This window comes from Melospiza melodia, chromosome 30 (assembly GCF_035770615.1).
Source record: "Melospiza melodia melodia isolate bMelMel2 chromosome 30, bMelMel2.pri, whole genome shotgun sequence".
In the NCBI taxonomy this organism is placed as follows: Eukaryota; Metazoa; Chordata; class Aves; order Passeriformes; family Passerellidae; genus Melospiza; species Melospiza melodia.
In genome coordinates this window covers 2783397-2915313 of record NC_086223.1, presented here as the reverse complement: position 1 = coordinate 2915313, position 131917 = coordinate 2783397, and the positions used below count along the sequence as shown (strand labels likewise).

At 53.4% G+C, this 131917-nt stretch overlaps 6 protein-coding genes across 11 annotated transcripts; 5 read left to right on the top strand and 1 right to left on the bottom strand.

The window, feature by feature from the left end:
- The first annotated feature begins 1211 nt into the window (after positions 1 to 1211).
- KAT2A (lysine acetyltransferase 2A) lies at positions 1212 to 10929 on the top strand. Its single transcript, XM_063178806.1, has 18 exons — positions 1212 to 1439; positions 1919 to 2042; positions 2966 to 3111; positions 3479 to 3568; positions 3918 to 4099; positions 4905 to 5096; positions 5179 to 5285; positions 5411 to 5518; positions 5605 to 5741; positions 7009 to 7217; positions 7289 to 7415; positions 7639 to 7749; positions 7839 to 7982; positions 8216 to 8330; positions 8409 to 8445; positions 8564 to 8627; positions 8831 to 8915; positions 9889 to 10929. The coding sequence occupies exons 1-18, from the start codon at positions 1212 to 1214 to the stop codon at positions 10080 to 10082; spliced, it is 2400 nt and encodes a 799-aa protein (XP_063034876.1). The 3' UTR covers positions 10083 to 10929.
- A 605-nt stretch (positions 10930 to 11534) lies between these two features.
- On the top strand, positions 11535 to 16229 carry DHX58 (DExH-box helicase 58). Its single transcript, XM_063178916.1, has 12 exons — positions 11535 to 11820; positions 11897 to 12098; positions 12187 to 12377; positions 12583 to 12699; positions 12905 to 13031; positions 13111 to 13293; positions 13368 to 13624; positions 13732 to 13881; positions 14097 to 14258; positions 15025 to 15215; positions 15451 to 15547; positions 15699 to 16229. The coding sequence occupies exons 1-12, from the start codon at positions 11548 to 11550 to the stop codon at positions 15876 to 15878; spliced, it is 2130 nt and encodes a 709-aa protein (XP_063034986.1). The 5' UTR covers positions 11535 to 11547; the 3' UTR covers positions 15879 to 16229.
- A 38204-nt stretch (positions 16230 to 54433) lies between these two features.
- Positions 54434 to 110755, top strand: ZNF385C (zinc finger protein 385C). Of its 5 annotated transcripts, none has more exons than XM_063178950.1 (9): positions 54434 to 54475; positions 61325 to 61573; positions 93971 to 94113; positions 100996 to 101106; positions 104218 to 104389; positions 104802 to 105131; positions 106462 to 106649; positions 106797 to 106895; positions 107549 to 110755. In XM_063178950.1, the coding sequence occupies exons 2-9, from the start codon at positions 61327 to 61329 to the stop codon at positions 107771 to 107773; spliced, it is 1515 nt and encodes a 504-aa protein (XP_063035020.1). In that variant the 5' UTR covers positions 54434 to 54475; positions 61325 to 61326; the 3' UTR covers positions 107774 to 110755. The 5 variants fall into 5 exon arrangements, with proteins under 5 accessions (XP_063035020.1, XP_063035019.1, XP_063035023.1 ...); XM_063178949.1 differs by having other exon boundaries at positions 106797 to 106910; XM_063178953.1 differs by lacking the exons at positions 54434 to 54475; positions 61325 to 61573 and adding an exon at positions 64933 to 65003 and having other exon boundaries at positions 106797 to 106910.
- Positions 83489 to 89060, top strand: C30H17orf113 (chromosome 30 C17orf113 homolog). The gene is made up of 3 exons (XM_063178948.1): positions 83489 to 83740; positions 85322 to 85947; positions 86884 to 89060. The coding sequence occupies exons 2-3, from the start codon at positions 85363 to 85365 to the stop codon at positions 88414 to 88416; spliced, it is 2118 nt and encodes a 705-aa protein (XP_063035018.1). The 5' UTR covers positions 83489 to 83740; positions 85322 to 85362; the 3' UTR covers positions 88417 to 89060.
- On the bottom strand, positions 110464 to 112492 carry NKIRAS2 (NFKB inhibitor interacting Ras like 2). 2 transcript variants are annotated; one of them, XM_063178955.1, is made up of 4 exons: positions 112346 to 112492; positions 112127 to 112204; positions 111963 to 112029; positions 111385 to 111619 (listed from the first exon to the last, which is right to left on the bottom strand). In XM_063178955.1, exons 1-4 carry the CDS (start codon positions 112437 to 112439, stop codon positions 111523 to 111525), a joined length of 336 nt encoding a protein of 111 aa, XP_063035025.1. In that variant the 5' UTR covers positions 112440 to 112492; the 3' UTR covers positions 111385 to 111522. The 2 variants fall into 2 exon arrangements, with proteins under 2 accessions (XP_063035024.1, XP_063035025.1); XM_063178954.1 differs by having other exon boundaries at positions 110464 to 111619; positions 111963 to 112204.
- Positions 112493 to 112630: 138 nt separating this feature from the next.
- On the top strand, positions 112631 to 131088 carry DNAJC7 (DnaJ heat shock protein family (Hsp40) member C7). Its single transcript, XM_063178907.1, has 14 exons — positions 112631 to 112860; positions 120262 to 120350; positions 120594 to 120718; positions 120805 to 120918; positions 121217 to 121291; positions 123144 to 123262; positions 124840 to 124993; positions 126435 to 126599; positions 127616 to 127707; positions 129154 to 129227; positions 129529 to 129675; positions 129855 to 130007; positions 130454 to 130516; positions 130786 to 131088. The coding sequence occupies exons 1-14, from the start codon at positions 112631 to 112633 to the stop codon at positions 130821 to 130823; spliced, it is 1638 nt and encodes a 545-aa protein (XP_063034977.1). The 3' UTR covers positions 130824 to 131088.
- Positions 131089 to 131917: the final 829 nt, after the last annotated feature.

Below are 131917 nucleotides of genomic sequence, written 5' to 3'. Positions count from 1 at the left end.
GAGGGAACGGGGGCTGTGCTGGCACCGGGCATGGCTCTGGTAACTCTGCCGGGGGAACGGGGCTGTGCTGGCACTGGGCATGGCCTGGGCACCTCTGCCAGGGTGGGGAACGGGGGCTGTGCTGGCACCGGGCATGGCCCGGGCACTTCTGCCAGAGGGAACGGGGCTGTGCTGGCACCGGGCATGGCCCGGGCACCTCTGCCAGGGTGGGGAACGGGGGCTGTGCTGGCACCGGGCATGGCCTGGCACCTCTGCCAGGGGAACGGGGCTGTGCTGGCGCTGGGTATGGCCCGGGCACCTCTGCCAGGGTGGGGAACGGGGGCTGTGCTGGCACCGGGCATGGCCCGGGCACCTCTGCCAGGGGAACAGGGCTGTGCTGGCGCTGGGTATGGCCCTGGCACCTCTGCCAGGGTGGGGAACGGGGCTGTGCTGGCACCGGGCATGGCCCGGGCACTTCTGTCGGATGAATGGGGCTGTGCTGGCACCGGGCATGACCTCTGCCCTGGCAGAGGAGGATGAGCGAGGGGCTCCGGGCCATGAGGAGCACCGAGAATCCCCGGCAGGTCCCGAGCATCCCCCCGGGCAGCCTTGGCAGCGGTGGCTCCCATCCTCGGGATGCTGCTGGAACATTCCCGTGCCTGCCTCGCCGACAGTGCTGGAACATTCCAGGCGGTGCCCGCTCCTGCCCGGCGCTAATCCGCTTCCCCCGCGGTCAGAGGGGCGCGGTCGGTCTCTCATTAATGGCCCCGCGGGCGGAGCCGGTTTGCCGGTACCGGCCGGGAGGCGCGGCCACGCTCCGTGCCAGCCGCCCGAGCCGGCTGCGAGCAGGCGGAGGGCGGCTCACACACCGCGTTTGGATAACAGGCCGTGGCCACGCTCCATATTTGCGGGAGGCAGCAGAGCGGTACCGGTTACCGGAGGGGTGCGAGCGCTCCGCCGGGCACCGACAGCTCGGCATCGCCCCGTGAGGGGCTGTCGCGGTGGGTCGTCGTGACCGGACCTCGATCCTCTCTGGGCGGTTCGCGCCGCCCGCAGTGCCGAGTGGGAGCTCTGCTCCCGTTTGGGGCACCGGGTGACGTGAACCGGCCCCGGGAGCGCCGTCCCGGCAGCAGCGGCCCCGCCTCTCCCGCCGCAGCGAACTACAACTCCCGGCGTTCCCTGCGCTCGCGGCGCGCAGGCGCAGTGCGCGCGGGGCGCACGCCGGGCCCGGCATGGCGGAGCCGGAGGCCGCGCAGCCCGGGCGGCCCCCGCCGGGCCCGGCCGCGACAACGGCGGCCACAGCGGGGGCGAGCGGGGGAACGGCTGGAGGAGCGGGATCCAGCGACCCGGCACGGCCCGGGCTGAGCCAGCAGCAGCGGGCGAGCCAGCGCAAGGCGCAGGTGCGGGGCTTCCCCCGCGGGAAGAAGCTGGAGAAGCTGGGGGTGTTCTCGGCTTGCAAGGTGGGGACGGCGGCACCGGGAGGGAACGGGGGGCACGGAGGGCTGGAGGGGGGCTCGAGGCTGTGCACGAGTGGGGGATGCAAGGACGGGCATGGTGGGGTGCAGGGGATACGGGAGTGGGGTTCAGGGCTGTGCATGGGTGGGGGATGGAGGGTGAGGATGCTGACATGAGAGGGGATGCAGGAGAGGTGTAGGAGGGGAATTTAGGGGTGCGGGGGGGTGAATGGAAGGAATAAATGGACAAAGGATGCGGGATTGGGATGTACGTAGGGTTCAAGTGCAGGATGAGGCTGCTGAGTTACCCAAGGGGGATGCAGGGATGTCACTGAGCAGGGGCTGCAGAGTTCTGGGGGACTATTGGGGTGGTGGGGGCTGAGAAAAGCTAGGCTGGGTGAAGAGGGGTAGATGGGAGCCAGGGAAATCTTTGGCCACAGAAGGTGGCACCCACTGCAACAACCACTGCTGTTCCTTATTCCCAGGCCAACGACGCCTGCAAGTGCAATGGCTGGAAGAACCCCAACCCCCCCACAGCCCCCCGGATGGACCTGCAGCAGCCAGTGACCAACCTGAGTGAACCCTGCCGGAGCTGTGGCCATGCTCTGGGTAACTCCTGTGGGATTGGTCCCTTGTTCTCACTGCGGTGCTGATCCCTTGTTCTCACTGTGGTGAAATAGGAGCTTCTTTGAGCCAGATCTCATAAGCTTTTGGAAGTCTATTTCACACCCAAGATAGCTCAGCTACCTTAGAAGGCATAAAATCAGCAGAATGGCTTCTGTTGCAGTGTTGGAAACAAAAAGGTTCTAATAAAAGGCAAAGTAACAAACTCGTTATAGACAAAAACTAAGTGCAAAAAGCTCTCCTGCCCTTAGTTATACACTTTCACAAAAGCAATTAGTTTCTTTGTTCTCTTCTTTTTCTAGTAAATTCCCCAAGCAAAACTTTATGGCTCCTGTACAAGTAGCTATCCTTAAATTTGAGGTGGAGTCCCCTAAGTCCTATAAGGTGTCTTTTCACTTGATTGAAGAGAAAAACTTCTAAGCTTATTTCCTTTTTAAGAAGACAAAAGATAGTTTTGTCTCTCCATCAACAAGCAACACATTCCTGTACTGTGGTGCTGATCCCTCAATGCCACTGTGGTGCTGATCCCTTGGCTTTCTCTTTGTGGTGATAATCCCTTGGCTTTCTCTTTGTAGTGGTAATCCCTTGGCTTCTTTTTGTGGTGATGATTCCTTGGCTTTCTCTCTGTGGTGCTGATCCTTGGCTTTCTCTTTGTGGTGCTGATCTCCTGGTCTCTTTGTGGTGATGATCCCTTGGCTTTCTCTTTGTGGTGTTGATCCTTGGGTTTCTCTTTGTGGTGCTCATCCCTTGGCTTTCTCTTTGTGGTGCTGATCTCTCGGCTTTCTCTTTGTGGTGATGATCCCTTGCCTTTCTCTTTGTGGTGTTGATCCCTTGCCTTTCTCTTTGTGGTGTTGATCCCTTGCCTTTCTCTTTGTGGTGATGATCCCTTTTCTTTCTCCCTGGCACAGCTGACCACGTGTCCCACCTGGAGAACGTCTCAGAGGAGGAGATCAACCGTCTGCTGGGCATGGTGGTGGATGTGGAGAACCTCTTCATGTCAGTGCACAAGGAGGAGGACACAGACACCAAGCAGGTGTATTTCTACCTGTTCAAGGTGAGTCTGGAGCTGGGCAGGTCTCACTGCCCCGCTCATGGGGGGAAATGTGCAGAGTTTCTGGTCATTGTGGGGGTTGCTGTCGTGCTGTTTGTGCTCTGCTGGAGGTGGTGCTGAAGCTGTGAACCATCCCACAGCCCAGAGACCTGGAATGTTGACTCTCTTCTGGAGTCACTGCTCTCCTGGCCTGGAATTCCCTAGGAGGGGCAGTTCTAGGGGATGAGTGGGTGTGCTCCAAGGGCAGCACCAGTGCCTTCCTAGCTGTAGAAACTGGAGCAGCCCCATGGCAGCATTCAGCCACCTCCACCATTCCTGGAATATCCAGTTCCTGGGGCTCTTCTGACTGTGTCTGTTGGTGTCTTTGCAGCTGCTGAGGAAGTGCATCCTGCAGATGAGCCAGCCTGTGGTCGAGGGGTCCCTGGGGAGCCCTCCCTTTGAGAAACCCAACATTGAGCAGGTGAGGCTGCTGCACTGCCCTGATGGCTTGTCCTGTGTTCTGCTGCTCTTGCACAGTCCCCTCTCTCTCTGGGAGGCAGCATGGAAGAGCCCAGAGCAGCTCCTGGCACCCTCCCACTGTGCCATCCTGTCCCCAGGGAGTCCTGAATTTTGTGCAGTACAAATTCAGCCCCTGGCACCCTCCCACTGTGCCATCCTCTCTCCCCAGGGAGTCCTGAATTTTGTGCAGTACAAATTCAGCCCCTGGCACCCTCCCACTGTGCCATCCTCTCTCCCCAGGGAGTCCTGAATTTTGTGCAGTACAAATTCAGCCCCTGGCACCCTCCCACTGTGCCATCCTCTCTCCCCAGGGAGTCCTGAATTTTGTGCAGTACAAGTTCAGCCACTTGCCACCCAAGGAGCGCCAGACCATGTATGAGCTCTCCAAGATGTTCCTGCTGTGCCTCAACTACTGGAAGCTGGAGACACCGTCCCAGTTCCGTCAGCGCTCCCAGAACGATGATGTGGCCACCTACAAGGTCAACTACACCAGGTAAGGAGGGCAGGGGGCCACTGAGCCAGCCAGCCTGGGGTCTCCCAGACTGTCAGTCCACCAGGAGAGCAGGCACACAGTGGGGCCAGTGCTTCTGAGTGTCAGCAGTGCCTTCATCCAGTCTGCTCCCAGCAATATTGTCCCAGGAGTGATATGGTTGCTCTGGGGTCTCTGGTTCTCTCCTGCTGCTCAGAGTGACCCCCAGATGTGTTAGAAAGTCTCTTTTCCCAGCCCAGCAGTTGAAGAAGGAGTCAGAACTCTTCATTTCTCTGTCTCAAGGTTGTTTATTGTTTCTTATCTATAAAATTCTTTCTCCTGGCCTGCTGAGGTCTGCTCAACAAGTCAATCAGAGGCACACCGCCCGTCTTTTATCTTTTTATACTAAAAACTATGTATACAATATTTACAGTTACTTCCCAATACCCATCACCCATGTTAGACAGTGAGCTTCTACTCTAAACCAATCTAAAAGTGCCAACATCACAGCAGAAGATGGAGGCCAAGAAGAAGAAGGAGAAAGGCTGGACACGCCCAGATTCCTCCTGAACCCCCATTCTAAAAACCCCCAAAAATTATTTTTACACCCTGTGATAAATTCACTATCATTCTACTTAAACTTTCATGGCTTGTAAATCCTCATATAAGGTTGGTAATTGTTTCAGTGGGCTAAACTCAAAGGTACAGGTGGTTTTGACTCTGTGCCAAGGTCTCTGAGCCCCCTGGGCAGGAGCTCGAGTCCTCCAGGGCAGCCAGAGGAATTTCCTGGGTTCCAGCCCTGTCTCTGGAGCCCCTTGGTGTCCCACAGGTGGCTGTGCTACTGCCACGTGCCCCAGAGCTGTGACAGCCTGCCCCGCTATGAGACCACGCACGTGTTTGGGCGCAGCCTCCTCAAGTCCATCTTCACCGTGACGCGGCGGCAGCTGCTGGAGAAATTCCGTGTGGAGAAGGACAAGCTGGTGCCAGAGAAACGGACCCTGATCCTCACCCACTTCCCCAAGTAGGTGCCCAGTGTGGGGATGGCTGCTGGAGGGCACTGCTCCTTTGGCACGCTCGCGTGCTGATGTGCCACTCCCTGCCAGGTTCCTCTCCATGCTGGAGGAGGAGATCTACGGTGAGAACTCTCCCATCTGGGAGGCTGATTTCACTGTGCCAGCTGCAGAGGGTGCCCAGCTGGTGTCTCGCCCAGGTATTTCAGGATAATTCAGGATTTCCCCTCTCCCTCTGTTTGGAGGCTGAGGGAAAAAGGGTTAAGGTGTGGCTGAGCATTTTCACAAGGCCTTTTCAGTCGTGGGCACCATGGGTTTCTTGCAGCTGCAGTCAGCACCGTTGCTGTGCCCACCACTCCTCTCTTCAGCAAGAAGCTCAGCAGCAGCAGCTCAGCCACCAGCCTGGACACCACCACCCCAGAGCCTCTGCCAGGTAAGGTCACCTGAGCCCACTCCAGAAAGCTGGAACTGTCCATGGTGCCTCCCAGCACTGCATGTGCCACTCTGCTCCCGTGCCAGGAGAGAAGAGGAAGCTCCCTGAGAGCCTGACCCTGGAGGATGCCAAGCGGATCCGTGTCATGGGAGACATCCCCATGGAGCTGGTGAACGAGGTCATGCTGACCATCACAGACCCTGCTGCCATGCTGGGCCCTGAGGTGAGGCCTGGGGATGTTGGGGTGCCTCCATGGCCTACAGTGCAGCAGGCACAGGGCAGAGGCCTAAAGATAGGAAATGCCAAGTCATGGGGAATGGCTGGAAGTCCTTTCTTCTGCCTTTTGGATCCCTGCTTATCTCTGTGTAACCCCATAGGTCACTTCTCCTTAACCCCTGCATTGGACAATTTCTGATCCCCCTATACCCTACATAATGGGCTGTTTTAGCCTGGTTCTGGAGAAGAGCTGTCCCTGGAACCCTTCATAGACTGTGGAGTGCCAGAACAGCCTTCTCCTCTCTTGCCCTGAGCCTGCCTGCGTGTGGCACCTTGCAAGCTAAGACCTGGAATCACAAAGAGCTGATAATCACTAAAAGAGCTGATAATCACTAAAAGAGCTGATATTCCTTAAGCTTGCTAAGGTTGCTGAGAGCTGCTTGGGTTGTTGGGCAGTCAGTCTCCATAAAGGACTGAGCTATCCGGCCCTGCAGCCTACTCAGAGGCAAACCTGCTCTCAGCAGGAGGCTGAATTACTACAGAGCTGCTTCCCCAGCATGCCAGGATGGGGTGAGTGTTGGGGAAGATGAAACAGGAAAGCCTTATAAATATGATTGCCTGGCAAAAGATTTTGAGAATATGGAAACTATAAGCGAGATTGAAATGAAAGCAAGCTTTGAGATACCTCAGTTACTGAACAACTGGAAAACAATGGTGTGGCCAGCTGAAGGTGATCCCCTTTTGATGGAACAACACCCTCTGCTTGCAGACAGGCCCAAGGGTCAGAGCAGACCCTACTGGCTTGGCAGAAGGGGCCCAAAGAGGAGTTTTTAGGATTTAAAATGTAACACATATGGTAATGTAGTGATTCTTATAGGCTGTATGGAAATGCTGTAGGATTTGTATATTGGACTAGATTGGTTAGTGAGAATTAGAATATTCAACACAGAAGAAGATTTATTGTATTGTAACAGGAACCTCGCGCTCTTACCCTTTTAGGCTCTTGCCTTTTACTCTGTTACCCCTTTTACTCCCTGATGCTTTTACTCTCTCACCCTCTCATCCTCTCTCCCCCTCTTTTCTCTCGGGCCTGCTCTGAGCCGTGGCTGGCAGCCTGCACCCACGCCCTTTGCAATAAACCCCAAATTCCACCATCTGGCTTCAGAGATCTCTCACCTCTGTCCATCCCAGCCATCCTACCCCCCGACCCTCCTGCAGGTGGGCTCCCCCAAAGAGGGTGTGCAGTGCCAGTGACCCCCCCTGTGTGCCCCCAGACCAGCCTGCTGTCGGCCAACGCGGCGCGGGACGAGACGGCGCGGCTGGAGGAGCGGCGCGGCATCATCGAGTTCCACGTCATCGGCAACTCCCTGTCCCAGAAATCCAACAAGAAGATCCTGATGTGGCTGGTGGGGCTGCAGAACGTCTTCTCCCACCAGCTGCCCCGCATGCCCAAGGAGTACATCACCCGCCTCGTCTTTGACCCGTGCGTGCCTGGGGGGTGCCTGGGGGCCGCTCTGGGGGGCTCCCCTCACCCTCGGCCGTGCTGCCCCGCAGGAAGCACAAGACCCTGGCGCTGATCAAGGATGGACGAGTGATTGGGGGCATCTGCTTCCGTATGTTCCCTACCCAAGGCTTCACGGAGATTGTCTTCTGTGCTGTCACCTCCAATGAGCAAGTGAAGGTGAGAGAAGGGAGGTGGGCACACAGGTGTGCCCCCCCCAAAGCCTGGTGTGGGCAGGATGATCTCTCAGCCCCCTTGGGCAGCCAAACCTGCTCAGCACTGGTCAACCCCAAGCTGTGGTAGTTGCTCCAGGTCATCTTGCAGCTGCCATTTCCATGGGAGGGGGTGGGAGGGGGTTGTTTATCCCACCTGGGGGGTCTCTGTCTCATGGTACTTCCCCAAGGGCTATGGGACACACCTGATGAACCACCTGAAGGAGTACCACATCAAGCACAACATCCTCTACTTCCTCACCTATGCAGATGAGTACGCCATTGGCTACTTCAAAAAGCAGGTGGGTTCCTTTCCCTGGGAGCTGCTCCCAGCCTTGCTGCACACCTACCCCCTCCCACCTACCCCTTCCCACCTGCCCCTCTCCCCTAGGGCTTCTCCAAGGACATCAAGGTCCCCAAGAGCCGCTACCTGGGGTACATCAAGGACTACGAGGGGGCCACCCTGATGGAGTGTGAGCTGAACCCCCGCATCCCCTACACCGAGCTTTCACACATCATCAAGAAGCAGAAGGAGGTATGGCCCAGAGGTGGGCACAAGGGTAGGTGACTGCCAGCCACCCCCTGAAGGCAGAGGAGAGGTGTGGGGCTATGCTGGCTCTGAGAGCAGACTTGCAGAGCAATGAGGGGGCACTGGTGGTGTTGACACTGGCTGGGGTTATCTCTGGCCTCGCATGGTGGGTTTGTGGGGTCCTTGGAGCATCCTGCAGCCCCCATTCCTCTGCTCCCTTCCATTCCCATTCCCTGCAGATCATCAAGAAGCTGATTGAGAGGAAACAGGCTCAGATCCGCAAGGTGTACCCAGGCCTGACCTGCTTCAAGGAGGGCGTGAGGCAAATCCCCATCGAGAGCGTCCCTGGCATCCGTGAGTCCTGGCAGGGGGCTCTGCCCTCCCTCCCCATGGCTGCAGAGCAGACATGGTGACACTGATACTTTATTCCAGGAGAAACAGGATGGAAACCACTGGGGAAGGAGAAGGGGTGAGTGCTGCTGATGAAGCAGCAGGGCTGGGGGCTCAGCTCAGGCTGTGCCTCAGCCTTGGTGTTTTCCTGGCCCTGGAGTGGAGAGAGGCTGATGGACATTGGCTTTGTCCTGCAGGAAGGAGCTAAAGGACCCAGACCAGCTCTACAACATGCTGAAGAACCTCCTGGCCCAGATCAAGGTGTGGGCATGAAAGGACCCTCACTGTGGGGTCCCTGTCCCCCTGACAGCCCTCAGAGCTGCCTCCCTTGGGACGGGCTGTACAGGGCTTTGCCCTTGGGGACAGCTGGGGTGACCCAGGTTGGGGGGAGAGCTGGACCCCTGGGTGCTGGAGCAGCCAAGGGTTGTGTGTTCATTGCTCCAACTGCCCCCTCTTCTCCCCAGACCCACCCCAGTGCGTGGCCCTTCATGGAGCCGGTGAAGAAGTCAGAGGCACCAGACTACTATGAAATCATCCGCTTCCCCATTGGTAGGTTGGTGTGTCCAGCACCCCGGGGCAGGATTGCAGGACAGGGGGCTGAGAACCCCACATGAATCAGCAGAGGGGGCTGAGAACCCCACAATAATCAGCAGAGAGGGGATGAGAACCCCACATGAATCAGCAAAGAGGGCTGAGAACCCCACAATAATCAGCAGAGAGGGCTGAGAACCCCATAATAATCAGCAGAGAGGGCTGAGAACCCCATATTAATTAGTAGAGGGGGCTGAGAACCCCATATTAATTAGTAGAGGGGGCTGAGAACCCCATATTAATTAGTAGAGGGGGCTGAGAACTCCACAATAATCAGCAGAGGGGGGATGAGAACCCCACATGAATCAGCAGAGGGGGCTGAGAACCCCACAATAATCAGCAGAGAGGGCTGAGAGACCCATAATAATCAGCAGAGAGGGCTGAGAACCCCACAGTAATTAGTAGAGGGGGCTGAGAACCCCACAGTAATTAGTAGAGGGGGCTGAGAACCCCACAGTAATTAGTAGAGGGGGCTGAGAACCCCACAGTAATTAGTAGAGGGGGCTGAGAACCCCACAATAATTAGTAGAGGGGGCTGAGAACCCCATAATAATCAGCAGAGAGGGCTGAGAACCCCATATTAATTAGTAGAGGGGGCTGAGAACCCCACAATAATCAGCAGAGGGGGCTGAGAACCCCATATTAATTAGTAGAGGGGGCTGAGAACCCCACAATAATCAGCAGAGGGAGCTGAGAACCCCACAATAATCAGCAGAGAGGGCTGAGAACCCCACAATAATCAGCAGAGAGGGCTGAGAACCCCACATTAATCATGGGGTCTGTGCTGAGCACTCACGTTTGGGGCAGTGGGAGCCTCGGGATAGTCCCGAATGAGAAAGGGATGAGTTGGGACCCGTGGCTGATGCCCAGCTCAGTGACTGGGGGGGGATGCAGAAGCCTGGGGAGGGATCCTGACCTGTGCCACCTGCAGACCTGAAGACCATGACGGAGAGGCTGAAGAACCGCTACTATGTGACCAAGAAGCTCTTCATCGCCGACCTGCAGCGCATCATCACCAACTGCCGCGAGTACAACCCGCCCGACAGCGACTACTGCAAGTGTGCCAACACCCTCGAGAAGTTCTTCTACTTCAAGCTCAAGGAGGGAGGGCTCATCGATAAGTAGAAGGGGCTGGCCTGGACCTGCTGTGGCCTCCCAGTGGGAGGGACCGGGCTCCTTGTGGGATCCAACCCCACTGTTTGTGTTGGTAGGAGCTGCTGGAGGGATTGGTGCTGCTGAGCAGCCTGGGGAGCTGGGCTTTCCTTCTTGGGGAGCCACAGGGGCTTGGGGGGCTGGTGCTTTTATCCCTGAGGTGCTCTGGCTGCCTCTCCTAGGGAATGGGGCTGAGGCTGGAGCTGCCCCATCAGGATCTGCCCAGGGCAGGGACAGCACTGAGCTCCCACCTCTGCCTGGGGAGGGGGAGCCCCCTGAGCCCTGTGCATCCCCCTTACCTGGGATCGTGCCTTCTGCCCTGACTCCCTGTGACAGGGCAGGGGCGCACAAGTGCTTTGGTTTCTGCTCCGTCCGCGCGCAGGCAGCCCCTGCCGCTCACACTGAATGTAGGCGGGCTCAGCCCTGCTCTGTCCGCGGTGCTGCTCCTGGGCCGGGGCCCTGCTGGGCAGGGGGCTCTGCCCTGCTCACCCAGCTCCTGCTGCCTCTCTCAGCCCTTCCCTCCCTCCCTCCCCTCGCGGGGCAGGTCTGCCTTCCCTGCCTGTGCTGCCAGCTGGGCACGGGGGGCTGCCAGCCCCGGTCCTGCCCCTCTGAGTGCCAGGGGCACAGGGAGGGTGGCTGCCCGGTGCTGTGCTGGCCTCTGCTCCCTGCCCTGCTCTGGCTGGCAGCCCCCTCTGCTTGTCCCCTCCCTGCTCCCCGCCCCTTTCCCTGCCCTCCACTCCCCCATTTCACTTGACTGGTGTTTTCGTTGGTTTGTTTGTTTGTTTGTTTGTTTGTTTTTTTAATAAATGTCCTTGTGCAAGGCCTAGATCCATCCTTGGGGCTCACCCCGGCGTGGTGGGCAGGGGGGACAACCTGGGATGTTCTGAAGGGTGTTGGGGAGGGGAAGAGGAACAGCTCAGGATGGGGAGAACGTGAAGATCCCCATGGACGGGTTGGGGTGCACTGGGCAGAATTGGGGTGTCGGGTGTTGACAGGACACAGGGGTGATCTGGGTGCGGGGAGGTTCTGTGGGAGCTCCACTCGCTTTTGGTTTCGCTTCCAGTTGGGAGCTGGGGCTCCTGGGGGATCCCTGAGCCGGCCAGCTCAGCTCAGCTCAGCTCAGCTCAGCTCGGCTCGGCTCAGTTTTCCCCAGCTCGGCCAGCGTGGCCCCCCCTTGCTGTTCCTTCCCCGTGCTCCGCCCGCCGCTCTCGGCACCGCCTCCAGTTTCGTTTCCCGGTGGCTGCGGCGGCTCCGGGACGCGGAGCTGCGGGGAATGGAGCTGCGGGACACGGAGCTCCAGGGAATGAAGCTGCGGGACACGGAGCTCCAGGGAATGAAGCTGCGGGACACGGAGCTGCGGGACACGGAGCTGCGGGGAATGGAGCTCCAGGGAATGAAGCTGCGGGACACGGAGCTGCGGGGAATGGAGCTCCAGGGAATGAAGCTGCGGGACACGGAGCTGCGGGGAATGGAGCTGCGGGACACGGAGCTCCAGGGAACGAAGCTGCGGGGAATGGAGCTTCAGGGAATGGAGCTTCAGGGAATGGAGCTCCGGGGGTACCAGCGGGAGGCAGCGGCCCCGGCCCTGAGCGGCCGCAACAGCATCGTGTGGCTGCCCACCGGAGCCGGCAAAACCCGCGTGGCCGTGCACGTCTGCCGGCAGCACCTGGAGAGCCGGAGGGACGCCAAGGTGGCCGTGCTTGTCAACAAGGTGCTGCCCTGCCCCAGGACCCCCACAGCCACCCTGGTGGTGCTGGCTGGTGCTGAGTGTGGTCCTGTGGGCACAGGTGCACCTGGTGGACCAGCACACCGAGAAGGAGTTCCACGTGCTGCAGGACAGCTTCAAGGTGGCGTCCATCAGCGGGGACACCAGCCACAAAACCTTCTTCGCCGACCTGGTGAAGAAGAGCGACGTTGTCATCTGCACGGCGCAGATCCTGCAGAACGCCCTGGTGAGCACGGAGGAGGACGTGCACGTGGAGCTGACAGGTGGGCACCAGGTGCAAATACTGCTGGCCCCGCAGCCATGGCTGAGCCCCAACCATCTCACCTTGCTCCCTTCCCTGGCACGGAGCAGATTTCTCGCTGCTGGTGATAGATGAGTGCCACCACACGCACAAGGACGCCGTCTACAACAAGATCATGCTGAGATACCTCCAGCACAAGCTCCGTGGGGAGCGGGACCTGCCACAGGTCCTGGGGCTGACGGCATCCCCTGGCACCGGGGGGGCAACATCCTTTGAGGGGGCTGTAGAGCACATCCTGCAGGTGCGTCCTGTGCCCCCTGTGCTGTTCCAGCATGGCTTCCCCTGGGGTTCAGCAGGGTGTTCCTGGGCATGGGGGTTGATGCCCAGGTTTGTGGGTGCTGGGCAGCTTGGAGGAGTCATCCCCAAACTCACCAGTTGAGCAGCACGTGCTGCATTGTCCTGGGCAGCTCTGGGCTCAGGGTGGAAGCCGGGTCTTTCCCTCTCAGATCTGTGCCAACCTGGACACTGAGAAGATCACATCGGTGCAGGATGAGTTGCAGCACCTGCAGAGCCACGTCCCCCAACCCAAGAAGCAGTATGACCTGTGCCAGGAGAGACCACAGGTGAGGGATGGCTGCTCAGAGCCATGGGGCTGCTCACTGGGTGGAAGATGAGACCCCCCCAAGCCCTGCTGTGTGAGGCACCTTCATCTGCTTTGCTCAGTGTGAAAAATCAGACCCAGAGCTTTGGTGCTGGGGGATCCCACAGCTGTTCTGGGCCATGCAAGCAGCCACAATTCCCAGGTCCTGAGCCCCTCTCTGCTGCCAGGACCCCTTTGGTGATCAGCTGAAGAAGATGATGGTGCAGATCCAGCAGTTCATGGAGAAGCCGGATTTCTCACGGGACTTTGGCACGCAGGTTTACGAGCAGCACATCGTGGAGCTGGAGAAGAGAGGTGAGGCTGTGGCAGGGAGGGTGTGGCAGGGCTGAGCCAGGGGGACAGGCTCTCACTGCCCTGTCCCCTGCCCTGGCAGCTGCAGAGATGTTTTGTCGCAAGACGCGCGTGTGCGCCCTGCACCTGCGCAAGTACAACGACGCTCTGCTCATCAACGACACCGTGAGGATGGTGGATGCCTTCCAGTGCCTCCAGCAGTTCTACAGCTCTGAGAGGGACAAGAAGGACCCCACCGAGCAGTTCCTCACCACCACCTTTGAGGGTAACAGGGGGGCCTGGAGGGGGGAGATGCTGGCTGCATTTGGGGTGTCCCTGACGCTTCTGTCACCCGTGCAGAGAACAGGGCGAGACTGCAGGAGCTTGCTGGGGATCACCGCTATGAGAACCCCAGGCTGGCCAAGCTGGAGGGGATCCTGCGTGAGCACTTCCAGCCCCTGGGCACTTCTCGTGGCATTGTGTTCACCAGGACAAGGCAGAGTGCCCACAGCCTGCTGAGCTGGCTGCAGGGCATGGCCACGCTCCGTGGGCAGCACATCAGGGCTGCCGTCCTCACCGGCGCTGGCTACAGCAACCAGACCAGGCACATGACACAGGTGAGTGCAGGGAGGGTGGGCAGCAGCTGCACCGACCCAAATTTGCACATTTTGGGGGTCTCAGAGCCCTACACAGCTGCTGAGGCATCACCCCCTTGTCTCCCCAGAATGAGCAGCAGGATGTGATCAAGCAGTTCCGTCAGGGAGCCCTCAACCTGCTCTTCTCCACCAGCGTGGCCGAGGAGGGCCTGGACATCCCCGAGTGCAACATCGTGGTCCGCTATGGGCTGATGACCAACGAGATTGCCATGATGCAGGTGCTGCCCGGGCTCCCTCTGGCCCTGCCAGGATCCCCCAAAGCTGCAGGGGTGGGACGTGGGGGCGCTTGCATTCCCTGCAGGAATCCTTGGGGATGAGCCCATCTCCTTGGCAAGGCACAGCAGAGGGTGGAGGTGGCTCCATCCTCACAGGGTAGCACAGAAGGGTTGGCTGTGTCCTTTATTGACTGCAACATTTGGACCTTGCCCTGCAGGCCCGGGGCCGTGCCCGTGCTGAGAACAGCGTCTACTCTGTCCTTGCCAAAGCCAACACCAGAGAGGTGACCCGAGAGCTGCTCAACGAGGACCTGGTGGAGCTGATGAAGAGGGCGATCCAGGCAGTGCAAGCCATGCCTGAGCAGGAGTACCTCCAAAAGGTGGGTGCTGGGTGCTGCTGTGGGTCTGGCAGGGCCAGGCAGCCCTTGCTGCCTGCTCTGTCTCAGGGAAACACCAGATCCTGGGATGGGGTTGTGTGGGGCACGCCAGTGTGTGCCCATCCTGCCCTGCCCTCCTGCTCTGTGCTGATGATGCCTCCCTCGTTATCCATGGATTCTGCCATCTGTCCTGTGCTACCCCTGTCCCCCCACTGTGGGAATCCACAGAATCAGAGGGTTTTGGGAAAGCTGCAAAAGGCAGGCCTCAGAAGCAGCAGAACTGTGATTAGAGCTAAGCAGCAGCCATGAGATAGGTCTGCAGAAAAATTATTTAGAAAGTAGAAAAGCAAGGACAAATAGAGCTATGGTCTGTGTATTAATGCTGATATGTTGTCTAGAATAACTCTCTAAGCTACAGAAAAGTTTATCTAGCAAGATATTAAGAAGTTTGAAGCTTAATATTGGAGCTCTGTGTAAAGCTTACACAATTTATTGTATTCAAAATAAGCAAGCATTGTTTTAACCAAAGGGATGTGTGCTTATAGTGATTGGATAGAACTATTGTCAATGTGCTTTTGCTTTGTGTGATTGGTCAAAAAACTTATGAAGTAAGTTGTAACATTAAGTTCTTGGCCTGCTGCCTGGGATGTGAGCTGATGGCATCTTCCCATTGTCATAACAATGTAATGAGACTGATGCTGGAAAATAAACCAGCTCAAAACAAAACAAAAAAAAAACCCGGCTGGTGATAGCTCTGTGTCCCCCCCAGATCCAGGAGCTGCAGAGGGTGGCTGTGGCCAGCTGGCTGCTGAGGGAGGCCAGGATCAGCGAGCGGAGGCAGCTGCACCAGGCGTCTGCTGTTTGCCTGTACTGCATCAACTGCAGCCGGGCCGTGTGCCGGGGCAGCGACATCCGCACCGTGGAGGGCATGCACCACGTCAATGTCAACCCCAAATTCGGGTAGGGGGCTCGTGGGCAGGCACAGGGGTGAGGGGAGTTATTGGAATAATACCAACATAGCCATTGGGATGTGCCTGAGCTTGTCTGGCCCTGTAGAACCAAACAGCGGCACTGTGGTGTTTCACCCCACAGACACTTTGGGCTGGCTGGGTGTGTGGTGTTTCACCCCACAGACACTTTTGGCCGGCTGGGCGTGTGGTGTTTCACCCCAACCCTGGTGGCCCCTTCCTTCCAGGTCGTATTACAGAGTTTCCTCTGGGAAAATACAGTTCCAGAGAGCTTTCAAGGACTGGGAGCCCGGCTGCCGCATTTCCTGCAGAGACTGCAGCCAGGTGAGCGCCACAATTCCCCTGTGTCTGTCCCCTTGTGAGCTGTGCCCTCTGTGGGCTGTGGCACACCGAGGTGACTGTCCCCTCGCTGTGGCCCTGCAGCCTGGGGACGCTGTGTGTGCCTCGGGTGACTGTCCCCTCGCTGCCCACACAGGACTGGGGCATGGAGATGCTGTACCGCCAGGTGAAGCTGCCTGTCCTCTGCATCAAAAACTTTGTGGTGGAGACGCCAGCAGAGAAGAGGAGGTACAAGAAGTGGGGGGCTGTGACGTTCCCCATCGAGGCCTTTGACTACGTGGAGTATTGCTCTGGCACCTACAGCCTGTCCTTGTAGCACAGGCTCTGTTCAGAAGAGGACCATTCACAGGGTGCTTTCAAGGTGCTGCATGGAAAGGGGAGGCTTCCTCAACCCTTGGACAGAGAGCCACGGCTCATTCCTGTTTTCCTTCCTGGTCTGAGCCCCAACAGCACGTCCCAAGCTGGATCCCATGGCTGCTGAAGGAGCTTTGCTGCACCCATGTAGAAAGGATGAGATGCTGGGATTGAAAGCCGCCCAAACCTTGCTCCCCATGCTGCTGCCTTCTCCTCCACAACCCTGCCAGGAGAACCATCATTTCTGTGGGTCCAGGACACTCTGATTTATGAACTTGATGGCTCCCCATTAAAGCACACATGCTAGACTGAAGAGGAAGGGTGGCTGCATCACTTATGGCAAGAGCTGGGTGGGTACAGGAGGCTTTGAAGGGGGGAAAGTTGCCCCAGAGGCAGAACCCACTGTACCCTGTGCCCGCAGAACAGGGGTCTCCAGGGCACAGTGGAGTCTGTGAGGCTGCCCTGGCAGACAGTGCCCTGAGTGACCCATCTCACCCACCCCAACCTGACCCTTCCTGAGGTGCAGAACGAGCCAAAACCCCTCTGGAACAGCCCCAGGGGGCTCCGGCGTCCCCTCAGACTCACCTGGGAGTGCCCTGGGCAGCGTCCGAGCTGTGAGGGAGCCAGGACCGGGATTGGGTGCAGGAACGGGCCGGGTTTGGGGCGGGGGATTCGGTACTGAGGGATTGGGTACCGGGGGATCCATTCAGTACCGGGAGATTTGGTACCAGGGGCATTTGGTACCGGGGGATTCATTTGGTACCAGGGAATTTGGTACCGGGGGATTCATTTGGTACCAAGGGGATTCAGTACTCAGGGATTTGATACCGGGGGATTCATTTGGTATCAGGGGGATTCAGTACTGAGGGATTTGGTACTGGGGGATTCGTTTGGTACTGAGGGATTCATTTGGTACCAGGGAATTTGGTACCGAGAGATTCATTTGGCACCAGGGGATTCAGTACTGAGGGATTTGGTACTGGGGGATTCGTTTGGTACCGAGGGATTCATTTGGTACCGGGGGATTCATTTGGTACCAGGGGGATTCAGTACTGAGGGATTTGGTACCGAGAGATTCATTTGGTACCAGGGGGATTCAGTACTGAGGGATTTGGTACTGGGGGATTCGTTTGGTACCGAGGGATTCATTTGGTACCGGGGGATTCATTTGGTACCAGGGGGATTCAGTACTGAGGGATTTGGTACCAAGGGATTCATTTGGTACCAGGGGGATTCAGTACTGAGGGATTTGGTACCGTGGGATTGGTTTGGTACCGAGGGATTCATTTGGTACCGGGGGATTTGGTACCAGGGAATTTGGTACCGAGAGATTAATTTGGCACCAGGGGATTCAGTACTGAGGGATTTGGTACCGGGGGATTCGTTTGGTACCAAGAGATTAATTTGGCACCAGGGGATTCAGTACTGAGGGATTTGGTACCGGGGGATTCGTTTGGTACTGAGGGATTCATTTGGTACCGGGGGATTTGGTACCAGGGAATTTGGTACCGAGAGATTCATTCGGCACCAGGGGATTCAGTACTGAGGGATTGGGTACCGGGGGATCCATTCAGTACCGGGAGATTTGGTACCAGGGGCATTTGGTACCGGGGGATTCATTTGGTACCAGGGGGATTCAGTACTGAGAGATTTGGTACCGGGGGATTCGTTTGGTACCAAGGGATTCGTTTGGTACAGAGGGATTCATTTGGTACCGGGGGATTTGGTAGCAGGGGATTTGGTACCGAGAGATTAAGTTGGCACCAGGGGATTCAGTACTGAGGGATTTGGTACCGGGGGATTCATTCGGTACCGAGGGATTTATTTGGTACCGAGGGATTCATTTGGTACCGAGGGATTCATTCGGTGCCGGGGGATTTATTCTGTACCAGGGGATTCAGTGCTGAGGGATTCAGTACCAAAGGCTTCAGTACCAGGGATTCCTTCGATACCGAGGGATTCGGTACAGGGGGGATTCATTCTGTACCTAGGGATTCGGTACAGGGGGATCAAATCGGTACCGAGGGATTTGGTACCAAGGGATTCATTCAGTTTCGGGGCATTCGGTACCGGGGGATTCATTCGGTACCGGGGGATTCATTCGGTACCGGGGGATTCGGTACTGAGCCCCGGACCGGCCGTGCTGCCCCGCCGCCGGCCGCTAGAGGGAGCCCCGCACCGGGTTGGGGGATGCTCGGGGAACCGGGAAACGACCCGGGGGAACCGGGGGATGCTCGGGGAACCGGGGGATGCTCGGGGAACCGGGAAAAGATCCGGGAGAACCGGGGGATGCTCGGGGAACCGGGGGATGTTCGGGGTACCGGGAGATGTTCAGGGAACCGGGAAACGATCCGGAGGATGCTCGGGGAAGCGGGAAACGATCCGAGGGAAACAGGGGATGCTCAAGGAACCGGGGGATGTTCGGGGAACAGGGAAACGATCCGAGGGAACCAGGGGGTGTTCGGGGAACCGGGAGATGATCCGGCAAGTACCAGGGGATGTCCGGGGAAGCGGGGGATGTTCAGGGAGTTGGGGGATGATCCGGCGGGGCCCGGGGATGCTCCAGCGAGTACGGGGGGCTGCGCCTGCGGCTCCAGGCGTGTCCCTTCCCCGCGGGACCCTGCCACTCGTGCTGCTGCTGGCCCGGGGACCCCCCTGCGGATGCTCGGATGCTCGGCAGCTGGCGGGGAGCTGCAGCAGGACAAGGACGTGAGAGGGCACCAGAGGCTCCCGCGGCGCCAGGCACACATAGCCCGCTCCCAGGTGGACATGGCCCCGGGGAAAGCCAGCTCCTGTGCATCAGAAACTGGGTAATGAGGCCATTGGAGTTATTTGTAGCTCCTCTGGGCCGGGATGGCCTCTCCTCCCGCTCCCCAGGCAGGATCCCTCCCGCAGGGACCCCAGAGCGTTTTGCTCAGCTCAAATTGCCCTGATTTGTGCTTGGAGAATTCAGGTTGTGAGTTAGCTCGGTGGGTGCCCACAGCACTGGGTGGTGCGACCTCTCACCAACCCTGGCAGAGCTGTCTGTCCTTTTGGGACAGCTCCAAACCAGAATTTCCGTAACAAAACTTGCCCCTTTTTGATATTATGGAATATGAGACCAGGACAGCACTGTGAGTCTCTGTGGGCTTTGCAGGTGGGTTTGTATCCATCCTCTGCTTATTCTTCCCTCTGCATCCCTGCTTTAACACCATCTGCATTTGATTTCTCCTTCCCAGGGGCTCGGTCACCTTGGGCCTGGCAGCAGGGAGCAGCTGAGCTGCAGTGATCACTGCTGTGACTTTGCTGTGTGTCCCCCTGAGCCAGCATCCTTCAGGGCTGGCATCCTCCAGAGCCCGTGGCCCAGTCCCAGCCTGGGAGAAGTCTGTGGCTCAGAGCACCTTTGATATCTCAGCTCCAGTGATGTCCCAGCCATCACTGTAAGCGGAGATGGGCACCACAGCAAACAGCTGCTGCAGCAAGTTCTGCTGGCACAAACACCCTGAAGGGCACCAGGATGGGCACAGCCCCAGCAGCTCCTGTGCCCTCCTGCCCCAGCACCCCCCGTGCCCCTGGCTGTGCCCACAGGGTCAGGGCAACGCAGCAATTTATTTCCCACAGCTCATTTCGTTTGTCAGCAGCGCTCTGTCAGAAAGCTCTGATTCCCCTCTCGAGGCACCAGCTGGAAAACCTCTGGCTCCTCCACCTGGCAGAGCCTCGGGTCAGCCCCCGGGTGGAGTTTGGTGGGATTTAGTGCTCAGCCTGTTATCAGGAAGGAGCCTGAGATGTGGCTTGATTCCAAGGGTCTTCCTGGGGAGAAAACTGCTGGGTATCAAAGGGCTCTGTAGCTTGGCACACAGAGAGGAATGATGAGAACTGGGGCTGAAAGATAAAGTCAGGCAAATTGAAATGTGAAATCCGGGGCAGGTCTGCAGCAAGGAGGGCACAGAGCAGCTGAAGCAGGACCCCAGGCACCTTTATCAAAGAGATAAATAAAGGTGGGGATCCTGCCCTGAGGATGCCACCATCCTGCCTCGTGTCCCTGGCCCTGGCAGCAGCAGGACGAGCTGCAGGAGCCTGGTGGGACCCTGGGTGAGGGGCATGGGGACTGAATTTTGATTCCCAGGCACATCCAAAAATCTTGATAATGCAAAATGTCTCCTGAAGAGCCTGGGAAAACATCAGACCCTGAGATGGCTTTTCCTGGGACAGCTGGAGCTTCCCTCTCTGTACCAGGGGAAATTCCAGTCTTCAGAAATGTGGCATTTTTGGGGTTCCCAGATGGAGGAGGAATTGAGAATCTGACTCTGTGTTCTTAGAAGGCTAATATAATATATGTTATATGTTATATGTTATATGTTATATGTTATATAATATATAATATATAATATATAATATATATAATATAATATAATATAGTATAATATAATACAATATAATATAATATAATATATATAATATAGTATAATATAATATAATATAATATAATATAATATAATATAATATAATATAATATAATATAATATAATATAATATAATATAATATAATACAATTTATAATTCTATTATATTATAATAGAATTATAATAATTATAATTATTATATATATAATATAATATATATAATATAAATAATATTTTATATAAAATATAATATAGTATAATATTATATAATTATATTATATAATTATATTATATATAATTATATGATTATATTATATATATAATATAATATAGTATAATATTATATAATATGATACAATTTATAATTATATTATATTATATTATGATAGAATTATAATAATTATAATTATAATTATTATAATATATATTATATTATATTATATTATATTATATTATATTATATTATATTATATTATATTATATTATATTATATTATATTATATTATATTATATTATATTATATTATATTATATTATATTATATTATATTATATTATATTATATTATATTATATTATATTATATTATATTATATTATATTATGATGCTATACTAAACCATACTAAAGAATGGAGAAAGGATACAGACAGAAGGCTACAAAGAATGATAATGAGAACTCCTGATTCCTTCCAGAGTCCTGACACAGCCTGACAGTGATTGGTCATTAAGTCAAAACAATTCACATGAAACCAATCAAACATGCACCTGTGGGATAAACAGTCTCCAAACCACATTCCAAAGCAGCAAAACACAGGAGAAGCAAATGAGATAATATTGTTTTCATTTTTCTCTGAGGCTTCCCATCTTCCCAGGAGAAGAAATCCTGATGAAGGGATTTTTCAGAAGATATGATGGTCACACAGAAAAGTGCTTGTGGTGGAGGAATTTGATCCCCAAAAGCAGAATCCCTCTCCCCGTTTTGTCTCTGCATGGGAGCCTGTGAAGCGTGCAGGGTGTCCCTGTCCTGCAGCAGGAGTTAATCCTGCCTGTTGGCATGTCAGGATGCTGCTGGATTAAACAAGGGGATTAGCATCAAACAATTTCCCTCGCGCCCCGAGCGGGAGGCAGGAAATAAAATCAGGGCAGGTTTATTCTGTTTAGGTTCAAACAGCTCCCTGGCACGTGGTGTGTGGTGCCAGCCTGGCAGGGGCAGCAGGATGGGGATGGCAACACCAGGGGTTGCCCTTCCCAAGGGAATCAGGGAGGTGCCCCTGCTGCTTGGCACTCTGGTACCCACTGAATCCTGTGCCCAGTGTGGATCCCACCAGCCCAGTGCAAAGGGGCAACCCCAGCTTGGGGAAATGTCAGAACTCAGCGCATCCCTCTGGGTGTCCAGAATTGCCAGGACCCCACTGGAGGCTTGGAGACCCTGGCACACGGGCCAGAACACCTGGGGATTTGATTGTGACCCCTGGAGCAAGCTGCCAGCTTTGTATGAGGACCTGAAAGTCACAGAGGTTTGAATAGTATAATAATAAAATTATCACAGGGTGGAAATGTAGATTTTAGGATTTTTGGTATGGGAGTTATGGGGACAAGAGGGAGGAACTTGGGCGTGTCCAGCCTTTCTCCTTCCTCTTCTTCTTATTCTCCATTTTCTGCAGTGATGTTGGCACCTTGGGATTGGTTTAGAGTAGAAGCTCACTGTCTAACACAGGTGATGGGTATTGGGAATTAAGTGTAAATATTGTACACATGGTTTTTAGTATAAAAAACTAACACCACCCCAAGGGCTGGAAACAATCACCAGCTTTGTGTGAGGAGTTACAAGCCACAAGAGTTTGAGTAGAATGATAGTGAATTTGTGACAGGGTGAAAATGTAGAATTTTGGGGTTCAAGAGGCAAGATGGAGCAATCTGGGCATGCCCTGTCCTTCCTCTCCTTCTTCTTCTTGTTCTCCATTTTCTGCAGTGATGTTGGCACTTTGGGATTGGTTTAGAGTAGAAGTGCACTGTCTAACACAGGTGATGGGTATTGGGAATGAAGTGTAAATATGTTAAATGTAGTTTGTAGTACAAAAGGACAACACACAGAGTGCCTGTGGCTGCCCTGCTGAGCAGACCTCGGCTGGGCAGAAAGAAAATTTTATAGATAAGAATTGATAAACAACCTCAAGACTGAAAACTGAAGAGTCCAGACTCGTTCTTCTGCCACTCAGGTGAAACAGAGACATCCTGCACATCTCAGGGCAGCAATTATCAACAGCAACCCGAGAGGGAAAGGGCTGCAGCCCTTCCCTGGGCGTCCCCAGGAGGGTACAAAGCCAGGATTGGGGAGACTGCAGCCCCACAGAGTCACTGAGCCCCCTGGCTCTGTTCTCTGGCTGCTCCTGCCAGCCTGGCTCAGCTGGGGATGGCACAGCACGGAGCAGCCTCGCAGATGTAAAGGCAAATCTGTTTTCCCAACAGCTCCTGGGTTCCCCGAGCCAGGGAACGGAGCTGCTGCTCTGATCTGATAGCAGCAGGGCTGCAGGCTGCCAGCTTCATCCCACCTGTGATCCCAGGGCCCCTGTCAGCACCAGGGCACAACCCTGTGCTCTCAGCCACTTAGAAAAAGTAAAACAAACCCCTCAATCCTGGGGTTTTGATGGAACTGCTCGTGCAGCACTGGCTGGAGCACAACAACCTCATGCCTGGCAAAGAGACTTGACTTCTCTTCAGACCACAGCACTGTGGGAGCAGCTGGACTCGCATCCCTGAGCGCTCACTGGCCCAGATCCTTTGGTCCCTGGAGGTTTCTTGGCTGCTTTCCTCTGAGGAACATTCCCAGGGCAGCCAAGTCCCTGGTCAGCTGAGAGCAAGACCATCACACATGCCCACCTTGTTTTTCTAGGAAAGGGCTAAAAATACCATCCCAGGGCTGTGTGGAAAGGCCTGGGCAGATCCTCAGCTCCTGGGAATCAAATGATTTACAGCTCATAGCCCGTGTGTGACCCCTGCAGGGGCAGGGACAGTCCCTGGGCCAGGGCACGTCTCTGTGGGGCAGGGGGGCTGCAGATCCCCCCTTCCTCAGCACTGTTTGGGGTGGCCACCATCCTTCTTGCCATTTTTACGTGACAATTTGAGCTGGATGTGGCAGGGAGGGGACGCAGCACAGTGGGGTGAGACCCAGGCACAGTCTGGGGCCTGCAAGGGACCCCCTGGCACGAGCTTCAATATCCCAAAAAAAAATTCCCCAAACAGAATTTCATGCACTAAATCTTAGGGCTGCAATTCTGCTGAGGCTTGGCTTTATAATTGGATCTGTCAGAAACCCGTCACACTTAATGTGCAGCTGCCAGCCTGCCTGCAACTCCTCAGCTCTGCTGGGCAGCGGGAAATCTGCTCCTGGGATTTTCCAGCTTCAGGAAAGGGCTAGTTTGTACCCAAACCTCTAATCCTAGGAGCAGGGCAGCCCTAGTTTTAACTCGAGGTGCCTCGATTTCCCTCTGTGCCAGAGAAGGTGGCGGGATGGGGATGATGCTGGTGAGGAGTGTATGAGTGTGTTCTCCACCTGAGTAATCCAACCCTTTATGCAGTATTTGATTAAAGGCCACAAAACATATTATCTTTGATTCTTCCACTTTATTTTCGTTGCCTTCATTTGTCCCTTGGAGATGAGAGAGTTGCCCTGGTGCTTATTAGTCACAAAGCCCCAACCTCGCGCTGCGTTCCTGCTATCTGAGAAATGAATTATTAATGGTGCATTAAACAGAGACTGGAAAGGGGCCCTGGGACACTGATAATCAGGAGCTAATTGAGGAAGAAATGAGATACTGCTCCCATTGCAGAGCAAGGACTGTGCAGTGCTGTGATACCAAAGGTGACCCTGCTGAAATTCCTGGGCCAGCTGAGCCCGGCTCTGCCTGCTCAGCCCTCGCTGGTGGCTCTCGTGTGCACCTGCCTGGGATCTTCTCCCTGCCTGGGATGTTCTGGGATGTTCCCCTGGCTGGGATATTTCCCTTGGCAAATGGAAATCTCCCTTGGAATGTTCTCCTTGGCTGGGATGTTCTGGAATGTTCTGGGATCTTCTCCCTGCCTGGGATCTTCTCCCTGCCTGGGATGTTCTGCGATGCTCTGGGATGTTCTCCCTGCCTGGGATATTTCCCTTGGCAAATGGAACATCTCCCTTAGGATGTTCTCCTTGGCTGGGATGCTCTGCTCTGGCCAGGATGTTCTCCCTGACAGGGATGTTCTCCTTGGCAAATGGAACATCTGCCCTGGGATGTTCTCCCTGCCTGGGATGTTCTCCCTGCCTGGGATGTTCTGGGATTTCTCCCTGTCTGGGATGCTCTGGGATGTTCCCCTGTCTGGGATGTTCTCCCTGCCTGGGATATTTTCCTTGGCAAATGGAACATCTCCCTTGGGATGTTCTCCCTGCCTGGGATGTTCTGGGAAGTTCTCCTGGCTGGGATGTTCTGGGATGTTCTCCCTGCCTGGGATATTTCCCTTGGCAAATGGAACATCTCCCTTAGGATGTTCTCCTTGGCTGGGATGCTCTGCTCTGGCCAGGATGTTCTCCCTGACAGGGATGTTCTCCTTGGCAAATGGAACATCTGCCCTGGGATGTTCTCCCTGCCTGGGGTGTTCTGGGATGTTCTCCTGGCTGGGATATTTTCCTTAGCAAATGGAACTTCTTCCTTGGGATGTTCTCCCTGCCTGGGATGTTCTGGGATTTCTCCCTGTCTGGGATGTTCTTCCTGCCTGGGATATTTCCCTTGGCAAATGGAACATCTCCCTTGGGATGTTCTCCTTGGTTGGGATGCTCTGCCCTGGGCAGGATCCCTCTTCTCCCTGACAGGGATGTTCTCCCTGCTTGGGATATTTCCCTTGGCAAATGGAACATCTCCCTTGGGATGTTCTCCCTGCCTGGGATGTTCTGGGATGTTCTCCCTGCCTGGGATATTTCCCTTGGCAAATGGAACATCTCCCTTGGGATGTTCTCCTTGGCTGGGATGCTCTGCCCTGGCCAGGATGTTCTCCCTGATAGGGATGTTCTTCCTGACAAGGGTGCTCTGTTTCAGGCATCAGAAAGAAATCAGATGAATGCATTCCTGGCCCTGGAAAGATGCTGCATCCCAGATTCTGATGGCATGAAGCAGATCCCAGGACAGGCAGCTCTCTGTGTCCCAGGGCTGATATCCCACCTCAGGATGCTGGATCCTGCCTGGACCTCACCTGGACTCCCTCCCAAGTGACTGGGGCTGAACAATTTCCATCCCTTTGATTTGCCCTCCTTGACTGTTCTCCCACACAGCTTTCAGCTGGGGCCTGTCAGGTTTCTCCTCCTCCCCTCTGGCTGCATTAAAGACTCACCCCAGCCCTGGCACCACCTCAGGGGTCCTGTGGGACATTGCCAAAGGTCCTGAGGGTGGAGAAAGATGAGAGCATGGAGGATTGTCACTGTCACTGTCACTGGCTGTGGGGCTGCTGCTCTGGAAACACCAGGCTGACACAGGCACAGGGTGTCCCATCACCTCCCCTCTGCAAACCCAGCAAAGCAAACCCCAGTAATGCAAACCCCAGCAAAGGAAACCCCAGCAAAGCAAACCCCAGCAAAGCAAACCCCAGTAATGCAAACCTCAATACAGCAAATCCCAATAAAGCAAACCCCAATAAAGCAAACCCCAATAAAGCAAACCCCAATAAAGCAAACCCCAGCAAAGCAAACCCCAGCAAAGCAAACCCCAGCAAAGCAAACCCCAGTAATGCAAACCTCAATACAGCAAATCCCAATAAAGCAAACCCCAATAAAGCAAACCCCAGCAAAGCAAACCCCAGTACAGCAAACCCCAGTACAGCAAACCCCAATAAAGCAAACCCCAGCAAAGGAAACCCCAGTACAGCAAATCCCAGTAAAGCAAACCCCAGCAAAGCAAACCCCAATAAAGCAAACCCCAGTACAGCAAACCCCAATAAAGCAAACCCCAATAAAGCAAATCCCAATAAAGCAAACCCCAATACAGCAAATCCCAATAAAGCAAACCCCAGCAAAGCAAACCCCAGCAAAGCAAACCCCAGTACAGCAAATCCCAATAAAGCAAACCCCAATAAAGCAAACCCCAGTACAGCAAACCCCAATAAAGCAAACCCCAGTACAGCAAACCCCAATAAAGCAAACCCCAATACAGCAAACCCCAGTACAGCAAATCCCAATAAAGCACACCCCAGCAAAGCAAACCCCAGTAATGCAAACACCAGCAAAGCAAACCCCAGCTTTAGGACTGTCCTAAACTGTCCCAGGGCTGTCCCCCTCCTTCGGGGCTCAGTGTCACCTCCTCCCAACACCCAGGCAAGGCTCCCTGCTCCAGCTCTGCTGAAGCAGCAGCAGCAGCAGCTCACCCAGACTCCTTGCATATAAATATTTATGCACTGATGCAACACTTTTTCTAAATATAAAGCTTTATCTGAAATTTCATTTAAACATTAAGTGTAGATAATTTATTTATAATTAATGTAGACATCAAGCCCCATCTCTGGAATGCCTGTGAGCTTTCATTTATAATTGGGAGGTAAGGCAGGAGCTAGAGGCTTGGCTCTTATCAGTTTCATTTTAATTTTCCTCCTACAGCAAATGAAGCTGGTGCAATTCATCTCTCATTAGGAGGGAGCACAAAACTCCCCTAAAATAACAGTTTTATGGGGAACAGGTAATAAACCCATCTTTGTTCCTCTTTGATAATGTCACTGGGGCTCACAGATCCCACCAAAGTGTTGCTCTCCCTCAAAAACAAATCCATGAAAAATTAAAACCGCTTTCCTACATAATAAAATTTACTCCCTGCAATTATGCAGAGGGAGCAGTTATCGGCCTTCTGTAGATTTTAATTAAAAGTTACAATAGGAAGGAAATAACAAGGGCCATAAAATAACAGCAGCCTCTCCCCTGACAGTGAATTATTGGTGCCTCTCAAAGTGATGCTCAGTGCTGGGGTCCCTCTTTCATTCCTGCACCCATGGGGGCCCAAATGGGGGCTCAGCTCAGCTCTGACCCCTTTGTGCTCTTATTTCTGCACCCCAGTCAGAGAATGGGGCTGTGGTGCCCATGGGGTGAGGATTAGGGTTAGGGTTAGGTTTGGGATCAGGGTAAGGGTTAGATTTAGAGTTAGGGTTAGATTTAGGGTTAGGGTTAAGCATTAAGATTAGGGTTAGTGTTAGGGTAAGGTTTAGGGTTAGGGTTAGCATTTGATTTAAAGGGTTAAAGTGAGGGTAAGGTTTGGGATCAGGGTGAGGATAAGATTAGGGTTAGAGGTTGGGTTAGGGTTAGATTTAGAGTTAGGGTTAGATTTATAGTTAGGGTTAGATTTAGGGTTAGGGTTAATGTTAGGGTAAGGTTTAGGGTTAGGTTTAGCATTTTATTTAGGGTTAAAGTGAGGGTTAGGTTTGGGATCAGGGTGAGGGTAAGATTAGGGTTAGAGGTTGGGTTATGGTTAGATTTAGAGTTAGGGTTAGATTTAGGGTTAGGGTTAATGTTAGGGTAAGGTTTAGGGTTAGGGTTAGCATTTTATTTAGGGTTAAAGTGAGGGTTGGGTTTGGGATCTGGGTGAGGGTAAGATTAGGGTTAGAGGTTGGGTTATGGTTAGATTTAGAGTTAGGGTTAGATTTAGGGTTAGGGTTAAGCATTAAGATTAGGGTTAGTGTTAGGGTAAGGTTTAGGGTTAGGATTAGCATTTTATTTAGGGTTTAAGTGAGGGTTGGGTTTGGGATCAGGGTGAGGGTAAGATTAGGGTTAGAGGTTGGGTTATGGTTAGATTTAGAGTTAGGGTTAGATTTAGGGTTAGGGTTAGCATTAGGATTAGGGTTAGCATTAGGATTAGGGTTAGTGTTAGGGTAAGGTTTAGGGTTAGGGTTAGCATTTTATTTAGTGTTAAAGTGAGGGTTAGGTTTGGGATCAGGGTGAGCGTAAGGGTTAGGTTTAGGGTTAGATGTTGGGTTAGAGTTAGATTTAAGGTTATTTTTAAGGTTAGGATTAGTATTAGTATTAGGGTTAGGGTAAGGTTTAGGGTTAGGATTAGCATTTGATTTAGGGTTAAATTGAAGGTTAGGTCTGGGGCCAGGTTGTGGGTTTGGTGAGGGTAAGGGTTATGTTTAGGGTTAGAGGTTGGGTTAGAGTCATTTTTAGGGTTAAGATTAGCTTTAGGATTAGTATTAGGGTTAGGTTGAGGTTTAGGTTATGGTTAGCATTTGATTTCAGGTTAAGGTCAGGATTATGATTAGTTTTAGGGTTAACATTGCCCTGCTGATGTGGCTGTGTAGATCCCAGGGTGCAAAGCACAGTCCAGCTCTGTCAGGCTCTCAGGGCACAGATTCTCCCCATTAAATCCCTCAAGGCACGTGGGTCCTGTCTGGGTTCATCCAGCATCCCCAATGCCTTCCTTGAGAAGCATCCTGTGGCAGAGTGGGGCTGTGGGAGCTGCGTGTGCCTGGCCCAGATATTTCACAGAGCTCACAGAGCCCATCAAAGGCAGCTCTCACTATAAATAGCAGTGCCCAGGCTGGTGCAGGGGCTGCTTTGGGAACACAGCTCCTCTGTCACCTGCAAACACCTGCTCATGTGGCAAGTGCTGCAGCTCTGGGAAACATTATTCCATGATTACAGCAGCTCCAGAGTGCAAATCTTTGAATTCAGACGAGCCTGAGGTGTTCTCAAAAGCAACCATGGGTGTTTGTGGGGTCAGTATCCCTCATCCACGCTGGGGTGGGGTTGAACTTCCCAGAGCTGGGTCACTGCTAACTGAGCTGATGACAAACAGGTGAGAGCCTTTCAGGTAGCTGGTTGTTAATTGCTGTTGTTAATTGCTGCCCTGAGATGTGCAGGATGTCTCTGTTTCACCTGAGTGCTGAAGAACGAGTCTGGACTCTTCAGTTTTCAGTCTTGAGGTTGTTTATCAATTTTTATCTATAAAATTTTCTTTCTGCCCAGCCAAGGTCTGCTCAGCAGGGCAGCCACAGGCACTCTCTGTGTGTTGTCCTTTTGTACTACAAACTACATATAACATATCTACACTTAATTCCCAATACCCATCACCTGTGTTAGACAGTGCACTTCTACTCTAAACCAATCCCAAAGTGCCAACATCACTGCAGAAAATGGAGAACAAGGAGAAGAAGGAGAGGAAGGACAGGACATGCCCAGATTCCTCCCTCTTGCCTCTTGAACCCCCAAATTCTACATTTTCACCCTGTCACAAATTCACTATCATTCTACTCAAACTCTTGTGGCTTGTAACTCCTCACACAAAGCTGGTGATTGTTTCCAGCCCTTGGGGTGGTGTTAGTTTTTATACCAAAATCCACGTGTACAATATTTACAATTACTTCCCAATACCTATCACCTGTGTTAGACAGTGCACTTCTACTCTAAACCAATCCCAAAGTGCCAACATCACTGCAGAAAATGGAGAGGAAGAAGGAGAAGGAGAAGAAGGAGAAGAAGGAGGAGGAGGAGGAGAAGAAGGAGGTGAAAGAGAAGAAGGAGGAGAAGGAGGAGGAGGAGGAGAAGAAGGAGAAGAAGGAGGAGAAGAAGGAGGTGAAAGAGAAGAAGGAGGAGAAGGAGGAGGAGGAGGAGAAGAAGAAAGGCTGAACACGCCCAAGTTCCTCCCTCTTGTCCCCATAACCCCCATACCAAAAATCCTAAAATCTACATTTCCACCCTGTGATAATTTTATTATTATACTATTCAAACCTCTGTGACTTTCAGGTCCTCATACAAAGCTGGCAGCTTGCTCCAGGAGTCACAATCAAATCCCCAGGTGTTCTGGGCTGTGTGCCAGGGTCTCTGGGCCCCCAGAGGGGTCCTTGGCCACTCTGGACACCCTGAGGGATGCACTGAGCTCCAAGAAGAGCCAAGATGTGGGGCTGGTGCTGCTGCACTCCCCCATATCAGCTCTGTGGACTCTGGAGCTGCTGGTTCACACCCCAGCACCCCACAATCCATGCCAGCACTTTGCCATGGCAATCAAGGTGAATTGAACCACCTGGAGCCCACCTGGGTTCACTCAGCTCCCCCTGGGCTGCTGCTGCCCAGTGCTGCTGCTCCTGTAACCAGGTACAGCTGCCCAGTGTTCCACTGCCCTGCTCATTGCCTCCCTGCCTCCTGGCTGTGAAGGTGCTAAACCCCCCCCTTGCTCTGGCTCTGGAACGTTTATGAAATCTTTATGGGCTTTTGAAAAGATTTTAATTCCCTGACAGCGCTGCTTTCAGTGGGGGAAAAAAAAAAATAAATTATGACTCAATGAGCAATTACAGCTCAACAGCTGCTGAATGGGCACGGCAGCTGCTGGAGCAGCTTGGCTGAGGAGCCACAGAGGCTTCCTGGCCCCACACAGGGAGGGGCTGGCACTGCCAGGGACACGGGGGTGGCACCTCTGCAGTGACACAGGTGATGGGGTACAGGTGACAAGCTGTCCCAGACGTGACCCCATTGAGACATTGCCAATGCCAAATGTGGAACTGCAGCAGCAGCCCAGGGATGGGGGATCCCTCCTGCAGCACCCACTGGGTCCTGTCAGAGCCCAGGACATTCCTCTGGCTGCCCTGGGTGGCTCCACACCCTGCAAGGGGCTCAGAGACCTTGGCACAGAGTCAAAAACACCTTTTGTGCCTTTCATTTTAGCCCATAGAAACAATTGCCAACTTTATGTGAAGATTTACAAACCTGTCAGAGCTGCCAAAGGATGGAGAACATTGCTCTAATTGCAAAACCCCCTGTTTGCTGAAAGCAGAACTGCTGAGCTCCAGAAAGATGAAGAAAAAGGAAATATTGCCCTGACAGTGCCCATCCCTTCCTGGCAGTGCCCATTCCCTCACAGCTCCCTCCTTCCTGGCAGCACCCAATCCTGTTTCCCCAGAGGCTCATTTCTGCTTCTTCAAATGCTCAAAATTGCTGCACAGAACTGAGAATGGGGTTGGGAGAAACTTTATGAGCAGCTCCAGAGTGATGGAGGGGCTGGGTGTGCTGTGCCCTCTGCTGCTCTGTCCCGTGGCACTTCAGATGACCTTCTCTTTATTCACAGTTTTGTCTTGAGTTTTGGACATATCTGCAGCAATCCAAAATGTCTGAGGGTGACCATGAGATTGGCACAAACAGGGACGAAGGGCTGCCCTTGGAAGGGAGAAGCCAGAGTTCACAAATGCATCCCCAGAGCTGAAATTCTGGGAGCTGTGGTCATCTAAGATCCTCATGTCTGCACTTCCTGATCCCCACGGAAAGGGAGTATTCAGCTGTTTCTTCTCAGATTTTACATCTTGAAGTTCTAATTTGTAGCTCAAATAAAAATGAGATAAAAGATAATTTGGTCACTCCATCAACAAGGGGGTGCATTCCTACATCAGGATGAGGCTGAAAGGGTTAAAGTAAATGAAAAAAGTGTGGAAAAGACCCAGCCCTGCCTCAGCTCCTACACCATCATCATCAGGCTCCTGACAGCCAAGGTGCAGCAAAGTTTGAGATCCATTAGAGCGCCTGTAATTATTTATAGGGATGAAAAAACATCATCCTACACCGTGAAAATCAGATGGCACAGCCAACAAATGCACTGAGCTTTGGCACAAGGGCTCTGGAAACCCAAAGTGATTTATGGTGAGGCTCAGTGGTGCCACAGTGGGGACCTGGCTCTGGCAGCAGCAGGGAAAGGACTCCTGGTGTGGACAGGAGTATTGGAATACTGCTCCCAATATTCCCAGTTAGATTGTGCCTGGGCCGGTCTGACCCTCGCTGCTGGGCCAAAGGCAGCACCTGCGGTGTATCACCCCAGAGATACCTCGGCTTGCTGGTGGTTGCAGCTGGGCACTGAACAAGTCCAGGCTTGTTAGGAACCCTGTTTACCTCAGGAGGAATGGCTTCAGGCGATGGTGAAGAGAAAAAGGAGAGGATTCTGCTGGAGGGTTTAATGTCCAGAGGTTCATTCCATGGTTACAGAGTTCTGAACGTGAGCAACTGCTCCAACAGAACCTGGCCGCATGGTCTGATCACCTTTGTAAGCTCAGGCACAGGGGGAGGGGAGGGACAGGTGAGCCACCAACCAGGTGAGAGGGGCAGGGTCTCAGGGGAAGATGACACCCAGACAGGCCAATGACCTCTGGGCACAGGGGCATCCTTTGAACTTGACCAACCACACGACGCCTTGCTGGAATGTTCAGCCTGATTGACAGGACTCACTCAGCATGGGGGCAAGGGGGAAGGGAGAGAGGCATAGGCACACCTGGGGGAATGACCTGGAAGGCCAAAATGGGACTTTACAGCACACCACAACAACAGCCAAGGTGCAGCAAAGTTTGAGATCCATTAGAGCGCCTGTAATTATTTATAGGGATGAAAAAACCTCATCCCACACCGTGAAAATCAGATGGCACAGCCAACAAATGCACTGAGCTTTGGCACAAGGGCTCTGGAAACCCAAAGTGATTTATGGTGAGGCTCAGTGGTGCCACAGTGGGGACCTGGCTCTGGCAGCAGCAGGGAAAGGACTCCTGGTGTGGACAGGAGGGATCTGCTGCTGCTGTCCCAGCATCTCCAGACCCAGGAGTAGCTCACACTGGGATTCCTCCCTGGCAGCTGCTGGCCCTGGAGCCTCCTGCAGGCACAGAGGGGTTTGGAGCAGCTCTGCCCTCATTTCTGCATCCTCCAACCTCTGCCAGGAGCAGCACGGGGAGCAATCCCACCTCTGCATCCTGGCACCAATTCTGTGTTTTTAGGGAAAAGCAGCGAGCAGGCAGCTGCCCCTGGGTGCCTGCTGGAGCACAGGGCTCCGGGCCAGAGCAGCTCCCTCCCAAAGCTCAGTTAGCAGTTTTGGGAAGTGCTTTGAGAACCTCTGCGAAGTGTCCTGGAGGAGGGCAAAATGTGATTATATAACGTGTCTAGACAGCGAATTCCTCGGGGTGGGCAGCAGGAGGCTTTTCCATCTCCTCTCCTGTGTCAGCACTGTGTGGCCCCGCTGAAAGGTTCTGGGAGCTGCTAAAATATTTAACAACGATGACAGCGACAGCCCAGCTCCGACTTCTGCGCTTAAAATTGTTGATCTTAGCACAAGGCTGAGCACAGGCGCCTTTGCCTGGCGGCACCTCTGCGATGACAGAGGAGCCAGGAGCGTCTCCGGCCGTCCCCTCCCTCCATCCCGCCCCTCGCTCTGCCTCTCCCTCCTGGAGCAGCCGGGCATGGCCGAGGTTCTGTCCCTGGGTCGGAGCAGGGGCTGTGTCATCGGCACAGAACAGCGTGTCACCTCCCTGGGGATGTCACATCCTTGGGGATGTCACCTCCCTGGGGATGTCACATCCTTGGGGATGTCACCTCCTTGGGGATGTCACCTCCCTGGGAATGTCACCACCCTGCAGGGTCGGGCTGTCTGTGCCACTCAGGGTGCGGGTCTGGCACTTGTCCCCTCAATCACCGGGGCGCTGGTCACACACAGCATCTCAGCACCCTGAAATTCAGGTGTCCTCCCCACAGCCCCGCGGTGTCACCCTCCTCTGTGACACACACCTCAGCGACCCCCCAAACCGCCCGGAAAGAGCCTGGAGAGCTGCTCTGTGCCACCATCCCAGCCTGGGGCAGCCGTGAGCGAGGGGTGCGCGACGGGAGGGTGGCCCCGAGGCGCTGGGGATGCTGTGGGATGCGGAACGAGGATGTAACACCGGGATGCAGCTCAGGGATTCAGCAAAGGATGCAGCCCCGGGATGCAGAACCGGGATGTAGCTGTGGGATGCAGCTGTGGGATGCAGAACCGGGATGCAGCTTCGGGATGTAGCTGCGGGAATCAGCCCCGGGATGCAGAACCGGGATGTAGCTGTGGGATTCAGCCCCGGGATGCAGCCCCGGGATGCAGCTGCAGGATTCAGGCCCGGGATGCAGCCCCGAGATGCAGCTGAGGGATGCAGCTATGGGAATCAGCACCGGGATGCAGCTGAGGGATGTAGCACGGGGATGCAGCACCGGAATTCGGCCCCGGGATGCAGAACTGGGATACAGCTGCGGGATGCAGCCCCGGGATACAGCTGCGGGATGCGGCCCCGGGATGCAGCTGCAGGATTCAGCCCCGGGATGCAGCCCCGAGATGCAACACCGAGATGCAGCCCCGGGATGCAGCTGAGGGATGTAGCACGGGGATGCAGCACCGGGATTCGGCCCCGGGATGCAGCACCGGGATTCGGCCCCGGGATACAGCCCCGGGATGCAGCACCGGGATTCGGCCCCGGGATGCCGCCCCGGGATGCAGCTGTGGGATGTAGATGCGGGATGTGCCGCCGCCGCCGTTCCCCTCCCACTCCGTGCGGCGCCCAGCGGGGGCTGGACCGCGGCGGCGCGCGCGCTGCCTTCATCCCCCCCCCTCCCTTCCTCCTCCTCCTCCTCCTCCTCTTCCTCCTCCTCCTCCTCCTCCTGGAGCGCGCTCGCACGCCGGGAGCGGGGAGCCGGCGGGAGGATGCTGCAGACGGCGGCGGAGCCGGGCGGCTGGGCAGGTACGGGCGGCTGCGGGCACCGGGAGTTGCGGGCTCGGGAAAGTTGTGGGAGGCGGCGGGGGATGCGCTGGAAAGGCCCCGGGATTCGGGCTCGGGGCCGGGTGTTCGATCTGCTCCCCGCGCTCCATCCCGGCGGTAACGGGACACGGGACAGGGGGCGGCGGGAGCCCGGTCCGGAGGGGTCAGGGGAGACGGGAACTTCTGGAGCGGAACTTCAGCGAGGTTCCCTCTCCGAGCGGGACCCGGTAACCCCGGCTGGGCCGGTAACGCCGGTACCGTGGGGTGTGAGCGGCACCGGGCTCTGCCGCAGCGCCTGGGCACGGGCACGGGCAGGGGCACGGGCACGGGCATGGGCATGGGCACGGGCAGCGCTGGCCCAGGAGGTGCCGGGGGTGCTGCCCAGGTGGGGCAGGGGCGGTGGAGCCGCGCTCGGGCCCGGCTCCGCTGTCACCGTGCACAGCACACCCAGAGCCGTGCCCTGCTGGGATCCGGGCTGGGAACGGAGCCGAGGCTCTGGCTGCACTCTTGGCTCTTACGGAAAGACCTTCAGAGAGCCGTACAAAAGCTCTTTCTGTCGGCCGTGTCTCCGGGTGGGAGCAGCGCGGTGCCCTGCTCCAGGAATGTGGAGGCAGAAGCGGATTGAGGCTCTCCCCCGGCCCTTTCCAGCAGACTTTGCTAACTCGGAGCAGCGCTGAGTTCTGCTGGAAGCTTTTACGGAGTTTGCACCGGGGTGGGCAGGGCTGGGGCTTGCTCTGCCCCAGGGCAAAGCCCGCGGATCCCGCACAGGGACGTGCCCGTGCCTGCCCTTGGCAGCGCCGCTCCTGCTGGATGGGCGGGTGGCAAAACAACAGCTTGGCACAAGATTTGTTTGCGGAGCAAAATTCGAAAGTGCTGCCTAAACAGAGGAGATGGTTCTGTGTGAAGGGTGAGGGGTCGAGAGCCTGGCATTGCACTCTTGGGGCTTCCAGGTTGGTTCAGCCTTGCTGCTGGAGCTGCCCCTGCAGCTGGATGTGTGTCTGTGTGTCCCATGAAGTGTGGCAGCACTTTTGCCCTACAGGAATGAATTTCGGGTGAAAATGTGAGGCGGGAGCTGGCCCTGCCCTGCTCAGCACATTGGTTTCACCCCCTGCTCACCTGGGATGTCTGAGTGGGGAGTGGAGATGTTTGTGTCTGCAAATAGCGCCAAAGGGCAGCGTGTGTGACAGCCTGCAGATAAATGAGGCTCTGTCCCGGCTGGCAGCCTGGCTGGGAGTTCCTTCAGCCACCACCATCCAAATCCACCACCACTGACTTTTTTTTGAAGTGACTGCAGGTGTTTTTCCAGCCCAGTGGCTTTGCTGAATGTCACTTGTGTGGGAGGGCTCCGCGGGGATGGAGGAGCTGTGCTGGTCCCTTGGTAGCTGCCAGTGTGATTGTGCCAGCCAGAAGCTGTCGTGCCCTGTGCAGAGTTCAGGGCAGGGTGAGGATGCCGTGCTCTGTGGATTTCGTGCTGGCTCTGTAATCTGCCACGTGCTGGGGAAAGGCTGCTGTGCCCCTGGATGTGGCTGTGCCTGCGAGTGCTCAGAGCAGGATCTGCGTGAGCAGGGCTCTGACGTCACGCCAGGCTGTGCCTTCCTGCTGTGAGCCTTGTGCACCAACATCCCTGGGCTGGCATTCCCGGGCTGGCATCCCTGGGCATCCCTGAGCACCCCTGGGCATCCCTGAGCACCCCTGGGCTGGCATTCCTGGGCTGGCATCCCTGGGCTGGCATCCCTGGGCTGACATCCCTGGGCTGACATTCCTAACCATCCCTGGGCTGGCATTCCTGAGCATCCCTGGGCATCCCTGGGCATCCCTGAGCTGGCATTCCTGGGCTGGCATCCCTGAGCACCCCTGGGCTGGCATCCCTGGGCTGACATTCCTGGGCTGGCATTCCTGGGCTGGCATCCCTGAGCATTCCTGGGCTGGCATCCCTGGGCTGGCATTCCTGGGCTGGCATCCCTGAGCATTCCTGGGCTGGCATTCCTGGGCTGGCATCCCTGAGCATTCCTGAGCATCCCTGAGCATCCCTGGGCTGGCATTCCTGGGCTGGCATCCCTGAGCATCCCTGAGCTGCCATCCCTGAGCATTCCTGAGCTCCCATCCTTGAGTTTCCTTCCTGAGCATCCCTAAACTCCCATCCCTGAGCTCACACCCCTGAGCATTCCTGAGCTCCCATCCCTGAGCTCACATTCCTGAGCATCCCTGGGCTGGCATCCCTGAATTCCCATTCCTGAGCCCCCATCCCTGAATTCCCATCCCTGAATTCCCATTTCTGAGCTCCCATCCCTGAACCCCCATCCCTGAGCTCCCATCCCTGAGTTGGCATCCCTGAGCTCACATTCCTGAGCATCCCTGGGCTGGCATCCCTGAATTCCCATCCCTGAATTCCCATCCCTGAGCCCCCATCCCTGAATTCCCATTTCTGAGCCCCCATCCCTGAGCTCCCCTCCCTGAGCCCCCATCCCTGAATTCCCATCCCTGAGCCCCCACCCCTGAATTCCCATTTCTGAGCTCCCACCCTCCTTGCCTGGGGCTCCAGAGCAGCTGCTCTCTCTCACTGCCCAGGTGCTGCTCAGCTCTGACAGAGCAGCAGCCTCTGCATGGAGAATTTGGGAGGCTGTTTAACAGCACCAGAAGTAACAAACATTTCTGGGAGCTGGTGGCTCCCTGGCCTCAGGGCTTGGACCCCAGTGCTGGGCTGTGGAGGGGCTGCATGGTGAGGGCTGGGGTCTGGCTGCTCAGGTGAGGAGGTTCCATTGTCCTGGATGCCATGCCATGCCATGCCATGCCATCCCATCCATCCCATCCCATCCATCCATCCATCCATCCCATCCATCCATCCATCCATCCATCCATCCATCCATCCATCCATCCATCCATCCATCCCATCCCATCCATCCATCCATCCATCCATCCATCCATCCATCCATCCATCCATCCATCATCCATCCATCCATCATCCATCCATCATCCATCCATCCATCCATCCATCCATCCATCCATCCATCCATCCATCCATCCATCCATCCATCCCATCCCATCCCATCCCATCCCATCCCATCCCATCCCTCCCCACCTGCCTGATGTTCTCTGCTCTCTTTATGGGGGTTCATGCTCTGCCCAGCATTCCCAGCTGTTCCAGGACAAAGTGCCACTGGGGACAGGGACAGGGACATGGACAGAGCTCATCCTGCCTCCTGTTCACCCCCATGGGCTGGCAGAGCCTGGAGTGATGCTGTGACCCACCTGGCTGTGACCATGTGCAGCAATTCCCAAATTCCACAAACACTCCTCGAGCATCGCCCCAGCCCCCTCAGACATCACTCCTAAAGGAACCCTGGTCTCTGGGCTCTTATTTGTTGTATTTCTGGGCATCTCCCTCCTGTTTGGCTTTTATCTGATGCTCCTGGGGAGATCAATGTGTTTCTAGGAGTGCACAGCCCAGGTTTCCTATTGACTGAACCTTTGCAGGGATGTTCCCAACCCAGCACTGGATATGTCACCTCCTTTTACACTGGTGAATTCCCAAAGCTGCAGTGGGACCAACAGACAGTCTCCAAAACGTGCCAGGTTTACACATTAAAAGGGCAAAAATTTCCTTTCCAAGCCCTGCAGCCCTTCCAACTGCTTCTCCTCAGCTCAATCAGGACTGGAGTTTGAGTGAGCCAGAGCCCTCGGTTCTGCAGCTCTTTAATCATTTCTAGGGATGATAAAAATGCAAAAATGTGCTCCCAGAGCAGAATAATGAAACCCATGAGGGTCTATTTGTCAATTTAGCAACGATATTGTGATGTACAGAGGCTGTTTCTTAGTATGATGTTCTGAGATTGCCTCCAAAATAGCTCCATAATTTCTGTGTCAGAAAGCCCCTGTCAGGAATTATGTGTGTGCTCTCAAGGAAACCCAGGCTGCAGCTGCACCCTAACAACTGCTCCATTTCTCTTAGAAATACAACAATTTACTCGCCAGTCATCAAAAGGAACCTGCAGATTGAGGAGCCATGAGCTGCTCTGTGAGCAGGGGATGCCCCAGCTGTAAAACTGCTCCATTTCTCTTAGAAATACAATTTATTTGTAAAGGGAACCTGCAGATTTAGGAGCCATTCTGTGAGCAGGGGATGCCCCAGCTGCAAAAACTGCTCAATTTCTCTTAGAAATACAATTTACTTGCCAAAAGGAACCTGCAGATATAGGAGCCATGAGCTGATCTGTGAATAGGGGATGCCCCAGATATAACAACTGCTCAATTTCTCTTAGAAATACAATTTACTTGCCTTGCAGATTGAGGAGCCATGAGCTGCTCTGTGAGCAGGGGATGCCCCAGCTGTAAAACTGCTCCATGTCTCTTAGAAATACAATTTACTTGCCAAAAGGAACCTGCAGATTGAGGAGCCATGAGCTGATCTGTGAATAGGGGATGCCCCAGATATAACAACTGCTCAATTTCTCTTAGAAATACAATTTATTTGTAAAGGGAACCTGCAGATTTAGGAGCCATTCTGTGAGCAGGGGATGCTCCAGCTGTAAAACTGCTCCATCTTTCTTAGAAATATAATTTACTTGCCAAAGGGAATCTGCAGATATAGGAGCCATGAGCTGGTCTGTGAGCAGGGGATGCCCCAGATATAACAACTGCTCAATTTCTCTTAGAAATACAATTTACTTGCCTTGCAGATTGAGGAGCCATGAGCTGCTCTGTGAGCAGGGGATGCTCCAGCTGTAAAAACTGCTCCATGTCTCTTAGAAATACAATTTACTTGCCAAAAGGAACCTGCAGATTTAGGAACCATGAGCTGCTCTGTGAGCAGGGGATGCTCCAGCTGTAAAAACTGCTCCATGTCTTTTAGAAATACAATTTACTTGCCAAAAGGAACCTGCAGATTGAGGAGCCATTCTGTGAGCAGGGGATGCCCCAGCTGTAAAAACTGCTCCATTTCTCTTAGAAATACAATTTACTTGCCAAAAGGAACCTGCAGATTGAGGAACCATGAGCTGCTCTGTGAGCAGGGGATGCCCCATCTCCCTTGGGAGGTTCCCTGGTGCAGGTGTTGGCATTTCAGAGGCACCAGGATGCCCTGGCCATGGCACCAGGCTGTGGGCACAGGGAGAATTTTGCTCTGCATGTTCCCCAAGCACTCCTGACTCCACAGGGGCTGAAGGCACAGAGAATCCTGTCAGAGGCACTTTTATTGTTTTATTTTATATAAACCCCACCACTTTCCCCCTGCAATGTAAACAGCCTTTTCCCCAGGATGGATTCCTGGCAGAGGGGCTGCTGGTGGGCTTGGGGCCCTGCAGGGGTGGGCTCAGGAGGAATCCTGGTCATGGGAGAGGTTTCTGGAGGAACCTGGCTCTGGTGAGAGCTCCCAGCCCTTGATACAGAACAGATCTGGGCTGCTTTGAAATGGGAACGTTCCCGAGTCGTGATTTTCCCTGGCCTAATTATGGAAATTTTTTAATTAGTTGATAAGGAAGATCACTGGGAAATTGCAAAGGAAACATTTTGAGGTGAAGCTGGGTCTGCCTGGAGCCAGGAGCTGCTGCAGCTGCTGGACCTTGCTGGGCTCAGGGTGCTGAGGGAGCTGAGCATCCCTGATGCTTCTTTTGGTGAAGTTTTGGGTTTTTCTGGCCCACAGGTGTGATGCTGGCAGCTCTGGGCCAGCCCTGCTCACTCCCAGTCAGGGATGAGCTGGGGGCTCTGTTGGGGATCAGGCTGTGCCCCTCTGTCTGCAGTTTGAGCATTTCTGCTCTGACATCTGGCCCCTGCAGCAGGAATTGCTGAATGTGGGGTGGGTTTTGCCTGTTTAGGATCATGGGGGGTTCTCATCTTCTTGTCACCCCCAGTTCTCTGAGAGCTCTGCTGCCTTGGAACTGCAGAATTCTGCCCTTGGGGACATCTTTGGTGACATTTCTGTAAAACCACTGGCAAAGGGCTAAGAGCTTTTTTTGAGGATATTTTTCCCTTTATCTGTTGAAGCAGGAGAGATGTGAAACCAATGATTTGCCTCTTGCCAGTTGCCACTTGGCTCTTGTGCTACCCTGGATGTCCCTGCCAGGACCAGGACAGGGTGGCAGAGATGCCAGTGGTGGAAACCAGCAGGGAATGACCCAAACCTCCTGTATTTTGTGGATGTGGGTAACTTCTGCCTAATTTTAGGTTTTTTTTCTGAATTTTCTCTGTCAGTTTGTGTGGTTTGCTGCCCTGGAGATCCCTGCCAGGACAATGTGGCAGAGATGCCAGTGGCCACCGCTGGTAGAAACCAGCAGAGCAGGACCCAAACCTCCTGTTTTTTGTGGATGTGGGTAACTTCTGCCACATTTTGGGTTTTTCCTGAACTTTCTCTGTCAGTTTGTGTGGTTTGCTGCCCTGGATGTCCCTGCCAGGACCAGGACAATGTGGCAGAGATGCCAATGGTGGAAACCAGCAGGGAACGACCCAAACCTCCTGTATTTTGTGGATGTGGGTAACTTCTGCCTAATTTTAGGTTGTTTTTTTTTTTTTTTTTTTTCTGAATTTTCTCTGTCAGTTTGTGTGGTTTGCTGCCCTGGAGATCCCTGCCAGGACAACGTGGCAGAGATGCCAGTGGCCACCACTGGTGAAAACCAGCAGAGCAGGACCCAAAGCTCCTGGTTTTTGTGGATATGGGTAACTTCTGCCACATTTTAGGGTTTTTTTCTGAATTTTCTCTGTCAGTTTGTGTGGTTTGCTGCCCTGGATGTCCCTGCCAGGACCAGGACAATGTGGCAGAGATGCCAGTGGTGGAAACCAGCAGGGAATGACCCAAACCTCCTGTTTTTTGTGGATGTGGCTAACTTCTGCCTAATTTCAGTTTTTTTCTGAATTTTCTCTGTCAGTCTGTATGTTTTGCTGCCCTGAATGTCCCTGCCAGGATCAGTATGGCAGAGAAACCAGTGGCCACCACTGGTGGAAACCAGCAGGGAACAACCCTAACCTCCTGTTTTTTGTGGGTGTGGGTAACTTCTGCCCCATTTAGGTTTTTGGTTTTTTTTCTGAACTTTCTCTGTCAGTTCGTGTGGTTTCCCCAGCCAGGTGCCCAGGGGGCGTCAGTGCTGTTTGTGTTGGTCGGAAGCGCTGCTGCTCCGCGTTCCTTTGAAGGGCTGGAGGCACAGAGCCGCTCTGTGCTCTTCTGAGGAGCCTCAAACGCTGGTAGGAAAAAAAAAAAAATCATAAAAATCCCAAACAAGGGCAGCCTGTTATGGAGCCAGCAGGAGATGGGAGTGGCACAGAGCTGGGCTGGGGCAGGTTCTGCACCTCAGAGCCCTCCCAGCCAGAGCTGGGTGTGCTTCCTCTCATCCAAAGCCAGGGCCTATAAATATCCCCTCTCCAAATTTTCAAGAAGTATTAGGAACTCTCCAGGCTTATTTTTGAGGGCTGTTACGAAAGGGTTTTAGAGGATTAAAGCTCTCCCAGATTAATCTGCGCTCAGCCAGGGCAGTGCTGGCACCCAAGGCGTGGGATGCAGGGGGTTCTCCATCAATCCTGGGCTCCCCACTGCCCATCTGGCTGGGAAAGGGAGCAGCTGGACTGGTGGGGAAGGGGAGAAACAGCCCACAGAGCAGTTCCAAACTTTTCCCAAGCCCCACTGAACCCCCCAGACCTGCCCAGCATCTGTAGTGCTGCAGGATTGCACAGGCCAATGTCAAATTTTTGTGCCCTCTGGTTTCCAGAGGAAGTAATTAGCCAACAGGTGTAATTAGCCAACAGCAACTGGACTGTGGGGCAGCGAGGAACACTTCCACAGAGCCATGTTCCCAGTCCCCAACTTCTCCCAAGCCCCCCAGACCCACCCAACATCTGTAGTGCTGCAGGTTTGCATGGGTCAATGTCAAATTTCTGCTCCCTCTCGTTTCCAGAGGAGGTAATTAGCCAACAGGTGTAATTAGCCAACAGCAACTGGACTGTGGGGCAGTGAGGAACACTTCCACAGAGCCATGTTCCCAGTCCCCAACTTCTCCCAAGCCCCCCAGACCTGGCCAGCATCTGTATTGCTGCAAGAATGCACAGGTTGATGTCAAATTTCTGTGTCCTCTGGTTTCCAGAGGGGGTAATTAGCTAGCAGGTGTACTAACAATTTAATAAATGTGTCAAATAAGCGAGCCAGTTGTGGTGCAGAGCACACTGTGCCTTTGGAGGAGTCTTCCAAGGGCTGGGGATAAGCCAGATGGGAAAACAACAATTCCCTTGTCCAGGCTGGGTCTGTCCAGGCTGGGTCTGTCCAGGCTGGGTCTCACTCCTGGCCAGGAGCTGCTGCACAACTCAGGGAGGGACCTGGGGCTGGCACTGCAGGGCTCACACCTGAATCTCACCTTCCTGGTGGTGACCTGTGTGCTCCATGGAAGGCACAATCAGTGCCAGAATCCCTGGGCAGAATGGGCACAGACCAATGCAGGGATGGCACAAAGGGATTTAGAGGCACCTGGCAGCCCCCTGGCCTGTGCCAGCCCTGCTGCAGTGCCAGTGCTGCTCCCACGGGCATGGGGGCTCTGGACCCTCCCAGGGCAGTGCCAAGGTGGGTTCTGGTGGCAGAAAATCATCTCCAGCACCGGCTGGCTCTTGGCACCTGCTGGGAAAGCTTCTCAGTTTGTCCTTGGGAGCGCTTCTCCTCCTAAGGGCTTGGGCAAACCCTCTGGCAAGGGCACAGTGGTGCGTGGCAGAGATGCTGGCAGGTGGCAGGATGCCCTGAGAGCCCTGGGAGCTGCTCCCACTGCCCACCCACCCCCAAGGAGCTTTTCCTTCTCCCTCCAGGGATGGGAACCCAACCCCTGTGCAGCCCCAGTGGCTCTGGGGTGACAGAGGATGCAGAATCCTTGGAGAATTAGGGTGGTGAGATGCTGTGGGGCCAGGCAGGGTCTCTGCTGCGTCTGTGGAAGGTGGGCTCAGGTCTTGAGGGGCTGCAGAGGGTTTGTGAATGGCCCTGCTGAGCTACTCTGCGCCCAGCACAGGGATGGGCAGGGCAGGCAGGGTCACAAAGAGCCTCTGTGAGGGATTTGGCCTCTCCCTGCCTGCCCTGGCTCCAGCGGGGCTTTGATGGGTGTAAATCAGTAACACAGAGCAGGAAATCCTGCAGAACCCAGACCTTGCTGACCCTGTCACCCCCAGACCCCCTCCTGCAGTGGGATCAGGCACTGCCGAGCTGGGTGCCAACAATCCTGCCTCTCCTCACCTGCTGACAAGGCCTTGGAAAAGGGAGAATTCTTCAAAACATAAAACAAATAAAATTAGGTCTTCTGGTGAGGGATTAAATGGGGGCCCTCAGCTGTATTTATAGAAGGTTCAAAAGTAAATCTGTTCCCAGACTGAATAAATATTTTGCTCAGGCAGGCACGATCTTTAGTTCATCTCTCTTGCAAAGACTTGAGTGAGAGGGGAATTGATTTTCTCCAGCCTGAGCAAGGCAAGCGCCTCTCAGACCCAGATAGGGAGTGAAGTCCCATTATCGGCTGAAATGGGGAAGCAGCTGGGAAATCATTAAAGAGAACGCAAAGACAAAGCTGCTTTAAGGAGGTGACAACTCGCTGTCCTCCGGTGGCTGGGGCTGCTTTGGGGCTGTGTCACTGCCCCCATCAGAGGGTTTGGTGGCACTGGGTGACATTTTGCAGGTGCCCTGGGAGATGGGCATGGCTGGCACTGTGTGATTGCACAGATCCCTGCACAAGGGATGGCATGGGAGGATGTCCTGGTTTAGGGCAAATTTGGGAGTAAACCTCCAAAGGGGCCCCTCCAGAAAGCAAACCTGCTCGGCTTCTCCCCACAGCCGGGTTGGGAAGGATTCCTTGGAGAGAAGTGGAAAGAACCTGTTTGTTTAACAGGCACAGCACCCCCCAGCACACAAAATGAACAATACCAGAGGACACCACTCTGAAAAAAGATGACAAATTCAGAAAGTCTCTCCTGGGGGTGGTCACTCTGTTATCAGTCCTTGGGGTGCTGGGGCAGCTGCTGCAGCCACAAGGTGCAAATTCTTGGTGTTTCCCAGGTCCCAGTCCGGAGCAGGTTCAAGTAGGTCCAAAAAGGGGAAAGGAGAAACAGCCCAGGGAAAATTTGGACTGCTTAGCTAAACAAATGAGCAGAGGCAAAAAGCAGGAGAAAAGCAGAAGCAAGAGCAAAGCGAAAAGCAAAGCAAAAAGCAAAAGCAGCACCATGTACTGCCCAGTCTGTGTGTCCCACCAGGCTGATAAGAGAACACAAACAAAACATTTGCTCTTCAGAGCCAGACTTGAAGGCACAGAACATGATATCCAGCATAACAGAACACACAGATGGGGATACAAGCATCACAACGTCGCCTTAGGATAGGGGACCTGTGAGTGGCTCCCCTGGATGAGGGGGATCCATCCAGGTGTGGTGGCAGTGCCAAGGACATTGACCTCGTTCTGCATTCCTGCATGGATCACCTGGAGGTGCAGACACACCGACACGGGGCTGGAACTGCCCTCACAATCAGGTTTCTGCACTCATACACCTGTTGGGCTGTGGCTGCCCTGTCTGTCAGGATGAGAGGGAGCTGCTGGCACATCCCTGTCCCCTGTGACCGTGTTCACAGGGCTCTGAGGATGAGGGAAGAGATGCAGATCTGAGTCCATGTTTCAGAAGGTTTGATTTATTATTTTATGATATATATTATATTAAAACTATACTAAAAGAATAGAAGAAAGTATTTCATCAGACGGCTAGCTAAGACTAGAATAGGAAAGAATAACAAAGATTGTGACAGAGTCAGAGCTCACTGTGATTGGCCATTAATTAGAAACAACCACATGAGACCAATCCCAGATGCACCTGTTGCATTCCACAGCAGCAGATAACCATTGTTCACATGTTGTTCCTGAGGCCTCTCAGCTTCTCAGGAGGAAAAATCCTAAGGAAAGGATTTTTCATAAAATGTGTCTGTGCCAGTCCCCAGCCTGCAGGATGCAGCCATTGGTGCTCAGGCTGAGGCAGGTGGGTCCCAGCAGAGGCTCCTCTGGCAGCCCAGGGTGCTCAGCACAATTCCAGCTCCAAGATCTCCTTAATTCCAGCCAGACCCGGTGTTTGCAGACATCACTTACTGCCAAAACAAGAGCTCAGTGCTTTGCTCTTGATCAAGGCAGCTGCCAGGACAGTGCCAGGGCAGTGTGAGCTGCCCAGCCGGGGCTCCCGGGACTGCTGGGCCTGAATATTTTGATTTGGAAGCTCAGCCTGATCATAGGATGGAGTACCCTGCTAAGCTCACCATGGCTAATAGGAAGAGCAGGCCCAGGTTAAGGTCTGCTAAGGAGAATGGAAGGGGCAATGGGGGTCAGATTGAGATTGCTAGGAGTAAGGCTGGTATTGGGGTCGTGATAAATAAGATTGGGGAGGATGTTGGTGGTCGAATAGGCTCTTTGATAAATAGTTTCACACTGTCTGCTAGAGGTTGTAGGAGTTTGCAAACACAGCAATGTTTGGGCCCTTTCGAACTTGTATGTAGCTCAGGATTCTGCGCTCTACTAGCATGAGGAAGGCTGCTTCAATTAAGATTGGAAGGGCATAGGAGAGGGCTATGATGAGGTTGATTAAGAGAGGGTTTGGGTTAAACTAGGGAGAAGATTTGCATCCGAGACTGCCGGGGCTGCTGGGCCTACCAAGGCTCCCAGTGCCGCCGGGGCCACCGGGGCTCCCCATCTCCCCACGGCTGTAGCGCTCCCCTTGCCTTCTCCCCGGTCAGAAAGGAAACCATAAAAAGGAGAATGAAGAGCAATCCAAAGCCTTTGGCAGTGTTTTCCAGCTTGGTTTCCCGTGGCAGAATCACATCACGCAGATGCTGCCTGCAGGAGGGTGCCCAGCCCCAGGTGGGTGCCTGGTGAGGGAGTGGTGGCGGTGCCTGGAGAGAGTTCGCTGTGCGAGCTCTGTCCTCCCCGCGCTAAAAAAAGGCACGAAATGAGCAAAATTACGCGCTGAGTCACTGATTGTTCACCCGCTGCTTTAGTCACCAGCGCTCCCACACCGGGGGACGCTCGCTGAGGGGGCACAAACCGAATTGTCACCGCCTTCAGTGGATGTGGCCCAGAGCAGCGACGAGCTCCTGCTGCCCTCACAGCCTCTGCCACCACACAGCCCATCCGCGGCCGCAGGAGCTGCTCAATTAATGACAGCTCCCTGATGAATGCGCTGATTAATCGCGGCCGTGTGCTGCGGAGGTGGTGGCAGGGGACAGCTGCAATGTCCCCTGTCACTGTCCTGGCCTCTGTCCTCCCACGGGCACACCGGGGGGGGGGCTCCGTGCCTCAGTTTCCCCGCTGCTCCCCGGTGTCCCCCACCCATCCCCGCGCTGTTTGAACCCGCCGTGCCGGAGCCCAGCGTGTGTGAAAGAGCCTGTCTGAGCTCAGGGAAGAGCCATAAAGGGCCTATTTATGGAGCTGGCTCCTCACAGTGTTTTCAGACACAGCCCTCGCATGTTTTCATAACAGCAACGCCTCCGCCTCTCGCCGGCTCCGGCGGCGCGGAGCCTCCCGCCGCTGTGCCCCGGGGAACCGGGGAACCGGGAGCCCTGGCAAGGGGCTGCAGGCTGCGGGGATCCCCCTGGCATCCCGGTGAGGCCCCGAGGCCGCTCCAGGGCCGTGCCTTGGAGCTGTGCCCGGCTGGGACACGCTCGGGGCCTGGCACGGCCCGGCTGCGGACGGAGCTGTCAGCAGCCCCTCTGCCCCGGCTGCTTCCCACTGCCTGTGCTGGGAGAATTAACCCACAAACGTCAGGGGTTTGTGTCCAAAAGGAGTCCTTTTACTTTATTTGAATAAAGGAAGAGGCCATGGGGTATTCCCGTGGGGTCTCTCAAATTTTTGGAGGGTCCAGCCTCCTTTTTATCCCAATTTCCCTTCTCTCTTCCCACATTAGCTGAGGTACTTGAGAGGTAAAAAATTCTCGATATGCCTGATGCCGAAGATTTCCCTCTAATGCATAACCCTCCCTTATATTAGGAAAATTAATCCACAAACACCAGAGGTTTGTATCCAAAAGGAGGCAGAGGAGTCCTTTTACTTTATTTGAATAAAGGAAGAGGCCATGGGGTATTCCCGTGGGGTCTCTCAAATTTTTGGAGGATGCAGCCTCCTTTTTATCCCAATTTCCCTTCTCTCTTTCCCCATTGGCTGAGGTGCTTGAGAGGTGAAAAATTCCCGATATGCTTGATACCAAAGATTTCCCTCTAATTCCCTCCCTTAAGTTAGGAGAATTAACCCACAAACATCAGAGGCTTATGTCCAAAAAGGAGGCAGAGGAGTCCTTTTGCTTTATTTGAATAAAGGGAGAGGCCATGGGGCATTCCCGTGGGGTCTCTCAAATTTTTGGAGGATGCAGATACCGCTGTCAGCTCCAGCTGCAGGCAGGCCTGGAGACCCTTTAGTTTAGGCTACATTGCATTACATACTTTTCTTTTGGTTACAATACATTATATACTTTTTTTGCTGAGCATCTTCATACAGTAGAACCAATCTATACCTTAACTTTTATCTCTAGCCCATCATAACTACTATAATTACCATATTCATGTTACTGTTCTCCAGTCACTCAAAGTCAGTACATTACAGTTTAAGCTGGAAGTTGTTTTTCAGTTTTCTTGCAGTGGAAAATTCTGAGACCTTTTTTCTACTTGCAACATTTGCTGACTTGTTTGCCAGTGCTATCTTTCTGCTTGGTAAAAACATCTTCTTGTTTGGGGTAGGTTTATCCTTTGCTCTAAGTCATAAAAATCTCTCCTAACTGACATAACCAAGAAGGCAAAGGGTATCCAGTAAGACTGGCTCAGCAATTCTTCTATATCAAAACTTGCTTCCATCTCTATTCCTTCATCAGATTTAAAAATCTTTCTGCTAAGCACACATATCTGTGAGACTTTCCTGTCAAACTTCCATCCTTCCCAACGTCGTGAGTCCATTTTGGAATTCCTTTCAAGCAGGAGCTCTGACCCACCCGAGCTCATTAAATAACCTTAAATAAATCCTCCAGCTGCCACCTGCACTGCCAGCCAGGGCTGGCTGCCCTGTGCCCTCCTGGGAGCAGAGGTTTCCCACTCTAATTGGACACACGTGCTGCTCTCCTGACCCTGGTGAGCTCCAGCACAGCCCAGGATTCTCTCACTGCAGCAGCTGGGCAGCTTCACCCCAGGCTGCAGGAGCAGGGCTGGGACTCCTGGAGCTGCAGGAGCTGGGAGAGGAGTGTAGAAACCAAACCATGGTGAGAGGAGGGAGCAAATCCAGGCCATGCTTGTCACTGAACTGATTAAACCCCAGCTCTGAAGCTCTTCCCCTGTCCTCTAGCCAGTGAGCAGTGTATAACTTCATTACTGCACATCCAGGAGTCGCTGAGGGATGTGGGCGATTCATTATCATCTGTCCCATTTCATTTCCCTGCCTGTCAGCTCTGGTGCTCACAGACAAGGCAGGCTTTCAGGGTGTGAACTGAGGCTGGAGGCTCCTGCAGCACAATTGTGGCACCCCCATCACTTTTGGGGACCCCCCCAGCACCACCTTGGGGGGCTCAGGGGTTTTGTGGCACCACCATCACCCAGCTCAGGGGTTTTGTGGCACCACCATCACCCAGCTCAGGGCTTTAGGGGCTCGGCTGTCAGTGGGGACGTCATGAGCTGGGTGTGCAGCATCATTCTGGGGACCCCCAGCCCTCGGTGAGGGGGAATGCAGGAGTCAGGGATGGTTTTAACTGGTTCTGATGCCTCTCCTAGTGACGGCTCTGGTGCCATGGTGCTGTCGCCTGTCAGACAGGTCTGTCCTGCTGGGTCCTGCTGGGCTCCTGCCTCAGATCCTGGGGACTAATTGCTCTGCAGAAAGCATTTCTCACAAGTTTCTTTCATAAGAAACAGTAAAAAGGCTTTGATTTAGCTCTTTTCTTTTCTTCCTGTCTTTTTTCCCTCCCTTCCTACCCCAAATGCAGAAGCCCCTTTGATCGTGCGGGTAACAAGCAGCTCTGTTTGTGCTGGGGAGTTGTCAGTGTGCTAACACGACAGCACAGTCTCCTTGTCACCTCACACACAATGAATTATTCCTCTCTTTGCGCCATCTCTGGGATAAATGACTGCTCCCAGATGGGCTTGTCACCCATCCTTAACCTCTGATCCCTGCCCAGCATGGAGTGCTGGTCACTGCAGCTCACCCAAAGGCTGCAGCAAAACGTTGGAGTGGGGAATTGTCAGCCTGGCTTGAAAGCAAATTGCTTTGCCAATTTATTTTCTTTCTTGTGTATGAACATATTTCTCTTAAAGGGATGCTGTCACATTAAATATGGAGCTGCCAACTGCAGGCATTAAAAAATCATGGGTCGTCCCATTTTCCTTCCTCCCACTCTAAATTCTGAGAAAACAATAAATTAGGTTTTGGGTTTTTTTAACTTGTCATCTGCCTTCCAGCTCCAGATGCTTTTTGCAAACTTTTCCCAGCAGCTGGGAGGTTTGGGAGTGACAAGTGCCATGGAATTGGGGCAGAGGGGGTGGCACTGGGGTGGCCCCTCAGCCAATTTGGGGTGCCAGGGGGGTCCCCAAGGGCAGAGCCAGGGCTGTCCTGGTGCTCAGGAGCCGCCTGCCACCACAGCTGATGGGACTGAGCCATGTGCTGGTAAGGAAATCTTCCCCAAATCTGCCCGTGAAGGGCGTCCACTGTCAACAAGTGTCACTGTGTCACTTTGTGTCACTTTGTCACATCTCCTGTGACAGATGCAGAAAATCCTTTTCAGCCTTTTACGTTTCCAAGCCCTTTTCTTTTTAGGGAAGGTGATGGAAGGAATGTTGTTGTACTTGGACAAAACGTGTTTCCTTGCTGAGGTGGGGAAGGGAATTGTCATTTGTCACACTGAGCAACTTCATGGAAGTTTCTGGATGTGTGGATCTGGGATGGGAGCATGTCTGATCTGATCTCAGGTATCAGAAATCTCTCATATAGGAGAGATCTGATTGAAAACAGGTTCCAGATGGGGCTGGGTCAATGCTTTCCCTTTTTTTCTGCTGCAGGTAGGGATAAGTCTCTTGCTACTCTTTAATTTTAAAGAAAATTCTCTTCCACAGCTTCACTGCAGCCTCAGAGCTCAGCAGGGCTCAGCTGCCCCCAGCCCCACCACGTGGGCTCCAGAGCCTCCCCCAGCAGGGTGTTTGATAACATTGATTTTAATAAAGCTCTGGGCTTGTTTTGATGGACACATCCAAAGCACTACATGGATTTAAACAGATCCCATTGCAAATGTCTCTATCTGATACCCCTGGCGTGACCAGACTGCAAATGTCACTTGCTTAGCACTATCAAATATTTAATTTGCCTTGTAATAGAGGAGCCTTTGAGAGCTCCAGCTTAAGCTGGAGGTCTCCTGTTAGCCAGAAGCTCTCCACAAATTCACTTAAAAGCCAATTTCTGCCTTGAAAAGCTCCTGGTGCAGATGTGGGAGTGAGGGGAGCTGGGAGGGAAGAACTTTCCCACTGTGCTGGAACCCTGCTCATCACTGTAAGTGCTCGTGGTGGCTCCTCACCTTCGCCAGGGGAACACGTGGGTGTGGGAAGGGGGTTGGCAGTGCCATCCCGTGGTGTTTGTGCCAATGCTTGTGGTGTTGTGTGTCCAGTGGCATTGCTGCTGACCCTGCTGTGTGTGCCTGCAGTGGGGGTGGAGGGGCCCAGGAGCTGGCCTGGGTCTCAGTCTGGATCCTGCGCTTGTGGAAAATCACATTTTATGGGAATTTCCCTGTGGCAGCTTCAGCGAACAGTGAGGGGAGCACGAGGTGCTGCCAGGGCTCAGAGTCTCCCTGGGCATCACCTGGTTCTCCGTGCTTTATTTATTTATATTTCATTTTTATTTTATTTTATTTTATTTTATTTTATATTTTTATTTTATTTTATTTATTTTATTTTAATTTTATTATATTTATTTTATTTTTATTTTTATTTTATTTATTATATTTATATTTTTATTTTTATTTTTATTTTTATTTTTATTTTATCTTATTTTATTTATATTATATTATATTATATTATATTATATTATCTTAGTTTAATTTATTTTATTTTAATTTTATTATTTTATTTTATTTATTTTTTTATTTTACATTTTAAAATTTAATTATTATTTACATATATATAATACATATTAAATAATTATATAATTATATTTAATATTTTATTTTAATTTATTTTAATTAAATTTTTAAAAAGATTTTATTTTATTTTATTTTATTTTATTTTATTTTATTTTATTTTATTTTATTTTATTTTATTTTATTTTATTTTATTTTATTTTATTTTATTTTAATTACACCACACAGTGGCTCTGTGAGACCTGCCTCTGCCCAAACCTTTGTGCTGACCACAAGAATCCTGAAGGATGCTGTGATCTTGTCAGGTTCTCCTCATGCAGCAGAGATCCTGGGGATGTTTTGGGGGTTGAACCATGGAGCTCAGTCCTTCCTCCTCCTCTCTGTGCTCACACCTGGAGCCAAACCCAGGGATGGAATGTCTCCCTCCCTGCTGGGCTGGGAGCAGGTGGCACTGCCCAGGTTTTGTTTCCTCGAGCAGCCAGGCAGAGAGGCAGCATTTTCCCCTCCATGGTGTCTCCTTCAGCCGGGTTTCGCTGTCCTGAGCGGGGCTGGGATCTGCTGATTCAGGGGACAGGCAGCCCTGCATGCGGCGTGAATGATCTTGGTGTGCACGGGAGAGGACAGCGGCACCGCGGGATGCTCCCTGTCCTCCCCGGAGGCTGCAGGACGCCCCAGTGCCCTTCAGCCTGTGGCAACGGGGCTGAGGGGAGCCCCAAGAGCATCTGAGGGTAAGAATTGGGAATTTGGGGCGGTCAGAACTGAGGGTTGGGGGTGCTATGAGCTCTGTGTGCGTCCCCGTGCCAGGAGCCAGCCTGCAGAGCAGAGCCCTTGAGGAGAGGCAGCTCCCACTAATCCTTGCTCTGATGGTTTATGGACTGATCCTAAAATGTGCCTGGCTGTGGCATTAGCAGAGCATATGCCAGGCTTTGGGGGCAGCTGGTTTGATGCAGTGTTATGAAATGCTGGAATGCTGCAGCCATGGCCAGGCCCTCCAAAACCTGCAATCTGCCAGGTGTGCTCAGGGCAGCACGCTGAAACATCAACTGATGCTACAGCAGCTCCCCTGGGCACCTGCACGCCTGGGGCAGAGCTCCCTGTGCCCTTCCCAGCCCTTCACCAGTGCCCAGCGCCCCTTTATGAACTTACACAGGGAATTTTGTGCCCAGCCCCATTCCCTCTCTCCCCTGTCACTGAGAGCTGCTGTCAGGTGCATCCAGTGCCCCTTTATGAAATTACACAGGGAATTCTCTATGCCCAGCCTTTGATGCAGCCCCATTCCCGTGTCCCCTGTCACTGAGAGCTGCTGCCAGGTGCACCCAGAGCCCCTTTATGAAATTACAGTGAATTTTCAGCCCCCAGCACCATTCCCCCATCTCCCCTGTCAGGTGTGAGCACTCAGTGCCCCTTTATGAAGTTACACAGGGAGTTCTCCATGCCCAGCCCTATTCCCCGTGTCCCCTGTCAGGTGTATCCAGTGCCCCTTTATGAAATTACAGTGAATTTTCAGCCCCCAGCACCATTCCCCCATCTCCCCTGTCACTGAAAGCTGCTGTCAGTGCCTTTATGAAGTTACACAGGGAATTGTCTGTGCCCAGCCCGGAAAGCTGCCCCATTCCCCCATATCCCCTGTCACTGAGAGCTGCTGCCAGGTGTACCCAACACCCCTTTATGAAATTATAGTGAATTTTCAGCCCCCAGCCCCATTCCCGTGTCCCCTGTCAGATGTGAGCACCCAGCGCCCCTTTATGAAATGACAGTGAATTTTCAGCCCCCAGCCCCATTCCCGTGTCCCCTGTCAGATGTGAGCACCCAGTGCCCCTTTATGAAATTACAGTGAATTTTCAGCCCCCAGCCCCATTCCCATGTCCCCTGTCAGGTGTATCCAGTGCCCCTTTATGAAATTACAGTGAATTTTCAGCCCCCAGCCCCATTCCCGTGTCCCCTGTCACTGAGAGCTGCTGCCAGGTGTACCCAGTTCCCCTTTATGAAATTACAGTGAATTTTCAGCCCCCAGCCCCATTCCCATGTCGCCTGTCAGATGTGAGCACCCAGTGCCCCTTAATGAAATTACAGTGAATTTTCAGCCCCCAGCCCCATGCCCGTGCCCCCTGTCACTGAGAGCTGCTGCCAGGTGTACCCAGTGCCCCTTTATGAAATTACAGTGAATTTTCAGCCCCCGGCCCCATTCCCATGTCGCCTGTCAGATGTGAGCACCCAGTGCCCCTTTATGAAATTACAGTGAATTTTCAGCCCCCAGCCCCATGCCCCCTGTCACTGAGAGCTGCCGCCAGGTGCACCCAGCGCCCGCTCTTGGCCCAAGGTGGCCGCTCCGGTGCCACCCCTGCCAGCTGGCATGCCACCCCTGCCCCGCGTGACAAAGCCCGGCGCTCTTTGGGACCCTGCTGAGCCCCGGGCACCGGTTCGTGCCCGGCTCCGCTCCGGAGGCTGCTGATGAGCGCTGATTTAGTGGCGATCGAAGCGCGCTTGAAACCCGAGCCAGGCGCCTGCAGCGCTCCAGGCACGGGCTGCGGTGCCCGGAGGTGGCACAAGGGCAGAGCCGGCCGGGCACGGCCGTGCCAAGGGCAGGGCTCCGCACCAGCACAGGTAGGGGCACCCGGGGCTGCCCTGAGGAGAGGCTGGGGCTGAGCACGGGTGGGTGGGAGGGCTGGGAATGGCCTGTGCCCGCGGCCAGGGGGCTCTGGGGATGCTGGGGGGGTCTGGGGGTCCCTGCTGGCTCTGGAGGGGGCACAGCAGGTGTGGCAGGGGCAGGATCACAGGGTGGGGATGGGATGCAGGGATTGAGCTGGGCTGAGGGGTTGTGGCAGCTCTGGGGGTCCTTGCAGGGGTGGACAGGGACAACGACACTGCTCCTAACTCAGGGGTTTGGGGGAATTTTGTGACAGCTCTTGGTGGTCACTTTGATGCCAACACTTTCTTTTATTTCTGTTGTTTTTATTTGCTGTTGTGTGTACTCTGGGGGTCCTTGCAGTTTTGGACAGGGGACAATGACACCGATCCTTACTCAGGGGATTTGAGGGAATTTTGTGACAGCTCTTGGTGGCCACTTTGATGCCAATATTTTCTTATACTCCTGCTTTTATTTGCTGTTGTGTGTACTCTGGGGGTCCTTGCAGGTGTGGACAGGGACAATGACACTGGTCCCTACTCAGAGGGTTTGGGGGAATTTTGTGACAGCTCTTAGTGGTCACTTTGATGCCAACACTTTCTTTTATTTCTGCTTTTATTTACTGTTGTGTGTACTCAGTGGGAGGCAAGGAAGGTGATGCCAACACTTTCTTTTACTTCTGCTGCTTTTATTTACTGTTGTGTAAATGGGAGGCAAGGAAGGTGCATTCAGTAGAATGTAACCCAGTGAACTCAAATAAGGTTTTTTTTTCCCTTCAGATTTCTTGCTGTCTTACCAAGTCCATGCACTTTCTGTTCAGGTGATGTTTTCCCTCATTGCTGAATGGAGAGATCTCCCAGTTAGCTCCTGTCAGGTCCCCTCAGCTCTGTGGCAAAGGCAGTTTGATTTGAGGGGAGGTTCAGGCCATGTGTGCTGGCTCTCCTGAGTTCAGTCCCAATAAAAATCCCATGGGATACAAGCTGGTGCTGATGGGAGGAGGGAGCACGAGGGTCCCTGCTGGGGTGGGACACTGAGAGAACATCCCTGCACAGATGTGCATGGGAAATTCTATCCAGGCTGGGATAACAGCACTCCCTGTGCCTTTATGGGTCTGCTCCACGTTATTCAGGATACAGGAAATGGTATAGAAATAATGGGGATGACAATGGGAATAATGGGAAAGGAGCTGACCTGCATCAAAGCTGCTCCTTCATCAGGATTTTGGAGCTTGGCCAGAACCCCACTGCCCTGCTGATGTGCCTCATGCCCAGCCAGAGGCTTTTCTGGGATGCTGTGGGGTGCTGGGGATGCTGTGGGATGCTGTGGGGTGCTGTGGGATCCTTTGGGATCCTTTGGGATGCTGTGGGGTGCTGTGAGATCCTTTGGGATGCTGTGGGGTGCTGTGGGATGCTTTGGGATCCTTTGGGATCCTTTGGGATGCTGTGGGATGCTGTGGGGTGCTGGGGATGCTGTGGGATGCTGTGGGGTGCTGTGGGATGCTGTGAGATCCTTTGGGATGCTGTGGGGTGCTGTGGGATCCTGTGGGATCCTTTGGGATGCTGTGGGATGCTGTGGGGTGCTGTGGGGTGCTGTGGGATCCTTTGGGATCCTTTGGGATGCTGTGGGGTGCTGTGAGATCCTTTGGGATGCTGTGGGGTGCTGTGGGATGCTTTGGGATCCTTTGGGATCCTTTGGGATGCTGTGGGATGCTGTGGGGTGCTGTGGGATCCTTTGGGATGCTGTGGGATGCTGTGGGGTGCTGTGGGGTGCTGCTTCAGCACAGTGTGTGGGACGGAGCCATTGCAGTGACTGCATTCTGTGTTGAAGTTTTGGTTTCTGGATTTTGCTTTGCACTCAGGAGCTGAGTGAAGGATGGCCCAGCACGGGGCTCCTTCCAACAACCAGCGTCCAAAGGGACATCCCTGTGAGCCCTGGCTCTGAGGGGAGGGCAGCAAGGAGTGCAGGGTGTCCCAGGGCCCTGGAGGTGCCATTGGTGCTGCTCAGCCTGGGCACATCTGGCTGGGGTGGGTGAATTCCCGGGAGAACCCTTGGGAAGCTGAACCCCCAAAATTTGCCACTGCTTGTGATCCTCCTGCATGGAGGAGACAAAACCTCATCAGTGCTGGGGTGGGATGGATGGTGGAGCTGGGATGTGGTGACCCTGTGAGCTCAGAGCCACCCTGGGGGTGTCACTCAACCTTCACCCTGCCTCAGTTTCCCTCCTGTGAAAGGCAACACCCCCCCCCCATCCCCCGGCCAAAAATTCCTCAGTGCTTTGCTGGAAAGGTGAAATCTGCCCCAAACCAGGCGTCAGTCAGGGCACTGCCAGCCTGCACACGTGCCATGATCTGTCCCTGTGACCTGTCCCAGCCACCCGTCTGTGGCTCTGACACCCGAGAAGCAGAACAGGCCCAGAAGAAATTAAGTGAATGAGACAACAAGTGTGTGTGCAATTAGGACAGACCTTCAAACGCTGCCCCAGGGCTGGGACAGGAGCTGCTGCCTAATCAGAGCAACAGCAGCGCCCGTTCTAAAGACGAGCGAGACTTTGGGGATACTTTGTCCACATAATGTTCCAATTTTAGCTCTGCGCCCTGGGATGTAATTGCATTAAAAATACCCGGGGAGGGGGAGGATGCCAAGGGCACCCGGCGACCTGCCTGGGCTGGCTGTCCCCGAGGCCCCGGCTCACATTCCTGCTGCTGATCGCCTCCCAGATCTGCTTTCCGGTTGTTCTGCTAATGGTTATCCTGGGAAAGGCTCTGTTGGCAGCCAGGGGGAACATCTCCTGCTCCTTTGGGCTGAGCTATGGATGGGGACACCCGCGGCCACCTCCAGGCTGCAGTGAAGGAGTGCAGGACGGTGGGGATGGACGGAGAGGAGAGATCTCTGCAGCCAGGTGGTGGAATTTGGGGTTTATTGCAATGGGCCAAGTGCAGGGCCCTGCTGGGAGCTGCCAGGCACAGCTCAGAGCAGGCTGAGAGAAGAGAGGGGGAGAGAGGATGAGAGCGTAAGAGGGTGAGAGAGCGAGGTTCCCGTTACAATACAAAAAATCTTCTGTGTTGAATATTCTAATTCTCACTAACTAATCTAGTGCAATATACAAACCCTATGGCATTTACACACAGCTTATAAGAATCATTACATTACCATCCTGTGTTATGAGAGGATGAGAGGGTAAGAGAGTAAAGGAGTAAAAAGGTCAGAGAGTAAAAGGGTAAAAGACCGAAGTTCCCGTTTCAATACAATAAATCTTCTTCTGTGTTGAATATTGTAATTCTTACTAACCAATCTAGTCCAATATACAAATCCTATAGCATTTCCATACAGCCTATAAGAATCATTACATCACCATCCTGTGTTACATTTTAAACCCTAAAAACTCCTCTTTGGGCCCCTTCTGCCAAGCTGTAGCGTCTGCTCTGACCCTTGGGCCTGTCTGCAAGCAGAGGGTGTTGTTTCACCTTCAGCCAGCCACACGATTGTTTTCCAGATGTTCAGTAACTAAGGGATCTCAAAGCTTGCTTTCATTTCAATCTCTCTTATAGTCTCTATATTCTCAAAATCTTTTACCAGACAATCATATTTATAAGGCTTTCCTGTTTCATCTTCCCCGACACTGCAGGAAGGCACAGGATGGGGCTGTGGAGAGGGGAGCTCACCGGGTGGGCACTGCAGTGTCCCTGCCTTCTGTCCCCGCTGTCCCCGTTATCCCCGTTATCCCCGCTGTCCCCGCTGTCCCCGTTATCCCCGTTATCCCCGTTGTCCCCGTTATCCCCGTTTCCCCGTTATCCCCGTTGTCCCCGTTATCCCCGTTATCCCCGTTATCCCCGCTGTCCCCGTTATCCCCGTTGTCCCCGTTGTCCCCGTTATCCCCGCTGTCCCCGTTATCCCCGTTGTCCCCGTTGTCCCCGTTATCCCCGTTGTCCCCGTTGTCCCCGTTGTCCCCGTTATCCCCGTTATCCCCGCTGTCCCCGTTATCCCCGTTGTCCCCGTTATCCCCGTTGTCCCCGTTGTCCCCTGTCCTCGCTGTCCCCGGTGGCGGCTCCGGGACCGGGCGCGGAGCGGCGGCGCCACCGCGGGGCTGCGGCCGGGGCTGCAGAGAACCGAACCGAGTTCAGAGGCTTTAACTCTTGTTTAAAGCTCTGAAGGCCTTCGGTTTAGGCAATCCTAAATTTCTTAGATGACGGTAAGGCTTATAGGGGAGATAGGAAGGAGGATGGCGGACATGGTGGTTAAGGTGGCAATTAGGGTGCTGGTTTATGTTTTATGTCATTATCACTCTCTTCAGCTTCCTGAAGGGTGGCTGTGGTGAGCTGGGGGTCGGTCTCTTTCTCCAGGCAACAACAGACAGAACAAGAGGACACAGTCTCAAGCTGCACCAAGGGAGATACAGGCTAGAATTCAGGAGGAAGTATTTTACAGAAAGAGTGGTCAGATACTGGAATTATCTACCCAGGGAGGGGGTAGAGTCACCATCCCTCGAAGAGTTTACAAAAAGACTGGATGTGGCACTTGGTGCCATGATCTAGTTGAGGTGTTAGAACATGGGTTGGACTCGATGATCTTAAAGGTCTCTTCCAGCCTAGAATTTCTGTGATTCTGTGATTCTGTGATTCTGTGTTGATGCTGGTCATTGTTTTATGTGGTTTGTGGTGTGCAGGGAGAGTGTAAAGGTAAAAGAACAGGCTTAGCAGGGAAAGGAGGGAGATAAGTGTGGCTGCTGGGGCTATGTCCTGCTTATTTAATTCTTGAATGATAAGTCATTTGGGCAGGAATCCTGTCAGGAGGGGGAGTCCTGAGAGAGAGAGAGTAGGGTTAGCAGTAGTATTGCATTTAGTGATGGGATTTTGGTCCATGCACTTATTAGGGTTGATAGCTTTAGGACTTTGATTGTATTTAGGGTGAAGAAAACACTTGCAGTTATTATAGAGTATAGTTAAAAGCTGAGGAGGGTGAGTTTAGGGTTGTAGATAATAATGATTGAGAGCCCAAGAACTGAACCCTGGTGGCCTCTGGGGCGCTGACTGTGGAGCCAGCACCACCAGCAGGGTTTGCACCTGAGCTGGATCCCTGATGTGCTCCCTGCTGCCCTGGGCTCCGTGCAGCCCTGCCCAGGATGCCAGGGCCATCCTGCAGGGCACCCTTGGGTGCTGCCCGGGCACCCCCAGCCTCCCCAGCCCCTGCCTCGGCCCCTTGCCGTGCCTGGGGGGTTTGTGAGCCGCAGCTGCCAGCTCCGGGTCGGTAACAGGATCCCAGGGCTCGGGTGACCTTCGTGCCTCCCGGGCCGTGCTGGGTGTCCCAGCCATGCCCAGCCCGGTGTCCCAGCAAGGCAGAGGCTGCTGAGGGCTGTCCCCAGCTGACCCCAGGCCATCCATGGGCTGCTCTTCTCTGTGGTGTCACTGTGTGGGTCTGGGGCTCTCTCGGGGTCTCTGTCTGGTCAGAGTGACCCCTAGATGTGTTAGAAAGTCTCTTTTCCCAGCCTGGCAGTCGAAGGAGCCAGACCTCTTCAGTTCTCATTCTCAAGGTTATTTATTGTATCTTATCTATAAATTTTTTTCCTATCCCATCCAGCTGAGGTTCTCTCAGCAAGACAGTCCAAGGCACATTGCCCGTCTTTTATCTTTTTATACTAAAAACCTCGTGTACAATATTTACCATAACTTCCCAATCCCTATCACCTGTGTTAGACAGTGAGCTTCTACTCTAAACCAATCCAAAAGTGCCACCATCACAGCAGAAGATGGAGGCCAAGAAGAAGGAGGAGAAAGGCTGGACACTGCTGCCAGTATGGACCAGTTGCCTCCAGCTAGATCAACCCAGTCAGTCCCAGTATGACACCATGTGCTCCCAGTTGCTCCCAGTTCCCCCAATTTGGGGGGGGTGATGTGCAGGGTGTGTTCCCAGACACTCTCAGACACCCCCAGTGTCAATCCAGTGCTCCCAGTATGATGTCAGTCAGGCCCAGTATATCCCAGTTACCTTCAGTCATTCCCAGTTCCTCCAGTTTGCTTGCAGCATGATCCCAGTTTCTCTCAGCTGCTCCCAGTAGCCCAAAGTGTGATCCCAGTCACTCCCTTTCAACCCCAATATGAGCCCAGTAAACTCCAGTATGATCTTTGTCACATGCCAGCCCTCCCAGTATGGTCCCAGTGTAATCCCAGTTGCTTCTGGTCTCTCCCAGTATGGTCCCAGTGTAATCCCAGTTACTACCAGTCTCTCCCAGTATGGTCTCGGTGTAATCCCAGTTACTTCCAGTCTCTCCCAGTATGGTCCCAGTGTAATCCCAGTTACTTCCAGTCTCTCCCAGGATGGTCCCAGTGTGTTCCCAGTTACTTCCAGTCTCTCCCAGGATGGTCCCAGTTGCCTCCAGCATGGTTCCAGTTGCTTCTCTGGATCAACCCAGTCAGTCCCAGTATGATGCCATGTGCTCCCAGTTGCTCCCAGTACCCCCAGTACGGGGGATGTTGTGCAGGGTGTGTTCCCAGTCACTCTCAGACACCCCCAGTGTCAATCCAGTCCCTCCCAGTATGATGCAGACATGACCCCAGTGTGCTCCCAGTATGAACCAGTTGCCTCCAGCTAGATCAAGCCAGTCAGTCCCAGTATGATGCCATGTGCTCCCAGTTGCTCCCAGTCCCCCCAGTATGGGGGATGATGTGCAGGGTGTGTCCCCAGCCATTCTCAGACATTCCCAGTCCCTCCCAGTGTGATCCAGAGGCAACCCCAGCGAGCTCCCAGTATGACCCAGTGCCCCGCACGGTGCCAGCTGCCGGCAGCCGCTCTGTCCCTCTGTCCTCACAGTGGGTCTGTCCTTCCTCCCGCAGGCATGAAGCGCCCCCTGAGCCCATCCCAGAGCCCCGAGGGCGCGGTGCAGCTGGTGGAGGAGCCCAGCTGCCCCCCCAGCCAGCCCGAGCAGCGCCTGAAGAGGGAGAAGAAGCAGCAGTCGTTCACTCTGTGCGAGGTCTGCAACATCCAGCTCAACTCAGCTGCCCAGGCGCAGATCCACTACAACGGCAAGTCCCACCAGAAGCGCCTCAAGCAGCTAAACAAGGGGAAGATGCCAGCAGCCCAAGGTAGGAGCCCACCCAGCAGGTCAAGGTGGCCCAAAGGCTGCCCTTGCTCTGGCACAGCTGCTCTGTTGGGCTCGTGGCAAGTTTGGAGGTGCTTGGTTTTGGTCCTTGGCTCTCGGGGCCTTTCTGGGTCGCTGCGACCCCGAGATTGTTAAAAGTCTCTTTTCCCAGCCTGAGCGCTTGAAGAATGAGTTGGAATTCTTCATTTCTCAGTCTCAAGGTTGTTTATTGTTCCTTATCTACAAAAATTTTCTCCTGTCCTGCCGAGGTCCATCCAGCAGGACAGTTCCAGGCACTCTGCCTGCCCCCAGGGCTGTGTTATGTCTTTGTACTAAAAACTGTATAAAATATTTACCATAACTTCCCAATACCCATCACCTATGTTAGACAGTGAGCTTCTACTCTAAACCAATCCAAAAGTGCCAACATCACAGCAGAAAATGGAGGACAAGAAGAAGGAGAAAGGCTGGACACACCCAGTTCCCTCCATCTTGCCTCCTGAACCCCCATACCAAACACCCTAAAATCTACTTTTCCACCCTGTGATAACTTTACTAATATTCTACTTAAACTGTTGTGGCTTGCTGATCTTCATATAAGATTGGTAATTTGCTCATAATCAAACCCACAGGTGTTTTGGGCTCTGTGTCAGGGTCTCTGAGCCCCCTGGCCAGGGTTTGGGCAATCCAGGACAGCCAGAGGGATGTCCTGGGTTCCCACACTTGGTGCCTGTCACTTGCTGCAAGTGCAGAGCTTTCAGTCCTCAGGTGGTTTAGGGGCCCAAGAGGCCCAGCTGGACAGCAGAGGATGGACACACGTGGGTCTGTCCACATGGTTGGTGCTGCTCTGTCTTTGTGGGTGTCTCCTTGAGCTCTGTAGATTTTTTGTGCAGCAGGGACATGCGTGCCCAAGGCTGTCACTCGCTGGGGTTCTGGATGCTGCTCTGCAGGTGCCAGCCTGACCTGTGCACTTCTCCTGTGTCTGTGCTGATTTTGATCCAAAATGCTGCTCAGATGTTGGTGCTGAGGCCCCTCACCTGTTGGCTGTGCAGGGATGCTGCCACGTGCAGGTGCTGTGCTGCTGGGCAGGACAATGTACTTGTTTGTGCAAGGGCAAGGACTCACCTGCCCTCTGTGCCATCTGCCAGCATTCACCTGGCTGGGCCCAGCTGGCTGCTGCAGATTTTATGCACAAAAGCAGGGAAACGTGCCCAGAAATGTCACCCTGTCACCATGGCTGACCTGCTCTGCCTGAGCCTTTGGCTGTGAGGGTTTGTCATTAGCAGCAAACTGAGGGAATTGCACAGAAATCACAGAATGCCTTGGCATGGAAGGGACCTAAAAGATTAAATGGTTCCTTGCTCCTGCTCTGATTAGAGACTGGGCAGGCTGGAGCCATGAATTCCCAGCATGGCAATAGTCATGTGTGTGCCAAATCCTGCCCTGGCTGGTGCTGGTTTTGTATGGGATATGCAAAGGAGCAGCTCTCTCCATCAGCATTGCTGACAGATGGAAATATTGCCAGCTATTTTAATGGGGATGGGCCTCATAAATTCCAGCCTGCAGCTTCCAGCTTCTCCCCTCAATCTGCTTGTGGCCTGATGGGAGGCTGTCCAGGGATGCATTTCCTCCTGAGCCAAAGAATCCTGGGCCATGCCAGCCTGCTCTTTGTGCCCTGATCTCTGCCAGCGTGGCACCCCTGGGACCCCACACTGCTGGCCCCACAATCTCTGCTGTGCCAGGCATGGCACAGCCATTCCTGAGTGTGCAGGGCTCTGATCTGCTTGTGTGCAGAAACTGCAGGCAGCAGCTGCTCCCTGTGCCTCCCCGTCCCTCCCGTTCCCGCCGGAGCTGACCTTTCCCTGCACTTTTGGTTAAAAATGTCACTTCCAGCGTTGTCACTGTGAGCCTTTCCCAGCCTCCTGAGGTGGCTGCGAGCTGGCTGATGTGACTCCTGTGCCACTTGATGCCATATGTGACCCGCCAAAATGCCAAAGGGACCATCCCTGTCAGGACCAGTGCAGGACAAGCTCCTGGCTGGACTGGCAGGGCCGTGGGGTGCTGGTGATGCTCTGTCCTGCTCCATCCCACTCCTCCAGGAGCCCTTCCCTGGTCAGATCTGCACCTTTGGGTGCTGAGAAAATGCATCTGCCTGCAGTTCTGGGAGCTGTCACCCCTTCTTGGACAGCTGGGCTCAGCCTGGCACACAGGAATGGTCCCCAGTGGTGTGTCAGCACTGGGTGGGTCCTGGATTAAATGAAGTAATTAAGCTCAACAGAGATGGGCTGTTCATCTGGGTTGGAATCTCTGTCTCATGCTGACACCTACAGCTGCATCAAAGGCAGCTTCCAGCCACCACTGAGTGTCCCTGCTCCCCTCTGGCTCCTGGGATCTGTTCTTCCTGCCCAGGCTGTGATCACTTGTGTCTCATGCAGCAGAGCTGCAGAGGAGCAGCACTGCCAAACACGCTAATCAGTGTCATTGCAATTCATTAGCTCTGTGGCAGAAATCCCCCAACTTAAAAACAAATTATTGCTCATCAGACTTTTCATTTTGCAAGACAGACCCCAGATCCTTGCTGTCCTGTGTGGAATCGTGGTGAAGGTGGCCCTGCCCTGCCCCATCCCACTCCTCCAGGAGCCCTTCCCAGACCTGCACCTTTGGGTGCTGAGAAAATGCATCTGCCTGCAGTGCTGCGAGGTGTGACCCCTTTTTGGGCAGCTGGGCTCAGCCTGGCACACAGGAATGGCTACCATGGATCCCCAGTGGTGTGTCAGCACTGGGTGGGTCTTGGATTAAATGAAGTAATTGAGTTCAACAGAGATGGGATGTTGCTCTGGGCTGGAATCTCTGCCTCATGCTGACACCTACAGCCGCATCAAAGGCAGCTTCCAGCCACCACTGAGTGTCCCTGCTCCCCTCTGGCTCCTGGGATCTGTTCTTCCTGCCCAGGCTGTGATCACTTGTGTCTCATGCAGCAGAGCTGCAGAGGAGCAGCACTGGCAAACACGCTAATCAGTGTCATTGCAATTCATTAGCTCTGTGGCAGAAATCCCCCAACTTAAAAACAAATTATTGCTCATCAGACTTTTCATTTTGCAAGACAAACCCCAGATCCTTGCTGTCCTGTGTGGAATCATGGTGAGGTGCTGATTAGACACGGGGTGGTCACAGATGAAAGATGTTTTCGTGCCGCAGATGCCAGCTCTAATCCAACTGGGTCACGAGTGATTTAATTACTGCCTGTGATTTCCCAGGCAGCCCAAGTGATCTCAGTTTGCTCTCAGAGTCCTCGGGAACCAAACCACAGCCTGGTGCTGAGTGAGCAGGAGGAGCTGAGCCACCCCAAAATGGGCTGCAAAAGGGGCATGGGCGGGGGGCTGCTGCTGCTTCCCCCCATCCTGGATCATCTCTGGGGCTCTCATCAGGACAGGGTGAGCTGGAATATTTCAAAATTTACACCCTGATGCATTGCTCTCATCCTGGATCATCTCTGGAGCTCCCATGGCAGGACAGGATGGGAGCATTTCAAAACTTACACCCTGATGCATTGCTCTCCCCCTCATCCTGGATCATCTCTGGGGCTCTCATCAGGACAGGCTGAGCTGGAATATTTCAAAATTTACACCCTGACCCATTGCTCTCATCCTGGATCATCTCTGGGCCTCCCATCACAGCATAGACCGAGCTGGAGCATTTCAAAGCTTACACCCTGATCCATTGCTCTCCCCAAAAGTCCTTTCCAGTGTCTCAAAGAAGTCATGGGATGTACAGAGCAGCTCGTGCTGCTGCCAGAGTGCTGTCTCTGGGCTCTGCCAGCCCCCATCTCCCTCAGAGGCAGTGGGAGCACTCTCCTTTGGAGCACCAGCCTCTGGATTCCCTGGCAAATGTGAGCTGACAGCAGCTCATAGCCCTTTGGCCAGGGTCTGTGGGAAGGACGCTCTGTTCAGGCATCTCCTGTGCCCAGGAGGCTCCACACAAACCCCAACTCAAACCTTCTCTTGCCTTTGGAGGCTGCTGAGCTGCTCCCCTACCCAAAAGCCAAAGCACCCGGAGGCAGCTGTGCCCTGGGGCTGGTTTGTGTCACAGGCTCTTCCTCCTCTCCAAAATCCATGGAATTCTGTGCCCTGACCCAGTGCTGTCACCCTGCCCCGCACTGGGGCTGCCTGGTGCTGTCCCCCCTCCCCTCAGCCCTGGAACAGCAGCTCCTTGCAAAGGGAAAGGTCCTGGATTCCCCAATTATGCACTGAAATGTCTGTCCATGCGTGTTTGGGAGCACAGAGGTTTGAGATGAGCAGGGAAATCGCTGTGACAGCTTCAGCATCACTGAGCAGGGCCCCTGGCAGGGGACACGGGGACCCCAGGGGACTCAGAGGGGGCTGGGGGCTGCTGGTGGGATCGTCCTGGCTTGCACAGGGGGTCCCCAGCTCCCTGATTTTGGCAGCTGGAGGGAACCCAGTGCCCTGGAATGGCTCCTGCAGAGCTGGGGGGCACTGCCTGAGGCACTGGGGCTGACCAAGGAGGAGCCCATGGTTGTGCTCTTGGCTGGGCTGGCAGAGCCCTGCTGAGAAACAGCTCCTGAAAAGCACCCAGAGCAGCAGAGGGAGGGCAGCTGGTGGCTCTGGTCATGGCTCTGGGGGTGTGGGAAGGTAAAAGAATAGGCTTAGCAGGGAGAGGAGGGAGATAAATGACTTATTATCCAGGAACTAACTAAACAAGACGTAGCCCCAGCTATTCCTGGATAAGAAGTCATTTGGGCTGGAATCCTGTAAGGGGAGGGAGCCCTGCAAGGGAGAATAGGGTTAGGAGTAGTATTGCGTTTAAGGATGGAGTTTTGCTTCGTGCAGTCATTAGGGTAGATAGTTTTAAGACTTTAATTAATGCTGCTGCTCCCTGCTCCTGGGCCATGCTCCTTTTCCATGACCCGGCTCTGCGTGCTCTGGCACCTCGTTCTCAGCTGCTTTCCCTCCTCCCGTGCCCTCTGCTGTGCCAGCCTTTCAGCTGTTCATTACCCAGCAAACAGTGCCAGCCCCTTTCAGCCACGTTCAGCCGGGCTTTGTGTGCAATAATCCCGAGGTATTGATTTAAATTGTTTGCAAACATGTGGGATTAGGGTCTAATTGGGACTAATCGGTGGCACTGCTGGGTTGGGGCTGGGACACTCTCACATCTGCCCTTGATGGAGTTCCCAGCCTTGGTGCTGCCAGGACCTGCTCCAGCAATGCCAGAGGAATTGTTCTATTTTGCTTCCCCCTGCAGGAATTTGCTGCTTTCCTGTTTTTGGGACTTTTTTTTTTTTGGACAAATTTAGCAGGGACCGGCTGGCATGGGAGCCACTTCACAACATCCATCACCAGCTCCACCGGCAGCACATCAGGCTCTCCCAAACTTCCCAATTTGCCAACATGTGGGATTAGGGTCTAATTGGGACTAATGGGGCTGCAGCAGTTGGGACACTGCTGGGCTGGGGCTGGGACATTCTCACATCTGCCCTTGATGGAGCTGCCCAGACTTGGTGCTGCCAGGACCTGCTCCAGCAATGCCAGAGGAATTGTTCTTTTCTGCTTCCTCCTGTAGGAATTTGCTGCTCCCCTGGTTTTTGGGACTTTTGGGACAAATTTAGCAGGGACAGGCTGGCATGGGAGCCACCTCAGTGTCCATCACCAGCTCCACTGGCAGCACATCAGGCTCTCCCAAACTTTCATAAAGGGGATTTAACATTTGGCTGAGACAAACCCTGCATCAGTGCCGGCTGCTGATCAATACCTCGTGCCCAAGCAGCACCAGGGCTCAGATCTGAAGCTTCTGTGAATTTATGAAGGACAAACACAAGGCATCTTCCTGCTCCGTTGGCCTCGGCTGCTCCCTTCAGCTGTGAGCAAAGATGAGCAAAAACAGCTTTTCACATCAGATTTGAATAACCTGGAATCTCAGTGGGAGAAATAGAATGGTTTTTATCATGTCTTAAAGATGCTGGCTGGGATCAGGAATGATTTGAAGAAACTCAGTTGGGTAATTGTACATTTTCCTCCTCTCTGCTCACTCCCAGGCTTCTCCCTTCCCATTGGGGGACAGGGATGTTCCTTGGGGCTTTTTGGACAGAGCTGGGAGGGCTGAGGAGAGGAGGGATTTACTGGCAGAAAAGCCCTGTTTCAGTAAATTCTCTCTTTTTTTTACCAAAAAAATCCCCCAGTTTCTGTGGGGGAAGGGACCTGTGGGTGCCATGTGAGAGGCTGCACATGAGCCCAGACCCTGCACATGAATCCAGAACAAACTGCTCCCTTTCTAAATCCTCAGAAAATACCCCATTGGCTTGTTGTCCCTCTGAAAAGCCCAGCTATTCAGCTTTCTGTGGATTAATAACTGTGGCATAATTAATCTCTGATTTTATTGAGTCAGTAACTTCAAATAGGAAATGAATTGATTAGTGGTCAGCTTTGCCTTGAAGGTTTTTGTGGTGTGGAGCCTTCCCCACCAGGACTCTGACCTCAGGCTCTGCACCCCAGTTCTGGTCAGAAATTCAGGGATATTTTACCCTAACACATTTATTCTAAAAAGATCTTTTAAATTTAAAATCTTACAGAGAAGCTGCAGGGCTTTTTTGTGCTGCTGGGGCATCAAGGAGGTGGGAGCCTCCCATGGCTTGGGTGCTCAGGTGGATGCTCCAGCTTAAGTAATGAAAAGAAATACAGAGACAAGCCAAAATATATGAAAGTTAGATAATATAAATCAAATATTATCTTTCTGTGGGCTGGTGGGGTCTGCCTGGGCCATGAAGGAGGTAGGAGCTTCCCATGGCAGGGGCTTGGGTGCTCAGGTGGATGCTCCAGCTTCAGAAATAAAGAGAAATATAGACACTAAGCCAAAATATATCAAGGTTAGATAATAGAAATCAAATATCATCTTTCTGTGGGCTGGTGGGGGCTGCCTGGGCCATGGGAGTGTCAGGCTGCCACTGATGTGGTGCTGGCAGAGGCTGTGCTGTGCTGCTGGCAGTGGAGATTTTTCTCCAAAAAAAAAAAAAAAAATCAGTAGGAAGTTGCCTGGTGTTATTTTTAAGCCCTGCAGTTGTGAGCCATCCCTCTTTAATCGTGGATTTTGCTGTCACTTTCTTGCAGTGGCTTTGCTGTCAAGTTGCCTCAGTCGGTGTTTCACGGCCACTCAGCTCAGGGCTGCCACACACGTGACATTCATTAGAAGTGGATTAAGAACAACGAGCAACACAAATATTTCACAATTTCCCACGTAGCATCAGCTCAGCAGATTTGGGAGAGGAAACCTGGCATTTATTTTAAGCAGGGGAAAAAAAATATGGTCAAGGCAGCAGCTAAACTGTGTGTGTGCCCCAACTTGTACCTGCTGGTCCCTGTCCTGAGAGATCTCTGAGCCTGAAGGAGCCTTTTCCAAAGCTCCAGCAGCAGCTCTGAGCAGGGAGTGAGGTCTCCAGGATGGGGTGATGTCCCTTAGGAGGGTGTCTGGTGCTGGGGATGCTCTTGTGGCCACCTCAGGCATTGAACCCAAAGGGTGGTGACAAGGTGAGACCCTCTGCCCTGTCCCTTCCAGGAGGGCCCTCCTCAATTAGATGGAAAATCTTACACTCTCTGTCTCTGAAACTACTTCCAGGTGTAATTTCCACCCCTTTTCTTGATAATTAAATATTTCTAGGTCATCCAGGTCACCCTGTTCACAGTTTGGAGGGCTTGGCTTTGTCCCCAAGCTCTTGGGGGCTGCTGTAAATTTTCACCATAGTATCTTGTCTTTGTGATTAAATGATTAATTAGCTGATCACATATATCTTAAACATCCCCAGGGGGATCTCAGCACCCCCAGGGGGCTCTGTTGTTCACTGTCCTGCTCTGACACAGAACAGAGAGGAGATCCCAGGAGAGAAATTGCTGATTTCATAGAGAAAGAAATAATGGAGGAGGAGCATTGTGAAGATTGTGGAGTGAGAAGTGGATGCTCTCTCGTGTACCCCAGTTGTGATGGAGATCTCTGATTGTTGATGTGTTCATTGCCCAATTCTGGTCTCTATTTGCAAGCCTGGGGAAGAAGTCCTGACTTACCCATCCACAAAGGTGGCCCTGTTACCACAGCAAAGCTGTCGTGGCTTTGTCTTCTCTCCAGACACATGAGCAGAGAAAGGAGAGAGCTGTGAGCTCTACCAGGAGTTAAGGGAACACTTTGATCAGATTTGTTCCTGTTCGTGATCTATTTATTATGATTATTTTTAAAAGGACTCTGCTGCCTCTGGGAATAATTTGGACTTTTGGAATGAAATAAAGCCAGGCCTTTGATGTGTAAAGACCAGGATGCAAAAGAAGAGGGGGATGAAGGAGATGTGGGGCAGGGCAGCACAGGGAGAAGGCACAACACACCACAAGCAGTTTTTTGGGCAGCATGAGCCCAGAGATGGGAGTGGGAACTTGGAGCAGTGGAAGGGAGGTATGGTATGATATGGCATGTATGGTACTGTGACAGTGTTCACAGGGGTCTGAGGATGAGGGAAGAGATGAGGATCTGACTCCATATTTCAGAAGGCTTGATTTATTATTTTATGATATATATTACACTGAAACTATACTAAAAGAATAGAAGAAAGGATTTCATCAGAAGGTTAGCTAAGAATAGAAAAAGAAAGAATGATAACAAAGGTTTGTGGCTCAGGCTCTCTGTCTGAGCCTGCTGACTGTGATTGGCCATTATTAGAAACAACCACATGAGACCAGTCAAAGATCCTCCTGTTGCATTGCACAGCAGCAGATAACCATTGTTTACATTTTGTTTTTACATTTTGTTCCTGAGGCCTCTCAGCTTCTCAGGAGGAAAACTCCTAGAGAAAGGATTTTTCATAAAAGACGTCTGACCACAGCATCCCCAAAAACCTCCCTTTCTCTCAAACCACAACAGGATGAGCATCCTGCTGCATCCCGCACTGCATCCCGCTCTCTCCCGGCTGTCACAGGGGATTAGCGGTGCTGGATGGAGCGGGTCGCGCCCGGGCTGTGCGTGCGAGGGCTCCGCGCCCGCCCCGTGCCCCGCCGGGGCCCCAAGAGCACCGGCACCCAACGGGGGGCACCGCGGAGGGATGGAGCGGCTCCTCAGTGATGGAAACGCCGCTCATCCCCCTGGGCATCCAGCCTGGGGCTCCTCTCCGTGCCCGCTGCGTGTCTGTGTGTGTGTGTGTGCCCGCCCGGGGGCACGGGAGGAGCGCTGGGAACGGGAGAATGGGGAGGGAAGGCAGGAGCAGGGAGGGGGCTGTGGGTAGTGCGGAGCTGTCACTGTGATTTAGGGCCGGCTGCTTAAACTGTTTTATGTTGCCAGACAGTAAGTCGTAAGCAATATAAAATTCTCTCTGAAGAGATGATCTCCCCATCGTCGTGCTTCTGCCTCAGAGTGAGCTCTCTCCTCTCCATAACCCCGTGGTGTCGGCGCAGAGGAGAAAATGGGATGCTGGCTTTTGGAGCTGTGTTCACAGCCTGGGAATTTGGATCCAGGGGGATCCAGGGGGATCCAGGGCCCTGGTCTGTGCTCCAGAGGGATCCAGGGCCCTGCTCTGTGCTCCTGGGGGATCCAGGGGGATCCAGGGCCCTCCAGAGGGATCCAGGGCCCTGCTCTCTGCTCCAGAGGGATCCAGGGCCCTGGTCTGTGCTCCAGGGGGATCCAGGGCCCTGCTCTGTGCTCCTGGGGGATCCAGGGGGATCCAGGGCCCTGCTCTGTGCTCCAGGGGAATCCAGGGCCCTTCTCTCTGCTCCAGAGGGATCCAGGGCCCTGCTCTGTGCTCCAGGGGGATCCAGGGCCCTGCTCTGTGCTCCTGGTGATGCTGGGAGCAGAGTGGTGCAGGGCTCTGGATGAGCTGGCTGTGAGGGATTGGTTGTTGGTAGCTGTGTGTCCTTCCAGCACAAGGACTGTGGCTTTTCCCTGCAGCCTCCCTGGGCTGCCCCAGCTCTGATTTTGGAGCATGTGAGTTGACTCTCTTGGATCTGTTGGAGTTGTTGGAGTTGTCAGAGCTGTTGGAGCAGAGCTGCCTCTGCCTGCAGGCACTGCCTGCTCACCTCAGATTCAGTTCCTTTCCTTTTTCATGCCCCTGAATTATCACTGCTTTTGGACAGCTTGCCCACAATACTGCTCCAGCTCACCTTTGGTATTTTCTGCAGCCACAGATTTGCAAGGAGCAGTTTCATTTATCTGGCTGTTGCTGTGCCAGCCGGAGTGTGTCGGTGTGGTCTGAGCTATGGCACCACAGTGTTTGCCCTGATGAGCTCCCTGGGCACCAGCAGCTCCTGAGGGGCCAAAACTGAGCAGGAACCTGATGGGCAAGACCAGAGACAGCATCACCCCAGGCTAATTAAGCATCCAGATGATTCTGGGTAATTGGTTCCATGCCAAACTCCACATGTGACCCCCCAGGAAATCTGCATTGGGCTGGGGGGAACCAAAGTGTGGCGGCAAGGTGGAACCCTCTGCCTGTCCTTTCCAGGAGAGCCCTCCTGAGTTAAATGGAAAATCTTACACTCTCTCTCTCTGAAACTATTTCCAGGTGTAATTTCCACCCCTTTTCTTGATAATTAAATATTTCTAGGTCATCCAGTTTCTCCACCCTGTTCACAGACATGTCCTGGATGCCTTTGTAATTAGCCATCTCCCTGGGAAGGATGATGAGGGTGGGAGGCATCATTCCACCACCAAATGGAATGATGCCCACCTTGGCTCATCCTTGGGGGTCAGAGCTGGGGGTCTGTGTCCCCCAGGGTCACCAGACCCCTCCACTGACACAAAGCTCCCAGGTTTGCTCTGCATAGAGGCAGAAACCTGCAGGAAGGATTCACTTAAAAAATGGGGATTAATAAAAATTATCTGGGTGGGCACGGTGAACTCAGCAGTTTGGCAAGTCTCTCAGGTTTGCTCTGCATAGAGGCAGAGATCTGTAGGAAGGATTCATTAAAAAAATTGGGGATTAATAAAAATTATCTGGGTGGGCACGGTGAACTCTGAAAAATTAACTGAAAAATTAACTGGGTGGGCAGTTTGGCAAGTCTCTGTTTATCAGGGGGGTCGTGGGTGACTGTGAGCCACAAACCTCACTCTCTTTGTGTGGGAAGCCCCTCGGGGGAGGAGGATTCAGCCCTTAAAAAATGTTACTTTAATCCTGAGCAAACTGAGGAGCAGGAAAGGTCAGTGCCTGCCTTCCTGGGCCGGCAGGGATGAACGCCGGCGGCTGCTTCAGCTGGAGCCTCCTGCTTCTGATGGGGCTCAGGTTACAGAGCAGGAGAAAACTGATACACATCCTCCAGGTGTATCAGTCCTGATCCTATCTGCCGTCTTTCACCCCCAAATTATACCCTAAACCCTCGGTGAACAAAGTCAGACAGAAAGGCTCTGCAAGGCTCAGCAGACCTGGGCAGGGAGCAGTTTTGGCTGGGTTATTATTCCTGTCTCCCCTCTCCTTTATTGATGTGTTCACTGCCCAATTCTGGTCTCTTTTTGCCAGGCTTTCTCTGGAGTCTAAGGCTGGGAAGAGCCAGGCCAGCCCTGAATGTCCTCAGCAGACCTGGGCAGGGAGCAGTTTTGGCTGGGTTATTATCCCTGTCTCCCCTCTCCTTTATTGATGTTTTCACTGCCCAATTCTGGTCAGTATTTGCCAGGCTGCCTCTGGATTCTAAGGCTGGGAAGAGCCAGTCCTGGGTGTCCTCATCAGACTTGAGCAGGGAGCAATTCTGACTAGACTTTTATTCCTACCTCCCTCCTCCTTTGTTGATGTGTTCACTGCCCAGTTCTGGTCTCTTTTTGCCAGGCTGCCTCTGGAGTCTAAGGCTGGGAAAAGCCAATCCTGGACAGCCAGCAAAGAATTTAACTGTGCCCTCAGCAGGGTTCAGAGCAATCCCTCTGTTGTGGTTCCTGGAGCCTGAACCCTGTGAATTGGTGGCATTGGTGGCACAGCTGAGCCCGAGCACCCTCCCCTTCTCCCTGCCCTCCCTCATGCTTTAAGCCACAGGCAGGATTTGAGCAGACCTGCCCAAGCAAGCCCGGCTTAGTGCATGTTTGGGATTTGCCTCTCCCAGGAGGGGTGGGTGTGAGGATGAGCTGCAGGCTGAGGGCTGGGGCCTGGGGCCATTTCACAGGAAACCCTCTGGTTCCATCCCCACGCTCTTGGGGTGCTCAGCCATCAGTGCCCCACATGTGGACAATGAAAGTGGTGACCACGAGGGGCTCTGGCATCTGACCTGTGCTGGCTCTGGGGGTTTTTTAGGGCCTCCCATGTGATGGTGGAGCTTTTTGACCCCTTCTCAGCCACTCCAGGGTAGATTCTTCACCAGCTTCACCCCACAGAGGAGGTTGTGGGGATCTGCAGCTTCAGGCTTTGCTCCCTGGGATGGGGGATGAGGGTCTGGACCCTGTGGGAGGCTTTGTGCTGCTGCCCTACACCAGCTCTGAGGTACAAATATAGCAAGTTATGGACAAATAAGGACAAATATAGCAAGTTATGCACCGGACAGACCCACAGGGCCGAGCTGGGAAATTCCAGTGATGTGCTGGGCAGGGCTGGCAGGCGTTAATGGCCAGGGCTGTAATCAGCACCTGCAATTAACCCCAGCTCCAGCTGGCCTCAAAGGCTCGGCCACAAAGTGCAGCATCCCACACGCCCTTCCAGCCCTCCGTGTCACTCCAGCTCCGTGGCAATGCTCACCAGGAGCTGCTGGCCTGGGTGGGATAAATGCAGCATGAACCACAGGGGAGAGGATTTATTGAGGGGATTTCTGGGGAGAATGAAGGGGCTGCTCAGGGCAAACGGAGGATGGAGTGGGGATCAGGGCTGTACATCAATCCAGAGGGGCTGGAGGTCAGGAGATGCCAGACTTGCTCATGGCTTGTGGTTATCCCTGGGAAAGGAGATCAGCATCGTTCTGGGATCGAGGAGCCCCCTGCTCCTCCCAGCCTTTACATTTCCAGCTCCCTGCAGTAACACCAAACCCCTGATGACATTAAACAAATTAATATGGGGTTTAAATAGCCTGCAGGGGGCCGGGCCAGGCGTGCGGGGCCAGCTGTCAATCCCGGATTAGCGAGTGCCCCGGCTAAACTTACTGCTGCTGTTAACGACCCTGACAACAACACCCCGCCTGCCCGGGGCTCTGCCAGGCTGCCCCGGTGCCAGCCGAGCCAGGCTGAGGTCTGGCAGAGAGAACCATGGCCCTGCAGCAGCACCCAGAGGGGCCCTGATGCCTTAAGTGCTTCTCAGTGCGCCAAAATTCTGTGATTTACCCCAAAAGTGCCCAGTCTGGCTGTGGCACGTGGGCACACCCAGGCATCTCATGGTTTAAAAGGTTCATTTTCATTCTGTATGGCCCAGTGGTTTCTGCCCAACTCCTTGTATTGTTTGACTGGAGAAAAATATTTCATTCCTTCCTTGTTCTTGTCTCCTGTTCAGGGAGGCAGGGGAGGTGATTGTTTCCCCTTTTCACGAGCAGGTTTTTCATTCCCCTGTTTAAAGGGCAGCAATGTAAGCAAGTCATGAGCCTCACCTCCTGAGAAGGAGCCAAAAATCAGCACAGAGAAGGTGCTGCCATGAGGAGGCACAGTCCTTGCTGAGGAGCTGATGGGGAGGGCAGCAGGCATGAAAACCTCAATCATGGATGGCTGAAATGAGCATCTCAATCATGGGGACTGAGCACCTCAGTTGTGGGGGGCTGAGATGAGCACCCCAATTTGGAGAGCTGAGATGAGCACCTCAATCATGAGGGGCTGAGCACTCCAATCATGGAGGGCTGAGATGAGCACCCCAGTCTCGGGGGGCTGAGATGAGCACCCCAGTCATGGAGGGGTTAAGATGAGCACCCCAGTCATGAGGAGCTGAGATGAACACCCCAATCATGAGGGGACTGAGATGAGCACCTCAGTCATGGAGGGGTTGAGATAAGCATTCCACTCATGGGGGGCTGAGATGAGCACCCTAATCTTGGAGGGCTGAGATGAGCACCTCAGTCACAGAGGGGCTGAGATGAGCACCTCAGTCACGGGGGGCTGAAAAGAGCACCCCAGTCTTAGAGAGGTTGAGATGAGCACCCCAATCATGGGTTACTGAGCACCTCAGTCACAGAGGGGCTGAGATGAGCACCCCAGTCACGGGGGGCTGAGATGAGCACCCCAGTCTTAGAGAGGTTGAGATGAGCACCCCAATCATGGGATACTGAGCCCCTCAATCATGGGGGGCTGAGATGAGCACCCCACCCGGGCCAGGCTGCCCGTGCCCACTCGTGTCACCCCCCGAGCCGATGTCTGCTTGGGGCAGACCCTGTGTGTTCCCAGCACTCAGGGCTGGGGCTGAACGAGCAGGGACCCGGTCCTTGCTGCCGGGGGTCGCGGTGGGTGACTGCCGCTGAGTGTCCCCTCCCAACCCCACAAGGACATTTCCCTCCAAATCAGCCACCTTAGAGCCCTCCCCTCGCCCCAAGTTTCGGGGTCCGGGCAGCCCCGGCTGTGCGGGGAGAGGGAGCTGCGGTCCCCCCGCCCATTCCCACGCCGATCCCGGTCGCTTCTCTCCCCCCGCGCCGCTGCGGGGCCGAGGCGGGGCCGGACGCGGGGCGAGGGGCGGCGGGAGCGGGAGCGGGGCTGCGCCCGCCCGGCCCTGCCCGCAGCTCTGCCCGGCGAGCGGAGGCACCAGCAGCGCCCAGGAGACGCAGCCGCATCCAAAATGCTCCTAGGTGGGTGACACGCAACTTTCCCGCAGCCTCATCTCTCTCTGTCTCTCTCTCCCTGTCGCCCTCCATCTCTCTCCTCTCCATCGCTCCTTCATCCCCCCGGTCGCTTCTCGGGGGTGCAGCCGCGGAGCTCGGTGATTTTGAGGGGATGGGGACCGGGTATGGCCTCGCCGCTGTCCCGGGGCTGCTGCTCCCCGGTTTGAGCGCTCCCGTGTTCTGCCGGGTTCCTCCAGCTGGAGGAAAGGGCGCTTTTCGGCGTCCGAGCTGTTTTTCAGGACAGAAAAACAGCGAATTGGTTTTTATTTTGCTGGTCGCTCTGCGCAGGTTGTGTGTGTGTGGGGGGGTCTCTTCTCCACTTTGCGATTTTGGCCACTAAGTTAACTCTAAATAGTGAAACATTGAGGTGGGTTATTTACTGCCGGGTAAAAAACCCGGGGATAAGCGGTACTCAAGGAGTCCGGGCTCAGAGTGAGGGGCTGGGAATGGGCTCGGCATCCAACTCAACTCCTGATTCACCTGTGGGGTCCCCATCCTGTTCCTAGCACGGCTCGGCACTCCAAATTATCCCCATCAGATTTTCCCATTTCTAAGCAAACGCTGTCGTTCCCATTCCTTACTGCCGTTCTGCATGAAAACCCCGTTAAGGAGCTGCTCGTGTTATTTGCATCAGCTGAGGCTGTACCCTACACCCACAAAATGGTCCCTCCCCGCCCAGCACACAGGCAGCCTGTTCCCTGGGCTCCCAGCCTGCTAATCCTAATTACTTACGGGCTTCAAGCTGAGTTTGACTCACTGCATCTTATTGATTTTTCCCAGGGCTGCAAAAAGAGGAGGGAAAAGGTTGTGTGCTGACGGGGCTGGATTTTGCCCTTGCTCTTTGTCTGGGTGTCAGCTCCAACTCGCGTTCCTGCTGCACCTGCGACACAGACGTTTGTTGGATGCTTTTTGTGTGATGTGAGGCTGGGGGAGAGTGACCAGCAGTGTCCTTGTGAGGGTGGCCAGGGGCAGTGGAGCTCCGTGGCCAGGCTTGGAGAAGCAGCAGTGAGCAGAATGTGATGCTGTTCTTGGTTCTGTGTGGGTTCAGGGCTGGTAATTTTAGTGGTTTTGTTATTATCGGTGTTAATTCTGCTGGGGAGGGAGAGTGGCCCCTGGCTGCTGGCAGGGATGGGGCTGGCACCTCCCTGTGGGCAGCAGTGCCACTTCTGTGTATGTGTGTGTGCTGTGCACATCTGCAGGCTGCTGTGCACTCTCTTTCCTCTGATAAGATTTCCTTTTGGGTGCCCAAGGGCAATCAAGCCAGGAACATGGATGTTAGCCTGGCACATCAGTCAGGTGCCCATGTTGGGGTGCTTGTCCCCCATAGATCAAACTGGCCCCAGCCAAGTCCCGTGGATCAATTTAATTTTTCTAATAGTTTGAAACACAATCTTTTCTCTGAAATGTCTTTCCCTGTCTCTCTGGAACGTGTAACACTACTCGGGATATTTATCTGGAGTACTTGTCAGGCAAAGCAGGCTTGAAAGACAAACTAAAGTCCAACCTCAGAGCTTGCTTTTCACTCTGTGGCCTCAGATATGGAGGAAATATTAAATACCCACTAAATCTTCAGTTTCGAATGGGCTCGCTGATGTTCCCCATGCTGCTCCAGGGGGAGGAATGTGGTGCTTTCATGGTGATTCCAGCCCTCTCAGGACCTCTGGGGTGACAGTGTGGGGAGCCTGGCCCCACTGAGCTGCTGGGTTTGGCTTTGGGGTTCCTTTGGCAGATGGTGGGACTGAGCTTTCCCCGTGCTTGTTTTGGGTGGATTTCCCTGTAAAAGCAGCAGTTGTTTTTATTACTGGGGCTTGCTCCAAGCAATGTCCTGGGGGACGCATCTGTCCCTTGGTTGCAACGCTGGGATGGGGGCACAGGGGGCTCTGACCTCCTCCAACAGCCTCAGCCTCCCCTTCAGAGTATTTTTAGACCAAGCTGTCATCTAATCTTGACCTCCAGGATGATGTGGGCTAAAAAATATCACTGTGTCTCCAGCATCAAGCCGAGGATGTAATTCACAAATCTCTTCAGTCCATTTTTAATTATGCCTCACCTTGCTGCAGCAATGAACTGCTAACGAGTGTTTTGGGCAAATGTGAACTTTTTTTTTTGAAGTTTCTCAGTGCTGATGTTCCTGGCAGGTGCTGGCGGCACCGAGGCTTTGATGGCTTGTTTCAGCACCCACCTGATGTCCCTGAGCTTGTAATGACTGCAGGGGCTGGGGATTTAGCAGATTGCTTTTTTTTTTTGTGTGCCTTTCCTGAGCGGGATGTTGGAAGGAGTGGGCTGGCTGCTCCCACTCTCCTCCTGAGTGATTATATTAGCACGGCCTGGGTAGGAGTGGCGGAAATTACAATGAAATACTAGAGGTGGGAAATAAAAATCTAATTAGAAAATGAGGACAGACGTGTGTCATCTCCCAAACTCTAAGCAGGACCATCCTGGCCATGGGGCAGCTGTGGTTGCAGGGGGTTGTGTGCTTCAGCTGGGGAGCTGTGCTCAGAGAATAATTCTGGCAGTAGAGGGGAAGAGAAGGACTTTGGTCCTCTTGGGAGGGGAAATATTGAGGTGGATTGGGGTTTCAAAGCCCTTTTGGTGCCCCAGGACTTGCCCTCCTGAAGTTTAAGTTGTACCCTTGGGGCAATTCCCCTTTTCCCCCTACCCAAGCAAAGCTGGGACCGGATGAGGCTCAAGTGGTTTCACTGCTTAGGGGGGTTTTGGGGACAGCTGTGCCACTGTCACACGCATTTTGGGTGTCACCACGGTGGTCTGTGTGCTCTTGGGGACAGCTGTGGCACTGTCACACGCATTTTGGGTGTCACCACGGTGGTCTGTGCGCTCTTGGGGACAGCTGTGCCACTGTCACACGCATTTTGAGTGTCACCACGGTGGTCTGTGTGCTCTTGGGGACAGCTGTGGCACTGTCACATGCATTTTGCGTGTCACCACGGTGGTCTGTGTGCTCTTGGGGACAGCTGTGACACTGTCACACGCATTTTGGGTGTCACCACGGTGGTCTGTGCGCTCTTGGGGACAGCTGTGCCACTGTCACATGCATTTTGGGTGTCACCACGGTGGTCTGTGCGCTCTTGGGGACAGCTGTGGCACTGTCACGTGCATTTTGGGTGTCACCACGGTGGTCTGGGATGGGAGGGAACAGCCCAGCAGGGATGGCCACTGGTTCTGCCACTGACCTACCAGATAGCCCTGGAAGTGTCACTTACCCTCTCTGAACCTGGCTGTCTTCTCGTGGGTCTCCTTGGCTCTCTGGGGGCTCAGTGCCAGCCCAGCCCCAGCTGTGTGAGGGAGGCACCTGCCTTCAGGTGCTTCAATAATAGAAATCATTAATTTTCACTGCTAATGGAAGAAACGCTGCACTATGAAAAATGTGCGTTGGCTTGGAGGCAATTCAAAAGGCTGGTGGAGACGGGAGCCCCTAATTTGTTCCAAATTGGTTATTTCACTGGAATGGTGAGAAAGCATCAATCTGAGGAGCTTTTCTCCCTTTTCATTTCTGTCAGCCGTTCCTCAGCTGTAATGAATTGGACTTGGCTGCAATTTTTACAATTTAAACGGTGCCCAGAATAAAGGCTGAACTGATGGGGGGCTCTGGTGCACTCCTGAGCTCTCCATCTCTCAGGGGGACCCAGGGAGGGGTGGGCAGGGGAGCCCAGATCAGGTTCAGTGTTTGCCACCTCCAGTCAGGATGAGCCCAAATCCCTCTCGAGCTCCTGTTGGTGGGGTCTTGGCTGGTTTGCCATGGCCTGGCAGCACTGCTGGCTGTGACACAGGGGACACTGAGCTGGCTGGGGTCTCTGCTGAGGGAGGCATCCCTAAATGCTGCTTTTACAGATCATTACCCGGCAAATGGGGAGCATTGGGAATTAAAATCCAAAGGGAGTTGGGCTCAATGTTTGTGGACAAGGGAGGAAAAGATGCTTGATAGAGCAAGACTGAGATCCAGTTTTGCTCCTCAGCAGCTGCTTTTGATACCAGTGCTGTGGGGTGAAGTTCCCTGTAGCTGCTGGGGAGAAAGATGCAGCCAAGCTGCCTCCCAAGGACCAGGTGCATGGACTGGAGGAAGCCCAGGCAGAGAGATCACCCTGTCCCTGCTTCTGCTCCTTGACAAAAGGGCTTTGCCCTTCTCAGCTGCTGCTCAGAGGAGCCTCAGCCTGGAGCTGGGGTCGCCGGCGGGGAGAGATGAGCATGTTCACTCCCCCTTCCCCTGCCCAGCTCAGTAATCCTGTTGTGGCCATGTCCAGAGTTTGCAGGAATGTCATCTGAGTTTATTTCAAGGCTTGTTCCCTGCCAGCTGCAGTCACGCAGCTGAAGGTTGTGACAAAGCTGTGCAGGGGAGCGAGGCACGAGGCTGCGTTCTGCAAGCTGGCAGTGCCTGTGGGCTGTGTGGGGGCCACCATGTCACCAAACTGGGGGGCTGCTTCTCCAGCAGCACCCCATGGTTCCCTGCTTACAGCCCACTGCCCATCCAAGCCCCTCCACAAGGATCTGAGCGTGCTGGAGCCAGTCTTTGTGCCCACAGCGGTGCTGGAAGAGAAGGAACACCCCCCTGAGCTGTGCAGGAGAGTTGGGACAAAGCTGGGGTCCCCCAGTGTGTGTCCCATCCCCTTCTCTGCATGGGAACACCTTCTCCTCCCCACATCCCTTCCAGTGTCAGCACATCCTGCAGGCCCTGTCCCTGCCAGATCCGCCCGTCCAGGCACCAGCCCGGGGGCTGCAGGAGTATTTTTAATTTGGCTGAGCTGACACGGTGCCGGGTGCTCTCTCCCACACGAGACAGCGGCTCCTCGCAGCCTCCCCCCTCCAGCACTCGCGGCAGGGACCGAACTGAGCTGTCACCACCTGCGGGTGGGTGCGAGGGATGCGGCTCCCGTGAGTCCTCCCTCCCTCCCCTGCATGCTCCCCGCTCGTTTTGGGGGCTGGCACGGTGGGGATTTGGGTGCAGAGGGTGAGCAGGGTGCTGGGTCTTTCCTGGTGGAGCAGGGATGGGCTCCCTGGGGTCAGCAGCTCTGGGAACAGCGGCACCTCTGCTGCGGGAACAGCGTGCGTCATTTCCCCGAGCCTGACTGGCTTAGAGCAGGGATGGAAACAAAATCTCATAAATATCTTTGGACTCGGGGATTTAGACTTTTTTTTTTTTTTTGGGTTTGGTCTCTTCTGTTCAGCTTATAGAAGGAATAAGAAACCCTCAGGGAACCTGTCCATGGATGTGTGGCTGGAGTGCAGGAAAGGGTGCCTGGAGCATCCCAGTGGGAGCTGCTGTGGCTGCCCGAGGTGTGGGATGCCAATGGAAACTGGGACTCAGATGGAAACTGTGGCTCATGGCTGCTGCCACCCTCGAGCCGTGGGGATGATGGATGTGCTGGTGCTCTGGGCACCTGCCCACCCAGCTCGGGAAAAACAGCCACAATTGGCTCCAGCCAAGGCTGCTGCTGCTGCTGCTGTGTGCAGTTAAACAGGAGTATCTCCACTCCAGTTCCTTTAGGAAGGACGTCTGACATCCGGCAGCTTTGTGAGGGCAGAGGGTCAGGGACATCCTGCAAATGCTGCCCAAAATTCGTGTTCAGTTGAGGCTTCCAGCAGGACTGGGTTTGCAGGGGAGAAGGAGTCAGTGGTTTGAGCCTTGCCTCTTGCACAGGGCAGGCAGAACAAGCGTGTTCTCCTCTGGAGTCCATTGGTCCCGTGGATTTTACTGCAGGGACTCCATGGAGGAGTTGGGAAGTGGAGTTGGTTCCAACCATTTCTAATTTGGGGTCGCTGGCCTTTGCTGTCCTGCTCTGGGTGCTGGGAATGGGACCAGGCGATGCTGCAGGCTCCTAAAAACTCATTAAAAAGGCTCAATCCTCTTTTCTCACGGCATTAGCACAAGAATAAATCGGGTGTGTTTTCACCCCAGGAGCCGGCTCTGGTTTCACCACCTCCAGCTCTCATTAACCCTGGGCTGACACTTCGGCAAGAATGTCCCCAGCACAGGAAGAGCCTCTTGCCCCAGGATATGTGGAGGAGCCTCAAGAGAGGAATTAACCGGGGGCCACCAGACCCCCCTGGTGCAGAGCCAGCTGGAGCCAGGTACAATCAGCTCCTAATCCAGGCAAATTCCGGTGGGCCACGTCCCTCCTCATGGCCCAATTCCACACCGAGTCTGGGTGGGAGCATCCTTCAGCTCCCAGGCACAGGATATGTGCTGGGAAACCAGGAGCCAGGTTCCCATCAGGAGTCCCAAAGCACACTGGTGCCCCTTGGGATTTCAGTGTTCTCAGGAGCTTTGTTTGGGGAAAGCAAATGTGGCACAAAATTCTCTTTCTGGAAGTAGTCGAGGCTCTAAATTTCACCATTTATTGCTAAAATAAAGCTTTAGGGATGTAGGGAACCCCTCTGCTCGTTAGGGAGCCCTGGGACAAGGGGCAGTCTTTCAGCTCCAGCCCTGCAGCCATGGACCAGGAGTGCAGCTAAGCAGGAACACCTTGTGGCATTCCCTAAAGGGCTTGGACTTGGATCCTGCCAAACCTCCGTGTCCACGGCTGGGTGCTGCTCTGCCCACAACTTGCAGAACACCTCCAAACCCCAGAAATACTCATCCTGGCTGGCTGCAAACCCTCCTGCAGCTCACCCTGTGCCCAGCTCTCAGCTGAGAGACCCAGGCTAGGATCCCCTGATGGGCACCACTCCTTGCACCTGGCGGGAAGCGATCCTGGGCAGGTGAGCATGGGGCAGGCACAGGGCACAGCTCCATGGGCTCCCCGTCCCCAGGACCCACTGTCCCCACCACATCCAGTGTCCCCACTGCATCCAGTGTCCCTGTGGCCCGACCACCACGTCCAGTGTCCCCGTGGCCCAGCCGCCACCTCGTCCGCTGTCCCCATGGCCCAGCCACCACATGCGGGGTCCCCGTGGCTCGGACACCATGTCCAGTGTCCCTGTGGCCCGGCCACCACCACATCCGCTGGCCCCACGGCCTGGCCACCACCACGTCCACTGTCCCCGTGGCCGCTGCAGCCACCACGTCCACTGTCCCCGTGTCGCGGCCACGGCCGCGGGGCCTTGCCCATGCCGGTCACCGCTAGTGGCCACTGCCGCCGTGAGCAGCCGGGAGCAGCCGTGAGGCAGACGGTGCTGGCTGCAAGATGGCGGCTCCCGTGCTCCGCTGAGGCGGGCGCCCGCCGCAGGCTTTGTTCCCGCAGCCGCCGCGCTCGGGGCCGCGGGGGCTGCGGGGCCGCCCCACGAACGCCCCGCTGCTTCTTTTTGTTTTATTTTTGGATTTTGCGTTGCTTGGCTGGGTTTGGGGTTTTTTCGGTCCGTTGTTTTGTTTTTGGTGTGTGTGTTTCTGGTTTTTTTTTTTTTTTTTACATTTTTTTTTCCTATTTAAAATCTGGGAAGTTTGCGAGCCCCCCCAGCCCAAAGCTTATGGCAGCTTTTCCATGGTACGTATGGAGGGGCGGGTGAGCGGGGTGGGCACGCAGGGCTGGGCTGGGCGCTGGGGCTGCTCCGCTCACCCTCCCGGGATGATGCTCCGGGGACAAGGCTCAGCTTGTCCTCCCACAACCAAACCCTCATCCTGCCCAAACTTGCAGGCTGCTGGGGGAACCGGAGTGTGCCCCCCATGCTGAGCTGCTGCCGAGCCCCCCGGGATGCTCAGTGCTGCTTTCACCCGTGGGCAGCAGCAGCAGCAGCAGCGAGGGGCGCTGGGCTGGTGCCAGAGCTGCGGGAATTGGGTGCTGTGGGAAGAGGTGCCACGGAGCTCTGCTCCATCCCAACCCCCGCCCCGGCCTCCTGCATCCCACACGCTAATTGCTGCTCTTTTTTCTTTTCTTTCCAAGGCAGCGGCTTCTGCCGGAGCAAGTGCTGGGGAGGGGGGGCTGTGGGGATGGCTTGGGAGGGAATGGGGTCAGTGACAGGGAAAGAGCACAGGAATGCTCCCCCTGGGGCCATGCAGGGATGGATGGGGTCGCTGTGCCAGGCTAACTTGCAGGTCACTCCACGCCCACCTGCCAGCGTTGTGCAGGGCACTGGCTCGGTGGGGATGGGTGTTGTGGGCTTGTTCTAACTCCTGAATTGCGAAGGTTCCTTCTCCCTGCTCCCACAGCAGTGGCTCTAGTTTGGGGGCTAGTTCTTCAGAAAAACCCCAAGTTCCTCATCGGTGGACTGATGGTATTCCCGAGTTTTCTTGCTGCTCAGTGTCCACGTTCTTTCTTTTTCCCTCTGCATTTTGGTTCTCCCCCTTCCCCATGCAGCTCTGGGTTCTTCCCCCCTCCTCTCACCAACACCTTTATCAAGGCTCAGTTTGGATTTTCAGTCCAGGTCATGGAGAAATGTGAGTTCAGACTGAGCGGGCCTGAAGTGCAGGGAGGAGGTCAAGTGAGTGGTTAAACCCTTCAGATCCTGGTTTGGTTACATCTTTAAGTGCTTTGCAGCCTCTAGCTCAGTAGATATTTGTGAGCTTGGCCTGGAGTGGAGTGTGTAACCCCCTGGAAGGGACACTGGGATGCCACTGAGCGTGCAGAGCATGGCTGTGCTGTCACGGGACTTGCCACGGCTTTGGCAATTCCCTGGAGGAGGGACAAGGCAGGGAGGACTGAGAGCACACGTGTGCACACCAGCACGTGTGTCTGGGCTAGCTCCCAGTCACCCTTGTTCTGCTCCAGGGCCCTGGCACTCACTGCCAACCCTCCTCTTGGGCTGAACACTCTTTTTTGGGTGTTTCATCCCCGCTGAGCCTTCCTCACCTTCCCAGTGCCAGCACAGTGGGTAAGGCTGCTCCTAGGGGAAGCCTGTGGGTGTTCCTGTGCTGGTGGGACCATTTGTGTGTGTGCCAGTCCCACCAGTGACACCGAGAGCTTCTGCTGGTGCTGATGAGGAGCTTGATGGGATCCCCATGTGTGGTGCTGGGGCTGCTGTCACCGCTGCTGTCACCGTGCCACTGTCGCTTGTGCCACCACAGCCAAGCCCCAGCTGAGGTTGGCAGGGCCCTAATCCCATTTCCCTTGTGTCTCTTTCATCTCCAGTCGGACCAGGAGAGTGGTAATAGACCTTCTTACTAAATTAAATGCGCGCACTGCTCCTGGAGGCACGGTGCGCTTCAACCCTAGCTGATTTCCCAGCCACAAGCAGCATGGTGCCTCCGGGGAAAAAGCCAGCTGGGGAAACTTCCAATTCCAACAAAAAGTGCAAACGCTATTTCAATGAGCACTGGAAGGAGGAGTTCACCTGGCTGGAGTTTGACTATGAGAGGAAGCTCATGTTTTGCGCGGAGTGCCGGCAGGCCCTGGTGAAGAACAAGCACGGGAAAGCGGAGAACGCTTTCACCGTGGGCACCGACAACTTCCAGCGGCACGCGCTGCTGCGCCACGTCACCTCGGGCGCCCACCGCCAGGCGCTGGCCGTCAACCGCCAGCAGCTGGCCTTCGACACCCCCCGTGCTGGCCACCCCGAGCTGCGCTCGCTCATCAAGGTGGAGGTGAACCCGGCCAAGGTGGCCGTCCTCACCACGGTCTACTGGATGGCCAAGGAGGAGATCCCCGATGAGAAGTGCTCCTCCCTGCTGAGCTTGCAGAAGTTCAACCTGTGCCAGGCGCTGCTGGCGTCAGAGCACAGCGAGTTCTACCACCCTGGCAGCGTCAGGGAGATGCAGGTGTGTAAGGGTGGGTAGGGGTTGGCAGCTGGGTGGTCGCTGCACCTGGCAGGACAGGGATGGTGCCTGTCCCCGCTGAGCTCCCTGAGCTTTGCAGGATGAGTGCTAATTGTCTCAGGAGTTCAATTAGCACAAGAGCACTGTGGGTTTTGCCTTTTTTTGCCCTAAACTGAGTGATCAGGAAGATCAAGTAGCCGGAGAGTTTAAGAGGGATTTCTGAATTTTACCAACGCTTCATGCCTGCTAAAATCAAATTAAATTTTTAGTGAGGCTTGGCTGTTTGCCAGGCTTTCAGCTCTCTGCAGAGCCTTATTTTGCTACTGATGGACTAAACCCACTAATTAGGTTTCCCAGCCTGTGGTGATCCTTGCAGCACTCGCACACACAGAGGAAGTTTTCCCTCCGAACTGGGGTGTTTGCCTGAAATGGGGGAAGTGTGAGTAAATGAGTAAAGATGGAAAAAACATTGCCATTTTGCTGCTGCTCCTGCCCCTGCTGTGCCAGTGAAGTGGAACTGCTGGAGTTGAATGGGGCAGGTGAATTCCTGGTGTCAGTGCCAGCATAGATGTGGGCTTGGGAATGGGTTGCTGGGGGCTTGAGTGGTCAGTGATGCTTGCTGGTGATGCTGTGTCCTGCTGTATCTCTGGGGCTCTGGCCCCAAGCTCAGGACAGGAACCCCCAAGCTCTCAGCAGCTTCCCATGGTGCTTGAGCTGCCAAACAGGAGCAGGAGGAGAAAGCTTGTTAGGGAAAAAGAAAGTGATTTCCAGCCTCTGTGTGCAAGGGCTTTTCCCTGGCTCGGGGCTCTTGCACTGCAGGAGCCTGTGGGTGGGAGCCCACCCGCTCACTCTGTGCCAAGTGCTGCTCATCTCCCACTGCCTCTGAATCTCATTTGTGTTTCTCTCTCCCTCCCTGCATCCCTCCTTCCACTGGCCCAGGCAGCCATTGCCAAAGTCCTCCACAACGAGGACAGGCACAGGATCAAAGCCTCGCCGTTCATTGGGCTGGTGGTGGACGAGACAGTGGATGTCCTGGAGCACCGCAGCCTCGCCGTGTTCACCACCACTGTCTCCCCCTGCAACGGGCAGACCTCCACCACCTTCCTGGGCAGCTTCGAGCTGCCTGCAGGGGAGGCCTCCACGGTGGCAGGCAAGGTGGGCGAGGTGATGCGCTCCTTTGGCATCCCCAGCATGAAGCTCACCTGGCTCAGCGCTGACAGTGCCTCGCTGGTGGCCGAGCGGCTCAGCGGGGTGGGGACGGCGCTGGGCTCGCTCTGCCCGCTCCTCACTGAGGTGCACTGCCTGTCCCACGGCACCTCCCTGCTGCTGGCCGAGAGCATCAGCACCATCGAGTACCTCCAGAAGTATGAGACCACTGTGGATGCTGTGTATAGGCTCTACTCCAGCTTCCAGGGGGAAGGGGAGAGCCTGCAGGAGCTGCGGAGGGTCCTGGACCTCTGTGAGATAGACCTTGGGAGCCCCAAAGCCATCCACTGGACCTCTATCTTCCCAGCTGTAGAAGCCATTGACTCCTCGTGGCCCACGCTGGTGCTGCTGCTGGAGAGCCAGGCAGAGTGCTCACCCGTGGCCCGTGGCCTCTGCGAAGAGCTCAAGAAGTTCCAGTTTGTGGCCTTCACCAAGATCCTCCTGGATGTCCTCCCCATCTTCCAGAAGCTCAGTCGTTTCTTCCAGATCGAGGATTTTGACCTCTCCATCTTGAAGCCCATAGTCTCGGCCACGGCCACCACGCTGCAGGCCCAGCAGAGCACCAGTGGCCAGAACCTCCAGGAGTTCCTCAGAGAGATGAACAAGCACCCACAGGATGGCCGGGAGGGCGAGAGCCGCCTCTACTACAAGGGTGTTGAGCTTGCCAACTGCTCCCAGGTGCACCTGAAACACTTTGAGCACCTGAAGGACAGCTACCTGGAGAAGGTACGGGGCAACCTGCTGGACAGGTTCCCCAGCAGCGTCCTGGAGGCCATCAGCTCCTTCTCTGCCATCTTCAACCCCAAGTGCTACCCGCAGTCTCTGGAGGACATTGGCAGCTATGGGGTGAGCGAGCTGAATTTCCTGCTGCGGGTGTACTCGCGGGTGGTGGTGAGCGAGAGGGCCCTGAGCGACTTTCCCCTCTTCAAGCGCATCGTCTTCAGCCTCAGCCAGCTCTCCTTCAAGGACCTGTGTGTCAAGCTGGTCTACAGCAGCTCTGAGATGCACGAGCTCTTCCCAGACTTCGCTGTCCTGGCCGCTATAGCCCTGGCCTTGCCGCTGGGCTCGGTGCTGGCCGAGAAGATCCGCCGGGGCCGGGAGCTGCTGCAGCGCGGCCGCTCGCGCCTCGCCAGGGACCAGGGGCTCTCTGACCTCATGAAGATCGCCATCGACGGGCCAGCCATCAGCGAGTTCAACTTTGCCTTGGCCATCGAGTGCTACGAGAGCATGAGGGAGTCTGGGTTCATCGTGGCGCAGGTGAAGTGAGCGTGGCTGGTTTGGAGCCCTTGGGGCAGCCCCCGGGGCCAGCTCAACGCCGCCTTTCCACGTCACTGGGCACTGCTGGAGCTGGGCAGCTGCGCTGGATGGTGACCTGCTCCGTGCTGGGAAGAGAAAACAGGATCCTCATGCCCCAAATCTCTGTTTGAATCGCCCAGAATTCAGAATCCCAAGGCCACCCGAGATCCCGAATTGCAACGAGTTTTTTCCAAGGGTTTGTCATCATTTTGTTTTGGGGAGAGGAAGGCAAAGCTCTTGAGCTCAAATGTCACGTTGCCTTTGCACAGAGATACCCGGCAGCTTTTGCTTAATTCTCTGCAAAAATATGGGATTTTTGTTATTCTGGAGCCTGGAGAGTGAATGCAGAAAAGGCAGCACATCCTCCGAGCTCTGCGCCGACCCCAACATGCCTGGCGGTGTCGTGTTGGTGTTCCTTGCACACAGCACAGGGTATTTTTAGCAGTGGCATCAAGTCATGATCATTTCAAGAGCAAGAGATTTAGGGAATGATATTGTAATGGCTGAGGAAATGTTAACTTTAAATGCATCGTTGTGTACATATCTGTATGTGTGTATATATATATATATAAATATACATATATAAATATCTATATTAAAAAGGTCTATCTTAATTTTCCTAAAGTTTAAAGATATCTGAAAGGACTTTTTTTTTTTTTTTTTTTTTTTTTTTTTGCAAGGACAGAATAAATTATGAGGAGGGGTCCAAAAACAATCAATAGCTAATTCTTGTTCTTTCCAACACGTCCTCACCTCTCCAAGTTCCCCTTGCACCATGAACTCTTGGCAACCTGCAGTCTGGGAGAAAGTCCTTCAACACCTGCTTTGGGGCCAGCTGGAGGTGTTCAGCTCATATTTCTGCTCTGAAGTGTTACTGTCTGTCCTGAGGTGAGCAGAGCTGTTGGTGCCTGCAGCAGCCTGGAGCTCAGAGCCCTCTGCCCACAGGTCTGTGGTGCTGCTGGTGTGTTCCAGTGTGACTGGGCTTTGGTGGTTTTCACTTAGAGGGCTGTTTCCTTCACTTCAGACTGGTTCTAATCAGCAGTAAACCCAGTGCAGCAGCATGAAGCATTACCTGAATTGAATCCTGAGAGCCAGGTCCTCTGCTGGGGCTGCCAAAAGCTGGAAATGGGAGGATGTAGCAGATCTGCTGCCCCACAGGGCAGGTCTGCTTGCTCTGGGAGTCCAGTGCAGTGCAATCTGTTTGTTGCCAGTCCAGATCCCAGAGGTGCTGGGGCTGCACTGGTGCTGCCATTGTGGTCCAGCATTGTGACTGGGGGTTGCTGTTCTCTGTCCATCAGCCTTTGGCATTGAGGAGCCTCCTGGAAGCGTGCTTGGCCAGAGACAAAACCTTTAAAGCTGTGGGTAAGGATTTAGAGACACCATCAAAATTTGCTGGAGAACATTTCCCAAGCAGGAGGGAGCCTCTGTGTGAATGAACAGCTCCATCTCCATCTGGCCTGGGCAGACTCTGTGCCAGATGCTCGCTGAGGCAGCGGCGTCTGCGGGGATGGGTCCTTGGCAGGCTCCTGTTGGTGTGAGAACCTGCAGCCCTGGCCCTGCCACCTTCACAGGCAGCTCTGGGAGCTTCACACAGAGCACAACAGTTGTTCTGCCTTACAGGGAGCAGGAGAAAAACCTGCTGCAGGTGTGTGTTCAGTGGCTGTGCAGGGTGAAGGGGTGTGGGACAGGCTGGGGAGGACAGCCAGACACAGTTTGGGTGAGTTTGGGCTGAAAATTCCTTAACATTCAGAGGGATCCCTACAAAATTAACTTGTCTGTGGGACAGGAACCGGGCTGAGCTCCAGGTAGAGAATGTGCAGGCTGAGCTCGGTGGCTGTGCAGGGTGAAGGAGTGGGGGACAGGCTGGGGAGGACAGCCAGACACAGTTTGGGTGAGTTTGGTTAAATGTAGGGCTGAAAATTCCTTTAAATTCTGAGGGATCCCCACAAAATTCACTTGAACTGGGCTGAGCTCCAGGTGGAGAATGTGCAGGCACCAGTGTCTCTGGCTGAGCCCAGAGCAGGGGACACACAGAACCACATCAGGGACATCGTGGCTTTGACACCTCTTGCTCTGGTGGCACCTGTGGACCTGGGTGGGCACAGAGACAACCCCCCAAGCTGCAGCAGGTGCTCGTGGCAGGAACACATGGTTCCTGTGCTCCTCTCCTTGCAGCAGCCCCTTGGAATGCTCTGTCCCAGGAGGATCTGCAGTGCCAGAGCAGCAGCATTGGTGGGGAGGTGGGGGAGACAGAGCAGGGGCTGTGACAAAGAGCTGAACCACTGGGGGCCCGTTCACCCACCTGCTGCTGGCTGTGCCTGTCACCTTGCCTAAGGTCGTGTCATTCTATACAGACCTGGGACCCTGCCACTCTCCTAAAAGCAAATCTCCTTAATTGAGTGTCTAATTAATACCTAAAAATACTGCCCTCAGCTGCTGCTGGAATCTGCCCTGCAGCAAAGGTAAGGCAGGACCCACAATGCCATAGCCCTGTGACCTTGGAAAGGTGCCCCGAGAGCGTCCTGCAGGTGCCCCAGAAAAATCCTGCCCATCTGCAGGGTCTCACAGGGGGTTCTGAGCTCTCTCTACCTGCCTGGTTTATCCCAGAAATGTGTTTAACCCACAAATTTGAGCTCAGGGATGTGCCAGAGAGGTTGACATATCTTCTCAGTACCATTGGTGGGCAGCATCTGCTGCAGGTGGTGGCCAATCCTGGAGTCTGTGTCCCCTCAGTGCTCATCCTGTGCCTGCCCAGTGCAGGAGCTGCTCCCCAGGGACTGAAACCTTCAGCCCAAGCATTGGCTGAGCTGCAACATCCCTTCTTGTAGGCACTGATTTTGGGGATAAGGTGGTCACCCACCTCTTGTTCATCCCAGATATATATGTGTGTATATGTATATATACATATATATATACATACATATATATATATATGTATATATGTATGTATGTATATTATATATACACATTATATATGTGTGTATATATGTATGTATATATTATATATATAAAAATATGTGTATGTATCTATGTATATTATATATATACATTATATATGTATACTTTTAATATATATTATAGCTATATATATAAATAAAAATATAAATATAAAAATGTGTGCATATTTATATTTATATAATTTATAATAATAATTTGAAAAATAAAAATATAAAACTATATAGATTTTATATATAATATATAATACATAATATATATTATATAAATTATTATATATTATATAATATATATTATATTATATGTTATATATTATTTATTGTATATTATATATTATATATTATATATTATATATTATATATTATATATTATATATTATATATTATATATTATATATTATATTATATAATATAATATATAGTAATGCTAATTTATTTATTAATATATATACATATATATTTTAATAATTGTAATAAAAATATAATTATTTATATATTTATATTTACCATTTTATTATTTTTATTTTTATTTGTGTGTGTGTGTGCATATCTATATTTTATGTTTTTAAGGCCAGTGCAAACCACCCTGGCCGTGATGAGTTTCACCCTCCATGATCCAGCCCCAAATCCCTTTGCTGCTCTCTCATGGGGCCCCGGCTGTGTGTGCTGGGTGGTCCCAGGGCAGCTCCTCTGGCGCCAGCCCATCCATCTCCAATGATTTGATGTAGAAACGCTGTTTCACGCCTCACAAGGTTAATTATGCACCCCTCACCCAGCGCTGCTCGCTGCTGCCGTGCTGTTATTTATTTATTTTGAAGCGGTTTCGCAGATTTCCCTCCTGGGCGACTCTGGAATTAACTCGATCAGTGCACGCCTGATGAAGCAAACCCTGATTCCTGCCCGGAGTCAGGCCTGGCTCGGGCATGGCTCCGGCGCCGCGGCAGAGCCGCCGCGTGCGCTCGCCCAGAAAGAGGTCGTTGGTGCCCGTGGGGCTGGCGACGAGCGCTGGCTGCTGCTCAAACCCAGGGAACCTCTCGAACTTTGGGTTTCTGATGCGGCTCACATCCTGCACCAGCCGGGATTGGCGTGGGGAGGGTGCGGAGCAGAGCGAGGAGCAGCAGCAGCCTCGTTCTGCATGGCTGGAATTGGGGTGCTGGTGGAGAGTTTCTGCTGTGGGAGTGGGGGCTGGCCAGTCAGCGTCCCACAAGGGTGTTCTCAGGTCCAGGAGGATGGTGGGATGGGGTTGTGCTGTGCCAAGGGATCCATGATGCCTTCGAGTTGGAAAAGAACCCAAACCTCAAAAAAATCCAGAGGAACGAGGAAAATTGACCTTGTCCTTGCTGCAGGAAAGGGGATGGGGCTGTGGGTAAGGCAGGACCCACAGCCTTATCCCTGTGTCAACATTATCCCTGTGCCAAGGGATCCATGATGCCTTTGAGGTGGAAAAGAACCCAAACCTCAAAAAAATCCAGAGGAACAAGGAACGCTGACCTTGTCCTTGCTGCAGGAAAGGGGATGGGGCTGTAGGTGAGGCAGGACCCACAGCCTTATCCCTGTGTCAACATTATCCCTGTGTCAAGGCAGGACCCACAGCCTTATCCCTGTGTCAACATTATCCCTCTGTCAAAGGATCCATGATGGCTTCGAGGTGGTAAAGAACCCAAACCTCAAAAAAATCCAAAGGAATGAGGAATGCTGACCCTGTCCTTGCTGCAAAAAAAGGGACGGGGCTGTGAGTGGGTTGGTGGGTTGGAGGGGTATGAAGCCATGTGGGATGTGAGTGGGCTCTTCTGGCTCACAGCATTCTGAAACCATTTCTTATTTATTGTGTTTGATTAGTTCATTTATTTTATTTTAGCTTTCCCCTCTCCTTGCTCCCAGAGCTGGGCAGGGACTCTCTCTGGCAGGGATGCTTCCCTTTCCTCATCATCTGTGATGCTGGGATGGGGAGCAGGCTGCAGACAAACCTCTGCCTGGCCTCCCTTCCCTCCTTCCCTCAGTCCCACGGGTGTTTTCTGTTGAAACAGAACATTATTAATAACTCTGGGCTATTTTTAAATCCCACGCTGGAGCGCGTGGTTCGTTTGCGGGGCACGGGGAGCGGCGGCTGTGCCGCAGGACTGGGGGCAGCTCTGCCTCTGCCCTGTGGCTGCTGCTGGCAGCCAAATCCTCCCCAGCCATGGTGAGGAGCCCTGGTGTAGCTGGTTTGGGGGAGCCCAGGGGAGGAGCTGCTTCCCTGGGGGAGGTTTGGACACTTTCTGAGGCTTTGGACTCCTGCGCGCGTCCTCGCTGGGATGCGGAGGCGGCAGCGTCCAGCCTGGAACTGGGGTGCTGGTTTGGAGCCTGGAAGGTTTGGAAGTTTGGAGTTTGGAGGCAAAGGGGTGCCCAGGGCCACCCTGGGCTGGGGTCTCTCCTTGGGGGGGTTCTGTGGTCCATGGCAGATGTCCCCACGTGCCATGTCTGGTGTGCTCTGTGCAGATGTCCCCGTGTGCCATGTCTGGTGTGCTCTGTGCTCCTGTGCCAGCAGGGATCACCGGGGCTAACGCTGCTCTCTCCCTCTGCCTGCCCAGGTCCCTCCGGACACAGCAGCCCCCTCTTAGCATCACTGCCCATCCCTGGCCGGCCTCTCCATCCTCCCTTGGACATCAAGCACTTCCTGACCTTCAGGCTCAACGGGACATCACCGCTCAACCTCTTCCCCAACTTCAACACGGTGAGTGCCCATCTGTGGTGGTGTTCACAGGGATCCCAGGAGGAAATGACAATCTGACTCCATGTTTCAGAAGGCTGATTTATTATTTTATGATATATATATATTATATTAAAACTATACTAAAAGAATAGAAGAAAGGATTTCATCAGAAGGCTAGCAAGGAAAGAAGTGGGATGATAACAAAAGCTTGTGACTCTCAGAGAGTCCGAGACAGCTGACTGTGACTGGCCATTAATTAGAAACAACCAACATGGCCTAATCACAGATGCACCTGCTGCATTCCACAGCAGCAGATAACCATAGTTTGCATTTTGTTCCTGAGGCTTCTCAGCTTCTCAGAAGAAGCAATTCTAACAAAAGGATTTTTCATAAAACGTGTCTGTGACACCCAGGGAGGATGAGCATTGAATCCCTCCTCCCCTAGAGCAGTCCATCCTCTGCTTGGCACCACTCCTTGAACCCTACCAGGTAGTTTTTGGTTTAATTCCTGGGGTCTTTGGCTGCTGGACACCAGTTCAACATGCCCACTTTGCCCTTAGCTCAGAGAGATTCCTGCCCAGCCAGAGCCTGTCAGTATCAGAATTAAAAACATGGTTCATTTTAACCAAGATCAATTGGATTTTGCCCCTGGAATCAATAGTAATAAAGTAGCTCTGGAGAGCAGTTCATTAGTTGAAAATTAAATAAGGAAAAGAAAAGAAAGAGAATGTACTACAGAGATGAGGAATGTGGCTGGTGCTGTGGATGTTGGGGGACTCAGAGTGCTGGGGGGCTGCTCCCACCCCCCATTTGGGCTCCAAATCCTGACCTTGGACCACCAACCCAGGATTCTGGGGTGGGCAATGACACAGATCTTTAGAGATGTTCCATTAGACACTTAAACTGACATGGATGTGACCAAAGATACACCAGATATCAGGTGTGGAATGGTTTTCTCCCCATGCTGCACTGCTCCCCCAGACTGGTCCCAGCCCCGTGGGGGTCTCTGTCACCCCTGGGTGCTGCCAGAATTGTTGTGGAGCAGGTTCTGCTCTGGGTAAGGCAGAACTCAGGGGCTGCTCCCCATCTCTGCCCCAGAGGCACTGCGTGCTGGTGTGGGGAAGATGAATCAGGAAAGCCTTATAAATATGATTGTCTGGTAAAAGATTTTGAGAATATGGAAACTATAAGTGAGATTGAAATGAAAGCAAGCTTTGAGATCCCTCAGTTACTGAACAACTGGAAAACAATGGTGTGGCCAGCTGAAGGTGAAACAACACCCTGTGCTTGCAGGCAGCTCCAAGGGTCAGAGCAGACCCTACAGCTTGGCAGAAGGGGCCCAAAGAGGAGTTTTTAGGGTTTAAAATGGAACACAGGGTGGTAATGTAATGATTCTTATAGGGTGTATGTAAATGCTATAGGATTTGTATATTGTACTAGATTGGTTAGTGAGAATTAGAATATTCTACGCAGAAGATTTATTGTATTGTAACAGGAACCTCGCTCTCTTACCCTTTTACTCTCTCACCCTTTTACTCTCTTACCCTCTCATCCTCTCTCCCCCTCTCTTCTCTCAGCCTGCTCTGAGCTGTGCCTGGCAGCTCCCAGCAGGGCCCTGCACTTGACCCTTTGCAATAAACCCCAAATTCCTGACCTGGCTGCAGAGATCTCTCCTCTCCGTCCACCCCCACCATCCTAGCCCCCTGCACTCCTACATGCTGGTGTTTTGGGGTTCAATCAATGCCCATTGTTTTCTCTCATCAGCCTGGAAATGGGATTTTCCTGAGCCCCCTCCCTGCTCACTCGCCTTTAGTGAGTGGCTTTGAGCTTAAACGTGCTCAGAAGATGCAAATTATCACCAAGATCCTCAAAGACAGTCCAGAAATCAGGCACAGGATTCCTGTTGCTGTTGAATGGATTTGGGCTCTGAGTCCTTTATGCTCTTTTGAAGCCCCAGCCCAGCCTCTCCCCGGGCTAATGAGCTGGAACACGGGACAGGAGGGGTTTTGATGCCATTATAGCTCCTGCTTTCTGTCTGGGCTCTTTTTTTAGTCTCTGGAGTCAGGAGTGAACTTGACCCAACGCCTGCTGTCCTCCCCTCTTGGCTCCCACCTGCCGCTGCCTCACCCACGGCTGTTGCCTTAAAAAAATCTCTCATTTGGAAAATGAATCTGGAACCTGCTGATGGCTGCTGTGCTCCACGTGGATGGGGCACACACACACACACAGAGATGCCAGGGGAGGCTGTCCCTACTGTGTGGGCACCTGGAGCCGCTCTGAGCTCGGAGCTGAGCCCGGTGTGTGCTGCTGGCTGATGGCCCAGGGGCAGGAGCTGCTCTTTGGGGGTGTCTGTGCTGGAGATGGGGCCAAAAGAGGCTGGGAGAGGTGCAGGGTGTGCCAGGGTGGTGGCTCTGAGGAGCCAAGCAGAGCTTTCATCCCAAAGGATGAGGGGCTGGAGCATCCCTGCATCCCTGAGCTGCTCTAGAGGAGCCCAAAGAGAGGCTCCATCCATCAGGATGGGGAACTGGGACATCCCTGCAGCCTGAGCTACTCTAGAGGAGCCAGAGGAGAGCTTCCATCCCTCAGGATGTGGGGCTGGAGCATCCCTGCAGTCTGAGCTGCTCTCCAAGCTCTGGAGGAGCCAGAGGAGAGCTTCCATCCCTCAAGATGAGGAACTGGGACATCCCTGCAGCCTGTTCTAGAGGAGCCAGAGCAGAACTTCCATCCCTCAGGGTGAAGGGCTGGGACATCCCTGCAGCCTGAGCTGCTCTCCAAACTCTGGAGGAGCCAGGGGAGAGTTTCCATCCCTCAGGATGAGGAACTGGGACATCCCTGCAGCCTGAGCTGCTCTGGAGGAGTAAGAGCAGAGCTTCCATCCCTCAGGGTGAGGGGCTGGGACATCCCTGCAGCCTGAGCTGCTCTCCAAGCTCTGGAGGAGCCAGAGCAGAGCTTCCATCCCTCAGGATGAGGGGCAGGAGCATCCCTGCAGCTTCCTTCCCTCAGGATGTGGGGCTAGAACATCCCTGCATCCCAAGCCAGGCCGGTCAGGCTCCACTTGAGGGGACAGGGATGGAAGGATCAGTCAGGGTCTGCCCTTTGCTGAGGTTGCTGCCACATTGCAGCAGGATCTGGGGGTTCTGTTTTCGTGCCCTGCATGGCTGGAGGTGCAGTGAGGGCTCAGAGGTGCCCTGCAGAGCAGGAGCTGTTTGCTCTGCCCAGCAGAACACTCCCAGCAGGTCACTGAGCTCCCATGAACCCAGCAGATGTTTCACTCCAGAGCCAACAAAACCCTTCCAGGCTGCCTCCTGTCACTTAGAGCAACAACCAGGGGGGGAAAAAAACCCTCTCAGCACTTTCCTTGCTCCTTCCCTCAGCTCGGGATGCTGCAAATCCCCAGGACCCAGCAGCGCCTGGTCAAACTCAGTCAGCAGACAGGATCTGAGGGGATGCTGCATCCCTGTGAATTCCTGCCCTGACCTCAGTGGCCACAGCACAGGGGTGGCTATTTATACCAGCAGGAACATCCAGGGATAAATAAAGTAATGTGAGTCAATGGGAATTGAGTATAAAGCTGGGATCTTTATTCCCCAAGACTGCTGTGCCCAAAGCCACCTCTGCTGCTGGCTCCATTCCTTTGGGAACTGCCAGGAGGAGCCTCAATCCCTGGCTGCAGGCACTGGTAAGTGCCCCCCACAGGAGCTGGGGGGGCTTTTGCATGTCTGGGAGAGCTGTGGCAGGGAGGGACAGAGGGGTGTTTGTGTTTGGGTTTGGGGAGAAGCACGAGGGTTCTCAAGTGTGCTTGAGCTGGGCTGGGCTTCTGGTAAAGCCCCTGGGACCATGAGTGCTCCCATGGGGTGGGCAGCTTGAGGCAGAGCTGGTGTTCACTTTGGGACAGCAGGAGCAGAAATGAGTGTTCTGGCCAGCCCAGCCCCTGGTGTGTGAGTCTGTGCCTGTTGCAGGTGCTCTGGTGGACACAGCTCCTTGCTGTGCCACGGGGTGGACTTGGCACAAGCACAAGAAAGATTCAGGTTGGTGCCACCACCCTGGCATAACCCCAGGAGGATGAGGAGTGCCTGTGCTGGGCTGTTCAGCACCACCACCACCAGTGTAGTTGAGGCTCAAATGCCTCTTCATTTATATGCCAGAAAAGTGAGTAAAATCTCATGGCAAACAGGCACTTCGTTAATCACCTGCTCTTACCATTCTGCTCGCTCTTGGAAAGGAATTTGGGGTCTTGCATGAGGAGGATGAGGAGACCCTGTGCTGGGGCTGTTCAGATGTGGCTCAGATGTGTCCCACTGGCTTCATCACTGGTTTGGGATGACACCAAGAGAGTCCCTGGCCTCATTTGTGTCCTTGTGCCAGCATCTCCCTTTCCTCTGCATCCTCCTGTGATCCCCACCCTGCTCAGGGTGTGGATGAGCCCATGGGAGCTGCCAGGGCTTGGTGGGTACAACCAGCTGGAATTGATGGGAAGGTTGGAGCCATTTTTCTTTTCTGAATAGAAAAGTTGGTGTTTCTCTGGAAAATAAGTCCAGGCCCAGCATCCCAGCAGCATGGGGGTGCTGCCAGCAGCATGTTGCAATGTTTGCTGTCAGGCATGGAGCATCACCTTGGCCATCTGCAGCTTCCCCCAGGTCTCTGCTGAACCCCAAATGCCTCTTCATTTATATGCCAGATAAGTGAGTAAAATCTCACAGCAAACAGGCACTTCATTAATCACCTGCTCTTACCATTCTGCTCACTCCTGGAAAGGAATTTGGGGTCTTGATAATGGTGCTGTTGTCCAGGCATGTGCCTCGAAGACTGATGCACCTGTCTGGGCAGTGAAATAGCTTTGCAGAGAAATATGATCACTGAAAACCCCTGGCTCTCCTGACAGCAGGGCTCAGATAAGATAATCTCCCTGTGCCACAGGCTAGGGAACAATACTTGCATTATAGATTGGAGCCACGCTCAGACAAAGAGCTTATTCTTATGTTTTCTTCCTTAATAAATGCATTTTGTTAAAAACAATTATGGCTTTTGGAAGCAGTTTGGTGCTTGGGCTGTGGAATGAGGCCGAGCCCTGGGGTGAGACAGACGGGCTGGGGGCTGGCACTGGCCACAGGCTTGGCCCCGCCACAGCCCTGGGCAGGCTGGAGGACAGACAGACTCCTGGCAGGGCACTGAGGGGTTCTGTGTGTGCCCAGCCTGGTGACTGAGTTGTCATTGCTGGGTTTGAGAGGGTGGAAATCACATCTGGGCAGCAGTGGGGCAGCTCAGAGGGGCTTTTGTGGGCTCTGTATCTTGGGTGTCCCTCCTGTATCTTGGGTGTCCCTCCTGTATCTTGGGTGTCCCTCCTGTATCTTGGGTGTCACTCTATCTTGGGTGTCCCTTGTGCCCTGGCACCCCTGTGGGCTCTCAGTGCCCTGTGGGCTGGCACACATGGCCCTGCTTGTGCCTTTGGCACTACATGGGGACATCCCAACTCTCTGGTGAGGAGCACATGGAGAATGAACGGCCACATTCTTGTTTTGGCCACCTCTGTCCCCCATTTTGGTGGTTTCTGCTCCTGTTGAGGGTAAGAGTAGCCAGTGAGGTTCAAACAGAAACTGGTAATTTGTCATCTGTGGCACAAATGTCTGTGTGGGGGGAGAGGGGACTTGGGCACACACTGGTGCAGATGGGGCCTCATCCCTTCTGCCAGACCCCAGCCAACATTCAGACCTGGTGGATTTGATGGATCCAGGCCTGGTGGATTTGATGGATCCAGACCTGGTGGATTTGATGGATCCAGGCCTGGTGGATTTGGTGGATCCAGACCTGGTGGATTTGTTGGATCCAGGCCTGGTGGATTTGATGGATCCAGGCCTGGTGGATTTGTTGGATCCAGGCCTGGTGGATTTGTTGGATCCAGGCCTGGTGGATTTGTTGGATCCAGGCATGGTGGATTTGTTGGATCCAGTCATGGTGGATTTGATGGATCCAGACCTGGTGGATTTGATGGATCCAGGCATGGTGGATTTGATGGATCCAGGCCGGGTGGATTTGTTGGATCCAGGCCTGGTTTGAGCAGGACAGGAGCCAGTGTTCCCACAGCACCTTGCCCTGTGCAGGGGAGCCTCCATGGCTGCATCCCCTCAGCAGATGCATCCCCTGCCCCTTGCAGCTCTGTGAGCTCTGTGGCCTTGGCAGTGGCTCCTTGGGAGTGTGACAGGCCTGGGGGTCACCAGGTCATGGTGCCACATTGGGGCAGCCATCAGGACACCCCAGAATCTCTGATGGTCACAGTGACCCCAGGATGTGTCAGAAAGTCTCTTTTCCCAGCCTGGTCTTTGAAGAAGGAGTCAGAATTCTTCAGTTCTCGTTCTCAAGGTTGTTTATTGTTTCTTATCTATAAAATTCTTTCTCTGACCCACTGAGGTCTCTCTGGCAGGTTGGGTTGAGGCACACTGGTGTTATCTTTTTATACTAAAAACTACATGTACAGTATTTACCATAACTTCCCAATACCTATCACCTATGTTAGACAGTGAGCTTCTACTCTAAAACAATCCAAAAGTGCCAACATCACCCAGAAGATGGAGGCCAAGAAGAAGAAGGAGAAAGAGTGGATGAGCCCAGATTCCTCCATCTTGCCTCCTGAACCCTCATTCTAAAAACCCAAAAAATCTATTTTTTCACCCTTTGATAAATTCACTATCATTCTACTTAAACTCTTTTGACTTGTAATTCTTCATGTAAAGGTTGGTAATTGTTTTTCCATGGGTCACAATCAAAGGCACAGGGTCTTGGGCTCTGTGCCAGGGTCTCTGAGCCCCCTGGGTAGGGTCTGGAGTCCTCCAGGGCAGCCAGAGGGATGTCCTGGGTTCCAAGGAGGACACACAGCAGCCCTGCCTCCCTCCCTGGCTGCCCTTGCAGATGGACCCAGTGCAGAAGGCAGTGATCAGCCACACCTTCGGCGTGCCCGCCCCGCTCAAGAAGAAGCAATTCATCTCCTGCAACATCTGCCACCTGCGCTTCAACTCTGCTGTGAGTGGGGCCACACCTGGGCCTGGGGGTGAGGGGGGACACGGGGCCAGCCCCTGCCAGGGGTGTCCCCAAAAATGGGTCAGGGTCATCCATCTCCTGGGTCAGTCCTATCCATCCCCTGGGTCATTCTCACTCATCCCTGGGTCAGTCTCATCCGTCCCTGGGTCACTCTCATCCATCCCCTGGGTCAGTCCCATCCATCCCCTGGTCACTCTCACCCATCCCTGGGTCACTCTCATCCATCCCTGGGTCACTCTCACCCATTTCTGGGTCTGTCCCATCCATCCCCTGGGTCAGGCTGACCCATCCCCTGGGTCAGTCTGATCTGTGCCCTGGGTCACTCTCATGCATCCCTGGGTCACTCCCATCCGTTCCTGGGTCAGTCTCACCCATCCCTGGGTCACTCTCATCCATCCCTGGTCAGTCTCACCCATCCCTGGGTCAGTCCCATCCATCCCTGGGTCACTCTCATCCATCCCTGGGTCACTCTCATCCATCCCTGGGTCACTCTTACCCATCCCTGGGTCACTCTCATCCGTTCCTGGGTCACTCTCACCCATCTCTGGGTCACTCTCATCCATCCCTGGTCAGTCCCATCCATCCCTGGGTCAGTCCCATCCATCCCTGGGTCACTCTCACCCATCCCTGGGTCACTCTCATCCGTCCCTGGGTCACTCTCATCTATCCCCTGAGTCAGTCCCATCCATCTCTGGGTCACTCCCATCCATCCCTGGTCAGTCCCATCCATCCCTGGGTCGCTCTCATCCATTCCTGGGTCACTCTCACCCATCCCTGGGTCACTCTCATCCATCCCTGGTCAGTCCCATCCATCCCTGGTCAGTCTCACCCATCCCTGGTCAGTCTCACCCATCCCTGGGTCAGTCTCACCCATCCCTGGGTCACTCCCATCCATCCCTGGGTCACTCCCATCCACTGGATCTGCAGTGCTTGGTGCCCATCTGGGCTCCTGGAGCTGCTCCTGCCTGCAGAGGAGCCACCCCAGCCTGGCCATGCTGGATCTGCAGTGCCTGGGGCTGCTGCTGATGCTCTGACAGCAAAAATCCCTGGTTCTGGGCTTCATGATTCCACTCCACAGCCAAGCAGCTCAGGACAAGCATTGCTCCCTTCATTGCTTCCCTGTTTCAGGCCGCTTCCCAGCTAGAGGTGCTGTGCCAGGAGGGTCAGTCCCACAATGTGCTCCCCATGTCCCCATTCCTGCTCTGCCCATGTCCCTGCAGGTCGCCCTGGCTGGCCCAGACCCTCACAGCCCTCACAGTGTTCCAGCATGGAGCCTGTGACCTACTTTGGCTGCACCCAGCCCTGTTTTCCAGGGGCAGTTTATTGTCTTTGCTAATGAGGCACCAACGCTTGGACTCGCCCTTTGCTTTCCCACGTACCAGCCCCGTTCCCAGCCCTTGGGAAGCCACAGGGGGAGGGAAGGGGAGGGATGGGCTGGGATGCTTCCCCCTGCCGAGCCCAGGAATCCTCAGCTGGCCCCCAGGAATGCTGTGCAAATTAATCTGTCCCACTCAGGGGTACAGTGTCTGATTCAGACTGGGGTTCCACTCCATAAATTGCCAAAACGGGGTTGTTTGGGGGGGGACAACGCAGCATTGTCCCTGCTGGGAGGACATCAGTGTTCAGGGGAATTATTTTTGCAGCCATTTTTATCAGTTTGGTGCAGACACAAATCCATCAGAGTCACGCTTCATTATCCTGTGCTCACTGAGAGAGAGGAGCTGGGGACATGAACCATGTGTTGGACACCCTTAGGATACACTGGGTGATGTGTCCTCCCCACCAAAAAACCTCTTTATTTCATTTTTACAGCAACAATTCATTGTAGGTTTCTGGAGTCATAAATTCTGCCTGAAAGCTGCTTTTAGGAGTGACTTGATGCATTTAATCAGAGCAGGGTCCTTATCTCTCCAAGCAAGCAATGTGCTGATATCTTAGAGAGTGATACCTTGGCCTCAATATCTTGGTGTCAGAGGAAGCTGGGGAGAGGAGGGAAAGGACTCTGTGCTACATCCTAGTGCTAAAAACCCTCTGTGCTACAGCCCAGTGCCAATACCCCCTCTCTGTGCTACACCCCACTGCTAAAACTCCTCTGTGCTACACCCCAGTGCTTAAACCCTTGTGTGCTACACCTCACTGCCAAAAAAACCCTCTGTGCTACACCCCAGTGCCAAAAACCTCTCTGAGGTGCTATACCTCAGTCCCAACATTTCCTCTGTGCTACAGCCCACTCCCAAAACCCCTCTGTGCTACACCCCAGTGCCAAAAAACCCCTCTATGCTACACCTCACTACGAAAACTCTTGTGTGCTACACCCCACTCCCAAAACACCCCTTTGTGCTACACCTTATTCCCATTACCTCTTCTGTGCTACACCCCACTGCCAACACCCCCTCTGTGCTACACCCCACAGCCAAAATCCCTCTCTGCTACAACCCACTGCTACAAACCCCTCTGTACTACACCCCAGTGCCAACAGCCCTTTGTGCTACACCCCAGTGCTAAAATCCCTCTGTGCTATACCCCACTCCCAACACCTCCTATCTGCTACACCCCACTGCCTAAACAAAACTCCTTTTTGCTCCACCTCACTCCCAACGCACCCCTGTGCTACACCTCATTCCCAACACCCTTCTCTGTGCTACACCCCACTCCCAAAACACCCCCTGTGCTACACCCCACTGTAAAAATTCCTTTGTGCTACACCTCACTGCCAAAACCCCTCTGTGCTTAAACCCTTGTGTGCTACACCTCACTGCCAAAAAACCCCTCTGTGCTACACCCCAGTGCCAAAACCTCACTGTGCTACACCCCACTCCCAAAATCCCACTGTGCTACACCTTATTCCCATCACCTCCTCTGTGCTACACCTCATTCCTAACACCCCTCTGTGCTACACCCCACTGCCAACACCCCTCTCTGTTCTACACCCCACTGCCAACCCCCTTTGCAGTGCTCCTACCCTGGGGTTGGGCGGCACCAGGTGAGGTGGCTGCACCAGAAACCTGCCTGAGTGGCCAGTCCTGGCTCTGGACCTCTGCCCTGCCCATGTCCGTGTGTCTGTCTGTCACAGCCATCCCTCTCTGCCCCCAGAACCAGGCTGAAGCCCACTACAAGGGCCACAAGCATGCGCGGAGGCTGAAGGCCATCGAGGCCATGAAGAACAAGCAGAAGGTGGTGGGGGCTGCAGCGGGGACCCCTGGCCAGGACAGCACGGCCGAGCTGGCCCCCAGCCCCGTGGGCAGTGGGGAGCTGGGCAGCACAGGTACAGGAGGGGCTGAGGAGGCTGGGGTTGGGGTGGCAGAGGTGTCACCTGAGCTCCCGCAGGGGAACAGGGGGTGTTTTCCCTGTGGTTTGGAACAGGGGGTGTTTTCCCTGTGGTTTGGTGTCTCTGGGAGTGAGCCCTGTCCCACACACCCCCCAGGGCTCTGCCACATGCAGGGATGGGCTGGTGAAAGCTGTGGCAGCACCAGGGTTTGGTGCTGAGCCCCACTTGCATGCACCGGAGAGAACAGCTGTAATGAGACCTGGGGATGCATGCAGACCTCTGGAATGGTCTTAGGGAAGATGGGGGAGCTCCCTGAAATCCAGAAAACCCGTTCAGGCACAGAGAACTTTCTCTTTGTGCCCATTTCTTTCTCTTTCCCTCTTTCCCCCTTTCCTTTTTGTCCCACCAGCTGATGCCAGTAGCCCACAGGAGTCGGAGGGCGAGGGCAGCAGCCTGGCACTGGTGCCCAGCACTGAGGAGTCACCAGTGGAGCTGCCAGGCAGTGTCGCCCCTCTGGGCTCCCCACCAGCCTCCGAGCTGTCAGAGGGCACCTCAGATGCCACCAGCGTGGCCTCCTCATCAGCCCAGGCAGCCGAGGCACAGGCAGCTGAGTCAGGCAGCAGCGTCAGCTCGGCCCCTGAGAGCGAGAAAGAGGGGAAAAAGAGCAAACAGCACCTGTACTGTCCCACCTGCAAGGTGACCGTCAACTCCCTGTCCCAGCTGGAGGCTCACAACACTGGTAAGGGCATTTTTGGGGGGCAGGGGGACAGGGGGATGGGGCCCCTGCCACTTTATTGGGGCTCAAGTAGCCTTGCAATGAAGTAGCAAGCATTAATGAGTGTTGCTGTAATTAAAAAACGTTCATTAAAATGACCTGCATAGATAAGTCATAGGGCTTTACCAGGGCTTCACCTTCTAGGGTGAATTTTCATCAGGTCAAACACTCTTATTGTTCTTAAGTCTCAATTAAGGACTTTTAATCAAGTGATTGAGGCTACTTTATTTTCCATTTAGCTTGAAGCTGATAGCCAGGGCTTCTTCCAAACATGGAATAATACTTCCCAAAGCAGCCTGGTAGTTTGGGCTTGTGGAGAAGACCCCTGGGAATGCAATGAGCTGTGGAACCCATAGCCCAAAATGACTCCTGGGCTGTGTGGGGCAGCCCTTTGGGGTGGGCATCTGTGGGAGCTGCTGAGGGTCCCCCAGGGTGGTGCCAGCCATGGTACTGGGGTCCCCAGTGGGGTTTGTGGGCAGTTCCAGCTCCTGGCTCACCTCTTTCTCTAGAGGATGCTTAAGCTGGGCACCCCAAATTTAAATGGAAGCCCCTTTTAAATACTGGGGAGCAATTCCTGCCACCCCACTGCAGCTGCCGTGGGCAGGGTTGGCTCAGGACACTGCTGTGGCTTAGCTGCAGACGTGTCCTTTTGCTTTTGTCAGCTCCAGTTACAAATTCAGGAGCTGATTTGGGGGAAAAAGAACAAACAAATAAACAAACAAGCAAACAAACATTTGCAGGCTGGCGCTGCTCTGTGGCTGTCACACAGCTCCTCAATAAACAGAATGAATTAGCAGGGGCTTAAATTACTTGCTCCCCATGCACCCTCGTCAGGGACAGGACAGAGCACCCTGTCCCCAGGTGTGCAGGGATCTTGGGTTCCTCCTTCCCCACCTGCTGTGACCCTGCTGAGCTATTCCTGGCTCTGCTGTGACCTTGGGCACGGCTCAGATGCTGCAGACTGTGCTAACGCCCGGGGACAGGCGACAGGCTCCAGCACACGCTGGAAATAGCAAAGAGCAGCTTCTCCAAAGCTGCCTCGTGCAGGGGGGGGGTCTCTGGGAACATGAGCATCCCTGCTCTGCCTGCGACGTGCAGTTTGGCAGGGTTTGGCAGTGGGGTTGTGCAGCAATGGTGAAAGTCTGGGTTCCACAGCTCTGTGTGCCCTCTGCCTGCAAGTGCTGCTGGGCACGGGTTGGTGCTGTTGGAGGGCACTGTTCCTGCTGGGTATCCCATGCTCCTGCTGCTGGGGCACTGGCACGGGGCTGGCTCGCTGAGTGTCCCCTCCTGGCAGGCGCCAAGCACAAGTCCATGCTGGAAGGTCACGGCGCCCAGCTGCGGCGAGGCCGGGGCAAGCTGCTCTCCCGGGCAGGGCACAAGTCCAAGCGCATCGGGAACAAGGGCAGCATCAACATCCAGAACAAGGCCTTCCACTGCCAAGTGTGCGAGATCTACGTCAACTCCGAGACCCAGCTCAAGCAGGTGACGATGCCCTGGGAGAGCCTGGGCACCGGGTGTGGGTGTGGAGGGACTCAGGGTATCTGTGGGTGCCTGGTGTCCCCACACACCTGAGCCACACGGTGCCCTGGCTGTCCTGGCTCCCAGTGATCCTGCTGTTTTCCTCCCCAGCACATGAGCAGCCGGAGGCACAAAGACAGGCTGGCAGGGAAGCCACCCAAGCCCAAGTACAGCCCCTACAACAAGCTGCAGAAGAATGCTGCCCTCGCAGTGAGTATTCTCAAGGTACCTGTCTCCCTGCACAGCACTTGGTTTGCTCACAGAGCCTCACTCACAGCCATCCTTTCAGTGAGTTACGGGAGCTGCTTCTCTTAAACCTCGACTTCCCTCACGGTGACAGTGTTCACAGGGGTTCTTGGAGGAGGGAAGAGACGAGGATCTGACTCCATGTTTCAGAAGGCTTGATTTATTATTTTATGATATAAATTACATTAAAACTATACTAAAAGAATAGAAGAAAGGATTTCATCAGAAGGCTAGCTAAGAATAGAAGAGGAAGGAATGATAATAAAGGCTTGTGGCTCGGCAATCTGTCTGAGCCAGCTGAGCTGTGATTGGCCATTACTTACAAACATTTAACATGGGCTAATCAAAGATCTACCTGTTGCATCCCACAGCAGCAGATAATCAATGTTTACATTTTGTTCCTGAGGCCTCTCAGCTTCTCAGGAGGAAAAATCCTAAAGAAAGGATTTTCCATTAAAGATATCTGCGACACATCCCCACAGCTCAGCTTCTCCCCTCCAGGAGGGTGAGCTGCGGTGGTGCGTTTTGAGTATTCCTGGATAACTTGGGAGCGCTTTGCCAGCAGCATTCCCTTGTGATCCCTCCACCTCACGCTGTCTCCCCCTCCCTCCCTGCAGTCCAAGCTGGCTTTGCAGAAGCACCTCACCAAAACCTTGGCCACGCGTTTCCTGCCGAGCCCGCTGACCGCCGCTGCCGTGTGCGCCATGCCCGGACCCCTGGCCCTGCGACCGGCGGCTGCCACCACGCTGTTCCAAGCGCCGATCCTCGGACCAGCCCTGTTCCGAACGCCGCCGGCTCACGTCCGCCCCACGCCGGGTCCCATCGTCTTTGCACCCTACTAGAGTGTGACCCGGCCGGGGTCTGTGCACCGGGCTGGGCTGGGGACAGCGCTCCTCGCACCTGCTCTCCTGGCTGGTGGGAAAACGTAGTGGTAGACATCAACCCCGGCTTCTCCTTTGCTTGGAGAGGGCTCCCACTGGAGAGAGGTGCCCTGACAGAGCCTGGCCAGCCCCCCGCGCATCCCCACTGCTCCCCCAGCCTGTGCTGGCCCCTGCTCAGCAGATGGGCCCAGGCAGTGCACAGAAGAGGACAGTGTCCAAATCAGCAGGACCATCTCATGGCCACAGCCTGCCTGTCCTTGGCCTGCTGGCTGCTTCTTCATGGCCCTCCCAGTTTCCAGACTGGAAGGAGAGGAGCTGGCTGGTCCCTGGGAGAAGGAGCATCCCTCTGCTCCCTGCCAGCCCAGTGGGAAGGGAAGTGCGAGGGGAATCTCAGGCCAGCTCTTCCTGGGAGAAACAACCCCAGCACAAGTGGGAAGCTGGCAGTTTCTCTCTCAGCCTGGGCTGGCTGTGCCCTTGCCAGCCCTGCACCTGCCTGTGCTGGCAGGGGGTTTCTGTGCCACCCACCAGCCCCCTGTCCCAATTCCCTGTGTCCCACCAGCCAAAGAGCCCCCGTGGTGGCAGGCACGGCCACACTGACCATATCCTCACTCCGAGAGCAATAGCTGACCCCAGGGCCGGCGCCTCCTCCCTCCAAAGCACACAGGCCCTGCCCTGGCCCCAGAAGCACACGATGGGCATGTGGCCAAGCTGGGCCCCACTCATGCCCAGCAAGGCCTGGAGTGCCAGTGCTGGCTCCCCAAGGAGGTGTCCCTGTGCTTGGCACCCGTCCTTGTCTCTGTCCCTGCGTGGGGACAGCCCTGCCCCTACCTCCCGGGAGATGCTGTGAGGCTGAGTGAATGTCCCTAAAGCACTTTCAGTTCTCCAGTGAAAGGCAACGCTGCTGCTCACCTGCCGTGCACAGCCCTCCGATCCCATCCCAGATAGGAGCTTCCAGGAAGTTACTGATGATCCCCAAAATCAAAGGTGTCCTCAGCAGCCTGGACAATCAGGGGGCAGGTGCACCCATAGCCTGCAGAGTGCCAGGCTCTGGAGGGACCCCGAGGCCATAGCCCTGCATTTCACTGTGCTCAGACAGCCCAAGCATGACCTGTCTGGGACTGTCCCCGCGGCGCTCTGGGTGCCCAGCACGCTGCTGTACATAGAGAGAGTTGCATCCCAAATGGACCTTTCTCTGGAGGAACACCCCACCCTGATCTATGCAATCCAGGGGGCAGCTCACCCCAATCGCATTGGCCGCCTGCGATTCCCTTTGGTGCTGCAGCTGGAGCAGTGGTGGCAGCAGAAGAACCAACATGACACTGAGCTCTGTCCCATCCCCTGTGCTGGCTCAGACCTCTGCTGTGACTCCCATTCCCTCCCAGCCCTCGGGAAGAGGTGGCTTGGTGAGTGCACCTGGGAATCCACACGCACAAGCACACATATCTGACGTCTTGGCCACAAGCAGCGCCTGGATCTCAGAAGGATTTTGCCCAGCGTGCTCCACCAATGCTCAGGAAGGGGCCAAAGGGTGACTCAGATGGCTGAAACATATCTGCTTCCCAGGGCTGGAGCCTTGGCAAGGGCAGGAAAGCTGCAGGAAGGAGCTCACACCTGCAGGCTCTGTGGGCAGCGCCAACCGTGGAGCCGCCACTGCGCTCCTGCCACGGGGACGGGAGAGTGAGGGAGCCCCTGGGTGTGAATTCACCTGCTCAGAGCACCCCTTCCCCAGGGAAGGAGGAGAGTGGGGAGAGGGCACCAGGAGAGGAGTGAGCAGCTGTGTGTGGAGACAATGGAAAGGTCTTGCAGCAGTGTGGGATGTGTGAGGGAAACAAGGCTCCCAGCAGAAATGGCTTTGCCAGGGATAGGGAGATGGTCCCACACCCCAGGGGACACAGAGGGACACAGATGGTCCCACACCCCAGGGGACAGGAGCCTGTGCTGGTGGGGCCCCAGGGGACAGGAGAGATGCTGTCCCTGTTCCCCAGTGCCAAGCAGCCCATGGCTGGCACGTCCCCAGCCACCCCTGCCCGTGTCACTGTGCCCTTCCCAGGCCCTTGGGGTCACCCCCAGTCCAGCAGGACCATGGGTCCCCTCCTGTGCCATGAGCCCCTGGTGCTGTGCCCAGCCCCTCAGAAGCTCGGGGAGCCTGGAGCAGCTGGGCTGCAGCTTGCAGAGCCACGTGGCACCAGTGGGCCTGTTCCCCTCCATTGTCCCAAAAAGCCTGTGCTGGAGCCATGGCTGCTCCTTGCCCCTCACCAGTGGAGTCCTGGCGCACTCCTGTTCTTGGCACTTTAACCCTGTGAAAGCCATTCCTTCTAGTGACAATAATTACTGCAACGAGCTGCATAAGAACCCCCCGTTATGGCATCCCCCCAAATCCCCTCCTGCTCTCCAAAGCATTTACTGCCTTTGACTTAGCACATGCTGTACTAGGAGTAGGGATAGTCCATAGCGCTCGGTAACGTGTGCCCCTCTGTAAATAACCTTGGAGTGATGTGAAATTTGATTCAAAACACCAGAAAAACAAAACAAACCAAACCCAAAATGGAATATCCAGACTCTAGGGACTTGGCCAGTACCCTCCTGTAATGTTCATTGTATATTTTTTTGATGTACTATAACTGTTGGGAAAAAAAAAAAAAAGGAAAATATTTTGATAACCGAATCTCATCGCTTTATTGTGTTACTCGGTAAATAAAAGGAACAAGTATAAACACACTGGAGCTTTTAATCAGTTCTTTTCCTACATCCAGACTACCTGAAGGGAACAAGTGTTGCTGGGTAGGGCTGGGACGCCTGTGCCTTGTTTTTTGGTGGTTCTGAGAAGAGGCAGCATTGTGACAGGTGGGCAGTGAGAGCTGCCATAGCCCAAAATATCTGGGCTGTGCAGGGTAGGTACAGTCCCAGCTCCCCCAAGGATCGAGGTATGCAGGTGAAGCACAACCCCATCTCCTCCAAGCTCATGGCTGAGGCTGCACTCAGGAAGAGGAGGGCTGGAATGGTGCATTTGGGCACCCTGCCCTCAGGAACAGCACCTGCCTTGCTCTAGGCATTCCCTGGGGCAGCATGTCTGGATGTTCCAGTGCATAAAGGAGCAGTGGACACTGCCAGGGAGAAGCACAGAGCCAGCTGGGGCAGGGCAAGGAGAGCTGCTTGGCTGGAGGCAGGGCCAGCAAACAGGCCCTGCCCACATGTTATCAGGAAATAGAAAAAGAGGGAGTTGCTCCCTCCAGACGTTGGAGCTGATGCCCACGCTCCAGCCAGCCTGTGCTGTGCCTCTGTTTCACTCTCCCAGCCTGCACCTCAGAGCAGAGGGGGTCACTGAGTGAGTCCTGACCTTCCTGTAGCACCTCTGACAGCAGCAGGGGCTGGGCAGGGAGAGCAGTGGCTCCTGTCCCACTGCCTCTCTCGTCCACCATCATCCCTAGCCCTGGGATGAGTGTTCCTCCTGGCCACCTGCTTCCCACGGGCTCCGTGGCACCAGGCAGGACTCAGCAGGAGGTGTGTGCGAGGGAAGCAGGAAGGTGAGGAAGAGGAGGTGGCAATGGAAGGGGAGGGGAAGCAGGCTCATCCATCCAGGGACCCACTGCCCTTGTTCTTGCGGCTCAGGGGAAAGGCAGACTTGCTCTGTGGCTGGGTCATCTTGCTGGCCAGGTAGATGAAGGGCTCGATCAGCGTGCGCCGGTCAGCCACGGACACCTCCCACAGCTTCACCTTCTCGCCCTTGGCCCAGTGCTGGGCTGCATCGTGGTCCACCCGCCGCTGCTCCTGCAGGTCACACTTGTTGCCCAAAACCACAATGGTGACCTGTTCCAAAAGGGTGAGAAGGGCCCCTGACGACCGAGCACAGAGCTGCAGGGCCGGCTGGCTCTGCCCTCAGTGGTGGGCCTGGCTCTGCCACTGATTCCATGTCAAGGCCTTTTGAAACCCAATGATGTCAGTGCTCCCTTCCCCTCCTGCTGGGGTCTGTGTCCCAAACCAGCCCCAAAGCAGAAGGAGCCTTTGAGCACCTGTATGCTCACAGAGAATCCCAGGAGACAGCCTGTTACTGCTGGGAGTCTCACACATCAGGGACCCATCAGTATCTTGTGAAACCAAAGGTGACAACCTGCCCCAGGGGAGCAGATCCCACTCTCCCGTGGGGACTCACCTCCTTCTTGTCCTTGGACTTGTCGATCTCCTTCTTGAGCAGCTCGACACGCTTGAAGGACTCCTTGCTGTCGGTGCTGTAGACCAGCACGTAGCCGTCGGTGCAGGAGAAGCAGTGCTTGGGCAGCTCCAGCCCGTCGCGCAGCCCCCGAGTGTCGTAGAAGCGCACCTGCTCCCTCACGCCGCGGTCGGTCTCGATGGAGCCCACGTAAATGTCCTCCTGCGTCTCGATCATCTCCGAGCCTGCCGGGGGTGGCGGGGGACATGTGGGAACGGTGCCGGGGCCCGGGCACAGCGCGGCCGGTGCGTGTGGGGGTGACCATGGACACCCCAGAGCCGGCACTGCCCGGGGCCCGCTACACCCGGGGGAGCCGCCACACTCACCGACCACATGGTTCCCGTAGAGCAGCTGCTCCAGGATGGAGGTTTTGCCCACCGAGGCCTGCCCGCACACCACCACCTTGCAGCTCTTGCCCATCCCGCCTCACCGCGGCGGCCGCGGGCGAGCCTCACCAGCGGCGGCGGGGGACACCGGCGGCACCACAGCGCCCCCTGCGGGCGGGCGGACCGCAAGAGCGGCCCCGCCCTGCGGCGGGAGGGGCGTGGTCTGTGTAAGCCCCGCCCACCCCCGGTGGAGTTCCGCCTTCCTCCCGGTACCGGCCCCTCCCGATGCCGCCGCCGCGCTCCTCCGCGGGCGCCCCCTGCCGGTCGGGCCCCGCCCCGCCCTACCGGCGGAGATCCCGCCCGTTCCGGCCCTCGCCCCGCCCCGCCCCGCCCCGGTCCGGCCCAGCCCCGCGCGGTAAGATGGCGGCGGCGGCGGCGGCTGAGGCCGAGTGCGATGTGGTCATGGCGGCGCCCGACGGGCCTGGCGAGACCGACAGCGACGAGGAGGCGCGCAGGTAGAGCGGCGGCCCGGGCGGGGAAAGGGCGGCCCCTGTCCCTGCCGGTGGGCGGGCCGCGGCCCGGCGGGGCTGCAGTGCCGCAGGGCCCGGGGCCGCGGTGCTCGGCAGGGCCGGGAGCGCGCCCGGGGACTGCGGTCGGTGCCGGCCCGGGCGGACCCCGCGGGCACAGCCCGGTGTGCAGGGCCGGCCGGCAGCGGCGGCGCTCCGCAGCGGGGCCCGGCGGGCCGTGACAGCCGCGGGCCGCGTGCGGCGGGGCCCGGGAGCCGCCGCCGGGTTTGCGGTGCGGTGCCGGTGTGTCCCGGTGAGCTCCCGGGATTAGAGCAGCCCCCCGTTACCGGGGTGCGCCAGCAATGCGGCTCGCCCCCGAGGCTACACACCCGCACCGGTGTCGGGCAGCGCGTCCTCCCCCTCGCTGAGCGGGGAAGGATTAAACTCGTGGGAAGGGGAGGCTCCAAACTCCTGAGCCCTTTGCTGCTCCGTCACCGCATTGCCCCGGTTCTGCTCCGTTTGAAATCTGTGGGTTCCGCTCCGTCCTGCCTTGCTGCGGGTAACGGGAGTGCTCCATCATCCCGGAGCTCCCGGTTTGTCCGGGCCGTGCCCCGGAGAGCTGCCAGTGTCACCTGAGGCAGGGCGAGGTGGGATCCCCACCTTTCCTGCCCATTTTCCTCTCAGGAGTGAGCGAGCTGTGGGAATGTCCCAGTCCTGGAAGCTCCGCTGGTTTTCCGTAGTGCCAGGTGCTGGGTTCATCCCCCTGGAAGGAAAGAGCTGTTCCTGGAGGAGCCCGAGGCGTTTGATCTGGAAGATGATTCAGTGGAACGAAGAAGAGGAAACAAAACCAAAAGTGACCTCTGAGGAGTGGTGGTTTCAGGCTCCCATTGATGGCTAGAGGGATTCCGTGGAATTGAGGCCTGAGGAGCCGCTCCCTGGGGAGATCCTGCTGAGCAGGAGAGGAGGAGCTGCTGAGGAGGCACTTGGGGTTGGCAGAGCACGGGCATCGCCCAGCCTGTGGGGCTGGGACGGGTCTGTGTGGGCACAGCACTCCTGCCCCTGGGCAAGCAAAATGTGCTCTTTGAAATGGTGGAAATTCAGAGGTAAAACCCTGGCTGAGGGCACAGCTGTCTGCAGGTAGTGACCTCCAGCTCCTTTCTCCCTTCCTGCTTTCCTTAGGTGCTATCACAATGTTTCTATTTCATGTTCTTTCGGGAATGTTGCACCTTTTCCTTGCTGAAATGGATCCATAAGGGCAGGAGCTGATTCCTTGGTGTTGCTCTGGGGGAACCAGCCCTGCTCATTCTGATTTCTTTGCAGTTCTGTACATTGCCCTCTTCCCTACCCCTGCCCTTTGTGTTTCACTGTGGTAGCTCAGTTGCTCTTGTGAAGATCAGAGCAATAACTGTTTGTATTGGGGAGTGGAGTTGGAGCCTCAGGAGGTGTCAGGTGTTTGTGAAACATCCCTGGCCAGGTAAGAGCTGGGTGAGCTTCACATGGGACACACTGATGTGGTGCAGCCTTTGGGGGTGTATCTGTGCTCACTCCCATAAAAATCAGCAAAAATAAAGGAAAACCTTTTCAGAATCCTTATGATAATTCAGCAATGAGGGTTCCATGTTCTGTTATTTCCATTTAGGAGTAACAGCGCAGCAGAATACGGGTACTTTGCTCAAGGACTCACCTTTGTCCAAATACACAATTCTGTTCCCTGTGGCTTAATAAAACTGGAAAGTTAGAAAACGAGCAAAAGGCGAGATGTGCATTTCAGAATGGCTGTAACTAATGCCCTGAAGCAGCTGCAGACATGCCAGAGGGCTCCCAGGATGTCCAGGGCACAGGAATGGAGTGTGGTCACAGGATAATTATTGTCTGCTGCTGCCTCATGGATTGTTGGGGTCCTGGCAGAAAGTGTTGATGTAATTGTGTTAATTTTATCCTTTAGTGCACCAGTGCTGAGCAGCTGATGAGCAGGACTGGGCCACCCCTAAAAACTCCCTTGTTTCTTTATTAATTTCAAAGGTTTCTCACCCATGGGAACAGTTTTTCCCTGCTCCCAGCTGCTTTGTGAGCTTGGGCCCCTGGAGCTTTGCCAGGGAGAATTTCCTTGTCATCTCCCTGGCACCTCTGGGTTCTGGCTCCCGTGCATGCTCCAGGCTGCATCTTTCTCCTCCTTCTTCAGCACTGGAGCATATGGAAGCTTTGCTTCCTTGAAAAACCTCCAGCTGCCAGGAAAATGCTGTTAGGAAATTGCAGAGCCTCTGTGGGGGCATCGACATTTCCCACAGCAAAGTGATGAGCATGGAGTGACCCACAGTGTCCTGGAGTTTCTGGGCCTGGCCGGGTCTGCAGGTGTTACCTGGAGTTTATCAGGTGTTGCTGAGCACCAAAAGGCTTTTCCAGGTGCATCTCGGTGGGTTTCCTCCAGGATAGATGTAATTTCTGGCCAGTTTTGGGGCAGCACTGGCAGGAGAGGGTGGATCACCTAAGGGGCACCAGGTCATTCTGGGATAACCTGGAAATGGCTTTCCTATTCCTGTTCTGCCTGTAAATGGGCACTTGGACTTCCCAGGTGATAAACCAGCCCATTTTATTCGTCTGGAATTATTTTATGATCTCCTGATCATACCAGAGGCAGCAGAAGGTACTCTGGTAATTATTTGCTTCCCTGTACATCTGCAGAGTATTTGAATATCTAACTTAGGCAGTTGCTTTATCCATTAGGGAAAGGTGATCCATACCTACAGTTTCACCCTATTTCTTTAACATGAAATGTGCTTTTTTGAGGTGAATAGTAATGTAGATGCAGTTTTTTTCCTATGGAATTCTTAAACTGGTTGGCTTCCTTCATTCTAAAGGAATTGCTTCCTTCAAAAAAAAAAAAAAAGCAGTCTTGGTCTGATTCTAGAGCCTTCCATGGATTTTCACAGGAGTTACACTGTGGCCCTGCCAGGCAGGATGGGGCCATTGCTGGGAATTAGGTTAATTCTGAGCTCTGGGAATTACATAACAGCACAATTAAAGCTGGGGCTCGCCTGCTCTTCTCACTCGTGGCTGCAGGGAAGGTTTGGGTCAATCCTTGCATTTCTTAGGGCGTATTTTGGTTCTTGTGGCTCTTTTGGCCTTCTGAGTTTGCCCTCGGTTATGGGGAACGTTCTGAGGGTTTGAGCACCTTGAGGGTTCAGGTTCAGCTCTGCTCTTGGGAGGCTCAAGGCAGCCCTTTGTTATATATTGTATATTTCCATGGGTGAAATATACACCTTGGCCCATCCATGTAGAGATTTGTGTGTCCACGCTCGGATTTCCGAGCTGGGGGCTGTGTTGAGTCTCTGCCACGGTGTCTGTGCGTTGGGGGGAGCTGATGTGCCAGGAATCAGCTCTGCTCTGCCCAGCAGGGCTCAGCAGCCTGTCACACACCAGTGTGTGTGACCACTGCCCTGTCCCAGTGCCCACACACCCTCTGGGGGAAGCATCTTTTTCCTAAAATCCAGCCCAACCCTCCCTCACCCAGCTCCAGCCACTCCCTGGGGTCACCAGAGAGAAGAGCTCAGTGCTTGCCCCTCATGGGGAAGTTGTAAATATATATTCCTTTATGTGTAATATATTCCTGTATATGTAAATATATATTCCTTTATGCCTAAATCCTCACTCAGTGTCAAACCTCACCTGAGGACAGGTCTCTAAAGTGCACTCTGTGTATCTTTCTGGCACGGGGAGTGTTTTGTTGCTCTTCCAAGTCCTGAAAGAAGGGAGGGGAGGGTATTGTATGTCCAGGGGCAAACATGATGGCTAATTTTAAGCTCTAGACATCTGCCTGCTGTAAACCGAATTGAGATCACCCAACTTATTTTACCCCAGTGGCTGAGTCACATCTGACAGCTGAGAATCTGGGTGGGATTTCACCCCCAAAAATGCCTGATAAAGGCACCATATCCTATTGATGGAAAATCGTCTGCAGGAACTGCACAAAATTGCCAGAGCATAGCAGGAAAGATTACTTGGTCAGGACAGGGTTTTGGAGACTTCCTTAAATGCTGGTTATTTTAGGGTTTTGCACTGTTTCATAATGGAGGCAGGCAGTGAAGTGGGAGTGAGGGTCAGGAGAGCTGGGACATGGTGACTCTGCCACCTGCCTAGGTGTTGGATTTCTGTCCCTAGTGGTATTGCCTTGGTGGGGATGTGCCAGCACACCTGGATCAAGATCTGCTGGCTTACAGATCCCTGAAGGTTCCCATGGCAGAAAATCAGGTGTCTGCAGGAGTCTCATGGGGAGCTGGAGTGGGAGGTGGAAGCCACGATCGGCACTCGAGCGGGGGCAGCGTGTGGAAGCTCTGAGGAGGAGGCAGGAGTTGTTAGGCAAGCGTGGGATTGTGTCACTGTGTGCAGGATGGCTTCTCCAGGAGCTGCTGTGCTGGGAACGAGCAGGGGCTGAGCTTGCACGGGGCACAGGGAGGAGAAGGAGCCTTGTGCTGGTTCCTCTCTCCATCCTCACAGCTCGGGCGTGCGCGGGAGCGGCAGCGCACGCAGCTGCTGCTCCGATTCCTCGGCCTCCAGCTGTGCCAGGAGAGGTTCAGCTTGGACATCAGGTGGAGTTTCTTCTCAGAAAGGGTTCTGTTCTTCTCAGACATCGCCCAGGGAGCAGTTGGAGTTCCCATCCCTGGAGGTGTTCAAGGAATGGCTGGACATGACACTCAGCGCTCTCTGGTCTGGTTGCCAAGGTGGTGATCAGAGTCTAAGATCTCGGAGGTTTTCTCCAACTCAAATGATTCCATGGTGGCAGGTTCTCTGAGTGACTGGGACCAAAGTACTTCAAGTATTAGAGATGCTGAGAAATGCCATAAAAGAGAAAAAAATAATTGCCTTGCTCACAAGAAGAGTCACTCCCACCAGCCTCTCCTGTGCCTGTGGGTGATGAAAGACAAGCTTCTTACCCAGCTCCTTGGTGCAGCTCCTCTGTGTTTCTGTGTCCAGCGTGGAGCAGCCCAGTGAAGACACCAGCCCTGTCACAAAGACACCCATTCAGCTGGGGGTGTGTTTCAGCAAAGCACGATTCTTCTTCAGTGTCAAAAGTAGCAAGTGGCGAGTGCAGGCCCCAGCAGCGCAGGAGGGAGAATGAGCTCATTCAGACCACAGCATCTGTTGGGCTGAAACAATCCCCAGTGAGATCAGGGGCTGCAGTTCTCCTTGTTGGAGCCAGAGCCATGGTAAACAAGGGCTGTGTGCTCTGGATGTCATCAGGGCACAGCAGGGCAGAGCTGCTCCTGTCCTGGTGCTGGAGCTCCAGCCCAGCCTGACAGCTCCAGCAGGTCCTTTGCTTTCATGCCGTGGAGGGGATTTGCTTTCCCAATCTTCTTTGGAGGTGATTTGCTTTCAAAATCTTCACTGGAGGTGATTTGCTTTTACAGTCTTCATTGGAGGTGATTTGCTTTCCCAATCTTCACTGGAGGTGATTTGCTTTCAAAAGCTTCATTGGAGGTGATTTGCTTTCACCATCCTCATGGTTAAGCCTTAGGCCATGTGAGCAGCAGAAATACCTGTGCTCTCCTTTCTGCCACTGTCACCCCAGGCACTGTGACTTGTTGATACATTGATCTGTATTAAAATGCTCGAAAGGAAAACAGACCAATAAAAAAGAGTAGAAAACAGTAATCTCTGTGTGGGAGTGTTTCTCTGGCATCTCAAAGTGCCGGTGCTTTCTGAAAATTGGGAGAAAGAAAACATAACCCTGGCAAAACCAATTTTCCCAGCAGTTTGTGGCAGATGGGGTGCTCTGGCAGCCAGCCTTTAGCTGTGTGTATTTGATGGTAATTCCTCATGACAGGACAGGTAAAATGGATAAAAGAACTCATGATTCAGCTCAGTGTGCTGGACAGGTTGTGGTGGTGACTCAGGTGAGTTCTACCATTAAGATTGTTCACCCATTTCTGTGGACTGTACAACACAGGCCTGAGGGAAGGAGCTTTCATAGGATCTCTGATTTTCTTTTCTGTTTGTGATTACAGAAACAAGAGGACAGTGAAACTTTACTGCCCAGGTTCCAAAAGTGCACAAGTGCTGGGTGGTTTTTCCACTGTGTTCAGATATTTGATCTGTAATATTCAAAACAGGTGGTTGTGTTTGGGAACATTTTAATCATGCAGAGTTTGCATCCTGGTGCTTGTGATATGGATCCATCCCACAGGCACATCGGTGTGGCTGGGAGAGTGCAGCTCTGCTGGGTGCTGGCTCCTGAGGAAAAGCCAGGCTGCAGCACCTGCCTCAGGTGTGATGCTGGGAGGGCTGGGGCAGAGCAGGGATGGCAGTTTCCCATCTCTTCATCATTTTCTGGAGCAGGAATGGGAGGAGCTGACCCAGGAGCCAGGACAAGGCCCTTGGGGGGCAGTGGGTGTGTGCTACCTCTTGCTCTGCCCCAGTTCTTACCCAGCTCATCCCCTCCCAGGGTTTAACTCCCACAGGGCTGTGGCTGGACTCAGCTGGGGTGTAGCACACAGCAATACTTAAAACTGAAAGTGAAGAGCACATTTCCCAGCTCCCAGTGTCCATTGTTCTGCCAGCTGGGAAATCTGTGATGGCTCAGTGAAAACAAGCCCTGCATGAGGTGGTTGTGTGGGAATGGCCAATGGCAGCCTGAGCAAGGCTGAAAACATGGGAACTTGTTCCAACACAATTGCCTTTGTTCTCTCCCAGGTCAGCCTGCTGAGCACTGCTCACATTTGCTGTTCCATCTCTGTGGTGTGCTCTCCCTCTTGCCCTGTGCAGGTGAAAGGCTGGAGGGACATGAGGGAAGGGAAGGGCATTGCTTTCCCTCAGGGGAAGCTTTGCTTTCGAGAGTTTAAGGGAAGCTGCTTCAAACCATATGTTGTGTGTTTTTAAATGTCCCAAACTGTCTCTGCAAATGCTTGCTCTTGAGTGTGAGGACTATTTCTAGACCTGTTGCCAAGGCAGTGCCAGGCTTCTGTTGCAGGCTTGTACCCATATTTCTCTGATTTAGCTGTCTTTTGAATGTGGAAATTGTTCTTGGCTCTGGTTTATAAGTATGTGGGACTCCTGAAAGAGGCAGCACTGTCTCTTTTGTTCTGAGGTGCAGCCCCTTGCAGGAGGGGGCTGTTGGATGAAATCCCTATCGTGGAGTTCTGCTGGACACTGAGGGGACTCAAAGGTGCCTTTAGGCTTCTCTGGCATCCCTGTAAAATTTGGCCAGGAAATATCCCTGACTATCCCAGGTGGAGTAGCTGGGAGCCAGCAGGAAATGGGGTGTGCCGGGCAGTGTGTGCTGAGGAGATCTCAGGAGAACCAGCTTCAATTTGGAGCATTAAACAGTTATACTGCATGGGGGTCAAATGTTTGTCATGGTCACAATCTGTGTGGTGCCCAGTTCTTCTGAAAATGTGCTGTTTTGCTTCCTTTCAGAGAAGCAGAAGCATTCAAGGAGCAGGGAAATGCATACTATGCCAAGAAAGATTACAACGAAGCGTTCAACTACTACACAAAAGCCATAGGTGAGGACAGCTGATAATATCAATCTTTACTCAACACCATGTCTAAAACTGGAGCTTGTTGCTGGTTTCAAACACACCAGTGGGGTTTCTGACAGCACATGCTGAAGGAAAACCTCTTGCCTGCTTTAATTACCTTGGGAAATGTCACCGGATCGATAATGCCAGTCAGGGCCAATGTTCTTAAGTGCCACAGATTGTGCAGCTGCTGCATTACACTGCTAATGAGTCTTGCATTTTCTCCAGACACGTGTCCCAATAATGCCAGTTATTATGGGAACAGAGCTGCCACGCTCATGATGCTGGGGAGGTTCCGAGAAGCGCTGGAGGATGCTCAGCAGTCAGTCAGGTTGGACGACAGCTTTGTACGGGTACGTGGAGAGCTTCAGGCACCTCTTTCAGCCCCTTCTCTGCACCTGTCACAGCTCTTGCAGATCCCTTTTCCCTGTGTTCCCAGGGCCACCTCCGGGAAGGGAAGTGCCACCTTTCCCTAGGGAATGCCATGGCTGCCAGCCGCTGCTTTCAACGAGTTCTAGAACTGGATCATAAAAATACCCAGGCACAGCAGGAGGTAAGGGGATCTCCAGATTGAATTGTCCCCAGGAGCTGGCCAAAGGAGAAATGGAGAGTGGTACAAGGCAGCTGGCCTTGTGTCTCTTCCACAGGGTACATTTTCCTGGACTCTCAGTTCAGTCACTTTATTTCAAACTGATTTTAATGCTGGCAAAAGCATTCATGTCATCTGCAGTATTGGTCCGTGGTCTGCAGTAGTTTTGGCTCTGGCATTCAGGGATTGGCTTTTCAAATGCTGCTTGGTGGCATTTCAGAGCAGACACTGTCCTGCAGCACTGGTGTGTTCTGTCTTTCAGCTGAAGAATGCCACGACTGTGCTTGAGTATGAAAAAATAGCTGAAGTGGATTTTGAGAAACGGGATTTCAGGAAGGTGAGATTAACTTGTTTGCTGTGGCCTTATCTAAAAACTCTGGGGTGTTTGACATGGCCCAGGCAGGTGTGTGGCTGTTTCCTGGCTGGGTGTTTGGGAGGTGCTGTGCCACATCTGTTGGAGCAGGGCTGGCTGGTGAATTGTTCAGCTCTGGAAGTGGCAAAGCTCGTGCTCCCTGAGCAATGACAAATGAGGAGGTGACTGGCTCAGGCCAACCCTCTGTCACTGTTTGCTTTGCAGGGTGAGTGGAGTCATGATTGAGCTATTTGAGACAGATTTTGTCAGCAGCAGCATTTGATCACACTTTGCTCCTGAAATGCATATCCAGAATTCTTTCTCAACTCTTTGAAAGAAAAAAATTTTAAAAAAGACATGCTGTGTGCCAGTGAGGGTCATACAAGGAGGAATGCAGATCTGCATGGGCCATTCTCCTTACAGCTTCCAAATCTTTCTTCCCAAGGATTGTAACAGGATGCAGCTGGTACTGAGCTGATAGAACAAGAAATGACAGCATGAAATCTGAAAGGCACCAAGCACTTCTCATGCAACTGTTTCTGTGCAATGGATGCATGTAAGGCTCAGATTTATCCCAGAAAAGAGATTGTCCAGTACATTGAGCTCATTGTTCAGGTCACTCTTAGGCTAAGCTCAAGATTTTGGAAGGGTAAATCCCAGCTTTGTATCACCTGTTTCTGAGGAGCAAATGGGATTTGTGATCAATCTGAATTTCCTGTGTAGGAATTGCCCTGCCTGGGCGTGTGCATCTGTCCCTCACTTCCCCAGTCCCACTTCACTGACATGAAACTTGATCTTTGTTTCTGGAGAGCTGCTCCTGCCTCACCCAGGAGCCCTTGGCTCTGGCAGGGCCGTGATGTCACGGGCTGAGGAGCAGATGAACCTTGGGGAACAATGCCCTGTTCTTGCACAGATGTCCCCACCAGAGTGCAGGCATGGAAAAGACCCATTAGCTCACCCTGCCCATGGCTGGCAGGCCAGTGGAAGATCAGTCCTTGTACTGTACTTTTTTGTGTTTTGTCCAGTCCAAACTGTCTCAGTCTATTGAATTGCTGTCCCTCCCCACATGGCTTTATACTGCAGGAAACAGGGACAGGATTGTCCTTCTTGGCCCTTTCTTTGGGGCTTGCAGTTTAGGAGGGTTAAAGGGATGAACTTCCTACAGGTGTTTCTTGAGTCTCGTGCAGTGCTCTGTCACAGTAACACAGCAGGTGCCTCAGATCTTGGCACACAAAGAACAACCTTTGAAAAAGGTATGTGCTTTGAAAAACATATCAGGAAAATAGCACAACCTCTGAAAAAAGTATGCACTTCAAAAAGCATAACAGGAAAATAGCAAAACCTTTGGCAGAGGTATGCACTTTGAAAAGCATAACAGGAAAATGGCAAAACCTCTGAAAAAGGTATGCACTTTGAAAAACATATCAGGAAAATACTAAAACCTTTGAAAAAGGTATGCACTTTAAAAAGCATATCAGGAAAGCAGCACAACCTTACAAAAAAGTATGCAGTTTGAAAAACATATCAGGAAAATTTTCCAATTCAATGTGTCTCCAGCATTGGAAATTGGAAAAGAAAATCCTGGATGGAAACACAGAAAGAGCAGTGAGGTTTTCCCAGATTCTTCACACCTGAAGTCATGGTGCAGAGTTTGTTCTCTGTGTGGCGTTCACTCTCTTGCGTGTGATGTTGTAGCTTAGGAAACTTGAAGAAGCAGTGGAGATGGGTGTCTGCACTCACCTTCCTGATCAATCACAAACCTCAAGCATGGGCCAGCAGTTCAGAGCAGGCCCTTGGCCCTTTGCTGTGCTCAGGGCTGTGGTTTCTCCCACCCCAGGTTGTGTTTTGCATGGATCGTGCTCTGGAGTTCGCTCCCGCCTGTCACCGCTTCAAAATCCTCAAGGCCGAGTGTTTGGCACTGCTGGGCCGGTACCCCGAGGCACAGTCTGTGGCCAGGTGAGTGTCTGAGGGCTGGGCATGAGGGGCACCTGCTGGGCAGTCCTGGCTCCATGCCTGCAATAAGTGAGGGAATAGAAAATACAAATATTCCTTAGTGTGTGGTGGAGTTCGCAGGGGTCACGGGATGAGGGAAGAGATGAGAATCTTGACTCCATGTTTCAGAAGGCTGATTTGTTATGATACCTATTATATTAAAATAAAATTATATATTAAAGCTATACTAAAAGAATAGAAGAAAAGGATTTCATCAGAAGGCTAGAAAGGAAAGGAATGGAGTGATAATAAAATCTTGTGACTGACCAGAGAATCTGAGACAGATGGACTGGGATTGGCCATTAATTAAAAACAACCACATGAGACCAATCAAAGATGCACCTGTTGCATTCCACAGCAGCAGATAATCATTGTTTTGCTTTTCCTCTAAAGCTTCTCAGGAGAAAAATCCTGTCAAAAGGATTTTTCATTAAATATGTCCATGACACTTAGTGCACATTATGGGAAATGGATTTGTAGAGAACTTTTAGGGCTTGACAAAAGTTTCCATCCACATGGAGGCTTTGAGACAAGAAATGCTGAGAAACTGTAAAAACTTTGAGACAGATGCTGGTGAGAGAGAAATGGAGTTAGAAAAAAGTTTCAAAAGATGGCCTTGCAAATAAGACTGGATACTTTGGAGAAATAGAACTATGAAAGATGCATTGTAGTAGGAGCCATGAGGAGTAATTTTAGATGACTGGCTTTAAGGCATTTACAGCATGGTGTGGCAAAAGCTGATAGGCCAAGAAACACTTGTAATATATTGTAATTAGGAAATAATTGGCTTCTCATTGTGGTTATGTGAATTATAACAGCTGTATTGTCTCACCCTTCACATGAAAATAAAATAAATAAAATTAAAAATTCTAAATGCCTTGCAGTTGCCCCATCTCTGAGTCAGGGAAAGGGCATTGTCCAACAAATGTTGTGATGAGAAGGGAGTGTGTGAATTTATCCCCATAAATCTTCCTAGGAAGCTGCATCCAGACCCCATTCACAGTCAGCCGTCCTGCTCAAGGAGGCTTCTTTACCTTACCTTTACCACAGACTTGTTAAAATAACTGGGCACTGTCACTGTCATATTTTCTGAAAAATCCTTTTTGCCCAGGATTCTTCTCCTGAGAAGCTGAGAAGCCTCAGAGAAAAAGGAACACAATATTATCTCATCTGCTTCTCCTGTGTTTTGCTGCTTTGGAATGTGATTGGAGATTGTTTATCCAACATGTGAATTGTTTTGACTTAATGGCCAGTCGGGGTCTCTGGAGAGAGTAATGGGTTTTTCATTAGTATCTTGTTAAGCCTTCTGTCTGTATCCTTTCTCTATTCTTTAGTATAGTTTTAGTATATAATTCTTTAATGTAATATAAAATAATAAATCAGCCTTCTAAGGACACGGAGTCACATTCCTTCATTCCTCCTCCAACGGGGTGCCCAGAAAACACCACAGGGAGGTATTTTCTCAGTGGAGGGAGGTTCTTGTGGATGTCAGGAGGCAGCAGGAGCAGGGAAGATGTCCTTTATTTATTTCTGTGTTGCAGTGACATCCTGAGGATGGACTCCACCAACGCCGACGCGCTCTACGTGCGCGGGCTGTGCCTGTACTACGAGGACTGCATCGAGAAGGCCGTGCAGTTCTTTGTGCAGGCCCTCAGGATGGCCCCTGACCATGAGAAGGCCTGTCTTGCCTGCAGGGTAAGTGGTGAAAATGGGGCTGTAAAATCACCAGGATTTGGGTTTTTTTAAACTCAACACATAGTTTGGTTCTGCTGGATCAATCCCTTCTCCCTCCCTCATTGTTGCCTTTCTGCTGGATCAGTCCCTTCTCCCTCCCTCATCCATGAAAAACCCAGCAGGCAAGACAGGCTAAGTGATGGAAATGGGGCTGTAAAATCACCAGGATTTGGGTTTTTTTAAACTCAACACATAGTTTGGTTCTGCTGGATCAATCCCTTCTCCCTCCATCATCCATGAGAAGGCTTGTCTTGCCTGCTGGGTAAGTGCTGGAGATAGGGCTGTAAAATCACCAGGATTTGGGTTTTTTAAAACTCAACACATAGTTTGGTTCTGCTGGATCAATCCCTTCTCCCTCCATCATCATTGGCTGTCACTGTCATATTTTCTGGAAAAATGCCTTCACCAGGATTTCTTCTCCTGGGAAGATGAGAAGCCTCAGAGAAAAATGAAAGCAGTAATTACCTGATTGCTTCTCCTGTGTTTTGCTGCTTTGGAATGTGGGTTGGAGATTGTTTATCCAACAGGTGGTTGTTTGATTGGTTTCATGTGAATTGTTTTAACTTAATGACAAATCACAGCTCAGCTTTGTCAGGGCTCTGGAAGCAGGCACAAGTGTTTTATTATATCTTGTTAAGCCTTCTGTCTATATCCTTTCTTTATTCTTTAGTATAGGTTTAGTATAGTATTCTATAATATGATATGATAATAAATTAGCCTTCTAACAACATGGAGTCAGATTCTCAATTCCTCCTTTGTCCTGGAGACCCAGCAAATACTGCAATTGGCTTTCCCAGATCTCCAGGAGCAGGCAGCGTGTCCAACCCTTCCCAAAGACAGCCAGCTGCTGCCTCAGATAAAGCCAAGCTCTTAAAAACTGTTTCTTAGCAGATTGGGATATTTTGAAGCACTCTTTGATCCCTGGTCAGACAGAGCAATAAAACCAAATAAATTGGTTTTAAAGGAACTCCTGACTTTCAGGTCCAATATCCAGGCCAATACCCTGACTTTCATTTAACACTGTTCCTCTGTGTTTCTCCTTCCCTGGTGTAGTTCTTTGACTGACTTTAAATCTGTTCATATGCTCTCAAAAAGTGAACTTCTGGTCCTTTTATTTTAATCCATAAATTTACTGCACTGTCATGTTCTCTCCTTAAAAATCAGGCAGCCTTTTTCCTATGGAGGATGCCTGGAGCTGGCACTGGCTGTTCCTTAGTGCTTCTCTTGGGGGAAAGGCAAAGTGAGATCATTTCAGCTGCAAGGCTGTGATTTGTATCCTGCAGCAGTGTGTGAAACCAGAGTAGAAAAGCAGTGAAATCAGTGTCTGAGGGCCCTTGTCTGGCAGAACAAGGTGCTTGGCCACCCTGACCTCGTGTCCTTACCCAGGTGTGTCTCCTTTCAGAATGCCAAAGCACTTAAAGCGAAGAAGGAAGATGGGAATAAAGCATTCAAGAAAGGCAACTACAAACTAGCGTATGAACTGTACACAGAGGCACTAGGAATAGACCCAAATAATATCAAAACAAATGCCAAACTCTACTGCAACAGGGGGACTGTTAATTCAAAGGTAAGAGGTGTTCTGTGGCAGGTGTTTGTTTCCAAATCCCTCAGCATGGCAGTGAGAAACCACAGATGAGTTATTCTGGAGAGCACAGGCTCCCCTGGCTGCTGGGCAGCTGCATCTCTGAGGCCATGGGCAGTGTTTCAGGCCTTTGTGCCTGCACAACACTTGGAGCAGTTCCCAACAGGCAGCAGAAACAACTCCTGCAGAAACAAAACTCAAATACTTGGGCTGCATTGAGTGGGAGGGAGAGGAGGGACGTGCTTCAGCCTTATCTTAGTCAGCAAAAAGCAGCCCTGTCTCTGTTTGTTTCCTTCCCAGGAATGAACAGATTTATTTTCCTGTTCTTTTTTGTAAATCATGCCTTGCTTTGTGTTTTTATGTTTTAAACAAAGAAAAAAAGACCTAATTTAAAGCCTCGTGACACTTTGCTGTTGAATTTTAGTGCTGCACTATCCAGAGAAACAGATGTGACAGTGCTCCCAATTCCCACCCTGTGTCCTCTGGGCATTTTTCTTCCTCAGCTGCCTCAATGTTGGTGGTGCTTCCCCAGACACCCCCACTTGGTCAAGAGACTGTTCCCAAAACCTGGGAAGTGGGATGAGCTGGAGGCCCACATAATGCATGTCTGACATGTTTGTGTCTGAAAACAAACAACACTTTTTCTAAAAGATTTCTTATAAATATTTCTAAACTTTAAATATTTTTAGGTTTATCTTCCTGCCCAGGAATTAGTTTGGACACAGAATTGGGGTTGTTATCAGGAAGGCCCTTGGTTTTGAGTGCATTTCTTACACAGAAACACCACACAGCTCTGCCATGTCACTGGCCAAGCCTCTGATGGTTTTTTTTCCCCCAGTGAACAAAAGCTCTGTGTTTGTGAGAAATTAGAAAAAAAAAAAAAAAAACTTAGAGACAGAGAAAACAGTGAGATTTTCCCAGGTTCTTCACACTTTCCTTAGCCTGGGGTGATGGTGCAGAGTTTGTGTGTGGGGGGTTCACTCTTGTGTGTGATGCTGCAGCTTAGGAAACTCGAGGAAGCGATCGACGACTGCACGAACGCGGTGAAGCTGGATGACACCTATGTCAAAGCCTACCTGAGGAGGGCACAGTGGTGAGTGCACCTTGGCCCTGGGCACCTGTGGGGGCAGCTCTGAGGGACAGGATCACAAATCTGGAGCTTGACTGAATAGCAGGGCCTCACCCCCGAATTTATTCCTCTTCCTCCTTATGGTGTTGAGGAGATGGGGATGGCTCTCCCTGGCCTCTCCTGCCTGCCTGCATCTGGCACTGCCTCTTGATTTATGGCATCATTTAGATTGGAAAAGACCTCCAAAATCCTGCAGGCTAAGTGGTGGAGATGGGGCTGTAAAATTGCCAGGATCTGGGTTTTTTAAACTCAATATGTAGTTTGGTTCTGCTGGATCAATCCCTTCTCCCTCCCTCATCATTGCCTTTCATCTGGATCAGTCTCTTCTCCCTCCATCATCCACAAGAAGGCCTGTCTTGCCTGCAGGGTAAGTGGTGGAGATGGGGCTGTAAAATCACCAGGATTTGGGTTTTTTAAACCCAACACATAGTTTGGTTCTTCTGGATCAATCCCTTCTCCCTCCATCATCCATGAGAAACCCAGCAGGCAAGACAGGCTATAAGTGGTGAAAATGGGGCTGTAAAATCATCAGGTTCTGGGCTTTTTTAAACTCAATAAATAGTTTGGTTCTGCTGAATCAATCCCTTCTCCCTCCCTCATCACTGCCTGGTGCAAAGGGACCAACCTTTCACCAGTTTCCATCTTACCAAGTAGACCAGAGCACTGAGTACCACATCCAGTTGTTCCATGAACATCTCCTGCAATGGGTGATGTTCCCATGGTGGCTCCACCACCTCCCTGGGCAACCAGTTTCAATCCTGACCACCCTTTCAGTAGAGAAATTTTTCCTTATGTCTGATCTGAACAGGATTTAGGGAGGATTTATTCTAAGATTTGACTCAACTTACTGTGTTTATAGACACTGACTGTTTATAGGTTTTCTGTGCCATGGAGCCCCTCTCTCTCCGTGTCTGCAAATTTACAGTGGTTGGAAAAGAGATTGAAAAAGACCTTCAGGATCAATCTTTTCCAGCCTCCCATCTCTGTAATTGCTGAGTTGGTAATGTGTGAGTAAGGTTGAGGAGTGACAGACAGACATGTGTCCCTCAGAGGTGCCAGGATTGTCACTCCTGACCAGCACTGCCAGTGTGCAGCTCTGTGCCAGCCCTGACCCTGCACCAGCTTCCTGTTCCTCAAGCTGGCTGGGATCAGTTCCTGCAGCTGGATGTTGGAATTACCAGGCTGTTAAAGCACAACTTTTGCTGCCAAAGGAGTTTTCAGTGTCCCCTTGGAGCCCAGAGTGCAGGTTCCTGTGACAGGCTTTCCCACAAGTGTCAGGGCTCCTCTGAGGTCTGACCTGCTGCAGTCCAGAGCATTTCCCTTAACCCACATCCACCCACACAGCCTTTACTGAGCCCCTTCTGATGTTCCTGTGAGGGACACCTTGGCCACCTGTGCTTCTTTCCACAGTTACATGGACACAGAGCAATATGAAGATGCTGTAAGAGACTATGAGAAGGTTTATCAGACAGAGAAAACAAAAGGTGAGCACAAAAGCACTCTGTGTGTGTGTGTGTGCACAGATTTCCCTGAATTGGCAATTTTTTTTGTTGTCCCCAGCAGGACAATTTGGAAAAGCCCTCAGAACCACTGGAAATCCCTGTCTGTGGTCTGGTTTTTCCCCCAGCTCTGAATGAGATAATTCAGAAGTGATAATTCACCTTGTGTGTGGGTTCAGAGTGTCTGGTTTTGCTTCTTGTCTTGACTGTCCCCTTGCATTTTGAGTGTCCTGAAGTACAAGGGATGGGAATAATTCCTCCCCTCTGGTGTTGTTCTCCTTTCCAGAACACAAGCAGCTCCTAAAGAATGCACAGGTGGAACTGAAAAAGAGCAAAAGGAAAGACTACTACAAAATCCTGGGGGTGAACAAAAATGCCTCAGAAGATGAGATCAAGAAAGCTTACAGGAAAAGAGCACTAATGCACCATCCAGGTACCCCCTGCAGTCCCTGTGCAGCCAGCCCTGAGGCAGAAATGGGTGTGGATAGAGGGAATTCCTGGGAATTAGCAGCTCTGAGCCCACAGATCTGGAGCAGGAGCTTGGGAGTGTTTAACACTATCCATTTGCACTGAAAATTAAAAGTTTTTTCCTGCTTGTTTGTGCATCCCCAGACAGACACAGTGGAGCAAGTGCAGAGGTACAGAAGGAAGAAGAGAAGAAATTTAAGGAGGTTGGTGAAGCCTTCACCATCCTGTCAGATCCCAAGAAGAAGGCTCGCTATGACAGTGGGCAGGACTTGGAGGAGGATGGATTAAACATGGGAGGTCAGTGCTCTTTACAACCCTCTGCCAGGGCAGCCTTGAACCCTTTAGAGTCTGCCTTACCCCTAGAGCAAGCCTGCTGCTGGGAATGGTTCCATGAATTGATTTGGTTTAGTCCCTTACAAAAAGTTGGGATGAACTGAGTGATTCTAGCTGGGAGCAGCTGGGGCACTGGTGGGTGTTGGCTCAGCTGGTGGGCAGAAATCTGTCACAGAATGTGGGAAATAGTGTCATTGTGAGTCCCTAAATGCTGCTTATGCAGATCCTTGGGCTGGCCCACGGCAGGTTCTCTCTGCTTTACCTGTTTGTGGTCACTGCATGGCCCTGGAGCCAGCCCTGAGTCCTCTTCTGAGACACTCTGGAGCCTCAGTGAGCTGACAGCTCCTGAACTGAGGGAATGTGATGGTTATTTAGCTGTGCAACTCATGAATTCCTTCTCTTCCCTGTAGAATTTGATCCAAACAACATCTTCAAGGCCTTCTTCAGCGGGCCAGGGGGCTTCAGCTTTGAAGGTGGGTGAGATGTTCTCCTCCCAGCCTGGAATTGTGAGTACACAGATCCTGGGGCTCCCAGTGGATGTGCTGCTTGAGGAGAGCATTTGGCTGTTGCACAAATCTCTTTCCAAGTCCTGCCTGCTGTCTCAGCTGATTCTTCTGGGTTCCAAACCCCAAACTTGGGGACTCTTCATTTTGGAGCTGTGACCTTGGCCATCCACATGCTGCTTAGGTTTGCACCTATTGGGATTTGAAAAGTCCTGATTATTTTCCATTTTCTTTTTCAGCTTCTGGGCCTGGTAATTTCTTTTTCCAGTTTGGCTAAGAAGCAAACAAACACAAATCAAACCACACATACCTGATCTGCTTCTTTTAACCTCGAGTATGGACAGCCCCAGACTCCTCCTCCATCACGTCTCGTTGTCCTTTAGAGCAGTTTCATTTCTGGGTTGGAGCCTCTGTTTGTGTGTTGTGTGTGTGAAGAGGAAACCAGCTCGGGAGGGGAAGGCTTGTGAATTTTGTTTTACTGTTTAACTTTATTAAAAAAGAAAAATTGAAAAAAATAAAAGCTTTGAATCTTTTGGTCCCTCCATGCTGGCCCGTGCTTTCAGCTGCTTCTGCCCCTCAACACAGAGGATTTCCTGGAATCTTCCCAGAATCTCCACATGTGTGAGGGAGAAAGAATTCCTGGTTTGTTTCTGGTTGCTTCCAAAGCAGCATGTCCAAGGTTTGGAGTAACTTGTAAGTTATCTTAATCTTTTGGAAATACTGCCAAGGCTCAATCCAGTTTTGTACAATCCCATTTCACCTGCAAGCCTGGCTTCTTCGCTCTTTTTATTTCTGGTTTTTTGTTTTTTTTTTTTCCATGGTTCTCCCAGCAAGGCCCATTTGGGCATTAAACTTCTGTGATAACATGTGAGCTTACAATTCTGTATCAGAGAAATGCTGCTTAGAGTTCCAAGAGCAGCTTATGTGAGAATTCCCTGTGATGCAGCTGGAATTAAGGGCTTTGTGTTCCCAAGATTGTCCTGTTTAAGGGAATTTTGAATTTGCTCTGGGCTGAATTCCTTCACTGTACTTTTTTAAATTAATCCACTTGAATATTTTATATTTGTGCTAAACTTGATTTTTGTTGAGCTTGATGTGTGATTTCCTGTCACTGATCCATGCCATGGGTGAGTCTTTCAGTGCCAGGTGAATTCCAGGCAGGGATGGTGGGTGGTGTGGGATGTGCAGTGTTTAGTTATCCTGGCTGTGTGGTTTTCCTCTGGCAGTGATTCACTCCTCCAAAGCAGCAAGAAAATGCAAAGTCCAGCTCTGAGCTGGCAGTCTGTGCTTTCCTCTTGTGCAGTGTCAGGGCAGGAGCTGGAGGGATGGATGAGCTGTGTCCTGCTGGCTTTGGTGTGGGGCACTGCCTGG

Excerpts from the sequence above, each read along its gene's own strand:
- KAT2A (XM_063178806.1), top strand. The coding sequence starts at position 1,212 with ATGGCGGAGCCGGAGGCCGCGCAGCCCGGGCGGCCCCCGCCGGGCCCG. Across the intron at positions 1,440-1,918 it reads GGGTGTTCTCGGCTTGCAAG|GCCAACGACGCCTGCAAGTG; the intron begins GTGGGGACGGCG and ends CCTTATTCCCAG. Across the intron at positions 8,628-8,830 it reads ACCTCCTGGCCCAGATCAAG|ACCCACCCCAGTGCGTGGCC; the intron begins GTGTGGGCATGA and ends TCTTCTCCCCAG.
- DHX58 (XM_063178916.1), top strand. The coding sequence starts at position 11,548 with ATGAAGCTGCGGGACACGGAGCTGCGGGGAATGGAGCTGCGGGACACG. Across the intron at positions 12,099-12,186 it reads CGTGCACGTGGAGCTGACAG|ATTTCTCGCTGCTGGTGATA; the intron begins GTGGGCACCAGG and ends GGCACGGAGCAG. Across the intron at positions 12,700-12,904 it reads TGTGCCAGGAGAGACCACAG|GACCCCTTTGGTGATCAGCT; the intron begins GTGAGGGATGGC and ends CTCTGCTGCCAG.
- ZNF385C (XM_063178949.1), top strand. The coding sequence starts at position 61,327 with ATGAAGCGCCCCCTGAGCCCATCCCAGAGCCCCGAGGGCGCGGTGCAG. Across the intron at positions 61,574-93,970 it reads GAAGATGCCAGCAGCCCAAG|GTCCCTCCGGACACAGCAGC; the intron begins GTAGGAGCCCAC and ends CTGCCTGCCCAG. Across the intron at positions 94,114-100,995 it reads TCTTCCCCAACTTCAACACG|ATGGACCCAGTGCAGAAGGC; the intron begins GTGAGTGCCCAT and ends CTGCCCTTGCAG.
- C30H17orf113 (XM_063178948.1), top strand. The coding sequence starts at position 85,363 with ATGCGCGCACTGCTCCTGGAGGCACGGTGCGCTTCAACCCTAGCTGAT. Across the intron at positions 85,948-86,883 it reads GCAGCGTCAGGGAGATGCAG|GCAGCCATTGCCAAAGTCCT; the intron begins GTGTGTAAGGGT and ends CCACTGGCCCAG.
- NKIRAS2 (XM_063178954.1), bottom strand. The coding sequence starts at position 112,439 with ATGGGCAAGAGCTGCAAGGTGGTGGTGTGCGGGCAGGCCTCGGTGGGC. Across the intron at positions 112,205-112,345 it reads CTACGGGAACCATGTGGTCG|GCTCGGAGATGATCGAGACG; the intron begins GTGAGTGTGGCG and ends CACCCCCGGCAG. Across the intron at positions 111,620-111,962 it reads AGTCCAAGGACAAGAAGGAG|GTCACCATTGTGGTTTTGGG; the intron begins GTGAGTCCCCAC and ends CTTTTGGAACAG.
- DNAJC7 (XM_063178907.1), top strand. The coding sequence starts at position 112,631 with ATGCCGCCGCCGCGCTCCTCCGCGGGCGCCCCCTGCCGGTCGGGCCCC. Across the intron at positions 126,600-127,615 it reads GGGGGACTGTTAATTCAAAG|CTTAGGAAACTCGAGGAAGC; the intron begins GTAAGAGGTGTT and ends GTGATGCTGCAG. Across the intron at positions 129,676-129,854 it reads AGCACTAATGCACCATCCAG|ACAGACACAGTGGAGCAAGT; the intron begins GTACCCCCTGCA and ends GTGCATCCCCAG.